At 46.7% G+C, this 142,240-nt stretch overlaps 3 protein-coding genes and 1 pseudogene across 15 annotated transcripts; 2 read left to right on the top strand and 2 right to left on the bottom strand.

Annotated features, from left to right (window-relative positions):
• Positions 1–1,744: 1,744 nt before the first annotated feature.
• ARV1 (ARV1 homolog, fatty acid homeostasis modulator) lies at positions 1,745–20,726 on the bottom strand. Of its 3 annotated transcripts, none has more exons than XM_069484726.1 (6): positions 20,550–20,726; positions 12,246–12,365; positions 10,346–10,499; positions 5,601–5,825; positions 4,659–4,805; positions 1,745–1,806 (listed from the first exon to the last, which is right to left on the bottom strand). In XM_069484726.1, exons 1-5 carry the CDS (start codon positions 20,724–20,726, stop codon positions 4,663–4,665), a joined length of 819 nt encoding a protein of 272 aa, XP_069340827.1. In that variant the 3' UTR covers positions 1,745–1,806; positions 4,659–4,662. The 3 variants fall into 3 exon arrangements, with proteins under 3 accessions (XP_069340827.1, XP_069340828.1, XP_069340826.1); XM_069484727.1 differs by lacking the exon at positions 1,745–1,806 and adding an exon at positions 3,414–4,295; XM_069484725.1 differs by lacking the exon at positions 1,745–1,806 and having other exon boundaries at positions 3,414–4,805.
• Positions 20,727–20,969: 243 nt separating this feature from the next.
• On the top strand, positions 20,970–93,118 carry TTC13 (tetratricopeptide repeat domain 13). Of its 10 annotated transcripts, none has more exons than XM_069484728.1 (23): positions 20,970–21,266; positions 34,325–34,419; positions 36,640–36,715; positions 39,902–39,972; positions 48,676–48,741; positions 50,908–51,000; positions 53,712–53,828; positions 55,087–55,197; positions 60,811–60,893; positions 62,822–62,963; positions 63,492–63,666; positions 65,387–65,543; positions 69,195–69,325; positions 69,882–70,014; positions 70,630–70,722; positions 72,856–72,939; positions 73,724–73,808; positions 78,874–78,983; positions 82,544–82,679; positions 83,744–83,823; positions 90,631–90,709; positions 90,860–90,939; positions 92,357–93,118. In XM_069484728.1, exons 1-23 carry the CDS (start codon positions 20,999–21,001, stop codon positions 92,469–92,471), a joined length of 2,580 nt encoding a protein of 859 aa, XP_069340829.1. In that variant the 5' UTR covers positions 20,970–20,998; the 3' UTR covers positions 92,472–93,118. The 10 variants fall into 10 exon arrangements, with proteins under 10 accessions (XP_069340829.1, XP_069340830.1, XP_069340832.1 ...); XM_069484729.1 differs by having other exon boundaries at positions 78,877–78,983; XM_069484731.1 differs by lacking the exon at positions 50,908–51,000.
• LOC138393356 (small ribosomal subunit protein uS3 pseudogene) lies at positions 32,721–33,467 on the bottom strand (annotated as a pseudogene).
• Positions 93,119–115,056: 21,938 nt separating the features above from the next.
• Positions 115,057–141,550, top strand: C11H1orf198 (chromosome 11 C1orf198 homolog). 2 transcript variants are annotated; one of them, XM_069484739.1, is made up of 4 exons: positions 115,057–115,389; positions 127,008–127,058; positions 138,349–138,888; positions 140,494–141,550. In XM_069484739.1, the coding sequence occupies exons 1-4, from the start codon at positions 115,057–115,059 to the stop codon at positions 140,548–140,550; spliced, it is 981 nt and encodes a 326-aa protein (XP_069340840.1). In that variant the 3' UTR covers positions 140,551–141,550. The 2 variants fall into 2 exon arrangements, with proteins under 2 accessions (XP_069340840.1, XP_069340841.1); XM_069484740.1 differs by having other exon boundaries at positions 115,112–115,389; positions 138,388–138,888.
• The last annotated feature ends 690 nt before the right edge of the window (positions 141,551–142,240 follow it).

A 142,240-nucleotide genomic window follows, 5' to 3' on the forward strand; every position in this document is an offset into this window, starting at 1 on the left:
ATTGAAAAAAAATTGAGGACCACTAGCTAACGGCATAGAGATGAACTCCCCAGGCTTGGGTGTGAGAGAACTAGTTACCTTCTCCTGCAGTCTACCTAGTTGGCCATTTGAAGCAGATTCTTTGCCTTCTTTCTGGGATTTTAAACTTTCTTTTCTCACTCCAAGGAGTGATGTAATAAACAATGCGCTGAATGGAGCCTAAGATTAGAGATGGGTCAGGTGGGTCTCCTCTGACCTCGGGGGTCTAGGCCAGTCCCCTACCACACTTTCCACACCCTTGGCACCAAGGAAAGACGTTCTAATACTGGTTGTGTGTGTGTTTTTGTGTTTTTTTTAAGATTAACAAATACCTTCATAGTGATCAAGACTGGAGATAAAAAATTGAGTATGGATTCTTAAACGAGTGATATGTTTATCTTGACTTACCTGAGTTATTAATAGATCAATGATTTGCAAAGCTATGATCAATGTGCTAGATTTTTTGTCTTTTCCCCCAACTCTTGTTTTTAACTGATCTTTCCTTTCGGCTGTGCGCCTGTGAACCTGTCTCCTCTCTCCTCCCCACTGAAGGCTCCATCTGGTGGTCAGCAGCCCTCTCCGTCCCGTGCTGTTCTGAGATGTTAACCCAATGGATTTTTTTTTCCCATTTTGGATTCTTCCTTTAACGATCTGTATTGGTTTCACTGTCCCTGGGGATATATTACAACTCACGAAGCCCTTCGTAACTGACCTTTACGTGACTTCCTAGTGTCGTATTAAAACCCCCACTGCCCAGCCTCCAGCCAGGCATGCGTGTACTTCCGGCCCCTGCACACCCACCTCACCCACCCTGCCTTCTAGAACATTCTTATTCTCCCCACCAAGGATGCTAGAAAATTCCTTTCCTTTCCCCTTCCTCTCAGAAGAGCCCCGCCCCAACTTCTAAGGCCGCAGTAGGTGTTCCCGCCACCCTGGATAGCATTACCACACTGCACGGTCGTTCTCTCGCTTGTGGTTCCGAATGTCACTACCCGGTCAACTCCCAGAGGGCTGTGTCTCATTTACAGCTGTACCCACAGGGTCTGACACACACAGAGTAGGTCCCCAGTAAGTATCCGGACTGGTGAGTAAAGGATGAATGAGAGAACGAACGAAAGGGAGTGGAAACGAGAGAGGAGCTATCTTATCTATTTCTTAAATAACCGCCTTATTGAGATATAATTCACCCTTGAAAATATGGTTTTATTGAGATACATTCCACCCCTGTAAAGTGTACAATTCAGTAGTTGTCAGTATCTTGTTTAGTTTTGCATCAGCCAGTTTTAAAAAGTAACTTTGTTACTGAAATGAAAATTTACAAAAACTGAGTTTATTCTGAAAGACTTTATTAACAGAAAAGTGCTTCTATTGTTGTAAGTACACAAAATACTACTATTTTAAGCCATTAACAACATTTAAATGACAAAGCTATTAAACATGTCCAAGGAATGACACTGAGGTCCTTATTGCACGTGGATTAGAAGTGCTTACCTGGGTTGTCTGTAACATAAATTGTCACCTGGTGCATGTGTCAGTCCCTGTAACCACAGTCCTCGTGTCTGTGTGTGTCTGTGTGCACCCTGTGTGTAAACGGTCGAGCCGTTTCTCGGGTGCGTGTGGGGAGGTGAGTGGGGCTGGGTGTCCGCTGCCCCCATCACTGCTTTTTTCCCAGGACGGATTTCCAAATCTCCGCTTCACGTAATTCATCAGAAACGAGGAGCCCGGTTTATAGCTCACGTCTTCTTTTTCAGATGCAGCTGGCCGTGCGGCAGACAGTAAAGAATGCGACTGTAGACAGCAAAGGAAGTGTTTAGGCGGCACGTGCTGCTCACAGTCGAATCCACACACACTCGCTGGGCGGCCCCGGCTCCGGTGGATACGGAGGACCCGAGCCACGTCTCTCCTGGCACCGAGCTTTGGCCAGGCCGGGGGAGTGAGGCACAGACACATGGTATTGTACTAGGAGACACAGGCAAGTAGAAACCATGAGATGACATAAAACAGGACAATGGTTTTCAAATGACTGAAGATATGGGACCTTATTCTCCTAACTATAAATTATAATTGATGGTCTGACACGCAGAAGCACTTATGAAAGTAGGGGACAAAAGTCTGACACTGGGACAGCTTTGGAAGCTCTTGGTCACGTGTTAGGTCCACGTCTGTTGGTGTCAAACTGGGCACTAGGAGGTCACCAGAGGAGAGAGCCCCACGACTCCAGCGTTTGGAAAGTCTCCACTCCGCGGAGGCAAAGACACCCGGATCTGGCTGGGGGAGAACAGGGCGCTCTAGGACCGGCCAGAGAACCAGGGAGGAGGAAGGAAGGAGGAGGGAGGAAGGAGGCGGGAGGAGGGAGGACCTGTGGCGGGTGTAGGGTGTGGGGGAACAGGCCTGGGAGAAGAATTAGGACCACGTTACGAAGGGCCACACTGACACTTGGAGGAAACTAGGGACGTTCCTTAGGAAGAGACGAGAAACTCCTACTGAGGACTCTGGAGGGCGCCAGGAGTGAGCGTTCTGGAGATTTCCAAGGCCCTGCTGAGGCCGGTTATAAGGCTGTGGTGACCTTCAGGCAGGAGAAGATGGGGCGGGGTTGCGGCCCGAGGGAGGAGAGACAGGAGTGTTGCATGAGCAAAGCTGTCAGGACAGGACTCTGCTTCAGTGGGAACAGGGCGGTGACGCCGAGTGCCACGTCAGACCTGCTTCAGGCCCTGCAGGACCACCCTGGCGACAGCGACGGTGACGGTGACGCGGCAGAGAGGGAGGCTGGAGAGGGGTCTGCGAGGACTGTGCACGGTGAGGGGGCGAAGAAGAGGGCTGGCGACAGAATCTGGGTACCAGCAAGGGCATCAGTGAAGATCTGAGGCTGGAAGGAAGTGGTGGCCTGTCCAGGAGCGGCCATGAGCCAGCGGCGCCCAGAGCAGAGCGCAGGGGGGAGGAGGGTTCTGAAGAGGAGCTGGCAGGGGCTTCCCTGTGAACGTGAGGAGTCTGGATTCAGGAGACTGAAAGAAAGTGTATTTTACAAAGACAAAAGGCAGGGACCGGGCGCGGTGGCTCACGCCTGTAATCCTAGCGCTCTGGGAGGCCGAGGCGGGTGGATCGCTCAAGGTCAGGAGTTCGAGACCAGCCTGAGCAAGAGCGAGACCCCGTCTCTACTAAAAATAGAAAGACATTATCTGGCCAACTAAAATATATATCGAAAAAAATTAGCCGGGCATGGTGGCGCATGCCTGTAGTCCCAGCTACTCAGGAGGCTGAGGCAGGAGGATCCCTTGAGCCCAGGAGTCTGAGGTTGCTGTGAGCTAGGCTGACGCCACGGCACTCACTCTAGCCCGGGCAACAGAGCGAGACTCTGTCTCAAAAAGAAAAAAAAAAAAAGAACCCCAAAACAAAGACAAAAGGCAGTGAAGAAACAGGGAAAGCAGGCTCGGACCCCCTGTTCTAGAAGGAAGAGCTACTCGTGTGCCCAGGGGAGGGGAAAGAGCCACCGCAGAGGAGAGAGGATGAACGAAGCAGCGACATCTCCGCAGACGTGGGAAGGAAGAGGATTCACTGGCATGAAGACTGCGGCGACAGGAGTGGAGGGTGGAGCGTGAGGACAGGCAGGGAAGGTGAGAGCCGCCACCTGCAGGGAGGACGTGGCAGACCGAGGGAGCAGTGGCCACAAGCATGGCCGCGACTTTCCCTGACACGGGCCTCAGGCGAGGCCTCTGTGCCGTCCCCCTGCAGCCCACCCTCCGCAGGCTGCCCAGGCCCCTGCGTCCTCGCTCGGCACGGAGGCTGCCAGCCACGAGGCCGGGTGTGACTGGAGCGAGCGGGAGACCCACAGCCCGAAACAGCTCCCGAGAGGAAGCTGAGCGCAGAGCGAGACAGGAGGGAGGGAAGGAGAACTCGGGCAACCAGCGAAGGCCTGCAGTGAAGAAGGCAGCTCAGGGACCTGCGACACTCAACTCTCAGCACGGTGAGCACAGACATGGGGGCAGGACGCGGGAAGCAGGTGGAACGACCGCGCTGAGGCCGTGTGATGGGGTCGCTGCGACGGCACAGGACAGCGAGGCCCACCGAGGTTCTGCGCCGGCAGGGGTGGCCGCTCGAGAACACTGCGGCCCTAGGGAGAGACAGACGCGGCCTTAGCGAAGCGCGTGAGCCGGAAGGCAGGAGGCCGGTGGATTTCCAGGGACTAAGACGGCACAGCTCGGCGGCTGCCTACAGGCTCCAGGTGTGGTCAAAGCCCAGGCAGGCGGGTCGGAAGTCGAGGCAGGTCGGGGGTCGAGCAACTAGAGGCGAGAAGAGCAGCAGAAACCAGGGATGGGTGAGGGAGGGAGACGGGCGGGGGCGGGTGGGAGACAGTTTTAGAGTCTGAGATCTTAGCAGGACGGGGTGCGATTAGAGGTGTTAGGGAAGTTGTGAGGTTGGGACCCTAGAAGCAACAAAAACATGGACGTTGATGTCCCTGAAGATGACAAAAGGAACCGAAGGACCCTGGGAGCCATGCACTAAAATCCTTAGGCCGGGGGCGACCCGGAGGGAATCAGGTGCCACGGGGCGTGTTACCTAAGGGCACCTACTTATTCACAGTGGCATCTGCCTGACTGGAGGCCACGTGCGTGAACGCGTGAACACCAGCGATCTGTCGGTACCTCCTCAGAAGTCCTGGGACCTGTAGATGGCACAGTCACTCCCAACGTCCCACTCCATCCTCTGGAAGAAGTAGACCACCATGCTCTCCAGCACGAAGCCACTCAGGATGGCCAGCAAGGAGAGCTTTCGGTTGGTGTTTAGGGTCACTGGAAAAGAGAAGACTGCAAATAAGTTCTGAAGAATTTAATTAAATGACATTGGCTGTAAACTGCGTGGTAGTGTGAACTGTTTGTAAAGCTGTTCTTGGAAAATCTGTATTCTCATGAATCTATCCTGCTACCCTCTCCCACTTTCCCATCCACACATCGTTCGGGAGAACCAATGCCGAGCTCCTCCTCCTCCTCCAATCAAGAGACAGATTCCCATGCATATTAAAGGAAAAAATATAAAAACATTTCTAAGCTTATAAAGAAAATAATAGGAAAAAAATGATACTCCCACCGCCCCAGTTTGCAAGATGCCAAGCATCAGCATCCTGATACAAAGCATTAGGTAAGAGGTTCACTTAAGACAGCGCTTCTCACAAGATATGGGAAGTGAAGAAGCAGTGGGATTCTCATCTCTTCCGTGGTGTAGCAGGAACTGTCCTGGGTTGGGAGGCGGATCCAGCATTCCTTCCTGGCTTGTCACTTTGGAAAAGCCACTTACCCCTCAGAGCCACACAAACTCATTCATAAAACCTAAGTCCTAACGGCTGCCCTACTAACCTCACAGGAGAGAAATAGTGTGTGTGAAAGCATTTGCAAAACGGTTATGTACTACGTGGTTAAACGGAGCAAATGCTGGGTACCTTCTGAGTGTAAGGCACCGTAGCTGTGTCAGGTGTTGTTATGCTATGCAGAATTCCAGGGTTCACCAAGCTGTATAAACACTGTGCTCCAGAAACAAGGCTTTAAGCTTTATGGCGGGTTGAGAGCTGAGAGGGCAGAATAAAAACGTACCTCTGATGGCCTGAAAATTTGATGTGAGGACAAATACTTTAATGAGTTTGAGGCACAGTGGTGTGTAGTCGTGTTCCCAAATGACAGCCGGAATCAGCAAGAGCTTTCCGTAGCTGGACAGTAGCAATGCTTTCAGGAGCAAAACGAAGTTGGGCTTTTTTTTCGCCGTCACGGGCTGCTCTGCCCACAGGAAAGTAAAAATGCCAATAAAAAAGGCAGTTTGTTCTAAAGAGGAAATGGAAAATAAAAACATGAATGTCCCCATCCAAAACATATTCCCTTCAGAATAAACCAAATTCCAAAATGCACCTTATTAGCTGACTTCATTAGACATGCTTTATCAAGATCAAAATTTCTTTTTCTTCTTCTTTTTTTTTTAATAAACTCCTGGTTTTCGTGTCACGTCCTGCTGGTATTTCAGAAACATATTTCAATAGTTCTTTCATGAAATATTCATCATCCATTGAGGAAAAAGTAACTCCATTAGAATGATAATCATACACTTTCTGAAGTTCTCAGGAAGTAAGATTCTGTTTAAATGCCCGTGTAAGAGAGCTCCAAGGAGAGAATGACACAAGGAGGATGGGGGCCGTGAAGTCTAAATGATGGGACCTATCCTAAAAATGGGATAACACAGAAAGACATTTTTCTTTGTGCGTGCTTCACTATTTGAGTGCCTACCATCTATAAAATTTTGAATATTCTGTTGCCTAAATTAAAAGATTTCCCTCATTCATTCTGACAACATTTTGAGTACAATTCTCTCTCTCTCTCTCTCTCTTTTTTTTGAAGATAGGATCTCACTCTGTTGCGTGGGCCAGAGTGTAGTGGCATCATCATAGCTCACTGCAACCTCAAACTCCTGGGCTCAAGGGATCCTCCTGTTTCAGCATCCCGAGTAGCTGGGACCACACACACATGCCACCGCACCTGGCTAATTTTTCTACTTTTTGCAGGATGAGCTCTCACTGTGTTGCTCAGGCTGGTCTTGAACTCCTGGCCTCAAGCGATCCTCCTGCCTCGGTCTCCCAAAGTGTTGGGATTATAGGCGTGAGCCACCATGCCTGGCCTGAGTATAATTCTTTATACTTGCAGACAGTATTCACAGAAGGACAGAGTCCAGGTTAGAAGCAATAGTTCCACTGTGTCTTATGGTCAGAATACAGCATAATCTGTTCAGTTCCTATGAAGTACTAATTTAACATTTCTTTGAACTGTGCTATAATTTTTATTAGGATTGGCAGTCCTCTGATTCCCTAGCTGCATATGTTCTGAGTGGTCTGTCCCTAACTCCATTTTGTTCCCATAAGCTGTGTTATTTGTTGTTTAGATTTCTGCAGAATTGGGTTTTTCCGGAACACATGTATCATACTACAGCAGAAGAAACTATACTCCTCTTTAAATGTTCTATGACTTATTACAGCTGACCCTGGAACAACACGGGATTGACGTGCCTGGGTCCACTTACAGGAGGATTTCCTTCCGCCTCTGCCTCCCCTGAGACAGCAAGACCCACCCCTCCTGCTCCTCCTCAGCCCACTCAACGTGAAGACGATAAGCAAAAGAACTTTATGGATGATCCACTTCCACTTAATAAACAGTCAATATATTTTCTTTTCCTTGTGATTCTCTTAATAACATTTTCTTTTCTCTAGATTACTTTCTTGAAACAGTACAGTACATAATACATATAACACACAAAATAAGTATTAATTGAGCGTTTATGTTATCGGCAGGGCTTCCAGTCAATAGCAGGCTGTTAGTTGGTAAGTTTCCAGGTAAGTTTCCGTGGATTTTCAGCTGTGTGGAGGGCCGACCCCCCAACCCCTCTGCTGTGCAGCCAAACTGCAGAGCCTCGGTATGTAGGTGATTAGAATCGATACAATAATTTAGGATGGTTCAACTTGCATGAAATTTGATAGATTCCTCAGCGGAGACAAGTTATCTCCCTTCAAAATAACTGAAGGGCTTGGATCCGCTCGAACAGGCAGACCGGAAAGCTTGGATTTTGGCTCAAACACGTGATAAAGAACTCCCTGAAGAAACGAATAGTGAATGACTAGGGAACGACAACAACCGTCTAACACTGGTGGGTTGGAGACACTCAAACAAAGCCAGACTATCTCCGGAATCTAGGGAAGGTCTCCTACACCAGATGGGTTGGACCACATAACCTCCGCATCTTTGTCCTGTAGGATTTACAGGATTCATGGAACCGCACAGCCCTCAGGCTCTCGAGGGTCAGGGCGGCTCGGTGGGAGCCGCTGCCGACCCGCAGGACGCTGCCGACCCGCAGGACGCTGCGGTGCAGAACACACTGAATGGGGACCTGGGAGACTCTCCCAGTCTCAGCGCCGACACTGACCCGCTGTGGGGCTTTGGGGAAGTCACTTACCGCGGCTGCATCTATGTTTCTACAGCGACAGATAGGGGAGAACCCTAACCCACCTGCCTCAGAGGACAGCTGTGAAAAGTAAATTAGATAATACCCATAACAGTAGTTTTTTACATTATAAAATGCTCTATATAAGATATTCTTTTCTTTTTTTTTTTTTTTTTTTGAGACAGAGTCTCGCTCTGTTGCCTGGGCTAGAGTGCCGTGGCATCAGCCTAGCTCACAGCAACTTCAAACTCCTGGGTTCAAGCGATCCTCCTGCCTCAGCCTCCCGAGTAGCTGGGACTCCAGGCATGCGCCACCATGCCCGGCTAATTTTCTCTATATATATTTTTTAGCTGTCCAAATCATTTCTTTCTATTTTTTTTTAGTAGAGACGGGATCTCGCTCTTGCTCAGGCTGGTCTCGAACTCCTGACCTTGAGCGATCCACCCACCTCGGCCTCCCAGAGTGCTAGGATTACAGGCATGAGCCACCGCGCCCGGCCTATATAAGATATTCTTAAATCAACTCCTTTAGGGCTTTATAATCTAACCAGGGATTAGATTAAGATACATAAAAATGCTAAGTAACAGTAGAAAGAATTTTCTGATTAAGTGTCAAAACATCCACTAGAGTAGTTGCTATAGGAATTCCTATCTTATTTGGAAATAAGCTTTTTTTCTTATATTAGATTAAAAATATGACCATGTAGTAGTTTATCTTAGAACATGTTTATTGAACACCTACTACAGGCCAGGCATCTAAGGGCTTGAACTGCACCAGTGATGGAAACAAAGAGCCCTGCCCTCATTCAGTTTGCACGTCAGCGTCAGCGGGGGAGGCAGACCACAGAGAAGAGATAACAGATAACTTCTGTGATGTGTCGGGTGATAAGTACCACAAGAAAAACAGCAGAGCAGGAATGGGAGATCAGGAATATCAGAGGGGGGCTGATAGCGTTGGTCAAGGTACGCTTCATTGAGAAGGTGACACTTCAGTAAAGACTTGAGGGCTGGGAGGGTGTCAGACATGTGGGCATTGGGGGGACACGCAGTCCAGGCAGAGGGAACAGCCAGTCCAAAGGCCTGAAGGTGGAAGCTCATCCACTGTGTTTGAAGCGAGTTAACCAGAGAGGCTGGGCCAGAGTGGATATGGGCGATGGGGCAACGTGATCTGACTCGTCTGGAAAGGACTATTCTCTGTTGCGAATCCATTGTTGGAGAACTGGGCTAGAAAACAAGGAGGCTCATGCAGTGATCCCGGTGAGCGATGAGGGTGGCCTGCGTCAGGGTGGTGGCCACAGGGGCAGTGGACCGTAGCAGTAGTACAGTAGGAGGACTATCCTGAAGGTGGAGCCAATGGGATTTCCTGATGATCTGACCACTGGGTATCAAAGAAAGAGGCATCGGGGATGACTCCAAGGCTTTTTGGTCTAAGCAACTAAAAGAATGGAGTTCTCTGCCCCTGACACGGGAAGGCTGTGGATGGAGCAGAGAGTCGAGGAGCTTGGTTATGGGCATGGAGATTACAGATATGTAAGCGGAGATGTTGCGAAGGCAGCTGGATAGGCTAGAGGTGTGGAGAAAGGCCTAGATTAGAGATGGGCAGGACTCTGTTGGGAGTTCCCAGCAGACAGGTGAGATGAACAAGAGAGAGGGCAGACAGAGAAGACAGAGGGCAAAAGAGGACACACGGTCTAGAAATAAGACAAGGAAGTAGACGGAGGCTTGGTATGACTAAAATAAAGTTTCATTATAATTAAACTCTGCTTCTAAAGAATTTAGAAGCAGAGAAGCATGGAAATGAGTAATAAGAGTCACAGAAATTAATTTAACATAATTCTGACCTTAGAAAAATGATAACTTAAGTCACAAATCCAAATTCTGAAGAAATGCACTTTGTGAACCAAAGCAATTTTGGGGAGCAGCCCATTTCCCTGTATGCAATCATGTAATTGACAAGTTTTTCCTATTAAATGTATTGCACTAGTATCATGCAATTAGTACACTGGGTAATGTCTGTCCATTATCAATCTGTTTTAATAAAGATGGGACTTACGTAATCCTTAAACTATATAATCAGAACTTAAACATAAAGAATTTTATCAACAATATTATGCTTCAAATACTTTATGAAATTCTCTAATTTGATAAGCAGAACTATTTCCATACCACATGTGTGGTAACAAATAAAAAGCAGGTAATTTTGACAGACTAACTCACAGGTTAGTGGCGGAGCTGAAAATACAGTCTCAAGTTTCGAGTGATAAGTAGCTTCTCTTATCAGTGATTAAGACTACATGTCTTTATTTTAATCAGAACAGTCAAATACTGGTTAACTAAGAATGGAAAGTGTGGTGTCTCCTTACCTAAAGAAGCAATGGCAAACATTCTATAGAAATCCCACTCCTTGGCGTATCTGATCAAGTCGTCAGGGGCGGTGTTCTGGCTGGAATCTTGAAGCTGCCACCACCTCAGGTATGCTTCACAAAGCAAACAAAACATGCAGAGTTTTCCATGGATCTGACAGTCAAAGACATTGCCATTCAATTAGGTAAAGAAACACTTAGTTGCACTTAATATCACCAGGCACAGAGGTAGCTAAGTATTCATGGTTTTGAAGAACGTCCCATCTAATTGCTTTTCGAATTCAGAACTGTCCAATTAAGTGCCTAATTGCAGTGGCTCTTAATCAGCAATGTCCATCAGAATCAAATGGGGAGATTTTTCAAAATATAAATGTGCAGGCTCCAGTCCTCATTCAGAATCTTTGGTAGTAAAACCTGGACATCCATATTTTGAAATAGCTCCCAGGGGAATTCTAATGCGCACTGTGCACCCTTAGTTAAAAATAACTGTTTTAAATAGTAGTTCATCTTTCATTATACATTTTCAACATCTGTCCTATACTCAGAATCAAGCAGAGGATTTATGTGACTCATGTATAGATGGAAACAGCAATAAGAGAATAGATTTAATCTGAAGGTTCCATGATACTGCATAAGAAACTATTAAACATAAATTTAAAAAAAATGCCTCTGCACTGGATGAGTAGAACTCAATATGTTGAAAGAGCAATTAAAAGCGGGAAGTTCCTAAGACTGGAATTTTGGCTAAAATAGAAATATTAAACAACAAGAATTGGCTTTTGCCTATATATTTCTCCTATAGATTGAGCTTTGCCCATCAATACAAAGTGGGGAACAGAAAACACGCGTGTGAAGCCCATGTGGTCCAGGGGCAGGTATCGGCCTTAGGCTTCTGAGGCTGCTCCAGCCGGCACACTAGTCCCCCGGGCTGCACCCTGCAGTCACCTGGGGAGATCTGGAAAATAGCGATGCCTGGATCCCATCCCCAAAGATTCTGATTAAATTGGTTCTAGGGAGGCCTCGGCTTGGCAGGTTTAAGGCTGTCCCCACCCCCCAGCTGATTCCAATGTGTAGCAATGTTTGAGAATCAGTGCTCTGGTAATTTAAATACTACCCTGGTTATTTAACTTGGGGGGTGGGACAGGGATAAATAAACTGCATCGTAACTGTCCAAGTTAGCCCAAACTTAGGGTTGCCAGATTTAGCAAACAAAAACACATGACACCAGGTTAAATTCGAATTTCAGATACACAATGCATAAATGTTTTTTTCTAAGTATGTTCCATGGAACATTTGGGATACATTTACACTAAAAATGTATTTGTTGTGTATCTGAAACTCAGATTAACTGGGGGTGTCCTGTATTTTACCTGTCATCTCTAACCAAACTATTAAAGAGCTCACAAGTCAACACACTAAAAGTATATTTTAAAAAATCCAACTTTATAAATCAGGACTTTTCTGATTAAACTCAATGTTGTTATTTACTTTATACATTCCTTTAATAAAAGAGTATAAAATACAATAAATTGTCTTTTTTAACATTTTTATTTTAATGTCTGCTTACTTCTTTCAGGAACAATTCTCTATCTGGATATGCTTTATTTTATTCTGTTTAAAATCAGTGATGCCTGCTTCAACCTAACGAAAGGCAATCCAGATTATGGTTTGTCAGTTTCCTGCCAGTGACCACATTCTTAAACATTAAGTATTGTGTATCTTTTTAAATCAACACCTGTTATTTCTAGAAACTTCCAGACTTGTTGAGATAAAAGAATCACTCTTAAGCTAGTATTTCTTTTTCCTTTTTATAATATTCTTTAATTCTGTTCAAAATTCATATTATTCTTTTAAAATGCAACAGCATCAAGTAAAATGTAAAAAAATTACCACAACTTACATTTATTGTAGTATTAAAAAGAATATGTCTGTAGGCCTGGGCTTTGCATAAAATAGCATTAATCAAGATGATAACAGGGTCATACTCGATGTATTTGTCTACAGGTTTCTGGCAGGATTTCTGAAATAATACAAGATAATATTAGAACAAGCAAAGTCATGCATTCTGAAATCCTAAAAGATTTCAAAACAGCAGAGTCTATTTGGACGTGTATAGCAACAAGGCCATATCAGCATTTATTTAAATAAACTTCCATTCAGATATAAAATGTTCATCTGTATAAGAAGTGATTTCAAAAATGACTAAATATACTCTAGGCTAGAAATATTAATATTTTAAACCCATATGCAAGAAGCCAAAAAGATACCTGACTTAAAGACTGAGGTTAGGCAGGAAAGTCTCCCAGGAGATTCTACCTTCAATCTGTAGGGTTTCCATTTTTTTGTGTGTTTTTCTGTTTTTTTTTTTTTTTTGGAGACAGAGTCTCACTCTGTTGCCCTGGGTAGAGTGCAGAGGCGTCATGGTAACTCACAGCAACCTCGAACTCCTGGGCTTAACTGATTCTCTTGCCTCCTACCGCCTTAGCCTCCTGAGTAGCTGGGACTACAGGCATGCGCCACCATGCCCAGCTAATTTTTTCTATATATATTTTTAGTTGGTCAGATAATTTCTTTCTATTTTTAGTAGAGACGGGGGTCTCACTCTTGCTCAGGCTGGTCTCGAACTCCTGAGCTCAAGCGATCCTCTCACCTCGGCCTCCCACAGTGTTAGGATTACAGGCATGAGCCACCGCGCCCGGCTGGGCTTCTGTTAATATTTTCAATTCTACTTTTGACTTGTAGGAATTGGTAAAAAAATAAATACATTTACAATGTACTTTCATTGATAAATTGCTGCCTGTTGGTTAGATGGCCCCCAACTTTGAGGTTCTTGAAACATGACTTGGAGGAAAGTGTTCAGCGAAACCACCCTTCCCCCAGAGCTACCGAGAGCTGCACGTGAGTAAAGACGGGCACAGTGCCGGGGATGAGGATGCTGAGGTGGCCGATGCCAGGGGAAGCCTGGTTTTTTCTCCATTAACACTGAGAACAGGGAAAGAAAATTGTCTTTCTCTGCTACAGAAGGGACAGTGGAGAGTGCTGGGCTATGTGTAAGGAACTGGGCGGTGCAGCCTGGCTCTCGGTTCCCAAATCCAGCCTCCCTTGGCTCTCAGCAGCGCCTGTCAAGTGAATTTTTGCCCCCTAAAGGGTTACCAATTTGGAATTCAGGTTCTGTACACACGTGATTACGCTGTTATCAGATCCCAATACCAGTAGAACGTATAAAATGCAGGTACATAAAAACAAGCTCACAGCCCCAGTGTGGTGGCTTATGCCTGTATCCTAGTACTTTGGGAGGCCAAGATGAGAGGATCACCTGAGGCCAAGAGTTGAAAACCAGCCTGAGCAAGAGCGAGATTCCCATCTCTATGAAAAATAGAAAAATTAGCTGGGGGTGTGGTGGCACATGTCTGTAGTTCCAGCTACTCGGGAGGCTGAGGCAGGAGGATCGCTTGAGCCCAGGAGTTGGAGGTTGCAGTGAGCTGTGACGGTGCCACTGTACTCTAGCCTGGGCAACAGAGCGAGACTCTCTCAAAAACAAACCAACCAAAAAAACCCCAGACAAGCTCATTGGAAATGTGACATTTGAAGCAGTATGGGTTGCAAAGTTGATCAATGCTACAGTTTACTTCGTAAAACTACAGGGAACCCTCCTTGTCTGCAGTTCTGCACGGTCAACAGTGGTCTGAAATATTAAATGGAAAATTCCAGAAATAAACTACTCATGAGTTATAAATTGCATGCCGTCCTGCTCTGCTGCCCGGGGTGTGAATCATCCCTTTGTCCGGCATATCTCAGCTGTGGATGATCCCACCTGTTAGTCACTCGGCAGCCATCTCAGTCACCAGACTGAATGCCGCGGTATCGCAGTGCTTGTGTTCAAGTCGCCCTTACTGGACATAATAATGACCCCAAAGTGCAAGAGCGGTGATGCTGGCAATCTGGATATGCCAAAGAGAGGCTATAAAGCACCTTCTTTAAATGAAAAGGTAAGCGCATTGTTTAGGTGAAAAAGGTCAAAGTTCTTGCCTTAATAAGAAAAAAAAATTTATGCTGAGGTTGCTAAGATCTATAATAAGAATGAATCTCCTATTCGTGAAATTGTGAAGAAAAAAGAAATTCATGCTAGTTTTGCTGTCACACCTCAAGCTACAAAAGTTGAGGTCACAGTGTGTGGTAAGTGCTTAGTTAAGGTGGTAAGTGCTTAGTTAAGATGGTAAAGGTGTTACATTTGTGGGGGGAAGGCATGAACAGAAACATGTTGTGACTGACAGCAATCAGGCTGAATGCTATGTGTGGTTGTGGGCACCCACTGGGTCTCTTGGAACATATTACTATCCCCCTCAGATAAGGGGGACCACTGGGATGGCTATAATTCAAACACAAAAACATTTCGAAACTTTGAGAGGATAAAATTGAAATACAAGAAGTGACGAGTATAAAAATATGCAAGGATGGTCTTTTACTTACATCAAAATGCTGGAAGAAAAATGAAGTACACTGAAGAATATTAACGCTGTACTTGAAATGTAATCAAACGTGGTATTTGTTTCCAACTTAAAGAGTTTCTCCGCTTCATTCATGTCATTACAAGAAATAGGTATGTTTTCCCAGTTATCAAGTGAACCCAGGAAGGAAGATTGTGTTGTTACCTCAAGTTTAAATCTACTTAATCAAACTGAGGTGTGAGGAATTATTATTTTTGCAGTTCCTTACCTGAGCAGAGGGTAAGGCAGCAACTAAACAGAAGCCCCAGAGTCAGAAATTCCATATTCACAAGGAGCTGTTTTATATTTTTCTTCCTGTGCTACCTGTGTGGAGCACATTTCCTCTGTTCATAGATTGGAAGAAGATTGGAAGACAAGAGATCCCACTTTATTTTAAAATGAAACCACTAAGAGGTCAGGGGTCCTCTGTCCTTTAAAATTCTCTAAAACCTACATTCAGACAGCATCACAAGTCTAAGACTGAGGATTTGGACAATTTTTAGGAGGTAGGCACAAACCAGCACCAAGAGACACAGCAGCTGTTTCTGCTTTTGCATTCCTTTGCTTGACAAATATTTTTGGTGAGGCCATTACATTTATAACAGCAGCTCTCTTTTCTCGGTCATTTCTTGGGCCAGGCACTTCTAAGGTACTACACGTTCACCTTTAACCAAAAGTCGCTAAGCTCAAGGACACTGCAGTTTAGAAGGGGAAGACAAACAGTCACTATGACATGATCTGATGACCACAGTCACGACACTGTGTAGCATCCCAGGTGCTACAATGGGATGAGCACAGGGTGACGTGAAACCAAACAGAAGGGGCAGCTTCTGGTACCACGTGACGTGCCATGCGCTTTCTCCATCTTCCCTTCCTAGGACTCTGAGTGTTTTATAAACACTGAGAGTTCACTGGAGTCCGCTGGTTCTCCGGTCAGTTTAGACCTAACTCTGCCGTGTTCTCCCTCTATGACTTGCTTTGCCCTTACGTGCTGCTCTCAGCTTACTTTTCCTCACGCCTTCACTTTGAACGTAAGGAGGAAAACTGCACACACACGCACACACACACACGAACCCAACAACTGTAGTAAAACATCTTATTGGAAGTTATGTTTTTGAAAATTCAGTAAATACATTTTCTTATTTTGGCAAAATTGTTCCATTCCATATAACTTACTGCTTAATAGACAAGTATCCGGAAAAGATAAAGTTTCCCTCTAAGCAATCTCTCCAGCACAGGGAAAATCCATGCACACTCTGGAATTCAAATTTTTTACCACCTTCATCTTAAGATGGCGATGACTGACTTTGTGTGCCATAGCCTCCAACTCCCTAATGAATCACATCTCTTTTAGAATATAAATTGGCCAAACCAATTTTTTTCTGGACTTTTTTTTTTTTTTTTTTTTTTTGAGACAGAGTCTCACTCTCTTGCCCGGGCTAGAGTGCCATGGCATCAGCCTAGCTCACAGCAACCTCAAACTTCTGGGCTCAAGTGATCCTCCTGCCTCAGCCTCCCCAGTAGCTGGGACTACAGGCACGCGGCACCATGCCTGGCTAATTTTTTCTATATATTTTTAGTTGTCCAGCTAATTTCTTTCTATTTTTAGTAGAGACGGGGTTTCGCTCTTGCTCAGGCTGGTCTCCAACTCCTGAGCTCAAGTAATCCTCCTGCCTTGGCCTCCAAGAGTGCTAGGATTATAGGCGTGAGCCACCACACCCAGCCTGGAATATTCTTGCTGCTTCTTTCTTCCCATCATCTTTAGGACCATTCCCTTCACTTATTCTCAAATCTGTTTAATTTTAGCTCCACAATAAGCAAACATGTATCTTAAAATTAGAGCCCTCTGCTCTGCATCCAGCATCCCAAGGGCGGGAGTCACATGCTTTAGTGCTGAACGAACTGAAACGAGAATCTTAATGGAGTCTTGTTTTGTTTTGTTACCATAATAATGAACTTACCAAATATCTGAGCACTTAAAATAAGCCAGGAACTACAGGATATTAAAAGTATTACATCTTTAAGAATAATTGTAATAAATTTTGAAGAGCTGAAGCGGAAGGACATGTTATATTAGATGAAGGAAAACTAGACAAACACAGGTGAGCTGGGAGGAATGGCAGCAGAAAAACAAGCAGAGCAAAGGGAAAGGAGATTAGGATGCAAAATACAGGTGGGAAATCAGACTGAGGGTCTCGCTGACTCCAAAAATGGCAGGGAAAGAGACCAAAGTATGTATCATTTACCCACTGTAACCACTTAGAAACTTTGGACACTATTTCACGACAAATAGCCTGGATCTAAAAACTTTTTACTTTTTATATCTCAAAAGTTGGAAAGCCTTTACAAAATTCATCACTTTATGGTTTAATATTTCAGAGTCTGGCATCAACTAAATGATTTTTCCTGAGAAATGCTATTATGGCTTAAACTTTACTGTGCATTAGCATGATAAAAATGAGGCCGTTACATGTTCTATCTCATTATGGAATGGCTGTGTACAGTAATGAATCCATAATGTACCGTGCCACCAATCAATATTCCAAACATAACTCTAAAATCTGTCTCCTGGGAAGGAGAATACGATGGTAGGGGAAAACAGGAAGGTGGGAGGTGGCTATTGACCTGAACAGCTATCCAATAATTATTTTGTCTTTCCAAAAATAAAAGTATAAAGACTTAAGCATCTGATGATTAGGAAAGGGATTTTATTAGCTTAATGCTAATATAATATAAAAAGACTGTTTTATATTATTAAAGGTTACTAACTAAAATGCATATACAAATACTAGCTTTTCTTTGGACAAAAGACCATATTCACAGTTAATGTGGTTATCCTCTTCCAGATGATCATTTAATAGGACCAGTCCAAAAGTCATTAATGTCAGATCATATATAAGATACTGTTCTCCCCCTCCTCCCTGATGGCCAAAAATATGCTAATCTAAAAACCTGAAAATGGTCCAGGCATTCAACAAATATTTATTGAGTACCTACTATGTGTAAAGCACTGTTCTGGATGATCTAGCTACATTAATGAATAAAATAGACAAAATGTCTGTCCTTCTGTAGCTTACATTCCAGTAGGAGGAAACAGGAGATAATACATCAATTATATAGACTATTACAAGATGATAGGTGCTATGGAGAAAGATACAGCTGAGAACGGTATCATAATTTTTAATAGGGTAGTCAGAGTAGGCCGCCCTGAGATGTTGGGAAAAGTACTTGAAGGAGGTAAGGAAATGAGCCATGCCGATACCTCAGAGAAGAGTGCTCCAGGCAGCGTGCAAAGGCCCTGAGGAAAGAACCCGTCTGGTTTGTTTGAGAAACATCAGGCAGCCAGTGGGACCGCAGTGGATATGGGAGGAAGAAAGTAGCAGGAGACTACAGAGGGCCTTCTAAGCCAGTGCAAGGTCTGTGGCCTTAACTCTGAGTGAGATGGAAAGTCACTGGAAGGTTCTGACCAGAGGAATGACATGATCTAACTTACATTTTTAAAGGATCAGTCAGTCCCTGGCTGCTGTAAGGAGAAGAGACTGCAGAGGTGGGAGGGTGACTTAGGGAGACCAGGTAAGAGTTATGACAACAGTCCAGGTGAGACATGATGGTGGCTTAGAGCAGGGTTGCAGTAGTAGGAGTAGTGAGAAGTAGCAGATTCTGAATAATAGTTTGAAGATAGAGCTAATAGGATTTGCTGAGCAACTGAATATGGGATATGAGAGAGAGGAATCAAAAATGACTCTAAGTTTTTTGGTCTTAGGAACTAAAATGGTAGAGATCCCATTAATTGTGATGGAAGAGTTTGAGGTGTCTACTGAAATCCAAGTGGAGAAGTCAAGTAGGTAGTTGGATATTTGAGTCTGGAGTTCAGTGAACAGGTTTGGGCTGGAAATATAAGTTCAGGAGTTACTACAATTTACATGGTACTTAAAGCCATATGATAGAATGAGCTTTCTAAGGGAGCACATGCAGACAGGAAGAGGCCAGCGACTGAGGTATAGAGTACTCTGTGGTTACAAGGTAAGGAAGTGAGGCAAAACCAGAAAGGAGATTTAGAGAAAATAGCCAGCGCTGTAAGAAGACAGTAAGAAGAGTACTGTGCCTGGCAAGCTCGCAGTGTTTCAAGGAGGAGGAAGTAATAAGGCCAAATGCTACTGATTCTCAGTTAACCAACTGAAAATCGACTACTGGATTTAACAAAGTGGAAGTCCACAGTGATCTTAACAAGAATTGTTTCTACTGAAATGATGGGTGGGAAGAAAGTCTGTTTGAAGTAGGTGCAAGAGAGATTAGGAGAGGAGATAAAGATAGCAAGCACAAATATCTCTTAGAGGAGTTTTGTTGTCTAGGGGAGGAACAAAAGAGCAGAAGCTAAAGGGGGAAGTAGGGCCAACGGGAGTGTTTTGTTGTTGGTGGTGGTTTTGTTTTTTTGATGGAAGAAACACTAGGTACGAGTGCTGGTGGGAATGGTCCAGCAGAGCAGGCTAGTGTTGCTACAGGCATGGCCTTAAGTAAACGGAAAAAATGGGACCCAGTGTACACGTGGAGGTAGACCAACACAGGTATACCAACAGCCCACCTGTAATAACAGGAGGGATGACAGAGCATAGCACATAAATAACAAATGTTAATATTGGGTTTATGTGGTTGCAAAGCTTGCGGAAGTTTTTTTCTGTTTTCTTAGTGAAAGACAAGAGGATCTATGGGAAACTCGAAGAGAGAGGATATTTGGTGATTGTCCAGAAAAGTGGGAATGTGAGTGGACTAGGGAGATGTATCAGGACTGCCAGATGGCATGAAGGGCCTATGTTAGGTTAATGGTCATGAATTTAAGGTGTTTTCCCCCCGCAGCATACAGCTGCACAGATGAAGGGACAGACCAGGCAATATGTTGGATTTAACAAGGGTTGATATTTTGCCAAGGGAAAGCATTTGAGTGAGAAACAGGAAATTGAGGATGTATGCACCAGATTGTTAAATGGTTGACAACAGATTATACAGGTATGCACAGTTTGTCTACTCCTCTGTGTGTTACTACAGACATTTTACTAATGAGGATTAGAAAATCACAAGATCAGAAATGAGACAAAAACCGTACTGACTGCCTATTATGTGAGAAGTTCTTTGCTAATGCCTTCAAAGAACTCCCAATTTTGTAGACTCTTTAAACATAAGATTATCTCCTATAAATAGATTATGAACACCTTGGAAGCAGAATTTTTACTTCCTCACTTTTGGTTTTTGTATCACCAACGTCTAGCATAGCGCTTTGTACACAGTAGCCATTCAATAACTACAATAGATGGAATGCTGAAATAAAGCATTCCAGGAGAATTCAGCATGGGTTGTGGAGGGTAAGGATAGTATTTATAACTTCTGTCAATGAAAGGGAGATTCGCTAGAATGAAGTAGCTTTGGCATGAACCCAAATGTCAGCCTAACCCGATCTTCAATTTTCCGGCACAATGCCTACATCCCATTCCTACCTGATGGTCGCTTCACCTGGTCAGGTCTCACCAGCCAAGTATGCCCCAGTATGAGGAAAGCGCTGTAGGGTATTGAGTTCTCCATCAGCACCAGCATTCATGCAAAGACCCCGGGCGAGAATGTCAACCACCAAACTAAAGACTGTATTAGAGGACCCTGCCCCTCACGGTCTCCAGATCCCGCCGCGCCATTTTCTTTCCAAGGACACCCCACACCTGACAACTCACGCAGATAGTTATCTTCAGCACACCGTGGTTATAGTCTCGGTACAACTCTTTGGCCTCCTGGTTGCATTCGATGCATCTGTACTGGCAGGAGGCCGAGGCAGCCGTAGGAGTCGCTGACACCCCATCATTTGCCTTCCCCTTCCCGGGCCGCAGCCCGCTCCGCCCGCCGTTACCCATTTCACTCAACAGAGACCCAGAACTTCCGACCCAATGGCGGGGAAGACGTCAGACGCCAGACCGGAAGACCCGCGCCACGCGAGGCTTATCGGGATTCGTAGTCCCAGCCCCGGAAACGAGGCCCGAAGCCGACCAAGCCGGGACTACAACTCCCAAAAGGCAATGCTTCCCCCTGCTCCGCCCCCTTGCCACGGCCCACCTGCGCGCGGTGGGTAGAGGAGGGGAGGCTTGAGAACCCGGCGCGGGCTGCCGCACATGCGCCTTGAGGGAAGATGGCACCTGCTGGCTGCTGCTGCTGCAGCTGGGGCGGCGCTGTGGCCGCCGCGGGCGCCGCCTGGCGCGTCCTGCTGCTGCTGCTGCTGCTGGGGGTCCTGTCCGCCGGGCCGCGCCTGGGCGCCCTGGCCACCGAGCATTACTCGCCGCTGTCCCTGCTTAAGCAGGAGCTGCAGCACCGGCAGCAGCAGGAGGCCCCGGCGGGCGGCGGCGGCTGCAGCCCGCAGTCCCGGGACTGGGGGGACCAGTACTCTGCCGAGTGCGGCGGTGAGTGGGCGGCGGCGGCATGCGGTCGGCCGGGGCCGAGGGGGCGGCGGGCCTGCGGGGCGGCGGGCCCCTGGGCCGGGGTACGGGCGGCCGGGCCTCACCGCCTCCAGCGGCGGCGTGTGCTCGGGGAGCCGGCTCCGCGAGGGGTCCTGGCGGCCGGCTTCCCGCCGCTCCCACCCACGCCTCCGCGCGCCCTCTCCCGCGGCCGCCTCGGGGAGGCGGTGAGTAGAGAGCTGACAGCGTGCTCCCCGGGCCGGGGCGGCCTCTCCGGAGTCTGAGGCAACTCTCGGAAGGGTGGAGGGGACATGGCAGGTGGCCCGGGGCAGCCCTGTTCCGCCGCCACCCTCCCGCGGGTGCCGCGGGGGCAAGAGAAGGGCGGGCGGACCTGACCCGTGCCTGGAGGGGCATGCCCGGCCCATCCGAGGCCTGGAAACCGGGTTCCTGACGTCGAGGTCGATGTCTTGTATTAAACATAGTCCCTAAAAATTAGATCGCTGGAAGAAAGAAGAGAAAGACCAAGCCCGTTTTATCTGCTCCTTGACATCTTGTTTCCAGTCGAGATTGACCTGTGATCTGTCAGGTGTCTCCCGGAGGGTAATAGGGCCCTGCAGGCCTTGAGCCTGTGCGTGTCAGCGCGGTGTGTGTATTGGAGCTACGCCCGCTCATTCATTAAGGTTGGGTGTTATTGCCTCGGTTTAATAAGCCGTGGCAGATGCCTCTGGGGCAAAGTACATGTGTACATTTTTTTGTTTGGAAGTTCTGTAGTGGGTCTTTTTACCCTTCAATCCCCTCCCCTTCTCTTTCCCCTTGGCCAGTCCCCTTATGGCTTGCTTGGGAAAGGGCCTGGGTCTGCTCACTGGGAGATGGCTGCTCGTTTTTAAGGCTTGATGGCAGTGTTCTTAAGCATTGTATACCTAGGAAAACAATACCTTTTTTTTTTTCTTTTTTTTAGTTGAGATGAGATGTCAAGATTAGCACAATCTGATTTCCTTTTAGCACAATCTGACTTCCTTGAGGAAGTCTCACTCATTGAGGGGTATGTGACTTCTTTATTTTGTGGTAGGCCTTAGCCGGTAACAGCATGAGTAATATGGCCAGCATTTGCATACTGGAAAAATAATGCTTTTTATCTCTGTCACTTTCTATGTCTCTGAGCAAGTGAATTACCTGTCTTTGCAAAATTGCCTCCTCTGTAAATGGAAGACACTGTTCAACTAATTACAGGGTTTTATTTTCCTCACAAGGGTGCTGTGAGGAAAATGAGAGATAGCTGACATATATTGAGTGCTTGCTGTATGCCAGTTGCTATTTTAAGTGCTTTAGGTCTATTAGCCTAGTATATCAGTCTATCAGAAAAACAGTAACCACCTCATTGGGTGGTAGCTCCTTTTCTCTGATGAGGAAGTTGAGGCATAGTGAAATTGTCACCTTCCTGAGGCCCCACAGCTGTAAAAAGAGGAACCCAGGTAGTCCAGCTTCAGACAAATCTTTTGTCGTAACCACTAGTGGTTATAGTGAGGAAAACACGTCTGTAGTGTTTACTAGCATATGGTACATATTAGGTAAATTTTCCTTTTCCCTTTCCTCCTATTGTCACATGATGCTCACTGGCTAAAGGAGACCCAGATCTTAGGCAGTAGAAGCTATCTATCAATGAATATTATGAAATCTATTGGCATTATTAATGTAGGTGGCTCATTTCATTCTTTGGCATCAGCTTAGGCCAGTATTTAAGAATCCTTGTTTGAGCCAACTCTGACTTGCATTAGCATTTTACCCCAGATAATGATAAATGTAGTTTTTATAACTAGGCAATTGGAGGAATCTTTCTTGTGTATGGAGAACATTATCTAACGTTCTGCTTTGGAGTATTATGAGGCTTTAAACATAATTTATTTAAATGTTTCCATTTTCTCTTTATCTCCCCCATTTATTATAGTACTTATTTTCTTAGTTTGAAATTTAAAATGTTCTGTTGTAAAGGAGCAGCATGCGTCTTTCACGTAGCCTCCCCTGGCTGTTCCAATAGCTGCCAGGTGCTAAAGTGGCTTGGCTGCTGTTGTAGTCACCCACTAAGTCACTTCCAGAGTCAGCTACTCGTGCTGCTTGGAGCTCTACCGGTTTCCCTCAGCTTTACTGGCTGCAGCATATGAAAAAACCCGCTTCTGTTTTTATAGAGGCTCCCAAAACACCTCTTATTTCTCCTTCCTCACCCTGGACAACTAGGTAGAATCTGGACCTTATGAAACCTGCTTCATTCCCTCTCTGTCCTAGGATGTAGGGACAAGATCAGGATTTACAACTAACCATGTCATAGCCCGAGGGGAGGCTGATGTTCTGTATCCAGAGCCCCCATCTGATCAACCTTAGGTTCTAGATGAAATGCCAAGATGCAGAACTAATTGGTCTTCAGAATCACACTGATCTGACCTCACCAACCGTTGATTATGCCACTGTCACTTGCTTGCCTGTCCAGCCACAGACCTGCTCATATGAAGCCAGTCCATATACGGAGGACAGACAGAGCAGTGCAACCACTTTTCAGAATGCTTCTTGCAGCTTTCAAGTTCAAATGGCAAAGTTGATGCCTGCTTGGGTCTAATCTGCACACCTTGTGATGAGCAGTGTATGTATTCTCTTAAGACAGAGCCCCCAGTGACTGCAGGTGCAAGGACAACCGCTGGTAGGAGCCCACCAGTCTAAAGATAACACACTGGCAATGCTCTAGCCGTGGGCACCAACGTGAAATGGAATCTCGGTCCAAGGGAACAGCCTAGTACTCAGTGGGCCGAGCCCTGCCCAGATCCGCTGCACAGGCAGAAAGCATGGATGACCCCCTGATGCCATGTCTCAGCCTGAGCTTTTCATGTTCCCTGGCACTCTCCTTAACTTTTTCTCCTCCAGCACAATTTTACGTTACACCTTTACAGAGACAGAGTCTTATTCGGTTGCCCAGGCTGGAGTACAGTAGCACAATCATAGCTCACTGCAGCCTCCAACTCCTGGGTTTAAAGTAATCCTCCCACCTTAGTTTGCCAGGTAGCTGGGACTACAGGTGTATACCACCACACTGGGCTAATTTTTCTATTTTTTGTAGAGACAGATCTTGCCACGTTGCTCATGCTGGTCTTGAACTCCTGGCCTCAAGCGATCTTCCCACCTCAGCCTCCCAGAATGCTGGGATTACAGGTGTGAGCCGCCCACCCAGCCTCCGTTTCATTTTTTTTTTTTTTTTTTTTTGAGACAGAGTCTCACTCTGTTGCCCGGGCTAGAGTGAGTGCCGTGGCGTCAGTCTAGCTCACAGCAACCTCAAACTCCTGGGCTTAAGCGATCCTACTGCCTCAGCCTCCCGAGTAGCTGGGACTACAGGCATGCACCACCATGCCCGGCTAATTTTTTGTATATATATATTTTAGTTGTCCATATAATTTCTTTCTATTTTTAGTAGAGACGGGGTCTCACTCTTGCTCAGGCTGGTCTCGAACTCCTGACCTCGAGCGATCCACCCGCCTCGGCCTCCCAGAGTGCTAGGATTACAGGCGTGAGCCACCACGCCCGGCCCGTTTCATTTTTTTATTTGAAAAACATGTATAACCACAAACTTACATCTTTGTTTTCCTGTGGAGAAAATAATCTTACTCTTTTAAAGAAATGGAACACTGCTTTGTACATGTTTTTAAAATAAAAGTAAATTTTCCTTCCTTTGCTTTTTAGCTTGGCTCTATTTTAATTGTAATTGTGGGAGGAAATAATGGACAGAAGTTTTTTCAATTCTTTTCTCCAGTTTTGTAGTTACATGGTTGTAAACATTCTGTGTGATCTTAATCCCCTTGCCACTGAAGTAGGTCCTGTTTTTATCGTCTTTACCTAAGGGGAAACAGATGCAAGAGAAGTTAAGCAAGGTTACACACAGTAAAGAGTAGGGCCAGGGTTTGAACCTGATCTGACCATATTTGTGTGTTATCTTCAGTAATATTTGTGTATTAGTACGATTTCTTAATGACACTGATAAAGTCCTATACCCTTAAGCTTTGTTGAATGTCATATTCTTAAATAACTTCTAGAATTTTGTATTTGTTATATAAATACAAGGATCATTCACTGAACCTATTATTTTGAACTATAGAGCTAGAATGGATCTGTTTCTTTCATTGAAAAGCTATCTGTGTGCCTACTAGGTGCTTCTCAGTGTTGTAGACCCTGGTGCTGTGGCTCAGCTGACCAGGTTCCCAGCCTGGAGTCTCTCTTGGTGAGAGAGGAAATAAGTACAGTCATACATTGCTTAACAGTGGGGACATGTTCTGAGAAATGTGTCCTTGGGTGATTCTGTCATGTGAAGATCATAGAGTGCACGTACACGAACCTAGATGGTACAGCCTACTGCACACCTAGGCTGTATGGTACGGTCCATTGCTCCTCGGCTACACACCTGCACAGTGTGTTACTGTACTGAATGCTGTGGGCAATTATAACACAATGGTAAATATTTGTCTATCTAAACATATCTAAACAGAGAAAAGGTACAGTAAAAAAATGGTGTTATAATCTTATGGGATTACCGTCATACATGTGTATCATCATTGATCAAAACATCACGCACGACTGTATGTAACAGGCCGAGTAGTACGTGCCTTGAAGAATAAAGCAGCGCGAGAGGGTAAAGAGCAGTGTGGAGGTGCTACTTTAAAAGGTGGCCCCAGAGAGGGCCTCAGGTAAGCTGACATTTTAGAGTAAGATTTGGAGAGATCCTAGAGATATCTTAATTTGACACCCTCATTTTATGGATCTGGCAAATAAGGTCTGGACAAATTGTAACTTGTTCATTGTTTTAAGAATTCAGCTTCTCTGCTCTTCCTCCCAAAGCTGAACCGCATCTCATTCAAATGTAGCATTCATCTTGTGTGAGATACATCTTTATGTGTTCTTTATGGACAGTCTAAGAGGTGTTTTAATAGTTCAAACGTATGCATTTTTAGTAATTGTTTCAAAAATACTTTTGTTTTCTTCCTTTGAAAATGTAGTAAAACTAAGAACAGTGAGTTTGTGTGACTTTTTTTTTTTGCTGCCTTCCGACTTTTTTAACTGCTCCTGGGTGATGTAGTCTTGTACTTGATGTCTTAATTTTCTTTAGTTTGTAGAAATTAATAATCCCAGAATTGAGTTTATTTTCCTACAGTTCTTTGTGGAGAAAAGAGCATTTAGTGTCTGTCCAGTTTGGGAATTGTTAACTGCCAGAACAACAGGGAAGTATCTACGGACTAGCCCAGGGTTTTTTATGAAGTCAGTAAGACTTAGGTTGTCGATGCATGTGGCATCTTTCTGAACCGAGGAATCAGGCTAAGGACGTGACATCGGTCTTATTGCTCACAACGCTTAAATCACTGCTACGCCTAGAGGTGGTAGCGAATCAATAGAAGGAAACTTTTATAATGAGAGCTATTTCCTTTTTTGCTCTATGAGGAAGTTAAGAACCACATTTTGTGCTCAGTCACAGGAAGTGCAGTGACAGTTACTGTTAGTGTATTTGCTTGATCCTCTGGTTTTCTGCGTTACCATGTACGGTTTTGTGGCAGATCTCTCCAGATCTTTTTTCCGAGGAGTAAACGTGCCGGTGTAAAGTGCTGACCTACTCTCAGTGCAGAGACCGAGGCACAGAGTGATGAAGAGATTCTTCCTTACATTGGTATCTCACCAAGGCCGCTGTGGCCACGCCAGGAGGATGTTTGCGTCTTTTGCTAACAGAACCGCATCTTTCAGAAAGTCCTCTAGTTTAGAACTAGCATTTTGTAGCATAAGCCCTGTGACGATGACAGCCTGTGATTAGCTTTTGCATATATATCTGTTGTCATTAAGAATCACATTTACCTTTTAGACTGTCTACACACTCCTAAACATACTCAGCTTTGGGTGATAAGGGTTAATTTTTTTTTTTTCCCCCCTCTGGGTAAGGGCAAAAGTTATGTGGTTTGGATTTTAGAACCTACATGGAACATGGCTACAGGAAAGTGGCAGAACAATCTGTATAGAAACTTCTAAAGAAGGCTCTTCAACAGAGCGTAGAGACGGCTTGGCTTCATTGCACTCAATAACTACTTGACTTTTTTCTTTTTCTTTTCTTTTTTTTTTTTTTTTTTTTTGGAGAAAAGGAAACCTTTATTGCAAGTCAACTGGTAAAAAGACAGCAAGAAACACTCAAGTCTGTCTCCTTGACCAACTTTTACATCTTCTCCTTTTCACAATATTTTGTTTTAAAGAAGTTAATTTGTTGGAGGCTGAGGCAGGAGGATTGATTGAGGTCAGGAGTTTGAGAGCAGCTGAGCAAGAATGACTGCATCTCTACAAAAAATAGAAAAATCGTGATGGTGCACGCCTGTGGTCCCAGCTACTTGGGAGGCTGAGGCAGGGGGATCACTCGAGCCCAGGAGTTTGAGTTTGCAGTGAGCTATGATGATGCCACTGCACTCTAGCTGGGGTGACAGAGTGAGACTCTGTCTCAAAAAAAAAAAAAAAAAAAACCACCAAATTAATTTGTTTGGGCTTACCTGATCTGGCACACAGAATAAATACACAATTTATTGAAGTAGCAGAATTTTAATACTTAGGATGAATGCTTTCCAACATTTTCATTCTGTTATCTGTTTTACTTTTTATGGAAATATGACATGCACATAAAAATATATATGTCACAAGTGTTTTCAGGTGTACATATAGCTCAATGAATTTTCATGAACTGAACTTGTGTAACCAAAAAGAACCAAAATGAATAACTACCTGTTTTTAAGCTTGCTAATAAAGTCTCATTCTATGCTAATCCTAGTTTCATTTGGAAAATACTTTCCCTGGCTTTATGTCTAATTCAGGGCCCGCACAGTGCAGTGGATTAGTTCTGCACATGTGCTGGTTTTCTTTCCATAGACACTCAGGAATCCTCTGTCCAATGGTCCATCCTCTGCTCGGGACCTGCCCTGCACATAAAGACCAGTTGACTTCTCTCGCACCTTTCCCCTGCTGGTGTTTGAGACATTCTAAATGACTGTGTGTTCCTTTGTCACTGATCATTTCACATCACTGCCTGGGTCTGCTTCAGCATCCCCAAGGAGGGTGGATGATGGCTGACAGTATGTGTGGGTTTGTGAGAAAGGTTTTAGCTCTTAAAGGTATGTGCCACTTTGAGCCATCTTCAATCTGGTCTACAACCCCAGGCTACAAAACTCACCTTTGTGGGTAACGCCTGGTCCCTATGGGTCACAGTACCTCCCTCTGGCCGCTACTTGCATTGGCACCGCATAAGTTGCTTCTGTGCCTGTTTCCCTCCTGTGCACCTAACTCCTTCTCTTTCGGTTTTGTACATTCTTTACGTGTGTTCATATTTACATGTGGGTTAATATAGCTTTGATCAGATTACATTCAAGCCTTATTTTACAAATCGCTTCTGTCTCTTTACGATGGTTTTTGCAGATCCTTGTTCTAACGGATTAAATATGTGTTTACTTTATAATTTAACTCTCAGTGGGCAGTCTATTTTCAAGTTGTTTTATGATAGCTTACACAGCTCAGGTACTGAAGAATATTTCATTAGAATAAATGAAGCATATAAATTCTTCAGAGAATTTTGCCTGTTATTACATTCTAAAAGAAATTTACCACTTGGGATCATATGTTGATGAAAACAAAAGGCACTACAGGTTGCTACCGTGACAGCCGCCTAGCCTTCGGGTAGTTCCTGTAGCCACACTGATGCTGTCTTCTCTTCCCAGGGTCCCCTACACCTAGACTAGAATTGTCAATAAATATCTGGCACTTGATTTCCAAGTTCTAGCCCCTCCGTGGGAAAAGCCCACTCATCCTTATTCTCGAGTAGCTCAGCACGCCATCTGTTACAACTAGAGCAAGGGGGTCGGGTAGTGAGTGCAACCCAGAAGCTGTTGACTTCCTTATAAATGGGCCACGGGTTTGCAGGCTTTCGGTTTTCACTTACGGGCATGAGTGTGTGACAAATCCATGCTGCTTTTAGTGCCACCTTCTCTCCTCCCTCGGAAGTAATGACTGGTGTCTTATTTGACTGAAAGAAGCAGTGACAAGAGAATGTCCCTGCTCCCCCATCTTAGCTATCAGTCTGCCTGCAGCTGGACTGGGAGATTTTGTCTTCTGTGCTGATGCAGTGAATGAGTGGCCTCTGCTTTGACCTAGTGCAGCTCTCTCCTTGGGCACTGGCTTTTTTCCCTCTTGACTTCCATCAGCACTCCTATGGTTGTGACGGCTACCATCTTGAAAAAACAAGCATCAAAGACAAGACCACATGTCCTTCCAGCTCCCGCCCTGTCTCTGCCACCTTTTTGACAGCAGAATCCTCAAAGGAGATGTTTATGTGCACTGTCTCCACTGTCCTACTCTCTCTTGAGTCTTCTGCAGTCAGCTTTTGTCCTGGTCACTGCACCAAAACTCTTCGTAAGGTCAGTTGTGTGTGAGGTCTAGGAGGAGAGGAAAGAAATTTGAAGACATTGCTGTACCTGAAGTGTTCATTATCAGAACCCAGCATTGGCAGAATGAGTTGTGACAAATGTACCGTGTTCTTTATTGATGTGGCATGTCCCAGCTTTGCTAGGTCTTCATTTTGTGACCTTAAACACATTCATTAACATGAGCTTGTCCATGTGTACGCTGGGCACAATGTATGTTCTACCAACCTTAGAGGATGGAGACCCAAAAGAAGCACTGTTTTTGAAAGCTGTAAAGAACAAAATAAACTTACATAAAGTAGAAGACATTTACAGAAAAACCAGCGATTTTAGCCTATATTTTTATGCTAACATTTAACAGTCATTTTCTGTGAACTGGACTTTATGTCCGTTATTCCTCGCTAGAGCCCCATGCGGGTAGGTTGTGATGGTCATTCCTGTTTAACAGGTGCGGGTACTGAGGGTGAGGCATGCTAAGGACCCGCCCACGGTCAAACAGCCGGGGAAGCATCTGGTCTGATTTACTCTGACAGCACAGCCTGTCCCCTGAACCACTGTTGCACTGGCCCCAAACTAGTGAGACTGAAAGTCGGGGAGGGCAGAATTAAACATAAGACCTAGTTCTTTGAAAATACTGGTAAAGCTTAGACAGTTATCTAGCATGCTTAATCAAGAAAAATGAGAAGAAACGCTTTTGGAATAAGCCAGTATAATCAAATATGAAAATCATGATAATTGTGTACAGCTTTATGGCCAAGATGTAGCACATTTCAAATAAATGGAAAGTTCTTTAAGAAAAGGTAAATTACCAAGTGGATTTTCCTACTATCTGCTAAATATCTTGTCCCCACCAGGGTCGGCTCCTTTCTTCTCATTAAATGTAAGCTCCCCAAGCTTTCTTGGAGAGCTTACCTACGTTCCCAGCTGAATTCCACTGTAAGTTAATGATTATCAAATGCACACCCATGGCTTTTCCCTTTGTCTGGAATTCCCTAACTGCGCACTAGGATAGCTTCCAGTTTAACGTCTCCTAAGCACTTGGCTTAAACCCGAAGTTAACTCTTTCCTTCCCTCTGAAACCGTTCACCCTCTTAAGCTCCCTGTTTCTATTCAGGGCACCACTTCCTTAGTTGCACAAACCGGAAGCCTGTGTCCTTTCCCTCTTCCCATGCCTAATTTTTCCTCGCAGCCCTGTCCTTTTTACTTCCTACATCTCTTTAGACTGTGACCCTCCATTTCAGGGCTGGGGCCCCTACCTGTGTTCCGACTTTGCTCATTTTTAACTTGCCGCCCACCTGACCTCCCTGCTCTGTTCCCCTCTTCTCAGACACCTGTCACTGATGGTCTTCTTGCTTAAACCTACCCTGCCTTCTTAGTTTGCTGCCAATAAGGAAGGGAGTGAATGAACCAGATACTAATTTCGAGAAGCGAGGAGAGGAAATGAGGGAAATTAGAAGGAATAAATAGCGCAAAGCCAGTACAAATGAATTAGAAATAGAGCCGGATGGAACTGATACATAGACCCAAGAGTTGGTGCTTGAGAAAAAAGAATAAACGAAAAGTTCTGGAAATCGGTTTCACATCAGTGTGAATGTATTTAACACTGCCGAACTGTATACCTAAAAATGGCTAAGATGGTAAATTTATGTGATATGGGTTTTACCACAATTAAAAAAACACAGGAGAACAAATTCTTAAGTCATTTAAAAATGATAGAATAGATATGCCTGATAAGGCTAAGACATAAAGAAGAGAGAAGAGCAAACGTGTTCTGTGAGGAGGAGTCTGTGCAGGGCTACAGAGGCCAGTAGGATTAAGAGACAACTGTGTAGAAACCTCTGCTAATAAGTTAAAATCTGAAGCAATGAAGAAATGGCCAGAGATGATGTAGAAGAACAAGATAAATTGCATATTATGCTTAGAATTACAATAGTAAAAAGGGAGCAGGGGGCAGACAGCTTTGTCAGTGTGCTCCCAACATAATTCATTAATTCAGATATTAAGCCTTTACCATGTGCAGCCCCATCTGACTGAGAAGGCACCGGATAACCAAACAGCACCTGCCAGGCAGTCTGTGACGCCAGGGCTACTGCACCAGCCAGACCGTGTCACCACCAGGCTGCAGCCACCGGTCTGGGCCTCCCCGGCCCATGACAGCTGTGACTGGGAAGTCCCCTCTCTGTGATCACTCAGAATCTGGCTTATCATGAGTCTTGTAGGATTTTCAAGCCAACCTGTCCTTCACTAGTTTTGCCTAAGTAAACTAAGCGCATCTAATTTCTTGTAAAATACAGATATCGGTAGAAAGTACTTCAAAACATCAGAATGGGAGTCAACCCAGCTCAGTGGCTCACTTCTGTAATCCCAGCACTTTGGGAGGCTCAGGCAGGAGGATCGCTTGAGGCCAGGAGTTCAAGCCTGCACTGAGCTATCATCTCACCACTGCACTCCAGCCTGGGTGACACAGCAAGACCCTGTCTCTGAAAGGAAAAAAAAAAAAAGAATGTGGATTCTAATGAGAGCTTAATGCTGCTTAGACAAATTTACTTCTGAGCCTTGAGTTCAGTGGCTCAAGCAAATTTCCTTTTCCCTTTAGACGTGTTGAGGATTAAATGACTGTGTATGGAGAACATGGTACAGCATGACACAAAATATGGCCACTGTGTTTGCTTTCTGTGTGCAATATGGATTTCCTGATGCATCAGGAAAAAAGTCATCTTGAGTATCCGTCTTCTAAGCCTACAGTCCTGAACTGCACAGGACAGTTAGGTAAGGTGCTGCCCTGCTAGCCATCGGCCTTCACTGTGACACAGGATATGTCTCTGGTTAGCTCTGCTCAGGCCCTTGCATTCTGGCCCTTCCTTGCAAATACTGCAAGTGTGGTTAAAACCAAGAGGATAAGTAACGCTCCATAAGCCAACCTGCAGTCTGAATCCGGGATACACGGTCTGATCAGGCCGCCTTGCGTCTTTGCATGAGACTTTATTAAAGGTCTTTACAGAGCAACGTCCAGACTCCAGATACAGCTGCCAAGGAGACCCTTACATGTTGTAGGGACCAGCAGGGCCTTGGCAGGCAGCTCTGGCTTCTCACCCTGCTGTTCCGAGATAGGCGTGTGGTTAGCATCTCATCTTTGGGTTCCATGCCGCTCACATGGTCAGGCAGGGGTTTCTTAGGGCCAGTCTTACTGGTGGGGTCCCAGGGCAGCGTGATCTTCACCTTGATGCCAGCACCTGGCCCATGGCAGTGTCAACACAGCAGTTAACAGGGCCCCTTCTTTGGATCATCAGGCCATCCACACACTCCATGGATTTAATCCTCTGTCCTCGGAGTTTCCCAGACACCAGGACCTCGCAGCCCTTGGCTCCATCGTCGGTGACAAATCGCAGCACACCGTAGCAGGCACTCTGCCCACAAGCCCTCGGAGCAGTTTGTAACCTAGAGATTCTGCCTGGGCGAGGAGGGCACGCGGACCCCCAGGGGCCACCTTTTCAGCGGAAAGCTCTACACTGCCCTCTGGGAAGCCAAACCTCCTCCGAACTACAGCGGTCCATCCCCGAATGCGCTGGCCTTTCTCACCAGGAACATTCTGTGTTCTGGTGGCTAAGATAATGATTTCTGTCCTGCCTGGTGTAACTCAGACTTCCACTTCAGCCAGCTCCTGGGTGAGAAACTCCTTCAGTTCAGCTTTGAAGATGGCATCAGCGACAAACGTCCTCTTCTTGGAGATCTGCACTGCCATCCTGCCGCCGTGGGCTGCCGAAAATAAATAAAAACTGCCGAAAGGCCTGACTGGCGTTTGGAGGAGCTGTTTTCTATCATGAGGACACCATCTCACATTCCCACCAGCAGCGCACGGAGGTTCTGGTTTCTCCACATCCTGGCTGACACTTGTTGTTTTCTGAGTTTTTGGTTATAGTCATCCTAGTGCATACAAAGAGGTACCTTATGCTGGTTTGATTTGCATTTCCCTAATTAGTATTGATGAGCATCTTTTCATGTGCTCAGTGGCCATTTGCATATCTTCTTTGGAGAATTGCCTATTCAAGTCCTTTGCCTGTTTTTTAAATTGGGTTGTTTGTTTTTTGGTTGGGTTATAGGAGTTATTTATTAGTTTTGCATACTAGATCCATAGTGCGTTTTCTTTTAATGTTAGGTCTTCCTGGCTTGGCATTGTTCTTTTGTGATTTTTTTTTTTAAACTTGTGGTAAGTGTTGCCACATAGGAGATGTCCAACCGAAGGAGCTCAATGATGACGTTAATTCCGCATGTGCAGGGAGACGAGTGTTGAGCTAGGACTGTTTCTGCCCTGTTGCCTTCAGATAGTTGCAGCCTGTTTAAGCCTCATCTGATCCCCCACAGAGCCGCCTGGCTTTGCTCATTTCCAGAGTGGTGGTGAGGACAGTCCCTGATGGGTGTGCGAGATACTTGCACACTATAAAACATGGCGCAATCGTAAAGGTAGAAGAGAGATTCCCACTTTTAGTGCTTTTTACACTTGTTCTTATTTTGTGGATTCTTAAAATTCCAACTCGTAGTTAAGCACCTAAGAGCATAAATTTAAGATGAAGAGAGTAACAAAGAACGTTTGCTTTTCAGAGTCATCCTTCTTGAACTTCCACGACTCGGACTGCGAACCCAAAGGATCGCCGCCCTGTGACTCCTTGCTTTCCCTCAACACTGAAAAGATCCTGGTAGGCAGCTTCTGCCCGTGCTTTCTGTTTCTGTGACCCAGAGCGCACCATACTAGTTCCAGAAGGTGGAGGTCGCATCTGTTTATCAACTAGAAGTTGGGTCCCGTTGGTTCTATGTGCATATAGAGACAGGTCATCTGGGATTTAGTCACCCTGAATTTTTATGGCCTATGAGTTAGATGGTTGGTCATTCTGGACCTAGGACTTTTAAGTTCCAAGGAATAAAGGGGAGATCATGATTGAACCGTATTTCTAGGAGCCTTGTGTATTTGGAGGTATAGTGGAATCTTATTTTTTCAGCCTTTGCCTGTGTGGATATCTTTTATATCTATTTTTTTGTCACTGCCAGCTAAACTGTACAGGGGACATCTGCATTTCAGGGATGAATACCTGGTGTTAGGTAATGTTTGCGTTTGCCTATCCATGTTAGCACGTATCCTCCGGCCTGGCTACCTCAAGGTGGGTCTTCTTTTTGTTCATACTTAACTCTATGAAGCTGAGTTCTTTCCCTGCCCAAGTTTAACATATTTTTTCTCCAGGCCTTTTCCTTCCACATCACGTAGATATTATATGCTGCTTTTGTTTAACATTTTCCTTTGGGATACTGTTTCTTTTCCAAACAAAGCTTTGCCTTTTCATGCCAGAACTATAGATAGAAATCACAAACTAGATTCTGCAATTATAGAGGCAGTAGAAAAAGAAAAAAAAAATTACAAAGCAGAGAACAATCATCTGCTTTTACCTAACTCACTACATTAGCAGTCAGCTTGATATATGGGAAATCTTTTGGATTAGGCTTGTCCAAAACCAGAATGGGCTATCTTGTAAAGTAGTGAGTTGGCCATCATTAAAAGTGTTTAAGTAGAAATTAGATAATCCACCTTGTGTAGGTGGTGAGATTCTTAAAGTTATGAGGGTCCTTCTTACTGATAGTAGTTCAGCTATTTTCTAGTTGTATTTCCAGTGTAAGATGGTGCTAGCTTGTGACCTATGGGAGTTTCGGCCTTTCATTGTCCCTAGATTGAAATATGGTGGTTGGACAATTCATTTATTTATCCACTCTCCAGATATTTATTTTGCACCTATTAGGTGCCAGGCATTGTGCTAGGTAAGTCCTGGGAATACAACAGTATTCCTTGGTCCCTGCCCTGTGACTCCTACAGTCACCAACCAATTAATTATACAAATAAACATAAAAATGCAATTGTGCACATCATATGAAACAAACGCAGAGGGTCAACATAATCTCCCTTACATTAGGGGTATCAGGCTTCAGGAATTGAAATGTAAGCAAGAATGACAAGGATGGGTTGAAATTAGTCTATTAATAATACTGAGCTGTGTTAGTTAAACTTACTTGATCATAGCTTCTCACCTCTGTACAGAGAAGATAACTATAGATACATTAGAGACGGGAAAGATTCTTTTTTGTCCAGAATTTGATTTGTTCATACTATACTTTTGCTGCCCACTTTCTAATATAATACAAACAACTTAAAATTGGATGTGTTCTTCAGTATTCTCTTGATGTTGCTTGGTAAATAGTTTCATTTCTGTTCTGTTCCCCATGTCTTTTTTGCGCAAAGCTTTGGCAAATGGTGGACTCTCATCAAATACCACATGCAATAGTAGGGCACTGCAACTAATAAAAGCAATATTTATCAACTCTTTTTCTTGGCTCTAAGCAATTTTGTTGCAGCTTTATTGAGGTATAATTGGCAAATAAAAATTATATATATTTACAGTATACAATGTGATGATATGATTATATGTATACATTGTGAAATGATTATACCACACTCAAGCTATCTAAGCAGTTTATTACACGGAAAAATCTTTTGCATCTGTGCTTCTCTGTAACCATCTGTCAGAGAGACAGGACACGTTCTGGTCACACCCGGCTGTATACTGGCAGTGACACCCTCATGCATTGTTAAATCTTCCACGTCTTGAAGAAGCCTGACCAGGTGCCCATGTGTGGAAGCTTCCAGCTACGTAGCAAAATAAGAAGTGGCTAACAAGAGTTTTTCGCTCATCATCAAGGGTTTTACTGAAAGATACAATGTGTGAAACATTCCCATGATAGTGGGATTTTCTTGCTTCCATTTAAATCAAATAGAGCCTTAAATTTTAAAAATACAAGTTTTTAATACAAGTTTTCCTTCATTTGTGATAAGCTAAAATGTATGTTTGGTTCTTTTTTATTTTTTTTTTTTCCAGAGTCAGGCCAAGTCTATTGCAGAACAAAAGAGATTCCCGTTTGCTACTGATAACGACAGCACAAATGAGGAGTTAGGTAAGACTTGAACCGGGAACACTCCTGTCATAGTCGCCTAGGACTGAGGACGAGATGCAGGACGGTGAGGCAGGAAGAGCACGGAGACCAGCTCTGCCAGCCTGGCTGTGGGATCTCCCGTAGGGCATTCAGCCCTCTGAGCTTCCGTGCGTTACATGTCTGGATGGAATGATCAGTGAGAACTGTTCCAGCCCTGTGTTTCTATGGAAAGCAATAATTATGGTAATGCGTTTTTAGGAGTCATCTCCATTCATTAAAAGGTTATGTGCTGTCATCAAATGTGGGCCATAAGGAACTGAAAGCAGAGGAGAACACCTGCTTAGCCTGAGCAGTGAAATAGCGAGGTTTAAGTTTATTCTGCTCGTGAGGTCAGTCAGTTATTTCCGGTCTGAGAAGGTGGGTGCCCAAAAATCAAATTCATTCAAATCTGCACACGAGTCGTGTAGATAGTGTGTTCGTGGCGTGTTTTAAAATAGGCCGGTTTCGCCAGTGTCGAGCGCTTTGGGTGTGCCTCTCCCACCGTCTGGGGACCTTACGCTCGGAGGAGTGGGAGCAAAGGTGAACGCAGGGGTGGGCAGTGCAGCTGGGCAGATGTCACAGAACCATGCGCTCCGTGGGGGGCCAGCCGCCCACGGTGCCTGCAGGAATTTTTTCCTATCTGATTTACACAAAATCATTTTATCTGTACTGTGGCCATACGCATTTTATATTAAACCCAAGCACTTGTGTTGGCTTCTTTCCTCTGTTAGTGCAGGTAATTGGGAGCTGTTTGGAAAGTACTAATCCTTTTATGGTGATAAACTTCAAGGAGGCTCTGAAAATCACCCTTTCCGGCTTCAGCTTTGGTGTTTTCTGAAGTCTTTGGATTCTGCTCAGCCTAGTATTCATTTCTTAAATAATGAATTAAGGGCCTGATTTGTGCAGGCCTGTTCTATCCTCCAAGAACAATCCCGGTACACCCTGGGGTAGTGTAGGCCCTGAGCCGGCTTAGGGTCTTTGATACCACAGGGTATTTTTTCTTGGAAAAATGACTTCTGTCAACATATACATTGCTAAGACAGGTGGAGTCGCTTGTTAGTACAGATTTCTGAGAGAATTCCAGCTCTACCAGTTTTTCCTTTATGTTTTTGGACGCTCTCAACAAAATTTAGTTACTAATAGTTATTTATATTTGTACAAGATTTGAATTAGGACTATTTTTTATCGGTACTTTTGGGTGTTGCTCACAAAAATGTTTACTTTTAGATGAAAAGATTGGAGAACATCGTTTGATTTTTATCTGAGTGGAATTCAATAGCCTAGCTGTGGACAATTTAAATATGGTCCTAAAGTACAAAATTTATCCCCTGAAGTTATATTTGTTTTTATGGCTCACTTATTCATTTGTTCATTCAACAGATACTTACTGATTGTGGGAAGATAGGTAGGAAATCTAAAAATTTAGATCTGAAAAGAATCTTTAAGAAAATTTTCTACAGGCTTGTTAAGCAAGACCCAGAGAGTTAACAAGAAGTGACTGGGGTCCCCATAACCACATGGCCGGGAGTGGCCGAGCCAGAAATGCAAGCCCAGATCTTTATAGCATCCTCTTCTTGCATTCACAAAAGTGCACATTTATGTTTTAGTCCCTGGTCATCTGACCACTAAGGAGTTCCAACCATTTTGCAGTCCAGCCCAGCGCACGGTGGTTTTGGCGTGGCTTTCATTTGTTTCAGTGTAATGGGCTGGTTGGGAGGGTGGGCTCGGAGTCAGGCAGCCTGGTTCCTTTGTCTCTCTGCTCGTGGTCTCGGACAGCTTGTTTTACTGCTTTATCCTTCATTTCCTGGTCTGCAAAATGGGGTTAATAATTGCACCTGCCTCACTGCACTTAAGGCGTAAATGGGTTAATACCCATGAAGGGTATCACCGTGCCTGGCACATATGAAGAGCTCAATGCATGTAATTACTATTATTATTGTTGTTGTTTGTATTGCTGAAACCACTGGCCGCCCACCCCACAAAAGGTCTCTGGTTACCTGGAGGTTAGCTGTTTGGATATATCCATTCTTCTTATTTTGAACGTGCGTTTGGCCTTAATTTATCTTTTCAAAGACACTGGGGTAAAAACAGCCCTCTTTTTATTTCAAGAAATTCCCCAAAACCTCTTGTGATGCTGAATTGTTTTGAACTTTACTTTTCTCAGGTAATTTATAAAGATATTCTAAATCTCTTTCCACATTTAATTTATGTTTCTACTGAATTGTAATGTTTTTACTGCTTTTAACTGTCCTTAAATTTTAGTTGCTCATATTCTTGAACACCTATTAGGCCCTACAATTTGAGTGTATTACAATAAAGCTTTTTTGCAAAGAAATGTGATCAAAATAGTCATATGTTGAGTGAGAAATAAAATGTTTTTAAGGGATTTTGGGGAGTTGAGTGGTCAGGGCAAATATTATAGATGGATGTGTAATCTAGAATATTCAAATTTATTGTTTTTTGGATGGGTAGGAAAGTCTAGTCACAATATTGCTGTGTTTTAAGAGATTGTCATGGCTCTAATTTCAAAGTACCAGTTTCCTAAACAATTTGATCAAAAACTATTCATCTTTAGTGTATATTTTGAGTAGTATTTTGACTATATTTTTGAACAGAAGAAGGAAAAAGACTTGTTGCATTGTAGGGGTACGAATTACCCAGTTAAGCATTATATTAATAGATTTGAGCTCCTGTTTTTGTTCTTACTAGGTAATTGGCAGTAAATTCAGCACTCCCAGGAATTGAGATTTGCGATGCTATTTGGGCATTTCTCATAATGTTTGCAGTAAAACCACATAGCCATGTTGTGTGGATATTATTCAGGCTCATTACTAGCTTTTTGGTATTCAATATATAGCTAGGAGACATCATAAAGGTTATTTGGGATTTGAAAGTGAGTGATGGGCTTAGAAAAAGATAAGTACTTCTTGTAAGTATATGTTTTATAGGTAACTTTAATAATTTAAATCTAGATGGAACAGGAAGGCTGATTAGCAAGTGCTGAGTGGTGAAAGCAGAATTCAACGACATCGTATTAACTTCTGGGTTTTCTGTAACTACTTCCAGTCCGTGGAGCTGCCTTTTGAGATTTAGCACAGAATTTAGTTATTGATTCTAGTCTGAGCTCTTTTATTCTTTCCTTTAATATTTTTCCGTTTTATTTCGTAGCTATCGCTTATGTGTTGATTGGCAGTGGTCTCTATGATGAAGCAATAAGGCATTTTTCAACAATGCTTCAGGTAATTTTTCTTCTTAATTATTCGATTTCAAGTTTATAGTCATGACAAAAATATCATGCATAGCTAAAGTGCTGCAGTGAAACGTCTATTTTAAGATTATACAAGAAAGTAAAAGAAATTGGTATCGACTGAGCACTTTCTTGGTGCCAGGCCTTGTGACATGCTTTCATTTCATCTTTGCAATGTTACTTCATTTTAAATGAGGGAAGGAAATGTGAAGAGGTCAAGCAATTTGCTCCTAGTCTCCAACCATCAGAGAGCAGAGGCGGGATTCAAACGCGAGCTTAAAACTGACGTTAGCTTCAGTTCACCTTCCTCTCTACCACGGTGTCTCTCATGAGATGTGGACACTGGAAACTCTTGAAATTCCAACTCCTTCCAACACAAGAGCTGATCTGCATGGTTAATTTCCACTCATCGTTTTGTTTCTCACCTTAAAGTATAATTATTAGACTCCTCAATGGAAGTATTAGGGCTATATTGATTGGCAGCTGTGGTTAAGTCTAGTTGAGATAAAATGTGTAAATATATAAGACTTGCAAAGGAGACCTGTAGCTGCCCACATCAGTGGCCTTATATCTTGTAATTTATTTAACTGTACCCACTGTAGGTGCTTAGCCATTTATTAATTCTTGATGTGTCGTCCATTAGTGTACAGTGAGTGAAGAAGTCATGGATTTTAGAGTTAGAGATATGCAAGTTCTAATTAACTGTGCTTCCTGCTAGCACGTTATTTAATCTCCTGGGTTACAGGGATAATAACTACCTCCTAAAAAATTCTTTTTTGTTTAAATGAAATATCCTGTTAAAGTACTTAGTACCTAGTGCCTGGCACATAGTAAGTGCTCAGTAAATTGTAGCTACTCAAAATACCATTCTGGTATATTTATCTGTGTTAATCATAGTAAGAGCCAATAGATACCTTATAATTCAGCAAGTGGACTTAATTTCAAATTATTAATTTTGAAATTTTAGCTCTGCTTTTGTTTTCTCTTTTTAAAAATAGGATTATTATATTGATAATTCTATCTTCATTCTCAAAAACCTCATGAGATATTTTTAGTTATGACTTTGAGTTCCTTAGATCCAAGTAGCTCTGTGTTTAGATGATCATATGGAATATTATTCTTCAGTGGAATTTAAAGTACAAAGGTTTGATTATAAATAGTTTTTAAAATTGCCTTTCTGTTTAGTGTTGCAATATTATAAAAGGTAAGCAAGCACTTTTACACAGTTAACGTTTGACCCAGGTTTGAAAGGGATACCTTTATGGAGCAAATATCAGTTAGTTTGTGGTAACCAACAACAGAAAACAGTAGGCGTTGGCAACGTATTATCATTTTACTCAACTTTTTGAGAATATTATTACCGCTGTAATTGAAGGCAATATGACAATGTTAAAGAAAAGATTTTAAATGATAAAAAAAGTTCCTAGTTCTGCCACTCTAATAATATTTAAATTCTTTGTTTACCTTTTCAAAGTATGCATTCGTGTTTTATAATCTGAATATATGTACTATTTTGTATTACTTTTTCACTTAATTTTATAGTGTAAATGTTTTTCAATATTTCTCCACAATCTTAAGATTTTAATGGCTTTATCATATGCCTTTGTGTTGTCCATTTATTGTAGCTGTAAAACATCTTTCTCTTGCGATTATGTTCGGACAGTAGATCAGCCTTTTTGTGCAGAGAAAAGACAGTAATGTACTGAAATCTGATACACATGTTCATCAATCTGTGATACGGTGGGTTGCTGTCAACTGGGAAATTCTTCTTTGAGCACGTGTGGAGTATAAGGTCACACTGCTCTTCTGTTGATGGGCAGGAGTGGAGGAGTGGGAAGTTCAGATGCAGAAGAAAGAAGTAGGTGATCATTTGTATCATTTCTATGCCCCAGCAACAGTGCCCACGGCTTTCCTGCTGGTGCTTTTCTTGGTGACTTCTCTCTCCTTACGCTTCATCTCAGCTCTTCCTGGCTTTTTCCGTGTCACGGCACATGCGGAAAATCTTATGTGCATGGCCTGTGGGTAAGCAGGAACAGATTTGGAAGCATCCAGATAGGACTTGGTGAAAATTGGTCACATTTTCCTTTTATTACGTGATTATGATAAGAAATAGAAAATACAAAGATTTGCTATGAAAATGCTAAAATTATTTTCAAAAACTTTAACAAGAAACTTGATCCTGCTTTTCTGGGCAAAGCTTTTCTTTATGTTTGAAATTGATGCATATACTTCCTGCTTGAATTTTCTCTTAATTTCTTCAAACTCTTGAAAGCCAGTGTCATGACGACACTGTACAAATAGGTGGATCAAAAGTCCAGAGAATAGTTATTGTTTCTTCTCCACTTGACCAAAACTCCTTTTCTCACCAAGAATAATAATTTCATAAATCAGTCTCTTTAAATTATATTTAAAAGTATGATCATTCTTTAAATCTAACTGTACTTCCTTTTCTTTTATTGGCAAATGTATTGATAAAATTTCTTGCAGTAATGCAATTGATTTTTACAACAATACTTTTTCATATCCAGTATTTCAGAAGAGTGATGAAGCTTTTTTCTTCAGTCATACGGGGATGTTGCTCTACTACTTTTCATTCTTCAAGTTATGACTGAACTAAATATCGCTAGAGAATTTTTTCTCTGTGCACGCTAATATATCTTTACCTGTTCCTTGCAGGACCTTCCAGATATACAAAAACTCTGTTTTTAAGCCAGTAAATGTCCTTTAACAAATCTGCGAAGTGATAACCACTCACACGTAGACTTTTTGGTTTTCTTGATTTCGTTAATTCTTGACAAAATTTTCTTTTACCCCGTCAGCTCCAGTCTGAAGCAGCAGAGCATGGAATCTGATTCCATCCATAGAAAGCTGATAACAAATGGGGCCACGGGGGTTTGGATTTTATTTAGAATCACTATTTTGATAAGATCATTTAATGTGAAATTCAGATCTACATACAAGGGCAACTTAAATTCCAGAATGAACTTTTGATGTAAAGCTTTTATACCTTCCTGTTGTCTTGGTAGTACCGTGAGTTTACAAACCGATGAGATATTTCCATAATCCTAGCTGTTCCAGAGTGTTCATGTGGATGCTTATCCTCAGTGGCTTGTTTGGTATGTCTACAAAGGGGAAAGACGCTCCTCAAACATCAGGGTTTCTACCTGAGCACAATGACAAGGTTTAATAGATGTCAGTCTGCATCTGAAACTCTCGAATTCTAGAGCTTATGAATTAGTGCTGTCTCTGTATCAGTGCTCTGAAGTCACTTCCACGTGTGAGTGCATCAGTGATGGCGTTCTTGGAAAGTAGAACCTTCTCCTGATTTCTTTGTTTCTTTGGTGCCCATGCAGGGCTGCGTAGAACATAAGTGCGTCAGTAATTTTATGAGGCAGTTTCGTCTTTGCTGTTAATCGTGTGACCCTGTGCTCATCTGATTCTGGTGGAACTGAATTTATGAAAGAACATTGTTTCTTATTTTGCATAATTTACATAAGCAGACAAAATTGAAAACATTCCTCTGCATGTAGTTTTTAAAGCATTCTTTATGTAAATCTGTGTCTGTCACTTGGTCTAAATTTAATCATTACATTGCTTTTTTGGCTTGTTTTTGGATCCAGTGACTTTCCAGTTTTCATCAAAAAGCCAGCTTTGTGGTGGAAAAATAAATATCTGTAAAATTTAAAGTCACTGTATAAGTAATAAAATGAGGATAATGTATTAGACTTTTTTAGAGAATTGAGACATCTGAGTGGACATAACTCCATTAAGGCAACTATCTTATTATACTGTGATTTTGCAGCTGCATAACATAAATAAAATTGGAAGATTGGAATATGAATTTTTATTTAATTCATTTAAAATTCTAAAACTTTATAAAATATAAATTTTGTAAAAATACTTTGAAAAATTCATATTCTGAGACTCATTTTTTCCAAAGTAAACATTGGCTTTTATTTGAAAAAAATAATCATGACATTTTATAGAGAAAAGTTTTGACTTATTAACATCCAAATCTATTGATTTGTAAGATAAAGTATCGATTTTTAAAAGTAATAAAATTTGTTATTGAAACTTAGGAAACTTAATACTAGACTATAAACAGAATAAACAGCCACGGTTATTACACCCACTTCTATGCTGTTAGAAAAAAATTCTAAAAAGAGTAAATTGAGTAGAGCAAACCTAAATCCTCCGCAGATGCGCACAGTAACCAGCCAGTGCTGTGTCACCGAGGAGGCCACAGGATGGCTCCAGGGAGGCCTGTGCCGGGGCCCGGGTCAGGCACACGGCAGCTCCCGGAGCCGCGATGATGATGCCCGAATTCAGGAAGCTGTCGGCGTCCAGACATTTCAGCTGTAATCCACTCTTGAGTAGTTGGTTTTTTTTTTTTTTTTAAATTTAAAATTTTTTGTTGATATAAAAATGTCGCAGCCTCAGGAGAGGTGGTGCGCCATAAGCCACTCACCACGTCGCGTCTGTCCTAGAGCTTTGCCTTCCCGTGACCCTGGATCTGGCCCTTGTTCACGTTGACCACGTGCGCTGTGTCTCTCCGTGGCATCCTGCCTGCCTCCTCTGAGAGAGAACAGGCTTAGCGGAGCTCACTTTGATCCGATAGCCTTTAGGAGTCAATAAGGTTTTCCTAGCTGCCTAATACACGGTGGGCAATGTTTGCTCTAAATAACCGCCGTGTGTTAAGACGGACGTGCCAGGCGTGGGCCGGGGCGCAGACGCCGGATGCACAGACTCACCCTCGAGGGCGCTGTGTGCTAGCGCAGCTACGCGTGCAGACGCAGCACTGTCATCTAGCGAGGCAGTCACTTCCATGGGGCTACGTCCGCCTGGGCGTCTGAAAGGCATCTTCAACTCAGAGTTTCACCCTCACGCTCTCCCCGATCCCTGCGCACCCGCCCACCTGAGTCACATTGCAACGGTGTCCGCTCAACAAACGGCATCACCTTCCACGAGCTCCGCACGTCTGTTTGCTGCTCACCTTATCACCGCGCTCTGTGCGCGTCCCGAGTGTCTCCCGAGCCCGTCTGTGCTCGCCTGCTCCGCCCAGACACGCCCACGGCGCTATCACGTGCCAGATGACCCACGCGGTTGTCCTGTCCTGGCTCCTCTCACACCCATCCCACGCACATACCATACACACCGTGTACCTCAAATGCACAAGTCCTTCGTCAAGCCCCTCCTGCCTCTCCAGCTTCGTCTTGGAACAGGTGCTACGTTCCCTGCCTCCCTCAGGGCCTCTGCACAGCCTGCTCCCCCTGCCTGGACCAGCAGCTCAGATTGCTGGCCTCCCCTCTTTCCTTCCCACTCATCTCAGCCCGCCTCTCTCTTCCTTAGGGAATATTTTCTTTGTCTGTATCTTTATGCATTTTCTGAAAGCACCACTCACTACTCTAGCACTGATTGAAGATGTAGCTTTACATTTATATTTGTGATTCTTTGCTCCAGGAATGCAAAGATCTTGCCATCTGTGTTGGTGTTTGCTTGCTTGTTCCTAGCACACACAGGAATAGAATAGCTTTGTATGGTATTCCTGGCACATGGAACCTGATGTGGCCAACAGTAGGCCCTGAGTAAATGTCTGTTGAATGACTAACATCCGTATAACCTACAGTGGGAACAAAGGAGAAGGATCATGTTTATTTTCCAGGGGAGTCTGGAAGGAGTCAGAGAAAAGGTGGTGTTTGAGCTGAGACACTTAAAGGACAGAAGGAATTTCTTGGGCGCAGAGGCAATGGGTGGGTGTTTCAGACAGGCGACAGCGTTTGCAAATGCACTGGGCTTGGGGGAGCGTTATGTCGGGAACTATTTAATAGTTCTCATTTCTAGAGTATGAAATGTGAGTGGGGGAGAGCAAGGAGATGAGGCTGAGACCAGTAAAGCAGGAAAATGATCAGTATTTTCTGCAGAGGCATTTAGATGTTACCAAATTGTGGGTTGCCACTCTTTCATACGTCCTGAAATTAACTGGTGAGTCAAGACTAGCACTTTTTAAAAAATGAAATATATTGGACTAGAAAATAGCAGATTACATTGTGTATAGTGAGGCTAGGTATGACTAAGTGAACTTTTTTTGTTATGTGTGTGTATATTATGCACATATGTATGTGTGTATTGGGTTGCAATGTAAAGTGTATTTCAGTGGTTGGAGTGAAAAAAAAAATGTTTGAATGTCACTGAGCAAGGTGTTGGGGAGCCACTGAATAATTTCAGTCCAGGGGAGTGGCATGATCAGAGTCCAGTGTTAAAAAGGTAATTCTTGGTGTGTGTCTGGAAGATGGGTGGGAAGAAGCAGGGGGACAGGTGAGGTGATCGCAGTAGCCTTGGTATGAAAGGAAGGCTTAAAACAGGGCAGTGGCCAGTGGCGCAGGCGGGACGACACCGACCTGTGACGGAGGAGAGATGGCTGGGATTCCGTGAGGCTGTGTTAACGAGGGCGATTGGAGGACGCCCAGAGCGCCAGCCCTGGCTGCGGGTTTATGCGATGCCAGTCACGGCAATAGACTGTTCACACCTTTTTCTGATTCACCTCTTGGTCATCTGGAATAAACTTTTTTCTCAGGGGAAAAGCTGCTTGAACTGCACATTTTAAACTGTGACAAATCTGAGCATAGGTCTTTATCAATAATCCCTGGAGATGCCCTCCCAAAGGGTGAGCGTGGTGGGCTCCTGTCTCTATCCTGGCTGAGGCTCCGTTCTGCTCTATTGACTGTTCCGTCTTGAGCTTTTCTGCCGCAGAAAAGCATGAAGGCAGTGTCACTCTAATTCCTCAGAAGGCACCTGCTTTCCTGCTCGCCTTCTCCCTCCAAACCACTTACATGGCCTTTCTTTAAGCCAGGAAGGGTATTTAAATGTTGAATGTGGTTATCTCTGGGTGGCAGGATTATAGGGTCCCCTTTACTTTCTGCTTTGTGCTTTTTGTTGTTTTCCAAATTTTCTGCAATGAAACATGTATTAATTTTTTTTCTGATTATAAATGAACACGTTTGTTTCAAACAATTCAAAGGAATACAACAGTGTATTAAGTACAATGGGAACATATCCAGTAATCTCCCTCCCCATAGAGAATTCTAATGGGAGCATATCAAGTAATCTGCCTCTCAGAGAGAGTATTTTGGAGAGTTTTTTTCTATGCACATAGTGGCCCAAACAATCACACATAAGTATCATTTATAAGATGTAACTACCGTCCCTCTGTAGGTCTATAACTTGTACTTTTTCCCCCTTAGCAAATAGCATGAGCCAGTTACATGCAAGTTATAAATCATGAATCCGGAACTCTCTAGGGGTCAGGGAGGTAGCTTAAATGAGCAAAGCAAGTTGGTGTCATGTAGCAGCGATGAGTGGGCCCTGCAGCGACTGGGGGAAGGCGTTCACCTCATCTCAAGGGGCGACCAGTATTTAGCTCCAGTTATTTATGAATTTATTTATTTTTTGCCAGGGGAGAATGCCAAAACATGATAGTATCTTTGCTGTATCTTTTTTTTTTTTTTTCCTTAGAATACAGGTAACCAGGAATTTGTTGGATCTCTTGAGGCTCCAAGAGAAGCTAGAAACCTGCAATTGTTTAGTTTGATTTTTGCAATTTTTTTAACACTGTGTAGGCCAGTGTGTTACCTGGGTTACGGCCAGTGATGTACCAGTTTGCCACTGGATATAAACGGACCTCCTTCTACTTAAATAGCCTTTTAAAAAAATTTTTAAATATGTGACATCTTTTCCTTTATTTTTTTCCATTTACTTGTCATTGAAGTGGATGTGTTTTTTTCTAAAATCCTGGCAGATGCCCATCTCAGATTTGGAACCGAACAGTAGATTATCAAATGCCCAGTGCAGTGTGGTTCTGGAACGTTCCTTAGCAGCGTCAAGGCATTCATGCAGGACCTTAGAGCCAGAGGTGGCTGTTCACTCTTTTTTTCTTAAATGTATGGCAGAGGGTTCAGAGGAGAAGTAAACATTGTTGGGGCTAAATTTAGACCAGTGGCATTTCATTCACTCAGCAAATAGAATAGTTCATGCCACTAGCTTTTGCATAAGCGCTCAGTGACGGGGACAGCGGGTGCTCTGTCCTCGGGCCGACAGGTGTTCATCCGGTCCGTCGGGATGGTAGGGTAGTTGGAGAGCACGGGAGCAGGTTGCAGAGAGGATCTGGTTTTTAATTCTGACCCATTAGTATAAAGGATCAGATTAATCTCCAGCAGACTGTGGAGCAGACTCATTTCTCCGTCCTCGTGGTGGTGGCCCGGAGGGGTTCTTTCCTTTTCAGATGACTTCACGGACATACGAAAGGAAGCAAACTAGTAAGAGGCATTACCCGATCTTTTATCCGGTCTCTTTACCCCGTGAGCCTCCTCTTTCTCCTCTGTAAGAGATGGGGGCTGACGCTGCCAATCGGAGAGTTGTTGAGAGGATTACGCTGCAGATAAAATAACTGAAAGAAACCAGCACTGTGCTGGTTCCCCTCCCCTCTCTCTATTATTTTTTCAGTGCGAAACTCTTACCACATCTCATTCAAATGAGCTTTTAAGAATATGGGCTTTTCAGGTTGGAAACTGCGATGAGTGGTCGTAGCATAAAGACGTAGAGCTGTCACTGTGGCATTAACATGCTTTAAGCAGAAACTGATTTTTTTTTTTTTTATTTGTTTATAGTTTTTGACGTGTTTCTGTTTTGGTCTGACTAGGAGGAGCCTGATCTGGTTAGTGCAATTTATGGCCGAGGGATAGCCTATGGAAAGAAGGGACTACATGTGAGTATGGAATAGTTACGGTTGCCGTAGCGCCTGCACGCCTGACACGGACCAGGGCCCCGCTAGGACTGCTCACTCTCACCCAGCTCTCATGGCACACGGAGTGGCATCTACCGTTCCAGTTCACGGACGAGAAAGTGGCCGTTTTCTAAGATCCAGTGGCTAGGAAGTGGTGGACGGGAGATTTCCACCCAGGGCTTCTGAAGTCAGTTTTGATGAACTGGACGCAGAGCAAGAACAGGAGACCCCGCCTGGGTTCCCGAGAAGCAGTCAGTGGCCAAAGCAGAGGAGGCAGCGGTAGCGTCGCAGGGCTTAGAATTTGAGCTCCTTTCACAGTTGTTAAGGGTTGAATGAAAGACCAAAAGTTTTTTGGGTTTTTTTAGTGTGTAAAATTTATTTTTATTTGTTACATTCTATGTTTTTCATAATATCTGTGTAGCTGCAATCAAATTATTCCCCTATTTCTCTGAGGAAGGCAAGAGGAAGATTACAATAAGTACACACAAAGCCACCACTACTGAGATTATGTAGGAAATCATGAAATGCTTTCCAAATTTTTAGTCTAGAACATCATACACAACATTTTTTTATTGTCTTATTGTCTCCCATCCAAGTACTAACCAGGCCCGACCCTGCTTAGCTTCTGAGATGAGATGAAATTGGGTGCATTCAGGGTGGTATGGCTGTAGACTGTTGTCTTATTGTATACCAGTAATATTTATGTGAAATTGTACTTTGAGGGAGAAATACCATTTTTGCAACCTTTGCATTAAAAATATTAAAATCTGTAACATTTTTATTAAATAGTTTATTAAAATTTTAATGGAAATTTATTAAACTATGAAAATTAAAGATATTACACTAAGGTGGTGCTGGCCTATTGGAGAAATTTTATATAATTGTATACTGCTGAGACATAGAGGACTGAATGAATTCATAACTGGGAATGATGGAAGTGTTTAGGAAGGAAACGATATTTCATTTATAGCATCAATAATGTTTAGGGTTGAAGTTGCGCTAGTAAGGTTCAGAGAGACGCTGCTTCTTTCTGATTGTCATCTTTTAAAATTATATATTGACGTGAAATTTGCTTGTATCATTAATAAAAAATTATACATGCATTTTTTTTCCCATAGTCTTTTTTTTTTTTTCTTTTTTTTTTGTGAGGCAGAGTCTCACTCTGTTGCCTGGGCTAGAGTGAGTGCCGTGGCATCAGCCTAGCTCACAGCAACCTCAAACTCCTGGGCTCAAGCAATCCTCCTGCCTCAGCCTCCCAAGTATCTGGGACTACAGGCATGTGTCACCATGCCCGGCTAACTTTTTCTATATTTTTTTAGCTGTCCAGATTATTTCTTTCTATTTTTAGTAGAGACGAGGTCTTGCTCTTGCCTCAGGCTGGTCTCGAACTCCTGAGCTCGAACAATCCGCCCGCCTCGGCCTCCCAGAATGCTAGGATTACAGGCGTGAGCCACCGCGCCCGGCCTATACATGCATTTTTAATGTAGAAGTAACATGGAAATGTTGAAGAGAACTTAAACCTAGACTTCTTAAGGTATAGTCGTATAGGCTTATGGTTTTTGACTGACGCTGACTCGGCCCATTTCTGTTCCCCATTGCCGCCAAGCAGCGTCATGTCACAGGCTGGTATCCACATATTCATCCCTTGACATCTGTTGACTCAGTATTTATTTTATTTATTTCTTATAGATGTAATTTTTTAAAATTTCAGAATATTTATTACAGGAGTACAAACGTTTTGGTTGCATGAATTACTTTTGTACAGTTTGAGTCAAAGGTGTAAGTGTGTCCATCACCCAGGTAGTGTGCACTGGACCCGTTAGGTGTGATTTTACCCATCCCCCTCCTCCCCGCTCCCTGATCCAGTGTTTAAATAGGTTAAATTTAAGTAATATCCTGCCATCGTGGAACTTAAGATAGATGGTCAGGTCCAGTAAGCTATTGATGGGTAGGTAGACTTGAGTCAGTTAAATAATCATGATACCGTGACTGATTTAACTTGGCAGATCTCTTACACAGAAAGCGAAGTTCATGTTTATTTCTAAACAATTGGTTATATCATTACTAAATTATGAGTTTTTTCAGAAAATCTTTTCAACCTGGTTTTGAGCAACAGTGTGTCTCATACTAAGCTAATGCCTTTTCAAGGACATTAAGAATGCTGAGCTTGCTCTGTTCGAACTGAGCCGAGTAATTACCTTGGAACCAGATCGTCCAGAGGTATTTGAGCAGCGAGCAGAAGTGAGTGTGGTTTTCTTTTTCCCTCTGTTGTTACTGGATTAGTTGAATCTCAGATTTTTTTGGTATTATTTTATTACTTGTAAATTTTAATGCTCCCTTTTACCCATTGTGTTTTCCTGCATAGACACTTAATGCCTTTAAGCATGGTTGAAATTACTAGAAAACTATGAACTGAATAATACTCCTGATCTAACATATAAGAGTAATATTTAGTATTAAAATATGCAGTTATGACATGTACTGCTTCTGTTGATATTCACTGGAAAATGTATCACACATGATGTTTACTGTATATATGACATACTTTAGTAAGCCTTACTATGACAGATGGGTCAGACTGGAATGGGTAGCCCTTGGAAGCATTCATTCTACCGACTGTGCCTGTGGGAGGGGCACTGATGCCATTCTTATGAGCTGGCCCTATCTACACAGGTCAGGTAAGGATGATCATAAGCAGACCTTGCAGGAACTGAGGACTTGAGTAGGGGCAGAGAGAGAACACGGGGTGGAGATGCCACGAAGGACTTGCTTGAGCGGCCACTAGGAGAGGCTTCTGCAGGAGCAGAGGCAGGGAATGTTGGGAGTGTTTGCTGAGCTGATCAGATGCCATGGCGTGGGGGGCAAGGTGGAGGAGAGCGTTCAGAGCAAAGACAAGAGTCCGTGCAAAGGCACTCCTTTTAATGCTTTGAAAGCGAAATGTGTTTGTTTTATCGTTTTCTTAAAGTAACAATAAACTATCCAGGTTTCGCGTATGTTAACATACTCAGTCTGAATGAAACTTAACTTTTCATCATCTGAGATGGCATGGTTTCATAGTTGAACTAAAGAAAAAAATTACTTTTGGGGAGAGAAAACTAGTAAGTAAAGGAAGCGCTAAGTATTTAGTAATTTTAAAACTGTATTGGCGATGTTTTTGTTCTCAAAATCATAGCATCTTACAGTTCAGTCTCTTAAAGTGAATTTTATCTTTTGCTTGGGGATTTGGCTTTTTGAATAAAATCTTTCTTAATTAATGATATAACTCTTTACCTCTTGTCTATTTTGGATTATAATCCTAAGGGTTAAGGGACTATAGTTTGCTCACCATTGCGTGAGACTCTTGTTGGTATTTAGGAGTTAATTTGGTGATTATCTGCTCCTGGGAGAAGGTTCTGATGCTTTTCCCTTCATTTCTCTGGTGTTAACTAAGTGTGCTTAGATGAGACTTATTTAACAGATTTTTAAAATTTGCATATCTAATAAAAAGCTAATTGCCCAAAAATGGTATCGATAATTTAAGAAATAATTTTCACTTATCTTAAAAATATATAGTAATATTCTCCTTTTCTGGCATTATGAGGCAATAACGTTACTTCACAGTGACTTTTCCAGCTAAATTATAACATACCATTTGTATATGTCAGAATTTATTTTATAAGAAGTCTTTCACTATCATTCTTTCTGAAATAGTCTATATTTAATGAACATAATTTAACCTTTTTTGGTTACTCATCATCATGCACGTTACTGTGCTGAGGGATGGTGACTCGGTTATGTATCTAGGGGTTAATAAACTAGATGGGGATGTTTTTCCTTCCAAAATATAATCCCAGCCCACTGTGCTTTTTGAATCCTTGGGCATATGTTTCATTTCTTCTCTCTTTCTGAGATGTCATTCTTACGACTGGTGATGGGCCGCCTCAATCTTCTCTCGCTCGTTTTAAACTGTAGAATAGGAAGTCAGTTAATAAAACTTGATAGAAATAACCTGTATAATAAGAACAAAATAAACCTTAATTTAAGGACATTTGTTCAAAATAAAATGCTTGGGCTTGATTGCATGAATACTGATACCTGTTTTGGATTTTCTTATGTCTTTTTGGTGTACTTTTGTATTCTGAACTGTCTTTTGTATTGTCGTGTTGCCCGAACACAACTGATTGCTAGCTCTAGAGAGCTTTTCCAAATAGGCTTGCAGATATTTTTCCTCCTCCTTTGCAGATCATGACTGATGAATTGAGAGTTGTTAACATAAAAGGGCTTACAGAGCACCTGGAATCTCAGACATCAGTATTCAGCTCCTCTTACCGTAGAGGACAGAGCTAAAGACCATGGAGGACTCTAAATGTGTCCAATCATTTGTCTATTTTATTTATTTATTTTTTTGAGACAAGGTCCTGTTCTGTTGCCCTGGCTAGAGTGCAGTGGTGTCATTATAGCCCACTTCAACCTCCAACTCCGGGGCTCAAGCAGTCCTCCTGCCTCAGCCTCCCGAGGCTGGGACTATAGGTGCCCACCACCACGCCTGGCTAATTTTTTCTGTTAATTTGTCTATTTTAATGGTTCAAAGTTATCTTCCAGATTAATTTTGACATCTTTATGTATAGATGTGAAATTTTGATTTGAAAGATAAATTATAGGTCAAGAAAAAAAAAAAAATCACATTTCCAGCAAAGCAACATGTGTTAAAACCTAGAATGTGAAACAGTGACAAGGCGGTGGCTGCGGTCCCAGCTGGCCAGCCTCCACCTGGACTGGACAGAGACGATTAGTGGCACCTGAGCTTGTTGACATTGAACCCACTGCACAGCACGTGGGTCAAGGATTGCAGCCTACTGAGGGAACGACTTTGTGAGTGGAGCGTAGTACAGTGGAATTGGCAAGTCAAAAACACTGGCAGTTTTGGGGCTGATCGTTGGAATTTTTCCTGATTGCATGTTTTGGATTTCTAGATTCTGTCCCCTCTGGGTCGCATTAATGAAGCAGTGAACGACCTCACCAAAGCCATTCAACTTCAGCCCTCAGCACGGCTGTACAGACACCGAGGGACCCTGTACTTCATATCAGAGGTGAGTCGTTTTTGTCTTGGAACATTTCTTTTCATGATGATAAAGATTTCACTTTTCCCTTCGCTTCAGAAAGCTGCTATTTGATCGACTTGGGTTTGGGCTGTTCAGTAATAAGTCTGTGCTACAAGACAGTTTTATAAACATTTTCTTTACCTGAAATTAAACCCAGTGGAGAACGTTAAGTACCAGAAACAACATTTTTCTTCTTTGAGCTGTCAGCATAACTCATTCTGGACTGGCATTAAAAAAAAAAGAAGAGAGGGAGAAACAGAAGAGAAATTTGGTTCACGGATTCTACTTCAGCCTTTCTTGCAAATGTCAGCATAGGGAAGCAGATGCATGTTCTCAATTCGATTATTAAACTTAAAGGTACATTTGAATTTCTTGGGTATCACAACCCAAGAACCATAACCTGAACTAACGTGGCTTTCCGGACTATGGCTTCTCTGTGTCAGTGACCCAAATCTAATAAGATTGTCCTTTGTCATCACAGTGGTATTTATGATTGCCACAGTTATTTTTTGTGAGTTTATAGTACTTGTAATGGTGATTTGCTATTACAAAAGAAAATATGTGAAAAAAAATCTCAGCGTCATACATTTTAAGGTTGATCTGTGGCATAATTTTAGAAGTACGATAAAAATGCTAGTACCAGAAGTTTCTCTAACAGGTGATCACTTTAATAGTATTTGAAATAATATTATTTTGGACATTGAGATAAAATGCTTAAAGCTTTGTGAGTTTTTCTCACCATCAATTTCTTAAGAAAATTTAAGCATGGTGCCTCACGCCTGTAATCCTAGCACTCTGGGAGGCCGAGGCGGGAGGATCACTTGAGGTCAAGAGTTCGAGATCAGCCTGAGTTAGAGCAAGACCTCGTCTATACTAAAAATAGAAAAAATCAGGCAGGTGTGGTGGTATGCACTTATAGTCCTAGCTACTTGGGAAGCTGAGGCAGGAGGATCCCTTGAGCCTAGAAGTTTGAAGTTGCAGTGAGCTATGATGATGCCACAGCACTCTAGCCCAGGCAACAGAGCAAAACTCTGTCTCAAAAAGAAAAAAAAAAAACTTCTTAAGAAAACCAACTATTTCAACAAGTAGTATAAGCATTCAACTAATATTACAGCTATGAAATATTTCCTTTAAAGCCAAAAAAGGCATAGGATAAATTTTTTTTTTCTCTACCAGTCCAAAGTAGGAAATTCTCAAATATCTAATGAATACTATTTTATTTTTTCCCCCACTCTCCTTTTTGTAGGACTATGCAACAGCCCACGAAGATTTTCAGCAGTCCTTAGAACTGAACAAAAACCAACCTATAGCGATGCTATACAAAGGTTTAACTTTCTTTCACAGAGGACTTTTGAAGGTGAACGTGTCGTGCAGTATGTGTACCGTGGGATGACTCTGCCTGTCTTTTGTGGGTGGGAGGAATGCAACGGAATGATGTTGAAAAATGATGTCTCAAACGTCTAACTGGTCTATTTTAGAAAGTAGTCTGAATCCACGTATTTATTGAGCCCCTACTATGTGCTAGGCTCTTGGGGAAGGTGCAGAAAGGGAGAGAATCAAAGGTTAGTAGGAGGGTGAAATGATACTTTACATTTATAAAGGGCACAGTTTACAAAGGTTTTTTTCCACCTAGCATTTATCGCACGGTTAATACACTCAAGAAAGCAATAACAACAAAGTGATTTGAAAACATCGATAGGAAAGACTCATTTGAACTATAGAGTTAGAGAAAGTTCTGAAGAACAAGTAGACTTTGTCCCAGACCGTGAAGGATCCTGCCTGAGTAGGATCCGGTGGTGGAGGTGGGGGGAGAAAGGCCCTCAGGCGTGGTGACATGGGGAGTTGGAAATGCGGCCAGTTCAGGGAGTGGCAGATGGCCAGGTGTGCAGGAGGCGAGGCTGGGAAGCTGATTAGGTCCAGGTCCCCAGCCTAGAGTGCTGTGCTGAGCATTTGGACTTAAATGTGTAGGTCCAGAGAAGCTACAAATTCTAGGTTTGGGGAAGATACATAGTTGAGACCAAATCTGTGATTTAGGAAGTAGATTCTGATGATGCTGTGGCTGAGGAGATGAGGGACAGAGAGGCTGGCCAGGTGACATTGACAGTGTTGTAGGTCGGAAGGGATGAGAGTTAGCCAAGCTCCTCGGGAGACCACAGGAGCAGGTCGGGGGACACTCGCGAGACTGACGGGATGGCAGTTGCTTGGAGACTGCCTGGCAGTTGGGAGGAGAAGGTACAGGGAGACAGGAGAGCTGTCCGAGCTGACGAAAAGTGTGGGGCGGAAGTGTAGCCTCCAGCCTGTCCCTTGCCCCTGCCCTGGCCCTCGGTTCCGCGTTCTCTGAGGACCTACTGTGCGTTCTCTGAGGACCTACTGTGCAGCAGGCTTGTGCCAGGGGCCACACGGCTGGACCCAGCTGGGCACTGAGCGGGGAGCTGGCTCTCTCCCCTGGGCCTCCTCAGTGCCCCACAAGGCCTGGCACGCAGTAGGTGCTACCCGACTGAGGACAGACTGGCCTAAGAACTAAACGCAGTCAGCCTGCACAGCCGAACAGCAATTCATTCTGACTAGCGGACCAGGAAAGCCTTCCCAGAGGAGGCAGTACCTGTCCAGGACTGGGAAGGCTGTGAAGCATTTCAGTAGCACATGGGAAGGAGGTGTACTCCGGCAGAAAGAACAGGCATTTTATTGTTGAAAATGGTTCTGAGGATTTTGAGGATCTGACATACATATATATTTGGAGGGTGGGGAGAGGGTTTACCTGTAAAAAGGCCACATGTTCTAAATTCTCAGTGTAAGGACAGTGCCTGTCACATAGTAAGTGCTCAATAAGTATTTGTGGGATAAAAGAATTTCAAGGGCAGAGCATTGACTTTGGCATTGGGAGTCTCGATTTGAGCTCTCGCTCTGAACCTCATTAACCGCACCGTGGACAAGTGACCTAAATTCTCTCAGCTTCTTCCACATCTATAAAGTAGAAACAGTTCTGCTGCCTGCCTCTTGGAGCGATTGTGAGGATTAAATAAAATATTTCATGTGAAAAGTACTTCGTAAGCTGTAAACAGAGATCAAGTATTAATTATTGTAGATTCTAAAAGAATTACTCCCATCCCACTAACAACCAAACCAAAGAGAGTAGTGCAAACTTTAGTCCGTGCACCGCACATCCCTTTTGCAAACACGCGGAGGACAGTCCTAAGAAAGACACTGTCTCTCTCTTCCCTCAGGACGCAGACTGGCAGCCCCAGGCTTGGAAAGCAGTTTCTTAAACGTGCTTTCAGCAGCTGCCAGGTGGACTTTTCCAGTTTATTTTGTATCTGCCCTCTATTCTTCTCATCTTCTCTCACAACCACCTTAAATGAAACAATTCAGAACCTTAGTGCCGTCCTCAAGGTAGACCCCTTGGATATCTCACGGAGGGGAAAAGATTAGAAGTGCAAAAAAAATACCAAATACCTGTTAGTATTTAAGAGGTTAAAATTATTTTTAAAAGTAAACAAATGCAAACAAATAATTTCACTTTTAACTTGGTTACTGCAAAGCCAGGTTTAGGAACATGGGCAGGGCTCCTTGGGTCATTTGGAAATGAGAATTTTTCGGAAAAGAGCTGTCATTGAGACACTAACTGCAAATTATGCAAGGACTAAAATTCAGTTTGGTTTATTCTAGATCTGCATGGTGAGAAAGTAGTAGCAATGCTTTCATTTTCGAGTCATTAGAAGCCCCCGTGAGCCAGTCTTACTGAGTTACCTGGTTCTCTCTGCCGTTCGCCATGCTCGTGAGCGCTGCACCCACAGTGTGATAGGTAGGGCCCTCTCTTTGCATTTGGTGGATCTGCTGTCCGAGGAGGTCAGAATGGTTACGTGCTGTCTCGGTCACCCCGATGGCGTCCCCATGAGGTACAGAAGGAGCAGAGTGTGTCCCCGTTACAGAGCTAGGAAGAACGAGTCAGTGGTGAAATGGCTGAATTAGTGAATGAACTTAGTCTAGATGTTTCTATTTCTCTTGTTAACCATAGAGACCAAGCATTATAATAAATGGACCAGTGAGTTTGAGCCATCTTTATGTCCTAAAGGTGGTCTCTCTAGGCCAACAACAATTTAGAAATTAATTAAGTAGGTGATTGCTTATTTACTTATATTATACTGATATAATATAAGTATATTAGGTAATATTATATTACAAATTCCACAGCTGTCCAATTCAGTGGCTATATCAGGCATTTTGAATTTTCTTAGGGAAGCAACAGCAAAAACTTTGCTACTGAATTCCATCTGTTTTATCTATGTTATAAGGATGTTTTAAAAACTGTGTGTTCTAAGCACCTATGTTTACCAGCCTTCACTTTGCAAGTTACCTGAGAGTGTTCTCTTAGTTAAAGGGAAGCCCTAGGAAGGTGGGTGCCCATCAGCTCTACCAAGACGGGGACAGACAGCGGTGTGACACATTTGCCAAGCAAATGAATTCACAGCCAGTTCATATGCTGAGAGATTGATTCATTCGAACATAGTTTCTTTGTTCCCAACGGCCTGAAATCTTGATTCTGCTATGTCCCCTCTTTGGCAGAATGAGGTAGAGAGCTGTGCAGTGATTAGACAGGAACCCCGAAACCAAAGACTCTTAAAAGCTGAAGAGAGATCAGACTTTGAAGAACTGTGGCGTCCAAGCGTGCTGTAAGTGGAGTGGGCAGCCTCCCGGGCGTCTCCACCTAGATGTCCACAAACACTCCAGACTTAACATGCCCCGCCCTCGCCCCGCCCCCTCCCGCACCCCCATCCCCACCGCAGCTGTCCTTTCTCCTGTTCTTCCTCACGTCCTAACGCCCTTGCCGTCCACCCAGGCTCTTCCTGCCCTCCCTTCTCCCTCCCCCCATGCCCAGACAGCCACCAGATTCTGTCTTAGTGTGCCTTTTGACCCTTCTCTTATCTCCTTGGAGACACCTCTCAGTTTGAGCTTGCATTATCTCTTGCCCGGACTGCTGCGCAGCCCCCTAAGCAGGCTCCCTGTCGCCATTCTCTTCTTCCCTCCCCAGTCTGTCTTCTCTGCTGCTGCTGGTAGTAATCACCTCTAAGAAGTCGATTTCCTGGGCCCACGAGCCTGGGTGAAGCTCCCCCGGCCCTCGCTGCTTGCAGGGTTACGCCCAGACCGCACAGCTGGGCCCCAGCTTCCTAGCTAGCCTGGTCTCTCATCCTCTCCCTCTCCCCTGCTCCCACGCACCGCACGCACCCGCACCCCTGCCCCGCCGGGTGACCCGCTGTTTCTGAGCGTTAGTGCTTCACAGTCCTGCCCCCTCTCCAAAACGCCTTCTTTCTTTACCAAGTTCCTTTCCTTCTCCAAGACCCAGCCCAGTTGTCACTTCCCCCCTGCAGCCTGTTCTGCTGTCCCCAGGCTCAGTCAGCGGTTTCTTTGTCTTTATTCTCCAGACTGTACGCATACCTCTGTTGGAGCTCTTAATTTGTATCCCAATAACCCGGTTACACATTGGCTTTCTAACTAGACTGTGAGTTCTTAAGAGGACAGAGATAATGACTTGCTCATCTTTGTATCCCCTGTCCCTCACACTGTCCCTGGCACATAGTAGGCTCGCAATACATGTTTGTTGAGTTAAGAATATAGTTGTGAAAATCCTAAAAGATCAAGGGTATGCCATGGCAGGAAGCCTAATTAAATGTGGTCCTTAACGTTGCTTAAATGTTAAAATCTTAAATGTTAAAATCTATCGTTCTTATCTTTCTACCAAACAGTGGATACTCAGCAGGCATCTTTAATGAGTAGGTGGCTGTCCCCATTGTTGTCTCTGGAGAGTTTGAAAGCCAGCCTCTCGTGGCCTGCTGTCCCCCTCCTGGAGAAAATCAAGATGCAGAGATGCAGAGAATGGATGACACTTTGGAAACAATTAGGATTGTGCTACTGCTTGTGCAAAACTATTTTGTGTGCCTACCAGATCATTAAATATTTATTGAGTGCCTACCATGTGCCAGGCGTAGGACATCTTCAGTTGTTTTCTCCTATGCATTTTCAGGTCTGAAATTACCTAAAGTCAAGTCTTTTTCATTAAAACTATTAGAGATCATGATACTTTGTAGCAATTAACTTTAGTTAAAATACATCTTTTCCTAGGGAAAAGTGTGAAATGTTTTCATAATTTTTTATTGAAGTGAATAATTAAATCACAGTGGAAAGTACATGCAACAGAGGTTTATCTAGGTTGTTTATTCTTAAACAGAACGTTATCTTGTAATCGTAGTTTTCACAGATAGAGAGTTAGCAGCAGCCAGGTACACCACGAATTTCCAAGGGTAGCTGCCCGGAGTCCAGGGCCTATGTAGCCGTTCTTACTTCCTGAGCCACAGACTTGGTGTTAGGCGGAGAGAAGCTGTGCCCCAAACGCCCCCAGCCTCCAAGTTTTTGTTTTATTTTGTTTTACTAATTCTTTTTCCTTGTGGATCATGGGAATCCTCCAGATAGCCAATCTAGGAGCCTTTTTATTTGTTTTGCAAACAGTTTCACATTGGGCTTTCTTTTTTGTCTCTTTTGTTGGTTCCATTTTAAATGCTACTAGTTGTGATCATTTTGAATTATTTCCCTCAGCTGTTAGGCTTACTTTTGGTCCGAAGAGCCTTTATGAATTAAGGAAATGATATTAATATAAAGGTGATGTCATTAGCATTCAGACTCCTAATGAAGTAGATAGTAATGAAGCACATAAAATGGGAAGCTGACTTCCCATTTTAAAAGGGAGAAACTTAAGTCTTTGTTATTTTTCATAATAATGCATTTGTTTTCTACCAAAATTAAATCCTTCTGATGCATAGTTTATTGCATTTTCTACCTCCCTTTTTTTAAGTCCCCTATTTAAAAAAAAATCTGTCAGGGACCACGTATAATATATATTTAAATTCTTTAGTGATTTAAGTGAAACTCAATTTTAGCAGTTATGCAAATGAAATAATTTGCTATATACTTTCTACAGGAAGCTATCGAATCCTTCAAAGAAGCTTTGAAGCAGAAAGTTGATTTTATTGATGCATATAAAAGTCTAGGGCAGGCCTATAGGTAAGTAAAATAATATAATAATAATTTCTAGGAGGGAGGGTGAAGAATGGGAAGATAAGATAGTCTAACATAATAGTGATATTTAAAAAGAAATGGCATTTAGGTCAGGCACGGTGGCTCATTCCTGTAATCCTAGCACCCTGGAAGGCCAGGGTAGGAGGATGCTTGAGGTCAGGAGTTTGAGACCAGCCTAAGCAAGAGTGAGACCCCGTCTCTACTAAAAATAGAAAAAATTAGCCAGGAAAATAAAAATAGAAACAAAAAATTAGCCAGACATGGTGGTGAGGACCTGTAGTCCCAGCTACTGGGGAGGCTGAGGCAGGAGGATCCCTTGAGCCCAGGAGTTTGAGGTTGTTGTGAGCTATGATGACACCACTGTTCTAGCCTTGGCAACAGCGAGACTCTGTCTCAAAAAAGAAAAAAGAAATGGCATTTCTTAACCAAGAGATGGTTATTTTAAATTGCATAGGCACTGATACACTTGTTGATATCTTCTGGAATATAGAAAGAACCATGTGTCAGAGGCCATCATGGTGCAAGTATCACCTATTAACTTCAGTGTATATATATATACTGGTCTAGAAGACATTAGCTCTTCAGGGGCTATTGTTTGGAATAGTGGCATTATAAGCTGTTGAGTTACAGATGCTGTTGCTTTTTTAGATAGCAACTGAGGTTCATTTTCATCTCACTATGATGTGTTTGAAGAGTCCTGGAATAAAGGGATGGAAAAGTTATGATCAGTAATGTACCTCTATCAGGAATGAGAAGTGGTGACTAGAGCTTGGCTTCCTGACTCCATGCATTGCCCTGGCAAGTAGAACTATTCCAACTTTTGGCAAAAAAAAAAAAAAAAAAAAAGTCTACTCTGATCTGAAAAGGAGGAGGCACGGCTGGCAAAAGGAGCTTATGGTTTAGTGTTGAGAGACTTGATTCTGGTTCTGGCTTAAGCCATTCTACAGATGTGTGTCCTTAACTTCTCTGAGCTTCAGGTTTCTCGCTTGTAAGGTACCATAAATGACAGAAAAGAAAGATAGCAGAAATGTGCTTTGTTAGCTACCTTATTTGGGAAGGTTTAAATTCAAGAGCTTATTTATCTGATGTGATAGTTTGAGAAGCTCTCTTGTACTAACTTGGAGAAAGTGTGTTTGGATTTATTTGGGGTTTAAGTGTTGATGTTTATCCTTCTTGCCCCAGAGAATTGTTGGGAATATCAATGAGAACAGATTTGAAAGTGCCTTGTAAAGTGTTGTATAAATGTAAGCAGGTATTATATTTTTAAAATATTCATTATTTATAGAAAATTGATGTATAAAATATTTTGAAGTTGCTTCTTTATAAAAAATTTTAATATAGAAGAAGATGGATTAGTAACAACCATTGCTATTCTGGAATGATTATAATTGTAAAATACACTTCTTTTTTCGGAATTTTAAATTACATAGTGAGTTAGTAGTTTTTAAGTGAAGTAACGTCAGTGACTAAAAAAATATAATTTTAAGGCTATGAGTTTGATTTAAAATGATAAAACTATGTATGGTTATAGTCTGTATACTTTTTTCCAAAGGGGAAGCTATGTTTTTATCCATATACTAAAATTTACACATAGTTTTTTAGGGGTTGGAGCTCAACATGAATTGGGGAGAGGGGTTTGAATAAGCCTTTGGAAATCGATAAATTAATTTTCCCCAGAAAATTTCAAGAGCTCTGTGGGTGTCCTGTAAACTGGTAAGATTTAGAAAGAACTAATGGAATGGAATGTGTCAAAGGCCGTGTTTGTATAAAGTCTATAAAGTGATAAAGTCACAACGGGAACACCCACATCAAGGCGTCTTACCACCGTATTGGTCCCTAATTCTCAGGACAGCTTATTCTGTATGTTCACTGTAACAGCTATACTGTGTTCATAACTACTGTTACCCACCTAGAGAACTGGGCAATTTTGAAGCGGCCACCGAGAGCTTCCAGAAGGCACTACTGCTCAACCAAAATCACGTGCAGACCCTCCAGCTCCGGGGAATGATGCTCTATCACCACGGCAGCTTACAGGAAGCCCTGAAGAATTTTAAGGTGAGCATTTATAAGTAAGAAGCACTGTAACTGGAGTTCTTGGATTATTCTTCAGTGAAGGTCAGTGCAATAAACAGAGAAGGGGGACCACGATCAGTGTCTATACCGCAACAAAAAGAAAAAGAAAAAAATCATTGCCTTGTCCTGTAGACTAATTTAAAGAGCATGTATTTGGTCTGATTTGACCTGGAGGGAAGACTTCTAATTCTAGATTAAAGACTAAAGTATTTCATATAGTTAACAATAATATATTGTTTGTATATGGTGTCAAATAGCTAAGAGGAGGATATTGAATGTTCCAAACACAAAGAAATGAGAAATGCTGGAGATGAGGAAAGTGCTGACTACCCTGATTTAGTCACCATACATTATATGTATCAGAACATCACTGGGTACCCCATGCATATGTATAATTATTATTTGTCAATTAAAAAACATAAGTAAACATTTTTTAAAAAGAATAAAGCCTTCAAAGTTTTCTTAAACTCTGTGCACACTAACGCAGCGTTTTGTCCTTCACTGTCTCAGCGGTGTCTGCAGCTGGAGCCGTATAACGAAGTGTGCCAGTACATGAAGGGACTCAGCCATGTGGCAATGGGACAGTTCTATGAAGGGATAAAAGCACAAACCAAAGTGATGCTGAACGATCCTCTCCCAGGCCAGAAGGCCAGCCCAGAGTACCTGAAAGTGAAATATCTCCGCGGTGAGTCTGCAAGTTGTGGAATCGCTAGATTTTCACACTCAGAGCTGTAGAAGTCACATCGCTTGACTCGGTCACATTCCGTAGGAGGCAGTGGACTCTCCAAGAGGCTGGGTGACTTGTCCACAGCCGCACCTTGTTAGTGGCAGTGTCGGGACTCAACGGAGTCCGTGTCTTCTAAACACCAGTCTAATGCTTTCTCTACCACTTCTTATGTTTTTTCCTTTATGAAGTTTAAATTTTTTTTTTACTTCAGTCAAAAAAACATATTTTGAACTAAATATGACAGTTATCTGGGGTATTCGTTTCTTATCACATCTCATCTGAGGATACAGGAAGGGCAGGAAAGTAACCATCTATGAGATTTTTAGTGTGAAACATGAACTTGGTCTCTTTGACCTGTCATTCCTTCATATCAGAATTCTCCTATATTTTGGAGAAATTAAATTGAGGTGAGGAAGAAAGCAAATCTTTCAGTTATCCTTTTATTAGTCATAGTTGTACTCACCTTTTTTCTACCATAAGTAAAGATATTTTTGTTTTCTATAATAAAGCCCACATATTTTTCCTTTATCATGAGAGCTTTATACCACTACTGTCCAACAGAAAAAATTGCAAGCTATATGTATAATTTTAAATTTGTAGTAGCCACATTGAAAAAGTAAAAATCAAAAGGGTGGAATAAATTTTAATATATTTTATTTAATTCAGTATATCCAGAGTATTAGTTCAACATATAATTAATATAAAGCCAGGTGCAGTGGCATGCCAGGTAGTCCCAGCTACTCGGGAGGCCAAGGTGGGAGGATTGTCTGAGCCTAGGAGTTCGAATCCAGCCTGGGCAACATAGCAAGGTTCTGTCTCTATTTTTTTAAAAGCATGCTAGTCATTAAATATTATACATTTTTTTTGTACTACGTCTTTGAAATCTGGTATATATTTTACACTACAATACATCTCAATTTGGATGTTAAATTTGCATTGGAAATACTTGATCTGAATTTAGAATTTGTAAAATTCAGAGTTGGAAAGGTAGATTCATATGTGCAAGTTGTTCCAAACATGCTGAGGTTTTCTAATGAATGAATCAAGTATCAGTTTTTAAGTTTACATCAAATCAAATTAAATAAAATTTAAAATTCAGTTTCGCAGTCACCCTAACCTCATTTTAAGCATTCAATAGCCGGGTGGCTGAGGACTATCCACTGGACAGCATCCCTCTTTGCCCTACATTGCAATTCCCTGTTCTTTCTGATTCAGCAGAGCCTGGACTTTAGAATCACAGGCCGGAGGGGCGGGCGCTCCGTGTCTGGGTCCGTCTCTGCCCTGCTGCTGTGGACGAGCAGCGGCCGTAGCCTGTTGGGGGAATCGCACACCTAGTTAGTCTATCCGTCGCCAGAGCGCCAGGCGCCATCTCACACTGAGCTTGGATTCTCAGGCTCTGGAATCGAAAACAATGAGATCTTCAGTGTTGACCGTGGGAAGGTGGTTAAAATGTACTAAAGCACACCCAGATTGACTAGCTCATATTCGACCCTGGTAACTCAAGTTAGTGTCAGGATACCCATCTTATATAGTTGTGACTTTCTAAAATTCAGAATCTCCTTTTAGAATTCTTAGGATTGAATAACAGCTTGTTATAAAGCATTTGTATGGCGGCTGGCTGTAAAAAATGTTTCTTCAGCAGTCGCTGGGTGTGTCAGATCTCCTTTCCCGTCTGCAGAGTATTCTCGATACCTTCACGCTCACCTGGACACCCCCCTCACGGAATATAACATCGACGGGGACCTGCCCGGGAGCTTTAAGGACCACTGGGCTAAGAACCTGCCTTTCCTCATAGAGGACTATGAGGAGCAGCCGGGGTTGCAGCCCCACATAAAGTAAGTGCTTTTCAAGATGAGTTTTTTTTTTTTCTTCTTCAAAACAGCTATAAACTGGGTGCAGTCCCAGCTATCGGGAGGCTGAGGCGGGAGGATGGCTTGAGTCCAGGAGCTCGAGGCTGTAGTGCGTCATGATCACAGCCCTGAATAGCCACAGCGCTCCAGCCTGGGCAACACACCAAGACCCCCATCTCTAAGGAAAAAAAGAGCCCATAGCAAACATTTTAACTGATGAAGTGGTAGATACATTCACGTTAGAATAAGGAGTAAGACAAGAAAGCCTAAAATCATTGAGCCTAAGATCATTGCTTCTCTGTAACATGAGCTAGAGATCCTAGACGCTGCACAAAGAGAAGAAAAAGAAATCAGTTACATGCATTAGAAAGGAAGACAGAAAAATGTCATTGTTTGCAGGTCACATGATTTTCTACAAAGAAAACCTAGAAGACCTACAAATTAGAGGAAGTGACAAGAGATTAGAAAGGTGGTTGATTATAATCAATATTCAAGAACCAGTTGCATTTCTACGTACCAGCAACAAGCAAACAAAAAAGTACTATTTATAACAGCAGCAAGTACTTAGAAATAACTCCCACAAAATATGTATACAACCTCTATGGAGATCATAAAACTTAATTGAAAGTTACTAAGAGAAAACAGACAAGTGGAGAGAAATACTGTGTTCGTGGATTGGAAGTTCAGCAACATCAGTAGGTCATTTCTGTGCAGATTAATTCTAGAGTCAATAAAATGGCATTCAGAATACCAGCAGTTTTTTTGAGGAACTTGTTGAGCTGATTCTATAAATTATATGGAAGAACAAAGGACCAAGAGTAATCAAGATACTCTCAAAGAAGATGATGGCCAGGCGCGGAGGGGAAGGTTCCCATCCTACCAGATAGCAAGACTTACTACAGTAATTAAGACAGACTGGTATTGGCACAGGGGTAGACCAGTAGGCCAAAGGAACAGACCAGCCAGCCTGGGTAAATGGTAAAGGTATACTGTAGACCAGAGTGGGACTTGTCAATATGGGCGAGTGGGCCAACTAGGTTATATGGATAAAATAAAACTGATTTTTGTGATAGCATAGATAGCCATCCAATTCCAGGTGGATGAAAAATCTTAAATATGAATGGCAAAATATTTTAAACTTTAGGAGAAAAATACAGATGAAGACTTTTATGATTTTGAGCTTGAGAAGGGTTTCTTAATTAAGACGCACAGAACATAGAGCTGAGACAAGAAAGATTGATAAATTGGACTACACGGAACCTACGAACTTGTATTCAACAAAGGACACCATAAGGAATGAAAAAATAAGCCCAGACTCGGTAACGGTACTTGCAGCCTATATAACTGATCAAGAATTAGCATCCAAGTTTATGAAGAACCTCTACAAATTTAAAAGTAAAAGGCAACCAATATGAATGTGTACAAAAGCCACGAGCAGGTAATTTTACCAAAGGGAAGCAGGAATGGCAAATAAACCTGAAAAGGTGCTTCAGTTCATAAATTAAGACCACATGAGATTTTTTCACCCACTAGATGAGCAAATATTACGAAGTCTGATAATAGTAATATTGGTCAGAAGGGGACCACTGGGAACTTATATAGAATCCTTTTGAGAGTATAAATTGCTAGAACCACCTTGGAAAGCAGTTTGTCATTATCTAGTAAATTGCACATTTGCGTACTCTACTTAGGATTCTGCCTCTGTGTATAGTCAGCACAGAACCTTGTGTTGTGCACATACCTGCCAGGCCGTACAAGACCGTCGACGGCAGTATTTTTCACTCTAAAACCTGGAAAACAACCCATGTGTCCATCAGCAGAAGAATAGATAAATGCGATCCAGCCACACAGTGGGATGTTATATAAACAAATGACCCCAGCAAAAAATGTGGATTAGTCTTCAAATGCAACTTGGAGCGAAAGCAGCAAGGCAGTAGGCTGTCCTGTCACGTCATTTATTTCTCCTAAAGCTCAAAAGCAAAACCATAGACTGCCTCGTTTTGGGATACATGTGTGTAACAAACCTATTTTAGTTTTAAAAGATAAGGGAATCTTGAGCACAAAATTCAAGATCAGTGACCTCCAGCTTGGAGGCGGGAGGGTGGGATAGGAAAGCTGCATAGGAGCAGATAGAACTACACGCTGTTCTAGTTCTGCAACTGGACAATATGGTTGTGTGCTTGTCTCCTTGTCATAACATCATCAAAAATAATGAAAAGAAAATTGACTGCTCAAAGGGGTTGCGTACGTTCTCTGCCACCCCTTTTTGGGGGGGTCTCTATGCACAGAAGAGTTAACACAGCAGGCTGCGCTTGCTGTCCTCAGAGAGGCCTGCTTGCAGGGGCACCCCTTGGCAGGGGTCTGGGAACTTAGATTTCTGGAGGGTTCCCACCATCCCCTGAACTGGTAAGAGCGGCTCTCTGTGCTAAACCCTTTGTTCGAACAATATGGTTTGTATGGAACGCTTGCTTTCCCTCTGGGCGTCCGGAATTTGTGTACTTGCCAGGCAGAAGGTGCCTGTGATCAGCCCCAGTAAAAACTCTGCGCCCTGAATCTCCAATGAGCTTCCCTGGTTGGCAACATTTCACACACGTGTTCACAGCTCGTTACTGGGGGGATCTTATGTGTCCTATATGACGTCCTTGGGAGAGGACCCCTGCAAGCTTGTGCCTGGTTTCCTCCAGACTTCGCCCCCCATGGACCTTTCCCTGTGCTGGTTTTGCTTTTTAGCGTTTCGCTGTAATAAACCACAGCTGTGCGCGTGTGCTGACTCCTCTGAGCCCTCTTAGCCGATTACTGAGCCTGAGTGAGGCTCTGACCGATAACTTAGAGTTGCAGTCTTTGGTATAAAAACATCAAGCAGATTGGCAGCAAAACAGCGGTCGTTACAAATACACGATTCCAAGTATCCTTGCTGTGATACAGCTTGGGTAGGGGTGGGGGTGGATGAAGGGCGGGGGTTTGGGTGCATATTGAGAAGGGCAGTGCAGGCAGGTGTGTATTCTGGAGAAGTTTACAAAGCCAATAATGGTAAGAGGTGCCATCTGAGTGCACGCTAGTTATCGGTGTTACCGACCAGCATGGGATGGCAGTTGTGCCCATACGGTGGTCCCCTCCTCATCCATGGTTTCACTTCCTGCAGTGTTAGTTACCTGCGGTGAACCCGGGTCCGAAAATGGGTGAGTAAAGTACAGTGAGCTATTTTAAGATAGAGATATGTAATATAACTTCACATGAGTTACATTATAATCTAGTGTTATGGTTGTTCTATTTTATTATTAGTTATTGTCGCTCATCTCTTACTGTGCCTAATTTATAAATCAAACTTTATCATAGGTATGTGTATGTAGGAAAAAACATAATATATATATAGGGTTCAGTACCATCCACGGTTTCAGACATTCACTGGGGGTCTTGGAACGTATTTCTAGTGGAGAAGGGGGGACTACTGTTCCACATAAAGGTTCCTTCCTTTGACTTGTGTATGGTTGGGTACAAAGCACTGAAGTGAGGATTATGTGGTCGTAGATTTCTTGATCAGTTTTCTAGTGGAGGTTGTGATTGCTTTTCAGGTAGAATTGGATCACCACGCGTCTATTATAAAAGTCCTTATCGCGCGCGTGCTATTTCTTGCAGAGATGTGTTACATCAGAACTTCGAGAGCTACAAGCCTGAAGTACAAGAGCTGATTTGTGTGGCTGACCGTTTGGGATCACTGATGCAGTATGAAACGCCCGGTTTCCTGCCAAACAAGAGGATACACAGAGGTATCCTGGAAACTGTCTCAAAGTGGAAATGTTTCTGGCATAAGAGCAAGGGCGGTTAAACCATGTTGTGCTTTTTTAAAAACTAGTATTTACTGTGTTTACTCACACTCCCCATGTGATCAGACAGAAACGTGTGGATCATTCGTGCTGGCTTCTGAAGGAAGGCTGCTGCCAGCCTGGGCGTTGTGCTGTTGCTGGAGTATAGCTCTAGGGTACTGATGTTAAGTCCTTCCTCCAGATCAGACAGCTGGTCCAGGGGAGCTGTTGGTATTTCCTGACTATAGGAGTGAGGAGGAGTTGGAATCTCTAGTTGTTTCCGTATGAGGCGGAGTTGGGAGGAGACAACTTGGGGTGTCTCTAGTTTCTTCTCGCAGGTTTTAATTTTAATAGGAACACCATGGCTGCAGTGTACCGTGGGTCTTGTTATATCACCAATCCTTCTGATCCTCTGTGTGATGACTCCTGAGTTACCATCGAGACTCTGTAAAGCAGATGGAGATCGGTCCCTCTAAAACGTACTTGCACACTCTGTTTTCTCGCTGTTCCTTTCTCATAGCCATGGGTTTGGCAGCACTGGAAGTCATGCAAGCTGTGCAGCGTACGTGGACTAACTCGAAGGTTCGGATGAATGGGAAAACGCGGCTGATGCAGTGGAGAGACATGTTTGACATCGCAGTAAAGTGGAGAAGGTAACTAACGTTTTAGTGAAAATAAACTAGCAGTCTCGTCATTGCAAAATAACATCAGTGTATTCTAGCTGACAGGTTACGGACCTTGTTTTGCTTACTAAAGGCCTTCTATGTTAGGTTTTCCTGTCTAAACTTCGTCAGAAATTGCTGACATCTTTATTCTTTGACATATACTCGACTATAATAACATTTACAAAATAGGAATTGATGGTTATCATGTTTCCAAAGCACATTTAAATGAAGTGTTTTAGGAACCGCACTCTCTTTGAAAGAGCAGATCTTCCCTGCGGTGCCTTTGAATGAACCTCAATGGCCCGGTCCCTTCCTAGGTAAGTAGTGTCCGGCTAACCAGCTGGTTAGAGGAAGGGACCTTTGATACGAATTTGAATGAGAAAAATCCTGCTCTCCCTGTAAACCTTTCCTGGCTTCTCACTTGGTCCGATTGGAACATCTGTTTGGAATTTGCACATTTGTACGTCATATTTTTTCGACGTAATGGGCTAGCAGTCATTCTGTCCCTACCTTTACACAGACTTCTACATGTTTTACTTAGAATGCTTTTGAACACGTCTGGGTTTTGTAAGGTCTCTGGCTTTAACAGGCTCTGTTTTACAGGATTGCTGACCCAGACCAGCCTGTGCTGTGGCTAGATCAGATGCCAGCACGGAGTCTCAGCAGAGGTTTCAACAACCACATCAATTTAATCAGGTATGAGCCTTTCGTGCATCTCTCCTGTTTCCCTAGGAGTTCCTGCTCAAGAGGCAGGCACTGAGACCAGCAGTGACCCGTCGTTCCTTTCCTGGTGCCCTTTTGAGCAGGGAACACACGCCACGCTCCTCCCCAGCCTCTTCTCCTCGGTGCAGAGCACGATAGAAAGGTAGACTGCAGATGTTTGCCTACAAGGGTTCCTAGAACGTCAGAGAAAGTAGTAGGTGGCACTCTAGCCCGGGCGACAGAGCAAGACTCTGTCTCAGAAAAAAAAAAAAAAAAGAAAGTAATTAGATGGAGGAGAATGTTACATTTACTATAACATCTCAATAATAGTGTGTGGCTCAAAGGAATTCTTTGACAAATTTCTTGCAGTAGGGGAAGGGCTCCCGACTCCCAGCGCTGACGCACCAGGGCTTGGTTAATAACGCTCTGGCCACTAAGCTGCCTTCCAGAGAGGGCCGGGCAGGTGCCGGGAGAGCTCCTGTTTTTTCCAGAGGCTCTGCAGGTTGGCACATGGGTGAAATGCTGTCCTCTTCACCCTCCCTTCGTGTGCTTGCCCGCCCTCCAAATAAATGATGAACAAATATTAAAGAATATCAGCTTTAAGGTGACGCATATTATCAACCTGTGTTTTAATGAATTTAATTTTAGGTGAAATGTATAAATTTAGCCATTGTGTCACCTCTAAAATGCTTCTAGGTCCAGGAACTTGAATCAAGAGAATATTCTTCTATTTAAGTTTGAGTTTTGATGGAAATGTCATTTGTGTATTTATTTTTAATTTCTGGAAACCAATTTCTTTTCGCCTCATGACTTGTATATTCCTATGTGTCGTGGAATGACTTGTGACATTGATAGGAAGGCTCAGTCAACTTGTTTTAAATGAAGCCACCGTCTGCCAGTGTGCTGTGCTGTGTCATGGTGACAGAGGAGGGAGACACAGTCCCCTGACTTCAGAGAGCTCACAGTTTAGTGAAGAAGACGAAGGTGCAAACAGCTACTGTTCAGCGTGTTGGGAGTGCGGTGGTCAGATGTACAGGGTCACGGGAACCCAGAGAAAGGGCAGCCCTGCCTTCAGTGGCATGTCAGCTCCTGGGGAAGGCGGAAGACAGAGAGAGGCGGGTGATCAGGCGTGGCCCCACGGGTGAGTTAGGTGTGGTCAGAAGACTGAGACTGGCTCGTTATGCCTGCTGGGCAGCTCGCCATGAAGGGCCTTGAGGCTAGAAAGACGGGCAGAAGCCAAAATAGAAGTAACTTTACAGTCCATGCTAAGGAGTTTTTTTCCTGGAGATGATGGTGAGCCGTTCAGGGATTATGAGCAGAGAAGTGACGTGAGCGGGTTTGCGCGTGGGATGATCACTCTGGCAGCAGATGGCGGAATAGATTTGAACGGTGGCGGCAGCCTTGGAGGCCGGGGAGGAGGTTGGCAGGCTGTGCTGCTATCCGGGTGGGCGAGCGCGAAGGCCCTGACTAAGCTGCGTGCTGGGGGGTGGGAGAGGAAGGGTGGGTATTGGAAGGTAGATCCAGGCGCACTGGGGGTGGGTTAGAAACCGGGGAGAGTGTGGAACTAGAGGAAGGTCCTGCGACTCCTCCCCCGCCCCTGCACGTGGCTGGTTGTCCCATCTGCCCAGAGAGCACCAGGGTGACAAGCAGGTGGCCGCGTTTTGGGGGCCGGGGGCAGCGTGGTGTGGGGCGTGAATTCCTGTCTGACGGTCACACCTGAGGTTTGGGAGGCCCTGGGGGGTGGGGGGGACCCAGGGAGTGATGTCCCGGGAGCAGCGGGGTGTGTCATGTGACTCAGCGTGTTGGCTGCACATGGCGTTCTGGGAGAGCGGTGGGCTCCATCCAAGGGAGCTGACACCGAGTCTGACCTCCCTGCAGCACGTGAGGACTTTCCTCCCACCGTGTCGCGTCTGGAGCCGGGCCCAGCGCCGCCCTGACGAGCAATCTCGCCAAGACGGCGCTCACGGCTTCCACTCGCCCGCTGCCAACCAGCCCATTTCCCGGACCGGTTTTCCCTGTGTTATTCTCGTAGCTCTCTTCCTGCTTTTTTAATTAACTCTGAAATTAGGTGTTTGGAGCATGCTCCTTTGGAAAAAAGGTCCTTAATTTTATTATTTTGCCTTATAGGGGTCAGGTGATCAACATGAGATACCTGGAATATTTTGAGAAAATACTTCATTTTATTAAAGACAGAATTCTTGTTTATCATGGGTAAGGCTTCCGTTTCTTCCTTTGTAGTCATGGGTTGGTTTCATACATTTCACATTTGTGATATTTATGAAACTCAAAAGTCAAGCCTGCTGACGGGATAAACAAATTTTTACATCGTGTTTAGAATTGTAAAGGTTTTCACAATCACTGATCAACCTTTTTCAAAATAGTTTCATAAAATTCATGGCCCTCCACTGGACTGTCTTTAACCTTACACACAATATTCTAACTTTCGTAGTCTCTTTCTTCCAAAAAGCAGGATTTTTTTAAATTTGTCTCTTAGCGATTGCAGCTTTAATATTCATTCTCCCTGCCTTGCAGGGCAGTATGGTGTAGATACAGCAGGGAGCAAAACACTGGGGGAAGAATTCTGAATGGTTAAATATCACTAAGTAAATGCAAAATCGATATAAGAACCTAGCACGATACTTTCATTTGAGCAGCTGTAGAAAGAAAAAAGCATGTACTTCTAATTTCAGAGTCCAAATAGGAGGATCAAAGTTTTATGCCCAAACTCATGCCCGTACCTGTGTACACAAGTGCCAGCTGTCAGTTCGTTCTGTTTTCCCTGTTTCACCTTCTAGCTGGGCTGCTGTTTCCTTAATTCTCATTAGCAAAACTCATTAGGGTTAAACCATCCCATTATTTAGAAACCTCAGTCCTGGCCCATCATTTGGATTATTGAGCTACTCACAATTTATTTAAATTAAATATAATAATGTAATTATTACATTTCTGCATTAATCTGTTGCCATCTCTCTCTCTCTCTCTCTCTCTTTTTAAGAGCTAATAACCCTAAAGGACTGTTGGAAGTTAGAGAAGCTCTGGAAAAGGTACACAAGGTAGAAGACCTTCTTCCAATTATGAAGGTAAATTTATCATCAAAATCATAGTAGGTGTTTTGAGAGGGGGAAAAAACCCAACAGCACTTTTTAAAAAAGAACTTATAACTGTTAAATGCATGTTTATTAATTAATGCTATAATTGTTTTAAAATTTACAAAAGATGCCATCTGAAATCACTAATATGAACACATTCTGAATAATAACCAGAATAAAACAAAACGTAGGCATCAGACTCAAACAGAAAACTAACGTGTGGGGAAGCAGTTACTATAGGAAACAGAAGAAAACGTAAAAGTACATGTAACTGAATTCTGCTCTGGGCCACCACTGCGTATGTGGCACTCAGCCCTTCCACACCACAGCGGTTCTGTCAGTGGACAGGATACAAGGTGGCAATTTCAGACACTGGATAATTACAAGACTGTGATTCTTGGGAGAAGGGGAGCATGAGCTGAGCCCCAGTGTCACCCCAGCTCTGCGCTGGGACTGTTTATTAGGCGACTGTGCAGGCATACGGAACCCCAGCAGAGAGCAGCAGTCTTGCTGAGCGTAGGAGGTGGAGACTGGAGCTGGGGTCTGCCCAAGTGGCTGGAATTTGCCTGGCAGAGGACGGAGGAGGAGGAGACTGTGCAGGGTGGGGAGTGCCCAGAGGTCAAGAAGGGTGTTCCTTGTCATCCTTGGCTAGAGCTTGGTCGTGCACATGCAGCGAGAGACTCAGGAGGCTCCACAGAGCGTGGCCGATGCGGGGACAAGAGCCGAGCGGAGGTACGGATGTTTACGGGACTGAGCGACATTGAAGCTCCGGCCTCGCCAGGGTGGACGGAGCCTGGGAGCACGTCAGACATTCAGTTAAGGCCCCAGAAAGGACACACTGTAGAAGTAAGACAACACTATCTAGTAAGGTCCACATCCCAGGACAAAGGACCGTTTCCAAATAGACTATGCTAAGAATAAAACCCAGCCTAAAAGGATCGAGTGGATCTGCTAGTGAGTTGACTACCTGTCAGAACAAAACTCAGTCCCCTTTAAAGGAAGGCAGAATCATCTAAGCTCCTTAATTACCAGAGAAGTGAACGCGGTGGTTTGAACGTGTCTCACCAGAACTTACGTGTTGGAAGCTTAATGCCCAGTGCTGTGACGTTAGGAGGTGGCCCTGCTGGGAAGCGTGTAGGTCACGGGGGTGCAGAATGGATTAACGCCATTGGGGGGGGGAAGGGCTTTCCGGAGTGGGCTCGCTCTCGCCCTCCGCCTTCCGCCATGGGAGGCCGCGGTAAGAAGGCCCCTCCGGATGCCGTGCCTTGATCTCCAAGTTCCCAGCCTCCAGAGCTGTGAGAGTACGTTTCTGTTCTTCATAAATTGCCCAGTCTCACATATTCTGTTACGGAAGCATGAAAAGACGAAGGCAGTGAAAAGGGGGAAAATGTGACCCATAACCAAGAAAAACAGAAACGCTCGCCAGATGAGCCAGATGTCGGAATTTGCTCTCTTTAAAGTCCTTGTCTGCTGCATCAATGTGTTCAAGGCCTTAAGGAAAACGCCAGTGATGGAGGATTTCTGCAGAGAAGTGGAAACCATAATGCGAACCAGAAGATTCTAGCACTGAGACGACAGTGGTCTCGGGTTCAGCTGGCAATCAGCTCGCGAGCACTGAGTGAGTGAGCGTTACAGAAGGATGCTGGGCAGAGCATCCTGCGTCTCCTCCTGTGGCCCAGCGAGGACGGACCGCCCCTCCCATCTGCATGGAGAGATGAGGTCAAGGTGTGTGGCCCGTCTTCAGAGAGAGGCTGCTCCCTCGGTTTTGCATGTGGCCCAAGGCCTGTGTGCCCGTTCGTAGCTTTCCTGGACCGGGCCGTCCTCCAGATGAGGGCTGCTGCAGGATCTGTCCGTGTTTCTCGGTGGAGACCGGCAGTGGACTACTGCTCGGTATAAAAAGGAGAAGGAGCAGCGCAGCTTGCAGCAGCCGGGGGGACTCTCGGAAACATGCTGAGCGAAAGAAGCCAGATACAAACCAATGCGATTCCAGCCACACCAGGCAGATGCCAGGGGGGAAGAAAAGTATGTGTGGCGATGTCAGGATCGGAACCGTTTGAATTCACAAGGAATGGCGCTCCAAGGGACTGAAATTATATTGGTTAAAGTATAATCCATTAAGAAGTTACCACTTTATGAACCTTTTCTCCATCTAGAAGTAAAACTACCCAAAAACGTGGCAACAGCGGTTAGATTTGCTTTTCCAGTTGATGGTTTGAGCATTGATGTGAACCCTGAATCATTGTTCTCCTTGGAGCTGTAATGGATGGGATTGGTTCACAGCGAATGAAACGTAGGAAATTTGCATGGATAAACAAAGCGTCTCCATTTCTAAGGAATAGCGAGGAAGCAGCGTGTGGTGAACAGAGAGCGAAGCCGAGCATCTGCGCCAGGCCCCACCTCTGCCCAGCCAGGCGTGGGTGGCCTGTTTTATGGTCTTGTCCCAGGTTCCTGTCTGCTGAAGACCAAGGATCCTGGCAGACACGCTTGAGTTCCACTGAGTATTTCCTACACCAAGATGAAATTCATAGAGAATATGGAAACATTTTCTGCACCAAGTCAGTTTTGTGCCCAGGGGGATTTATGAGAGGTAACTTCTACTCGATCACATGTGTGCCGGTGTGCTGAAGTCTGGGCTGGCCTTCCGAGAAGCCAGAGAGAAGTGGCCGGCAGCTTGTGCCTGGTCACGAGAATACATTGGTTACAGCACGGCCCTGCATCTGCGTGTTAGCTGGTGAGCCACGTTGTCACTGGCCACATGGTTTTCTGAAATGGTAAACGTGCTTACGCAAGTGCCAGGCTGTGTGCAGTACACGCTTACTCCATGGATAAGCCATTTGCATTCAGTTCAGTGCATCTGAGAGCTGCGTAGCAAACGGCGTGTAGGTGCAAAGCGGAGTCTGTTTCTAGGTCCAGATCATTACTCAGTCATAAACAGGTTTTTCATCTACAGGAAAGTCCAGGGGGACGTCAGAAAGTTATAACATGTGACAGTCCCCTGCACTGTGGGACATCTCGTAGTCTTGGCCCCATCTGCCTAGTGACGGTGACAAGTTCCCTCAGTGGCCCCCAGAGGGCAGAAGGGCTCCACGCAGGGCTGCGGGTGGCACCGCAAGGAAGGACACTGCGGGCTGTCCCAGAGGCTCCGGGCTGCTTTCCCTGTAGGCATTTTAGGCATTTATGTTTGCTTCGGCATTAGGCAGAATACAAATCAGCTAAGGGGGGGTTTAATATTTCATACACGTCTTCGTTTAAAGAGAAGAGCAAAGTGGACGACACGACTGTATCCTTTAGCCGCAGCCCGAGAGAGGCGGTGCCGCCCCGGTGTGAAGTCCCCAGTGTGAAGTCCCTGGTGTGAAGTCCCCAGTGTGAAGTCCCCGGTGTGAAGTCCCCGGCAGCCTGTGCCGTCTGGAAGGTGCTTGCTCTCGGTGGTGGCACTGACGTTCCACGTCAGCACTGTACGTCCAGCTTTAGCCCAGGAGCCTGGGTACACCAGTGTTTTCCAAGGCACACACGGAGGTATATGCAACCGGATGTTTGAATGTTTAAAGCGCTTGGTGAAACGTGGTCCCCTGACAGCGTCCGCGGAAACACAGAGTGCCGTCAAGGAGAAACAAGTTGGAGTAGACCTCAGCCCCCCAGCAGCAGCTTCTCAGCAAGTAACCTGGACCCTGATCCCCAAAGGCCTGGGTTCACGGCCCGCTCTACCGCTGCCCAGGCCAGACTTCGCCTCCCCGAGTGCTTTCTCCGTCTGTGAGATTGTGCTTTATCGGTGCGCTGTGAGGGTCACGTGAGAGTTGGCACATGGTAAATGCCAGCACGGTCCCTTCTGAGGGTGTCTTCTGTGCCGACGGTGCTTGCCCGTGTCAGTGTCCGCTGTCGGCCTCCGTCCCTCCCCTCCGCCCCCTCCGGCCGTCGGTGGCACCTGCTGCCTTGCTGTTGGTAGACAGCCTCGTCCCCGAGCCCAGCAGCGTCTAACCTGTTATTTTATTGTTGGTTCTCTTACTTCAAGTCCATCAATACTGAAAAAAAAAAAATGTCAATATAGGCCAGGCGCGGTGGCTCACACCTGTGATCCTAGCACTCTGGGAGGCCGAGGTGGGCGGATCGTTTGAGCTCAGGAGTTCAAGACCAGCCTGAGCAAGAGTGAGACCCCATCTCTACTAAGAATAGAAAGAAATTATATGGACAGCTAAAAATATATATAGAAAAAATTAGCCGGGCATGGTGGCGCATGCCTGTAGTCCCAGCTACTCGGGAGGCTAAGGCAGAAGGATCGCTTAAGCTCAGGAATTTGAGGTTGCTGTGAGCTAGGCTGATGCCACGGCACTCTAGCCCAGACAACAGAGTGAGACTCTGTCTTACAAAAAAAAAGAAAAAAAAAAATTGTCAATATAGATTAATTTGGGAGGCATTTTTCTGGAATAAGCACAAAACCTATTTGCTGGCATTTCAGGTTTGTCCCAAATGTTTTACGCAGAAAGCTGTCATCTGAAACTGCATTTGTACCCATCACCCCTGAGGTCCATTGTTAGCTCTGAGTAATTCCTTTAACATACTTCGTTGTGGTCTGCGAAAGCATGTGTGCGCACGCGTGTGTGTGTGTGTGTGTGTGTGCGCGCGCGCGCGCATGCGAACGTCTCTAGTTAAATAAAATTCTGAGTACTTTTGAGAAAAGTGAGACTCTGCTTTGAAGGATCACTCGCATGAACATAAGTTGCTTTTTTGAAGGACAAGGTGTTTGGTACAACTGTTCTGCCAGCAATCGGTGTTCCTGCTACTACGGTGCGCATGAGGGAGAAACTTGCCCTTGGCAATGAGCGATGCCCCTTGCTGAGTAAGAAGCCCGTGAGCTTTCGGTGCTGGGCTCCCTGCTGGCCTCTGGTAGGGGCCATGGGAGTGTACCTTGGGCTCCTAGAGTTTGGTTGGAACGTGTGTCAGGTGACTTCCTTGACCCTCTTAAAAAAACATCTAAGTCGGATTCAGCGCTGCAGAGTTGAGGTTGGAGTTTGCAATGAATTAAACACTAGTAACGTGAATTTTCTTTTTCTCCCGAAAGCAGTTTAACACTAAAACGAAGGATGGGTTCACGGTGAACACAAAAGTTCCCAGCCTCAAAGACCAAGGAAAGGAATATGACGGATTCACGATCACTATCACGGGAGACAAGTACGTGTGCTTCTTGACGTGGGTATAAGACTAGAGCCTGGAGCAGCAAGTGGGCGTGTGATTTCTGTTGCCATAGAGGTTGGTCTTACTGGGCTTTTGCTCTATCCTGAAACGAAAAGTTTCCAAGGTCCAGGGTGCATTTATAACCAGTTATTTTTTTTTTTAATGTGACATCCAGAATATGACACCAACAAATACATTTTCTGACTGTGCTAAATCTAACAACTTTCTAGATACTAAGTGTGATGTCTAGTGTAGTTTGTGAAAAGCATTCTTCCCAGCTTTTGTCATTCCTTGCTGGGCGGGGGGAAGGCTTTTATTAATAGTGATGAAACAAAAGCAGGTGAGTGGTTGGCAGCTTGAAGTCCTTTATAGGATTTCTTTAAAAAATACAGACTTTAACAATTACGTGAGTAGTGCAACCTTATAGTAGAAAGTTTAGAATACACAGATGAGCAAAATTAACAAAACAAAAATCAAGCCATTTTCCTTAAGACTGAAGTCTCACTGTACATATTGTTTTGTGACCTGTTTCTCTTCTGCCCTTTCCATTACACTATCATGGTCGTTTTACCAGTCACATTCTTTTTTTTTAAGACAGAGTCTCACTCTGTTGCCCGGGCTAGAGTGCCGTGGCATCAGCCTAGCTCACAGCAACCTCAAACTCCTGGGCTCAAGCGATCCTGCTGCCTCAGCCTTCTGAGTAGCTGGGACTACAGGCATGTGCCACCATGCCTGGCTAATTTTTTCTATATGTATATATTTTTTAGCTGTCCAAATCATTTCTTTCTATTTTTAGTAGAGACGGGGTCTCGCTCTTGCTCAGGCTGATCTCGAACTCCTGACCTCAAGTGATCCTCCCGCCTCGGCCTCCCAGAGTGCTAGGATTACAGGCATGAGCCACCGCGCCCGGCCACCAGTCACATTCTTACAAGCATTTTTAGTAGCTACGTAGTACTCCATTGTGTGGATATTGTACAATTTCTCCTACTGATTTTTTTTTATTGACCATTTAGGGTGTTTCCCATTTTTTTACTTTGTAAATAACACTAAAGTGAATATTTTTATTAACTATAGTGTTATTTATATCTGAAATCCAAACTTCATATGGCAACCTCCATATACCTTGAATTTTGGATGAAATTACCTTGTAACTGCATGCGCGCACACACACACACACACCCCTTGTTCAGTGCGCAGCCTGCGGAAGGGTAAGCCCTCCCACGGTTCCTGCCGGTCGGCCGTGGGCTCAGGCTTCCATCCTGCAGCCCCGCTGCCTCGCGGGCTCTGGCTTTCTCAGTTGCTTTCACTCTCAAAGTACCAGGAGCCGCCTCTGCAAGTTGCACGTCCAAACTGAAACAGACTTGCACGAGTAAACACCACTAAAGCAACTTCCAGACTTTGTAGCGTTTCCATATCCTTGAAGTCTCCCTCTCTACCCCAAGCTGTTTATCAAAGTGTTTCCCCAATCAAGATCATTCTCCCCCACCAGGAATTCCAGGGTGTGCTATTTAAAGTTAAAAGTGTTTTCCTACCTTTTCACATATCCATGACTTGTACCCTCAGATCAGATTCCCAGCAGAAATGGAATCACTAAGTAAAACAGTGCAGTTGGCCTTGAACAGCGCAGGGGGTAGGGCACCAAACCCCACTTCCCCCGACACAGACTTTCCATATAACAAGCTCCCCCTAAACTGCACTGACAGCCTACCGTTGACGAAAAGCCTCACGAGTAACCTAAACAGCTGATGAGCATGTACTTTGAATGCTATATGTGTTATATACTATATTCTTATAATGAAGTAAGCTAGAGGAAAGAAAATGTTTTTAAGAAAATCATAAGGAGGCCGGGCGCGGTGGCTCACGCCTGTAATCCTAGCACTCTGGGAGGCCGAGGTGGGCGGATCGTTTGAGCTCAGGAGTTCGAGACCAGCCTGAGCAAGAGCGAGACCCCACCTCTACTAAAAATAGAAAGAAATTATATGGACAGCTAAAAATATATATAGAAAAAAAAAAAAAATTAGCCGGGCATGGTGGCGCATGCCTGTAGTCCCAGCTACTCGGGAGGCTGAGACAGGAGGATCGCTTGAGCTCAGGAGTTTGAGGTTGCTGTGAGCTAGGCTGACGCCATGGCACTCACTCTAGCCTGGGCAACAGAGTGAGACTCTGTCTCAAAAAAAAAAAAAAAAAAAAAAAGAAAATCATAAGGAGGAGAAGATGTATTTCCTATTGATTAGGTGGTTGTAGATCAACGTAAAGGTCCCATTGTTGTCATCGTCACACTGAGCAGGCTGGGGAGGAGGAGGGGGTTGGTCCTTCTGTCCCGGGTGGCAGGGGCGGAAGAAGACCTTGCGTACGTGAGCCTGTGTGGTTCACACCTGTGTTGCTCGAGGGTCAGCTGCGCATGGACTTGCCCCCCCGAAACACGGCGTCTTTCCTCAGCTGCCTGCTTCAGCCACGGCTGCCTCCCTTGCTCTGGGCCTCCCGACCCCTCGGGCAGACCCCCGCCCGGCGTCCCATCTCCCGTCTGCTTCCACGGGCCTCGGCAGCGCCGTTAAAGCTCCCGCACCGGCCACTCCCTGGCCCCCCAAATGCCTCCCCTCCTCGTGCCCTGCCGTTGCCTGTCGCCCCTGAAACCAGCTTCCCTGCCAGGCACTCACAGCCTCCCGGGACGTGGCCCAGACGTTCCCTGCTTGAGCCAGGCCACCTTCCTGTCACAGCCTGGCCTGCCAGTCCGACCGGACCGCTGGCTTCCCGAGCCCACCTCCACTTCCCTGTGTCCGGGTCTGTCACTCCCGACCTTCAGGACACACGTTCAGGTCGCTTCTCCCATGAGACCTGTCCTGATTTTCCGCGTGTCTTCCAGATTAGATCCAGTCTCATCCTTAGAAGCCCCGAAGGGCTGCATTATGGCCCAAAGCATGGTCTCATGATAACTTGCAGCCCGGTTTCTCCCTCCCTTCCTCAATCAAGGCAGCACCTGGGCTTTTCTTTGTAGGATCTGAGAACTAATTGCCGTGTCTTCCTAATGCTGTTACGCAGTAAATGCCTGTCGCATCAAACTTACATCCTCCATAGAGCCTCAGTGGAGCTAAGCGTGTAGCAGAGGCTTAAAAGGACAGAAACCAGCAAAGTCCCTGAACTTCCTTCCTAGGCACAGTTCTTGCTCCTGTCTTCAGTCGTGTTGGAATGGCTGTTTGAGAAAATATCTAGGGACACAAGTGGTTGGAGACAGCGTATGGGCGTCTAAATGCTTTCTTCGCTATGTATAATTGTTTCCCGTATGTTAGCATAAGCTCATATAAGTACATGTGCTTAGACTTACTGTGAGCAGACGAGTAACCGGTCACCTAAATTGTGAGGACAGTATCATGTTTTCTGGAAAAATGCATTCTTACAAAACATGCCTCACCTGTCTATAGTTAGATACGTTGAGTGCCACATCAGCATGCTGTTTGCTTTCCTCTCTTTCTTTCTTTTTTTTTTTTTTTTTAGCTTTCTGTATTTGGCTGTTTAAACTGTATAATGCATGCCTTTGACACCCATTCTTATATTTCCAGAGTTGGCAATATACTATTTTCTGTGGAAACTCAAACCACAGAAGAAAGGACGCAATTATATCATGCTGAAATAGATGCACTTTATAAAGATCTGACGGCAAAAGGAAAAGTATTGATTCTTTCATCAGAATTTGGGGTAGGTTTCTTTGTTTCCATTGTTTTCCACTCTTCCTGTGATTCCTTTGTAAACTTTTTAAAACCTCTGTCCTTTCATTGAGACTGTACATCTTACGCCAAAATCAGATTGAATAGGCCACTAAACATTCTTTAATATAAAAAGTTTCACGTATTCAGTAACTACAGCAATGGGGCAGGATGATAAATTTATTAGTTATGTCATTGGTACTGTGTACTGTCCCCAGTTTAGGCTTTGACAGGATTTAAATGAAAAAGTTGATCCATTATGAAAATGGCCTGTGCTCTACCTTTTCTTCCATTTTCCATTTTCTTCCCTTCGCTGTGGTTTTTGCTTGTACCGTAAATTTGCAGTGAGCTTTTGAACGTGAGCCAGGTGATGCATGCGCACTGGTCCACAGCAGCGAAAGCACACCGGAGTGGCGTGCGCTGCCCTTAGCAGCCCTTTTCTCGTCTGGGGCCACGTCCCTCGGGTGGCAGCTCCTTGCAGACATTCTCTCCCCACCAGGCCCCCATCTTGCGTGCTGCGACGGATGCCCCTAAGTCTCGAGATGTCACTTTACGCTCTGACGTTCAATCATTTCATCCATGTATTTAAGCATCTAAGTCTATATGCATAATTAAGCATATTTATCAACTAAGTCTCATTTCAGTGTTGGGGGAAGGGGCTTACCTGGATCTGTTGAGGGAGGAAAGATGTTTGAAAAAGCATATTTGGTATTAATAAGTGCTTCTTAAAATTGTAATCACAATATATATTTTGACATTTCAAATAGCATCAAAAGAGACTGAGATTTTTATGTTTTTCAAAGGGTTACAGTTTAGGAAACATCTGGAAAACATTGCTATAAACCGAACTGTGTATATATTTGCTTTCATTGGGAAAAATGATACAAAAGAGTATAGAATATTTAAGAATGTGAAAAGTAGGTTCTTGGTTCTTATAGGAGAGGAATGAAATAATCCTTTCCCTGATATAAATGATCCTTAAGTGTCTTGTCACCTAATGAAAAATTAGTTTGTAATTGAGTATGTAAGTTCATGAGCCTATGTCTTTTCTTCTAGGAGGCTGATGCTGTCTGTAACTTAATCTTATCCTTAGTTTATTACTTTTATAATTTAATGCCACTCTCTCGAGGATCCAGGTAAGTGATAACTTGTCTCTAAAATTCTTTTGAATTTAGAAATGCATCCTTTTTTGCTTATCCTGTTATGGATATAGGTATAGAAGTACACCAAGAATTGGTGAGAGGCCCCTATTTTTTTCCAAAATCCACTTACAAAATTATTTCCTTGATCTGCCGTATCATCTAAAGAATTATAAAAGATAGTTCTAATGTAGTGTGTTTGTGTCTAATACGATAGGGATTCATCCATTCAACAAAAATCTACTGAAGGTTTACTATGTGTCACGTGTCGTGCTCAGTGTGTTTTAATTTTTGGCATTTGCCAGCCCTTTACTCTTTTCCCTTCTCCCTCTTCCACTGTTTGGCTGTTAGTTGACCTTTAATCCTAATATTTTATACTTTTGTGTCCTAATCATTCCTTAATATTTTTATTTTGGATAAATTGTTGCTATTTGTATAAGTGCATCAGGAGTTTTTATGGTGTCATTAAAACAAAGGATATGTCTGTAGAGTTTTCATTTTATTCTCTTTTTTCCCAGTGCTATGTGCAGTGAACCATGTAAACAAATGGCATATTGCCATTGCTAGCACGTATTTAAACTTGAGATGTTTTGGCTAAAAATAATACTCTTGAATGTCTTTATCTTTAATTAATGCTTCAGAAAGTAAAATTCCCCTAAATGTGGTAGTCAATTTGGTTACAGTATTTAAAAGGCACTGAAACAAAATAGGAACATAAATGTTATATTATCAGCATAATTATTGCTAGTTGCCTCTACTGAATAAATGTGCGTAAGGTCTGTTGACACCACCTCTGTGAGCCACCTGTGTGGGCCCAGTGCAGAACTGCCCGCATCCGTCCTTTGTCCTGCAGCAGCTCTGTTGGCTGACGTGTGACGTCGAAAGAAGTGCAGCGCCAGTCGGTCTCTGCTCTGTCCCTCGTCCCCACATCTGCTCAGTCCTAAAGCCTGTGGATTCTGCCTTCTCCGCCTCCGTTTCTCTCTTCCTTAAGCTCTAGCTTTGCTCCTGTCCCTTCTGTCCCCACCTCTCTCCAGCACCTTCCCAAAGCCACTGGCTCAAGTGTGAGCTTGGTGGCATCGTGCTCAGTGTGCAGTGTCAGTCTCTACCCTGCACTGCTTTGCCTTGGCTGGGGCACCTCTCCCTGTAGCTGCCTTGTCTTTTCCCTTGTGGCCCTCCTGCAGGTCCTCCACCAGCCCTCTCCACCACGCCTCCCTGCCTTCTCCTCTGTCCCCTTCACCCCCAGCCCCAGGGTCTTTAAGGATGCAGTGTTTGTGCCTGTAGCCTCTGTGAAGTCTTCCTTGGTAGGTGACCTCAGGAATCAACTCAACTTGCTTTCCTTTTTTTTTTTTTTTTTTTTTTTTTTTTGAGACAGAGTCTGACTCTGTTGCCCAGGCTAGTGTGAGTGCCGTGGCGTCAGCCTAGCTCACAGCAACCTCAAACTCCTGGGCTCAAGCAATCCTCCTGCCTCAGCCTCCTGAGTAGCTGGGACTACAGGCATGCGCCACCATGCCCGGCTAATTTTTTTTTTCTATATATATATTTAGCTGTCCATATAATTTCTTTCTATTTTTAGTAGAGATGGGGTCTCGCTCTTGCTCAGGCTGGTCTCGAACTCCTGAGCTCAAACGATCCACCCACCTCGGCCTCCCAGAGTGCTAGGATTACAGGCGTGAGCCACCGCACCCGGCCTCAACTTGCTTTCCTTGGTGTCCACTCAGGGCACTTAGAAGCTTGCTCTCAGGGTATCTGTGCCATCCTGTCGCCTCTGCTAGGCTGCACACTCTCAAAGGCAAGATCTGTTATTATCATAAGCCAATTGGTTCTAGGAAAAGCACACCATGGTGCCACTGTTGGGTCCCATGGACTTTTGCCATCCACACTCCACCCAGAAGCAGCCAGCCCCCTCTCTCTCCTCTTGCACGAGTGTAAGCACAACTTCTTCCAGACACCTCCTACCTCACCCCTGCACACTTGTGCCCTACACTTGTCTTGGAGTGACTAGGTCAGGGGACCCTGCCTGGCAAGCCCCTGAGCAAGCAGGCAAAGGTACCCTGCAATCGCCTCAGCCTCTAACAGCCGCCTTAGAGCTTCTGCAGTTCACACACACCCCAAAGCTCCAAACCACCGGGCTGTTAGTACATTCTGAGAATATGTTCTGCTCTTCTTCTTTGGGGGCCAACATTTTTAATGCTTAAAAAATAAGATTAATATATTTGTATTTATAAAGTTTATTATATATATGCATTTTGAAGGTAAGCCTCATGGAGGACCACGAAACAACCAGAAATCAAATAACAACATGGCAGTAGTAAATTCTTACCTATCAATAATAACATTGAACATGAATGACTAAATTCCAATCAAAAGACATGCAGTGGCTGAATGGATTTAAAGAAATAAGAGCCAGCTATATGTTGTCTGCAAGAAATCCACTTTACCTGTAAAGACACACATAAACTGAAAATAAAGGGATGGAAAAAGATATTCCATGCAAATGGAAACCATAAAAGAGCAGGAGTAGCTATACTTCTATCAGATAAAATAGATGTCAAGACAAATACGTAATAAGAGATAAAGTCATATGATAAAGGGGTCAATTCAGCAAGAGGATATAACAATTCTAAATATTTATGCTCCTAACACTGCAGCACCCAGATATATAAAGCAAATATTACCAGAGTTAAAGAGAGAGATAGACCCCAATACGAGAATCACTGGAGACCTCAGCACTCCACTTTCAGCATTGGACAGATCATCCAGACAGAAAATCAACAAAGAATCATTGGACTTAATCTGCATTATAGGACAAATGAACCTAATAGATATTTACAGAACATTTCACCCAACAGCTGCAGAGTCCACATTCTTCTCCTCGGCTCATGGATCATTCTCAAGGATAGACTGTATGTTAGGCCACAAAATAAGTCTTTAAAAATCCAAAAATTTGAAAGCATACCAAGTATTTTCTCTGACCACAATAGAATAAAACTAGAAATCAATCACAAGAGGAACATTGGAAACTCAGAAACACATGGAAATTAAACAATATACTCCTGAATGACCAGGGGGTCAATGACAAGATTAAGAAGGAGATTTAAAAATTTCTTGAAACAAGTGAAAATGAAAATAGAACATATCAAAACCTATGGGATGCATCCAAAGCAGTAATAAGAGGAAAGTTTATAGCAATAAGTGCCATATCAAAAAAGTAGAAAAGCTTCAAGTAAACAACCTAATGATACATCTCAAAGAATAAGAAAAACAAGAGCAAACCAATCCCAAAATTAGAAGAAGAAAAGAAATAATAAAGATCAGAGCCGAAATAAATGAAATTGAAACCAAAAAATACAAAAGATCAGCAAAACAAAAAGTTGGATATTTGAAAAGATAAACAAAATTGCACCTTTAGCCAGACTAAGAAAAAAGAGAGAAGACCCAAATAAAAAAATCAGAGATGAAAAAGGAGACATTACAAATGATACTGCAGAAATTCAAAGGATCATTAGAGACTGCTATGAGCTACCATATGCCAATAAATTGGAAAACCTAGAGGAAATGGATAAATTCCTAGACACATGCAACCTACCAAGATTGAACCAGGAAAAAACCCAAAACCTGAATGAGCCAATGACAAGGAATGAGATAAAAGTAGTAATAAAATGTCTCCCATCAAAGAAAAGCTTGGGACCCAATGGCTTCACTGCTGAATTCTACCAAGCATTCAGGGAAGGACTAATACCAATCCTATTTAGACTGCAAAAAAATCGAGGAGGAGGGTTTCTCCCAAACTCATTCTACAAGGCCTATATCACCCTGATGCCAAAAGCAGACAAAGACACAACAAAAAAAAGAAAACTATAAGCCAGTATCTCTGATTAACATAGACGCCAAAATCCTCAAAATACTAGCAATATGAATTCAACAACACATTAAAGAAAATTATTCATCATGATCAAGTGGGATTCATCCCGGATATAAGTATGGTTGGATGTACACAAATCAATCAGTGTGATACATCTTGATATCAAAAGAACAAAGGACAAAACCATATGACTATTTCAATTGATGCTGAAACAGCATTTGCTAAAATTCAACATCTCTTCATGATAAAAACTAAAAAAATGGATATAGAAGGAACTTACATCAACATGATAAAAGCTGTATATACAGACCCACAGCTAGTATCATACTGAACAGGGAAAAACCAAAAGCCTTTCCTCTAAGATCTGGAAGAAGACAAGGATGCCGACTTTCACTACTGTTATTCAACATAGTACTAGAAATTCTAGCTGGAGCAAACAGAGAAGAGAAGAAAATAAAGGGCATCCAAGTTGGAAAGGAAGAAGTCAAATTATCCTTATTTGCAGATGATATGATCCTATATTTAGAGAAACCTAAAGGCTCTACAAAAAACCCTATTAGAACTGATAAACAAATTCAGTAAAATTGCAGCATACAAAAATCAATATACAAAACTCAGTATTTCTATATGTTAACAGTAAACAATCTGAAAAAGAAACCAAGAAAATAATCCCATTTACAATAGCTACAAATTAAGTAAGATACCTAGAAATAAGTTTACCCAATGAAGTGAATGATCTCTACAATGAAAACTATAAAACATTGATGAAAGAAATTGAAGAGGACACAAACATTGGAAAGATACTCCATGCTCATGGATTAGAAGAATTAGTATTGTTAAAATGTCCCTATTACCCAAAGCAATCAATCCACAGATTTAATGCAATCCCCATCAAAATACCAATGACATTCTTCACAGAAATAGAAAAAATAATCCTCAAATTTTTATGGAACCACAAAAGACCCAGAATAGCCAAAGGCATCCTGAGTAAAAAGAAGAAAACTGGAGGAATCATATTACCTGACTCCAAATTATGCTACAGAGCTGTAGTAACCAAAAAAGCTTGATACTGTCATAAAAACAGACATGTATTAATAGATAAATGGAACAGAATAGAGAACCCAGAAATAAATCTGTACGTCTATAGTGAACTTATCTTCGACAGAGGTGCCAAGAACACACCGTGGGGAAAGGACAATGTCTTCAATAAATGGTGCTGAGAAAACTGGATATCCACATGCAGAAGAATGAAACTAGGCCTTTATCACTCACCATATACAAAAATCAAATAGAAGTGGACCGAAGACTTAAATCTAAGACCTGAAACTATGAAACTACTTAAAGAAAACATTAGGGAAATGCTTCAAGACATTGGTCTGGGCAAGGACTAAGAGTAATACCCCAAAGCAAAATTGGACAAATGGGATCACATCAGGCTAAAAAGCTTCTGCACAGCAAAGGAAACAATCAACAAAGGGAAGAGACGACCTACAGAATGGCAGAAAATATTTGCAAGCCACCCATCCGACAAGGGACTAATAACTAGAATACAAGGAGCTCCAACAACTCAATAGGAAAAAAATCAAATAATCTGATTAAAAATGGGCAAAGGATCTGAATAGACATTTCTCAAAAGAAGGTGTACAAATGGCCAACGGATATATGAAAAAATAATATCATTGTTGCAGAGAAATGCAAATCAAAACTACAATGAGATACCATCTCACCCCAAATAAAATGTCTTGTATCAAAAAGACAGGTAATAACAAATGCTGGCAAGGAAGTGGAAAAAGGGAAATCCTTGTACACCGTTGGCAGGAATGTAAATTAGTGCAACCACTACGGAGAACAGTATGGAGGTTCCTCAAAAAAGTACAAATAGAACTATCACTTGACCCAGCAATCCCACTGCTGGGTATAATCTGAAGGAGAGGAATTAAGTATATCAAAATAATACGCTGCACTCCCATGTTTATTGCAGCACTATTCACAATAGCCAAGATTTGGAATTAACCTAAGTATCCATCAATGTATGAATGGACAAAGAAGTGTGGTACATACACACAATGGAATATCATACAGCCACAAAGAAGAATGAAATCCTGCCATTTGCAACAACATGGGTGGAATTGGAGAACATCATGTTAAGTGAAATAAGCCAAGCACAGAAAGACAAATCTTGTGTGTTCTCCCTTGTATGTGGAGCTAAATGTTAAAAACAATTGATCTCATGGAGACAGAGAGTAGAATGATGGTTACCAGAGGCTGGGAAGGGTAGCGGGGATAGGGGGATAAAGCGGAGATTGTTAAAGGATGCAAAAATATAGTTAGATAGAATGAACAATATTTGATAGCACAACAAAGTGACTGTAATCAACAGTAAGCTAGGGTGTGCTTTAAATAACTAAAAGAGTGGAATTGGAATGTTCCTAACACAGAGAAATGATAAATACCTGAAGTGATAGATACCCAATTACTCTGATTTGTTTAATTCACATTGCATGTCTGTGTCAAAACATCACATGTACCCTATAACGATAGACAACTGTTATGTACCCATAATAATTAAAAGTAAGTTTCTTTTTGAAAAAAGCTAAGCCTTATGAAGTTGTTAAAAATATAAATGGGCACATTTTTAAATATATTATTTCACAAGAATAGGAAAAAACAAGTAGGAAAGGAACTCCTAATAAAAGGAAACACTGTTTTTTGTTCCTCAGAAAAGGAATGTTCTTGGTGACATTTACCCTTAAATTAATAAATTAGTAAATATTTTTAAAACAAGTAGAGATAGTCTCATGTTTAATGAAACATTTACTATTTTATTCCAAAGACTTCTTAAGTAAAATTTTATCTTTTATGATGGAAAATCCATGGTGAGATTTAACATGATAACTGTTTATAGAGCAGGACAAGCTGACAATTGTTCTTTGTTTAAATAGTGTCATCGCGTACTCGGTCATCGTGGGAGCGCTGATGGCAAGTGGAAAAGAAGTAGCAGGGAAAATTCCCAAAGGGAAGGTACGTTGGAGCCGGAAGGGGGAAATGCTTGGTTGGGTGTTAAATCCCAATCTGTGGGTTTTTATTTTAAGGCATGTGAGTTAAACAGATCTCCAACTGTACCTTTCTGCTCTGTGTTTAGTGATCTTCCTACATTTCTTTCTTTTTCAGTTAGTTGACTTTGAAGCCATGACAGCCCCTGGCTCAGAGGCCTTTAGCAAAATAGCCAAAAGCTGGATGAACTTGAAAAGGTAACTGGTGGACGAGGGCTGACAAAGGGACATTTCAGCTAGAGCAGGGAAGCGGCTTCCTGTTACTCTGGAGCTCTGTGAAAGCTGGAATTGTTACACTCGTTTTATAAGTTAATATTTGCTACAACAAATTTAGTCCACCTGTTCAAGGTTAAAAGGTTTTGCTGTTGTGTATACGACCCCTTAAGGATGAGTGGATGGATAAAAATGAACGATGGATAAAAAATAAGGAAAATAGTGAAAGAAATGTTACAAATGTCTTATTGATATAATCAGGCATTTGTTTACCCTTTATTCCCAACTGTTAGGCTCGGTATTCAAGGGTGAACTTGAACCTGCAGGCAGAAGCCACTTTACCTGACTCCGGGTGGTAGCACTTGGCCTACTTAATTGCATTTTGTTACATTCCAGTTTGGAGAAGCTGGCACCGTGTTGTAAGTTAGGCAGGGTATGTGTGAACAGTGAATGCCAGCCCGGAGTTACCCCTGGCGGTTCCTGTGTGCGAGCAGTCCAGCAGACCACGATCTCCTAGTAAAATTTAACTCCCAGATGCTCTGTTAGTTAATAAAGAATAAGCAGGTCTCACTCTGTGACCTTGCTTAGTCTTGCCCCTTCTCTGTTTTTTATATCCCCACTACCCCCGTCTTGCCTTCACCTTTGACATGGGAACCACTCGAGTCATTGCTGGGGAATTTGTACCCTTGTTTAAATGGAGAAATTTGTGCCTACAGTCCGCTGTGGCTCAATTTGTAAGGATGCCCTTAGCTCTGTGGTGAAAACCTCTCAATAGTTACTTACACCAAGTCCCGGTACATTCTTGCTTTGGGTTTGTTAGTTTGCGTGTGTCAGTAACATGGCCACGTGGCCACAGAGCTTGCTGCCATTCCTTACCTAACTGTGCAGTGTGAATCGTTCGGCAGCGCTTTAAGGAAAAAATGACAGTGCGACCTTACGTTGTGCAGTTAGCGTTTCCCAGCGTACTTTGTCACACCTCATCTCGTTCAGTCGTTACAAACAAGGGAAGCAGGGCCTCGAGGAACAGCTAAAGCTAACAGGGAGCGAAGCTGGACCCGAAGCCTGTGTTTGACTCCAGGTCCAGCAGGTTCCACCGCAGGACCTGCGGCACGTGACGGTGTGTAAGTCAGAGTTGAATTTTCCTTGTCCAAGTTCTGGTTGAATTCCGAGCAGCTCGTAACGTGAGCCTCCTGATGCCCCAGCCCATCGCTGTAGAAGGCTCTGGTCTCTCCCAGCTCCTCCCTGCTTTTCTGATGGCGTCTGATGTGATGTACGTAGGGGTGAATATGATCATCGAAGTCTATGAACATAATGCTAGAAATAAATATAACATCGGCCTTGCCCCTTTCTTTGTAAAATTGTGTTAATTTTCATACCCCCTCTTTGTGTTTTTCTTTTTCAGTATTTCACCTTCTTATAAGGCGCTGCCATCAGTATCAGAGACGTTTCCAACACTAAGGTCAATGATCGAGGTGCTAAACACGGACTCCTCTCCACGTTGTCTTAAGAAACTCTAGTTCCGCTGTGGTATTTATACAAGTAAAGGGCCGGACCTCTTGCTTCTTAAGTTATTTTTTAAAACATGGAATTATAAAGAAATTAGGTCCTTTATTACTTTTGATACTGACTTTTGATAGGAATTGAATACTTGAAATCATTCTCTTTACTTTTCTGAACCATTACAAAAATCATGAAAGAGGGTTTTTGGGGGGAAAAAAAGCTACTCTTCTGGAAGGAAAAGTGTATGGATTAGCCAGTGGCCTGTTAGTTTCCACTTTAAAAATCATACAACTCCTTCCTCACAGCAAAAAGAAAAAGTTTTCTTGAATAACCAAAAATTGATAATGAAGATGAACAAAACCAATAACCAAACAGGAGTGTTTTCATTCCTTTATTTTTCAAAGACTTTCTTTTCAGGTACATTGTAATAGGGTATTTTTTTTGACTCACATAATGTCCCTGTGTGGGTTCTCCATTTGATTGGAACTACGGAAGATTCACTGGCTGTCAGTGTGTGTCCCACAGCCGAGAACGCTTGTTTTGAACGATACAAACAGTATTCACTGACGTCCCAAACACTGAATTATCGAACCATTTTTTTTTTCTTTGTTGGAAAAAAATAAACTGGGGTGATTTCTGCAAATCACCAGTTTTTGGCACTGGATTATGTATGTTTTTATTGTGGGGGCTAGTTTCACTTTCAGGTACAGGAACATTGAGAAAATTACTCATCTTTTTCCAGACAGGGTAAGTGACAATAAGTAAACCCCGCTGATTAAACTGTTGCCATTTCCAAGTCACTTTCATATTTTTTCTTTGATTTTTGTTAAAGAGTCAAAAACAAACTATTCACTACTTTCTGTTATGTAGTTTTTTTTCTGGAAATTTTACGTAAGAGCAGCATAACCGTGTCTCATACTTAGGAGACTGTCACGGTCATTTCCTAGTGCTGGCCGTTAGCGGAGTTGCCTGTGAGCCTTGGTAGGATGTGTCCTGCGCAGTTGACTCCCAGCAGCCGTGGCCTTGCCCTGTGGCAGGTGCTGTCGGTACCGACAGGTGCTGCAAAGCAGCCACGAGGATGTGTCTCGTGTTCTCATCCCGTCTGGGCACCACCTAAGGAGAAGGGGAGAATGATGGGAATCCTTAGGCACATCTCATTTTATAAACAGATTTCAGATCCACAGATCGGTTTCCTCCTGAGACTAACGCTGCACTCAAACAAGATCGGCATCTTTACTTTTGTTTTACTGGTAAGGCAGTTGAGGCTTTGGGAGGTTAGTGACTCTCCAGGCTCGCCGTGCTGTTGAAGCAGTGATGCGGGGATTCCTAACCGGTCCTCTCTGACCCCAGGGCCGGCCCCGCCCCGCCCCCGCCCCGGGGTCTTGGGGAACCAAGGTTTCCATTCTCTGGCTCTTTTCGGGATTGAGAACCCTTAGCACTGTACCGTGCAAAATCTTCATATGTCTATCAGGTTCCTTTAAGTTTCTTTGCACTGCTAACTTCATCCTGTTTTAACTAAAACTGGTCCACGCTTTATGTCTGTTACCAATAAGGGGAGTGGGCTCAGAGAAGTCGCTGACGCCAGTAGTGAGCGAAGGGACCTGGAGCCCGTGTGTTCTGAGTGCAAGTCCCGCGTGCACCGAGGGCACCGCCGTGGCACAGGTGCGGCGTGGTCCTGTGTGAGGTAGGGCTCAGTTTTCCTTCCCAGAGCTCTGGCTGAACTTCCAGGCACAGATACACCCTGCAGGATTGCAAAGCAGGATGAGAGTTGCAGAGATTGAACAAAGTGGAAATGAATAGATTTTTAAAACTTGTCTCTCTTTTTTGTTTATCGTCTTAAAATCCTTCCATTTTTATCAGTGACTTTGCTTTATCACCAATGCTTTATGATTTTAAATCATGAGGTACCTGTTTTTCAGTTAGGGAAACAGCCCAAATAAGTAAGTTAACTTTTCCAAGGTGTGACAGACTGTGTCTAAACCTCATGTCTGAGTCATTTTGGTACTTAACAAAATACCATACACTGGGTGGCTTAAACTAGAGACGTTTGTTTCTCACGATTCTGGAGGCTGGAAGTTCAAGATCAAGGTACCGACAGATTCGATGTCTGGTGAGGGCCCGTTCCTCCGAGATGGCAGCTTCTAGCTGCGTCTTCACATGGTGAGAGACGGGGGGCCCTGGTGTCTCCCCCTCTTCTTATAAGGACACTAACCCCATCATGGGGGCTCCACCTTCACCACCTCGTCTACACCTAAATGCCTCCCACCGGCCCCACCGCCAAACATAACACCGTCGCACTGGGACTCAGGGCTTCGACATACGGATCGGGGGTGGGGACACAGATATTCAGTTGCTGGCACCCCAGAATTAGAATACATTTTGCTTGAAACTTAGTTTATCAGCTCAGACTTCCCAGGTTGTAATTTTTATTTTAAACGTTGAAATTTTCCTCATGTAAGTAATGTAATTACAACATTGTTGGGAATACTAGGAAACAGCGTGCCCAAGTCTGTGACTGAAAGATGTTCTGGGAGAACATTCGTCTTCCGACCTAGGTCCCAGTCGTGGGGCCCAGTTGACCTGAACAAAACGTCACAAGCAGTTTTGTCTGGTGGCCGAGAAGGCGCTGGCGCTCCGGCTCCCGTTTTTGAGGGCTCTTGTCTTTATCCCAGGAAGGCCGTGGAAATACGGAATGCATTTTTGCGTGATGCTATTTAAGATTCTTTCATCACATCTTCTGTAAAATTGAGAAATTGCACCTAAAAATCAGCCAGAGTGCCACCATACAAGTTGTCCTCTGTGTAAAGGTTTTTTTTGTTTTTGTTTTTTTTTTTTTAAACACAAATCTCTTTCTTAAAAATCAGAATTAGGTTTGCTTTCACACTGAAAGCTTTTGATCGTTCTGAGGAAGCGAGACCTGTCTTGTCGGGGCCCGGTCCGTCTGGTTGGCCGCCTGCATCCTGCTGGCTTCCCGCGTGAGAACCGGGATCCCGGCACGTCCGACGCCCTTGGCCTGCTCTGCCTCCTGCTCGGTGGCGAAGACCTGGAGACAGAGCGTGTCTGGGGTGCCCCTGCCCAGGCCAGCGGGGGTGGGACAGGCCACGGTCCCGCCACTTTGTGAGCCGGGCTAATGGTGTATACGCGCTTTGGTTCTCTTACGCTACAGCTGTAATTACGATTACAGCTACAGGAATCCCTGGTCTGCTACTCGCTGTCCCTCCCTTTGCCCCTGAAGAATTTGAAATGTGTGTTCGAGGGGGTGGTGGGTTAGTCCGGGGATGTCATCAGGGTCCTCTCTCCCTCCTGGCCCTACGCTGTCCTGTACCAAGCCTGCTCTTCTCGCCTGTGGATCACCACACCCGCCTCTTCGCTTGGCCGCTTCTCCCAGTCCCCTGGGCCACTTCTGCAGTCCCCTGGGCCACGTCCCCAGTCTCCTGACTCTTCTTCCTGCTGCTGCCCTGTCTACACCCCACCCCTTCTCCCTGCCCCAGATGACACTCGGTCTCCTGCCATGGCCCACTGATGTGGCCTCCGTGTTTCTCCAGCCTCACCCACACCTACTGCCCACGCTCTCCTCTGTGCCATCAACTCCCCAAGCCTTTGCTTCCTTGAGGACCTTATGGTTAACTCGGCACTGTCCAACAGAATTTTCTTGGATGATCTGGAATGTTCTACTTCGCTGTCCCATATGGTAGCCTGTGGCCTCATGCAGCTACTGAGCACTGGAAATGGAGGTGCTGCCACTGAGGAGCTGAGTTTTCAGTCTAGTTTTAATTAATTTAAATTCAGAGAGCTTCGTGTAGCTAGTGATGACTGTGCTGGACCCCACCGCCCACAGAGTTCCTGCTTACACAGAAACAATCCCAAATGATGTTCCCCTGTGGCTACTTAATACCATTATGGATTTGATGATATAGACTTGCCTCAGTAGCTAAGCTCTTCCTCTGATCTGTGATAACTCACGACACCTCTGACGGCAAATGCGCGGACTTCTGTCCCCACCCCAGCCAGCTCCCCGACTCCCCAGACACCTGCAGTTCAGTCCTGACGGTGGCTTCCTGGCGTGAGCACAGACCCCGCAGGTGAAGCGCCCAGTCCCACGACACTGTCCCCTCCCCGATCACAAGTCCGGGCCTCCTGTACTTCTCACGGACTGGTATAAATCCGGGTCCCCACAGCCCCCTCCTCATGTTTGATAACTTGCAAGAATGGCCACAGAACTCGGGGAAACACGTGCTTACTGTGATATTACCAGTATGCGTGTCATAAAGGCCACGTGTGAGCAGGGCCAGGTGTGGGGGCGGCCCGTGCCTGCTCCAGGTGCTCTGGGCTCCCCCCATTTCCCTGCTCTCCACCCCGAAAGCTCTCCAAACACCTTCACTTAGGGTTTCTAGGGAGGTCCCATTGCGTGCACACGGTTGATCAAATCACGGGCCATTGGTGATCAACTCGATCCCCAGCCAGTCCTTCCTCCCTGGAGGCTGGGGGTGGAGGCTGACAGTTCCAACCCCCTAAGCTCTGGCCACCGGCCTCCATCCTTCCAGCGTCACTGCGTCACATAAACCCAGGTACGGTCGAAAGTGCTTGTTATGAAGAACAGATGATCCTCTCACTCCAGTCACTCAGGGAATTCCGAGGGTTTTAGGAGCTCCGAGCCAGGAACCGGAGGGCAGAGAGCAGAAGTACATTTCTCATTGTCCCACAATGTCACAGTTCTAGTGATAAAATTGCTCCTATGAATCAAGATGTTAAAACTTTCACAAAAATAACTTAAGCCTTCCAGATCAAAGTTTGATACGACACTAGGAATCTTAGTGTGGAATCTCTTCGGTGTGGAAAGTATTAAGAGGTAAGAAGCTGACCTCCCCCGACGCTGCCGTCATTTACCCTCTGGGAATTTGTCAGCCAGGGAGCAGGATTTGCAGGCAACAGAGGAGAGAGGAGCAACACCGCCTACAGAAACCCAGTGTGTCCCAGGCCCGCAGGATTTGACTGTTCATGAACACGTCTGACACGTCTGTGATGCAGTTTGAATTCCTCGCCCCCAAATCTGTTACTGCGCCCCCTCTTCCCTGCGTCAGCCACGGCCCCTCTGCGCTCAGCAGCTTCAGCCACAAACCCCGGTGGCCTCCTGAGTCTGCACTGGCCCTTCCCCAGTTTCCAAATGGTCACCCCTCGGTTCACCTCTAAGAATATCCCATATCTGTTCACGTCCAGCCATCGCTGCTGTTAGCCCCAAGCCCAAACTACTTCAATTTCAACGCATTAAAATTAAAATTAAATGCTTGTTCCTCGGTCTCCCAGCAGCCTTGCAACTGCTCGGTGGCCACATGTGGCTAGTGGCTACCACATTGGACAGCAGATACAGAACAGTCCCCGCATCAAAGAACATTCCATCAGACAGCACTGCTACCCTCAGCACAGAAAGAGCCCTCCCACGCGCTGCACTGGACGGCCATTAGCGTGGTGGTCCTGTGATCGTAAGGGTTTTGAGGGGTTTAGGGTGAAAACCACTGTTCGTTGGCAGCATGTGGAGACAAACAGGAGAGAGAAAAAGAAAACTCTCCGGCACTGGCTTGAAAAGTCTCCTTCTGTTCTGATCGGAGGGGCCTGGGGTTAGGTCTGGGGTCCGCGTCTTCACCAGTGCCGCGGGGGAGCCACACATGTGGTCCGGGAGCCACGCTGACAAACATCAAGCTAAGATGTCGTGGAAATCTACCTTGCTGCACCGGTGATTCCCCCCAACTCGCATCACAAAGCCAAGCATGTCCTTGAGTAATATTACAGTTGTCATTAAAGTCACGGTAGTCCCTTTTTTCTTCACACTGTGTTCCCATAAATCTAAAACCCCTTTATTTGTACATGTTGTAAACAAATTTTACCAGTTATAGGAGTCTGCAAAAAGTTGGGTGTACAAATAAGTCTCTGTAACTGCTTGAATATATAGAGGGCCTCCAGTGTCTTCTACTGGTCGTAGAGAATTTGACCTGTGCCTACGCAAGGTGACTCAGACGTGTCCAGTTTTAAACTGCCTTGTTTAAGCTCCCAGCTAAGTTCTCTTTGCCCTGCGGGGACAGTCTGATGTCCCGAGCCGGCATCTCAGCTGCCTACAGGCCTTGGTCTTGACACCCCCACGCTGAGCTCTAGCTCCTGCTCCCTGTCTAGAGCAGCAGCCTCGGCTGTGCTGTGGCCACTGGTGACGGGTGACCGCTGCCCGCCCAGGACCACTGGCCAACAGAGCACGAACATGGCCGCCTCTGTCCCATCTGCTGACCTCTCAACCTCCAGAGCCCTTGGCCCCCGGGCCCCGTGCAGAGTGTGCAGAACTCGGTGAAACTGCTTTTGGTCACTGCCGGGCCGCCCCTGCGACCCCCGCTGCTCTGTTCTCAGATGCCACGCCGGCGTGGGCACGTCACGAGGCCTGCTACCCTTTTCCCTGTGGGTGGCTAGGCGGGGGACAGCTGCCCCCTTCCCTGTGGGTGGCTAGGCGGGGGACAGCTGCCCCCTTCCCTGTGGGTGGCTAGGCGGGGGACAGCTGCCCCCTTCCCTGTGGGTGGCTAGGCGGGGGACAGCTGCCCCCTTCCCTGTGGGTGGCTAGACGGGGGACAGCTGCCCCCTTCCCTGTGGGTGGCTAGGCGGGGGACAGCTGCCCCCTTCCCTGTGGGTGGCTAGGCGGGGGACAGCTGCCCCCTTCCCTGTGGGTGGCTAGGCGGGGGACAGCTGCCCCCTTCCCTGTGGGTGGATAGCCGGGGGACAGCTGCTCTCTTCCCTGTGGGTGGCTAGGCAGGGGACAGCTGCCCCCTTCCCTGTGGGTGGCTAGGCAGGGGACAGCTGCCCCCTTCCCTGTGGGTGGCTAGGCGGGGGACAGCTACCCCCTTCCCTGTGGATGGCTAGGCAGGGGACAGCTGCCCCCTTCCCTGTGGGTGGCTAGGCGGGGGACAGCTGCCCCCTTCCCTGTGGGTGGCTAGGCGGAGGACAGCTACAGCCGGATACTTCCGTGTCCAGGGACTGGGGCCCTCTTGGAGCTAACATGTTTTGAGCATTTACGACGTTGGCATTTTTCTAAGCGTTGTACATTGATTAGCTCATTTAATCTTCAGAAGGGCTGCCCGTGAGGAGGCACTAGTATCATCCCCACTTTGGTGACACAGAAGCAGGCTCAGGTGGGAGAAGTGACTTACCCGTCACGGCGCTCGCCACATGCTCAGTGGTGGCAGAACCAGTGGGAATTTGACCCCAGTGCACGTGGACTTACCCCTTAGTCTCCTTCCACTTACTAAGCCACACAAACCTGTCGTCAAGTAGACTGGTGGCTTCCAGTCGTCTACCAGGTAGAAATGCCACCATATTATTAGATGATCTTCCAGCTGTCGTCCATCCGGGGAGCACACAGGTTGGCTTGTTATTTGATGCAACTCTAGAGATCATGTCAGGATGAACCAATTCGTCAGGGCTTATTTATAATCTTGACAAAGACTGAGAATTGTCACTTACTAGGATCAGAATTTAAACTAATACATCTCTGTCCAAAAATAGATTCCGAATCAATGAATCATTCAGTTAGTAGGCTTCTAGTATAAAAAGCCAGAACAATTTTTACTTGCAAATTAACTCCTTAAATGACCGGTTTGGTACAGAAGCAGTTTTTGTGAAGGGAATACAGCCCTTTCCGCTTCAGGTCAATACGTAAGTGTGAACTCTGCATCCAGTTTCACAGCTGGATGGAAGATACATGCAACACAGAAGAAAAACGTGAGCGGGGACCGATGAACTCTGACACGTGTTTTATACACACACCTTCCACTGCTTGTGGCACTTTAGAGACTAATGAGTTCCCAGAACATCTAGTCGAGCTCCTGTGATTTGTAGTTTATTTTTTTATTTATTTATTTATTTTTTTTTGAGACAGAGTCTCACTCTGTTGCCCGGGCTAGAGTGAGTGCCGTGGCTTCAGCCTAGCTCACAGCAACCTCAAACTCCTGGGCTCAAGCGATCCTCCTGTCTCAGCCTCCCGAGTAGCTGGGACTACAGGCATGCGCCACCATGCCCGGCTAATTTTTTGTATATATATATTTTTTTAGTTGTCCATATAATTTCTTTCTATTTTTAGTAGAGACGGGGTCTCACTCTTGCTCAGGCTGGTCTCGAACTCCTGACCTCGAGCGATCCACCCGCCTCGGCCTCCCAGAGTGCTAGGATTACAGGCGTGAGCCACCGCGCCCGGCCTGATTTGTAGTTTAAGAAGCTGGGACGTGACGTGGTGAGTGGGTTCCTGAAGCTCACACAGGTGGTGTCAGATCTGACAATCAACCTGGCACCGTCCCTGCGCCGAATGCACGGAAACTGGGCCTTTCTTGTTCTGCGTAAATAGCTCCTTCGTTGCTCTTTCTACTCCCACCTCCTCTTCATATTCCTTAAAACAAAACCTCAAGCTTAAACATGATAGTCCGGGTGTGGTCTGGTCAGTGCAGAGGGGAGGGAGCTATCCGTTCGTTTTTGAAAGATCTTTTTATTGAAGTACAACCTACGTATGAAAAATGCACGTGTACACACTGATGAATCTTCACAAACCCAACATACCTCTATAACCAGCTTTGAGATCCAGAAACAGAACATTACCAGCACTCCAGAAATTTATATTTTTTATATATATAATATTCCTGTTTGTGATAAAAAAATTTTATTAAATATCATCTATGAACACTTGTATCTTAAGTGCTTTTACTTATTAGTAAAATCTTGACTTTTGCAATCCATTCATTATCAAGAACATTTTCATTAAAATAATCTGCATTCATCTATTCCTATACTACTTGACCCCTCGAATTTCCTTTTTTTTTTTTTTTTTTCCTGAGACAAGATCTCGCTCTGTTGCCAGAGTGTAGTGGCGTGATCACAGCTCACTGTAACCGCAAACACCTGGGCTCAAGCGATGCTCCTGCCTCAGCCTCCTGAGTAGCTGGGACTACAATACACACCACCGTGCCAGGCTAATTTTTAAATTTTTTTTTTTTTAGCAGTGGGGTTGCTCAGGCTTGTCTTGAACTCCTGGCCTCAAACGATCCTCCCACCTCGGCCTCCCAAAGTGAGGTTACAGGAATGAACCACAGCGCCCACCCTAATTTCCGTTTCTATAGCTCCTTCCTGCTCCACCTTTGGGTCGGAATAACCAATAGTCTAATTTTGGTAATGTGCGTGCTCAGGGGCGCAGCTCTGGGCCCCCCAGTGAGACCCTGGCCGGCCCCTGAGCAGCCCCTATCCCACGCTGCACAGCCCTGGAGCATGAAGAGACCAGGGAGTGCTGAGATTACACGCTGGCCCGTTTCTTCTAAGACTTATCTGAGCAACTGAGATGCCTTAGATAAGAGGGGAAAAACTATCTTGTCAAATTCTTCCCTTCAGAGAGTAGGAATGCAAGGGATTCTTACACAGTGATGTGTCTCGTCCCAGTCGTCCAGATTGGTTTTTTTCTTGCTCTGTGACCCGATTCAAGAGGTTCCCATGAATTAGCATGGCCTGTGTGACAGCTTCACGTGGGAACTATTAGGATATGTAGGTCTGGTCACAACACGCATGATCCATGATGCCGGTCACGCTTTACACTGACCACTGGGTGGACACCAAATGCTAAAATTGCAAACAATTTTTATATTTAAAATTAAAATATTTTAAAATTAAATTGAAATTCAGCTTTATTTAAAGGTTTGATTTTTAATTTCATATTTATAAATTATGATTCGTATATTGCCTTTAACTTCGGTGGATAATACTGAACACTTTAAAAGCAAAAAACTTTAAAAATGTTTACATTTTAAATTTTTAAAAAAATACATTCACATTTTGTATCCTTTGACTATAATTTTATCTTATTTTTTAATCCTGTAGATTATTACTGACAGAGCAAAAATTAAGTGAAAATCTTAAATAGAAGCACATGAGTGATTTGCTGAAATGAAGGTGAGAATGGTGTATTTTATGGAATTAACATGACTTATGAATCAGGTACATCTTTATTACTCAGGCAGACTTCACAGCCGATTGAGAACACCAGACAGGTAATAATGATTAAATTCAATTGTCTCTGGCCTTCTGCAAACTTTCAGATACATAAGACCTGTAGCCTTACGCATGTTCCACATCCATTTTTGGTTTTTGGTTATAAAGATGCATTTAGTAAGGTGGGAAGACACAACATGTTTTATTTGACAATGGATTTATAACTTCCAGATCTGCAGACTCATGATATGCGGGTCCATTTATACTCTTCTCTGGGCCCAGGATGCTTCCTGTGTCGGACAGGCCTGTCCCTCTGTCTCTCCTTTGTGCTCCTCTCCGCTCTGCAAGCCTGTTCTCACCTGGTAGGTGCAGGGCTGAAGTGCTGAGCTTTGCATCTGGGCCCCACAGACAGCCCATCCTTCCCAGTTCCGGTCCCAGAATCTCAGGGAAAGGATGCTGATTGGGCCAACTCAGGTCAGGTGACCACTTAGACCAATCGGTCGTGCCGTGGGGTGGAGTCATGTGATAACCTGTCTAAACCATAACAAGGGCTCAGCAACTTCCGGACTAACATTCCCCTAGTTTTCCAGTATACTTTGATAGAATGTAGTTGTTTGATTTTTTTTTTTAACAGACCTCTCTTCTTTTAGTAGTTTCAAGGCATGCATTTACTTAATGTTTCTTTTCTTGCTATACATCATTTCCAGAGGTAAAATTTTCAAACCTAGATGACAAGGAGTACAGCCATACACCACTATACTCAGAACAATCCTCATCTATGCCTACTGTCCCACAGTAAATATTAGTAGTGCCACTTTTCATTCAAAAGTAGCCTGGTTTGGATGATAATTCATATGATGCCCCTGACTATAAGTGACCTTTTATTTGGTGAGTGTGAAAGTTCATTTATATTACTGTTTGGTCCATGTGGCATCCTCCTCCCAGACCCAGCCAGCCATCATTTGGACCCAGCAACTATCTGAGGACAAGCTGTCTATGTTCTAGACGTTGGAAATACAGTTGAGTAAAATAGTAACCCTTTCCAGAGGAGCTCACAGTCCTAATAGGGGAGAGTCCACAAATTAGGTCCTAACACAGCCTAAGAAATCTGGATGGGGACAGAGGGACAGGGAGTGGCTCTGCCTGAGGAAACTGGGAAAGACCCCCTAGAAGGTCAGCACTGGACCAGGTGACATGGGCCTCCAAAGTGCTGACTTTGGCATGTACCTCTTATTTTCATTAGATCATCCAAAGCTAAGACGTTTACCATTCACAAGGCTCACAGATGGTTGCTGACTTGGGAGAATGACATCAGGGCTACCTTTCCGACAATGAAGTGAGGCGACATCATCCCCAAGGTCAGTCTTGGAGTGGCTTCCCAGGTGTGCATGCAGGTAGACAGGAGAACACACTGGGGAGTGCTGGTGCCACACGCCAGTACCAGGACACCCTCAAGTCCCTGGCAGAGGGACCTCCGGGATTCCAGAATCAGGAATGCCCCGAAAGTCTAGAAGGAGGAAAGGGCGTGACCAGCTGCGGAGTATTCAGTCGGGACACGTGGGTGCCAAACCGACCCCGCTGCCGTCAAGCAAGTCACTTCATCGCTCCAGCCTTAGTTTATCTGGAAAATGAAAGTGTGAAACTAAATCATCTACAGAGTTTTTACAGCTTTAAAATTTTGATTTGTTGTATAGTGAGCCAATTGCAAATTCTTAAATCAAGTTTTCTCTAACTGATGAGATAATTTGAGAAGATTCAGAAAAATCAGAGCCAATTTAATGTAACTTCACCTTTGTTCATGCATTTGCTTGTAACCACAAAAGCTTTGACACTGATAAAGACCTTCATCAAAAGACCTCTGCATTTTGCATACCAAATGGCAGATGCAGGGGGGGTTAGAAAGAGAGAAACCAGCCAAGAAAAACTGGCCAGTAGGATGATACAGTTCCCGGTTCTTGCTTTCCTCAAACCAGACTGTGTCGGGCGCAGGGCTGACATAATTTCCCAACCTAAACCTGGAGCCTTTTTCTGCCTCCTCGGAGTAGAAAAGCAGGACTCGAAGCACTCTGGGGGAAAGCCTTTCGGATTCCTTTTTGTTCTTTGGCTCCTAATGACAAATACTTATTCTGTTTTTAATGTCACAAGCTGGAGGCAGTCCTGGGGGGCAGAGCAAGGTGGCTGAATAGAAACCTCCAGCGATCATCCCCCCGACACACACGCCAACACCAAACTCAACAACTACCCATGCAAGCAAGAAGAACCGAAACTCAGGTGAGTGATCCTATTACCTGGTTTTAACATTGTATCAAGGAAAGAGGCACTGACGAGGACAGAAAGGACAGTCTAGCGTTCCCTGCGCCACCACCCAGCCCCAGCAGTGAGTGGGGAGAGAGCCCACGGAATGAATGAATGAAGGCGTGTGCATCACAGTCACGCCTCACTCGTTGGAGATTTCCAGGCTCTGAGTTTTATCCCCGTCTCTTAACACTGATGTATTCTGTGAGCTTCTTTTGTCTGTCTCTATACTTGTTTCCCTAACCCTCAGGTGAAGGAAATTTTCGGCTTTCTTTTTTTTTTTTTTTTTTTTTTTTTTTGAGACAGAGTCTCACTCTATTGCCCAGGCTAGAGTGAGTGCCGTGGCGTCAGCCTAGCTCACAGCAACCTCAAACTCCTGAGCTCAAGCGATCCTCCTGTCTCAGCCTCCCGAGTAGCTGGGACTACAGGCACGCGCCACCATGCCCGGCTAATTTTTTCTATATATATTTTTAGTCGGCCAGATAATTTCTTTCTATTTTTAGTAGAGATGGGGGGCGGGGGAGGGGGGGTCTCACTCTTGCTCAGGCTGGTCTCGAACTCCTAACCTTGAGCGATCCACCCGCCTGGGCCTCCCAGAGTGCTAGGATTACAGGCGTGAGCCACCGCGCCCGGCCGGCTTTCTTCTTAAGAGGGATGTTATTAGGACCTACGTGCTAATGTGTCTAAAGCACTTAGGGCTGTGTAGATGAAAATTTATATTAAATAGATAAGATTAACCTCGGAAAGTTCTTTGATTTCCCCCCAAATATATGATACATGGAAAGTTGGGGTTTTGCTTTCTCTGACTCTGGTTTAAAGGGGATTGGAATAGCTGAGCCCATCTAGCTGTTATTTATGGATACAGGAACAGAACTAATATTTCAGATATGTAGATTTCTTGATCTGGTCTCTATTTTATGATGTTTCCAAAAGAGCTTAACTGTCGCCCTACATATTTCTGAGTTTTTAGCCCAACAATTTCTCTAGAGACCAACAGGAGTACCCTGAGAGTTCACACTGGTCGTGTGGAAGGTGAGAGCAGCTGTGGGTGCCAGACCCAGACGGCGACAGGGACAGGGAGGAGACGGGACAGGGTGGCTCTGGGGACACGGCACACAGGTGGGCACACAGCCGCCTGTGTGGTCACCGTGGCGACCGTGGAGCCGCTCAGCTGCTGCTGGACCTTCTTGACCGTCGTCCTTGTGCGCAGTCAGTGCCAGGTCTGCTCCCTGCTGTGCCCGTGGCCAAGGACGCAACAGTGACCACAGGACAGGGGGTGCAGGGAAAATCAGAGAGGTGGCATCGACACCAAGCCTTCAGGAACTGGCGGAGCTCTGACAGGTGGACCTGAGGAAGAAGGGCTTTCTGACCAAGTGGACCAACGCGGACCATGGCTCGGAGGCAGGAGTGAGGACGGACCTGTCCCCAAGGCTCTGGTGACGTGAGGTCACTGGTGAGGGTCAGCAAAGTCCAGACAGAGCTTTGGCCTAAAGTGATAACAAAAAGGGAGCTGTCCCGCCAGAGGGGGTAGGGAGGAGGAGGCCGGCAGAGGGGTGCAGGGTGATTTGAGAGGGCGGCCAGACACCCCAGCACGCGCCTGAGACCTGGAGCACGCTGCTGGCAGTGGAAAAGGAAAGGACGAGAGAGATCTGGAAGACCATTACAAATGTGATACGACCTTTTCCTTGCGTGGACCTACAGGGTGAAGTCGTGAGCCGGATCACAACATGGCATTTGGGGTCAAGCCATGGGCGAGACTCCCTCCTCCATCCACCTCCCATCGTTTAAAAGTATTTATTGAGGGTCCCCAAGGCACGGGCCAGTGGCTTCCACTTACGCACGGGGGAGGGAGCCACGGAGAGGGAGGGCTGCCCTGCCTTACTTCTTGCCTTGTAGAAACCCAGCAGACAACTGTTTTCACTCTTCCGTATTTGTTTCCCTTCTTCATAGATCTTGGTATTATGATAATATTTCAAATTAATGGGATTCATTTAATGGGACATAAATCAGATCCAAGCAGGGACAGTACAGTGAAAATGCTACGAGCCCCACAAGTCAGTCTTTTTAATTGCCTGAAGTTTCAGCCGAGTCCCTGAGCTGTGGCTACTGATGAAAGAGGCAACGGAACAAGCAGTCTCGTCTCTGGCCAAGGGGACGGATCTGGTGGATTCCAGGACACTGCCGGGGGGAGCCAGGGACAACCATCTATGGGTCGCAAAGTGGAGACGTTGGCAAGCTGGCCTGGGAGCTGTTTCACAAATGTCAGGGCAGCCTGGGGAGAGACACGGCAGGAAGAAAAATGCAACCCACATCTGGGAGGGTTTAGAGTCGGGAACAACCATTTGGGTGGGGGAGAGAGGAATTCCCTTTACTTCTCAATTGATAAATCATTGCCACACACTTCCTCTCCACTGGCATTTTTATCTCCTTCCTCCTCTCTAACTACATTTATACACCCTTATGAAACCAAAGATTTATATTAATTTTAAGCCATTTCTACATGTATAATGTCAAAATGTTAGCTTTATCCTTCCCAGGACACCAAAGTCTATGTGAAATCAAACTATAAAGGAGACAAACTGTCTCTTTGGTGCCTGGATTTCCTGTCTCCAGGGAAGAGATTTTGGGTGGAGGTGGTCAGGAGGGCTTCCTGGAGAAGGAGGCCTTAGAGCCAGGTCTTAAGGTAAGGAGGGGACTACTGTGGTTGGAGGGAATGGGGTAGGAATTCCAGGGGATGGGAAAAAGGAATGAACACCTTCAGGAGCTATCTACAGGCGTACCTAGCTGTATTGCGCTTCACTTTATCACGCTTCGCAGACGCTGCATTTTTCACAAGTGCAGCTCGTGGCAACCCTGCACCAAGCAAGTGTACCGGCACCATCTTTCCAACAGTGAGTGCTCACTTCCTGTTGCTGTGTCGGCATTTCCTGGCAATAAAGTATTTTTAAAGTAAGGTATTTAGACATGCTGCTGCTCCACCCTCAGTAAACTACAGTGTAGCATAAAAGTAACTTTCACACGCACCGGGAAGCCACTCGATCTGTGTGACTTGCTTTACTGTGTTACGGGCTTTACTGCGGGGATCTGGAGCCAAACCCGAAGTATCTCTGCGGCACGCCTGTACATCTTTCTAGAGGGCTAATACTCTCAAAGGCTTTTCTAAACGTATCAGTTCGGGCATGCAGAAAACATCTGTTATTTTGGAGACGGTCTTTAGCGTCTTTCCCAGAGCAGTTAAGCCGGTTGTCGTTGCTAACAATGATGTCGACAGAGAGAAGGGCCCAGCTTTGTGCCTCCTGTGGGTCACGTCACTTTGCCCAGAGAGGATGACTCTGTTCCAGGCTGTAGACACAGAGAGTGCCTCAGACCCGGTGTCACCTGACTTGGTGGCAGACCACGGCACCTCAGAGAAAACCTGTCCCTGCGATGGGAAAAGTAGTCTGAAATGTTCACAGCACACGTCCTGCCCAGAGCAGACGTGTAGAATCATCTCCGTGTCGTCCCTTTCTTGCCTGTCCCTCCTCCGTCATGGTCATGAACACCACCCTGCCGTCCAAGCGCACAGTGATTCCCTGAAGAAACCAGGTTTTTCTCATCCACGGTGAGTTCTCCGAGGAGCCGGAGCTAACCGCAGAGAGCAGGGTGGCATCTGGCAGAGAGCAGGGTGGCATCTGGCAGAGAGCAGGGCGGCATCTGGGCTCAGCAGCAGCAGACAGAGGCACGAATCCCCGTCCTCGGGGGCCTTGCCTGCACGCGTGCCGAAAGCCTCTGCAAGCAAGGCTGGTGCCATCTGTCACGTGTCCCGCCATGGCTCAGGCCACCAAAAGACGTCCCTCCCCAAACTGTCATCTGTTTGCCACAGCGCCTGGGATTTCAGCGGCAGGTTCGGCACTGGCCTCACGCAATGTCACAGCCGGTCCCACGGCTGTAAGAAGCAGGCTCGGACCGGCCCTGTGGTTTTCCTATTACCTTCCCGGGTATCTCCAAGGGGGACCGTGGGCTCACAAATCACTTGTTTGGGACAGCAAATTCAGTCAACAGACATTTGCACGAAGAGCCTAGCTGGCATTCAGCTGTGCGGCAGGCACTTTGGGATGGGCGGCAGGAAAAAAGAAAGGAACCCTGGGCTCATCCCCAGCGAACACAAAACACCAAGGAACCTCATGTAGATACAGACGACAAACACAGCACGTGGCAGTGCCACGTGGACGTGAAGTTGGGGGGCGGGGAGGGAGTCACCAGCGTGTGCAGAGGGAGGGGCTTTCACGTCTGTCACCTCTCACGCATTTGACACATGACCCTAGAACGCTGGCATAGCTACCCCATCTGAAAGACGAAGAAACTGAGGCTTAGACAGGTATTTGGCAGAAGCTTCTTGTGAACCACACTTCGTCCCTTGGCCCACTTGCGTGGCACGCAGCGGCCGGGTGACAGTGCCCCCTTCAAGCACCCTCCTCGTCACTGTCTCAGGGCTTCTCTCCAGCCTTCGAATCTCATCCGCCCCCAGGGGAGCTTCAACCACGGGAGATGAAAGTTGAGTCAACAAATAAAGCAGGGCTCGGCCTCCCATCTTCGAGGGATGCAGCAATTCTAGGTGCTTTTAACACAGCTCCCCAAGAGTGCCCGGCGGCCTGGGTCCCAGCCGCCCACAGCGGTGACCAATTTGATGACACACAATCATTTGGTTTTTCCTGCTTCCCTTCCCTCACACCAGCTTCCCCGATGACCTCTCAATCAACCACACACATCCTAGTCCTTGTCACGTCTCTGCTTTTAGGGGAGCCCAAAGTGAGACAACAGGCTAAGGAGCTTGTTAATGTCACACATGTGGCTGGGAAGTGGCTGAGCCAGGACTTAAACCAACCCGGGGTTCTGCCTCCCACGGGAGTTCTCTGTGCCCCGCATGGCACCGTCTCCCTGAGGGGAAGCTCCCCCAATGTGGGAAGTTGCGAGCCACCTCGAAGGAAGTGACGGCTCTCACGGGCACGGGAGAAAGCGACCGTGCTCCAAGTAGCACGAGAGGCCTGATCGAAGGCACAGAGGAGAGAACAGAAAGCTTTGACAAGGACAGCAAGAGGCACCTCCTGGGACCTTGGCTGCGTGGAGGTGAGGGGTGGAGGTGACAGATCAAAGAAGGGCTGCTCCACTCTATGGTCACCTGTAGCTCCTGGGTCATGAAGTAACGTGACACTGGTGACATCTAGGATGTGGTTAGGTGGTGTAGATTCAAGCCGGTTGGGACCCAAAAGCAGTGATGCCAGCTGAGTGTTTGTTTTCTTGTCCTTATTTACAGTTGTCTGCTAGGTCATTCTGGTCCCCTACAAAGCAGCAAAGGGCACCTAGACCACAGAAGCAAATGTCCTAGTCTAAGGCTTCCTCGCTCATACTCCCGGATTGCTCAAGACTCAGGTCTGGCCACCATCCCTGAGTCACATGGCCAGGGTAGGCGAGGGTGGCGGTTCTCAAAGTGTGGTCCCTGGACCAGTAGACCAGCATCCTCTGGGAACTGGTTAAAAATGAAAGTTCTTGGTCCCCACTGAAGACCTACCAAAATCAAACTCTCAGGGTGGCCCCCGGAGCTCTGATTTAACAAGGCGACCCTGCCGCACTCCAGCTCGGGCGCTGAATGTCTGCTGTCAGAATTTTCTGTTTTAACCACAATTTTCATCCTATTGCTCTTAGTCCTAAAGAACGCCTTCATCACAACCTGTACGGAAAGAGAAAACAGAAGTTAGTCAGTTTTTTGATAGAGGTTCTCACTAAAACACAGGTGAAACGTCTAACTAACACAGACATTTCCAACTGGTGGAAAACGTCTGACCAGCGCAAGATTTCACAGTGCCTGTCACAGACGAGTCTCCACGGCGGCAACGTCATTCTTCCACGGAGGGAGGTGGGTTAAAACGTGACAGTGTGTAAGTATAGACGCCAAAGGAACAAAATCAAGTACATAATTACTTCAAGTGATAATGGTAATTTCTACTGGAAGAGACTTGAGAGATACGAGCAGAAGAGATAGCGTTTCCCCGGCTCATGCGCTCTGGGAACACCCAGGACCACAGGCAGAGGGCGAGACGCCTGTCCTGACCTCGAGGATGACCAGGTTCAGCTCAAACGGGGTGCGGCGGTTTCCCTGTAGAGGCTCACTCATCCTTCTCGAGGCCAGCTGGCCTGGCTCCTTGTGTCCCTCTCGACAGATTTTTTAAATGGAGCTGACCCAGGGAGGGGAGTTCCAGGGCCATGGCTGCCAGCCGAGACGTCAGATGTGTCACGGGAACGTTGCTTATCCCCTTGGGTTTTCAGGTGTTATGCTGAAAAATTAGCGCTGTGTTTGGGCAATGAGTGACTTAGAAGCTTTGATAAATTGTACCCATAAACTCAATCTATTATTCTCATTATTATTGTACCCAGTGATTAACCTTAGACACATTAATGCAATGTTATGGATTTAACAAAAGACAAAGGAACCCTGTTCTGTGTTCTCAGTGCCATCACGAGCTACGAGGGGTGAGAGGGGACAATCTCAGGTGAGCCTTTATCTCTGATGCCTCAGTTTCCTTATTCGCAAAGACAGGATTAATGACGCAAACTATGGAACACTTGGTCATTCATTCGTAGTTCACTCACAGTCACGGAGCCCTTGCTCCGAGTCAGGCGTTAGTGTTTACAACAGTAACCAAGACAGATACGGTTTTCCATGTTGTGGCGTGTTCCTTCCGGCAGGGACCCAAGAACACTTTTGAGGAAAATAACTGAAATGGCACTTGCAAAGGAAGCGTTCCACAGCTCAGGACACCAGGGACAGTTTGACACTTGTTGCTGTGTCTCCCTAATTTCTAAGACAAGCATTCCAGGAGCTAACACCATGTTGTCTTGGTCCGTTTTCTGCTGCTTCAAACAGAATGCCAGAAATTGTGTACATTAGAAAGAAAAGGAATTTATTTCTTACAGTTACGGAGGCTGAGGGGCAGCGGCAGGTGCGGGTCTCCCCTGCCTTCCGGTAGGGACTCTGCGGAGTCCCGGGCAGTGCTGGCATCACATGGCACAGGGCTCACGTGCCAGCTCAGGTCTCTCTTCCTCTGCCTATAAAGCTGCCAGCCCAACGTCCATGGTAACCCATTAATCCATTAACCCTTAATTCATTAATCCATGAATGGATTAATCCATTTATGAGGGCAGAGTCCTCGTGATCCAATCACCTCTTAAAGGCCCCACCTCTCAATATTGTCACATTGGGGATTTAATTGCAATATGAGTTTCGTGGTGGACAAATATTCAGACCATAGCACATCTGAACACTCGGATGGCGTGCATAGATTAGGTAGAGTGTGCTCGAGGCCATCCCGCAGCTGCCCTTGTGTGGGATACGATCATTCGTCACCAACAGATCTAGTGCAGTAACCCTGCTCTCACGCCCTTTCCATATCTCCCCATGGCGCTCAACATAAGGTAGCAAATGGAATGCTGATGAATAAGTGGCTGTTCTGTGGACCCCTGCAAGGTTTTAAAGCATTTCAGTGAGAAATGCTTCATTTTGCAAACAGAGTCTACCGGCTGACCCAAATCATAGAAAGAAAGAAAAACTGCCTCCACCCCAATTCTTGCTTAAGGGGATGTCTTGAATTGAATGTTTGCGATCCCACAAATTCATTTGTGGAGAGCCTCCTGCTCCCTACGATGGTATTAGGCGGTGAGGTCTGGGGTGTAATCAGTAGATGAAGTCACGAGGAGGGAGCCCTCACGAAAGGTATGGTGCCCTTGTCAGAGTCAAGCTTGAGGACGGAACAAGAAGTCGGCAGCTTGCAACTGGGAGGGGGGCTCTCACCGAAACTCGACCACGCTGGCACGCCATCCCGGACTTCCAGCCTACGGAATTGTGAGAACTAAATGTTTTTACTTAAGCCGCCCAGCCTGTGGTACTTTGCTACAATAGCCCGACCAGACTGAGACAGGTGCCTGGCACTAGAGCCATCCCGCCTATTTTCCCCTGAGTCTTGTCCGTGTGGACTGCTGTAACAAAACACTGCAAGCTGGTGGCTTGTAAGCAACAGGAATTCATTTCTCAGAGCTGGAGGCTGGGAAGTTTGAGATCAAGGCGCCAGCAGATTCGGTGCCTCGTGAGGGCCTGCTTCCTGGTTCACAGATGGTGCCTTCCGATGGCACCTTCTCGCACATCTTCACTTGGTGGCCGGGTGAGTGAGCTCCCCTGGGTCCCTTATGAGGGCATGAATCCCATGCATGAGGGCTCTGCCCTCCTGACCCAGTTATCTCCTAAATGGCCCACCTCCTAATCCCGTCACCTTACCACTTAGGATTTCAACATGAATTCTGCGGGGACATAAACATTCGGTCCACAGCCCCTGATTACATAGTTGGAGTCTGGCTATTTTTATTTCCCCCTGGAGTAGATAATAGACATAGACATAGATATAGGTAAAATGTCTCTAGTTTCAGAAAAATCGTGTCAGGGCCATTTAATTCCCCTGAGTTTCTTCTTACAATCTGCAAGAATTTCTCTTTTCGTTACCCTTCATCATCCAGAGCATAGACTTTACATGCTTTGGCCAACGTTCCTGAGATATCACACGCATATTATTTTGGAAACTTCTCTGGCAATAAATTATACTTAATTGAAAACAGTTAATGGGGTTGTACTTTTTTGAAAGCAAGCGTTATTTTTGCAACTGCTTTGAAAACAGCATGCAAACAAGTTTCTAAAGCACAGAACCTTCCTGTGAATTTCAAAGCACCCTTGGAGATGTTAATTGAATTTCAAGACTACATCTTTGAACATCACCCACATTATTAAACAAGGATTAGAGGAGAGACATCAGAGGGATTCAGGTCGGTGTCCAGAGCCTATACAGCATCAACTTAAATACAGAATAACACCCCAAAAACTCTCCTCAGGCTTTTGGCTTCACAAACTCCTTCACTTACTGTGCAACCCAGGCTATTATCTGGTGGCTCCTGCTTTTCCCTGCTTCAATATATTACGCTGATAACATTGTTTATAATCATGTCTTTTGCTGTACAGCTTACCACATTCATGACATTCCAAAAACATTCTTAGGATTTCAGGGCTGGAGGATGGTAAGGCCATCTCTCGTTTAAAATAGAACTTTGCAAGTTATTTCTATGTGTTCAGAATTATCCAAGCAAAGACCCTAAGTAGCAGCTGAAATGCAGTTTTTTGTCTGGAGAGTGGACACTGAATTATCACCCGAGACCTGTCACAGCCGTGTCGGAACAGGGCCGGCGGTCCAGCCCGCCGCGGGGCGGGGGGCAGCGTCCCCGCCGCTCAAAGGGCGCCGAGAGGGTGGCTCAGCGGAGAAAAGGGCAGGCAGGGGCTAAGGGGCGTCCCGAATGCCGGGTTCGCTCCGGCACCGCGGAGGCAGGAAAAGTTTCCTTTGTTCCGCAATGACCACGTGGCGGTATGGCCGTCACCCCGGGAACGTAGCAACCCTCGCAGACCACCGGGCGCGCACTGGTGGACGCGCCAGCCACCGCCTGAGCCGGCCAAGGGGGGCCCCGAAGAGCGCGCGCAGCGCGGAAACCCACGGGGAGTGTGGGGGAAGTCCGGAGAGGGGGGGTCGCAAGGGGAGGGACGCGGAGGGCAGGGCTCCCGGGGTTTGGGGGACGCGGAGGGCAGGGCTCCCGGGGTTTGGGGGACGCCGGAAGCCAGGTTCCGGAGTCCGACCCTGCGGGGCGGGGCTCCCGGGGGTAGAAGTGGGCGGGGGGGGGCGGGCGTAGCGCGGGGCGGGGGCGGGGCTCGCAGAGAGGGGCGGGCCGGGCGGGGCGCAGTGGCAGGCTGGGCACGGCGTCCATGGCGGGGGCGGGGCTCGTCGAGAGAGGGCGGGGCTCCTGGCGGGGCGGGGCTCTCTGGTGGGCGGGGCGCGGCGGCAGGCTCGGCACGGCGTCCATGGCGGGGGCGGGGCTCGTCGAGAGAGGGTGGGGCTCCTGGCGGGGCGGGGCTCTCGGGTGGGCGGGGCGCGGCGGCAGGCTGGGCACGGCGTCCATGGCGGGGGCGGGGCTCGTCGAGAGAGGGCGGGGCTCCTGGCGGGGCGGGGCTCTCGGGTGGGCGGGGCGCGGCGGCAGGCTGGGCACGGCGTCCATGGCGGGGGCGGGGCTCGTCGAGAGAGGGTGGGGCTCATGGCGGGGCGGGGCTCTCGGGTGGGCAGGGCGCGGCGGCAGGCCGGACACGGCGTCCACGGAAGGGGGCGGGGTTCGCGGTAAGGGGGCGGGGCGCGGGCCGGGAGTCCCGGGCGGGGCGGGGCTCCGGGGCGGGCGGGGCGCGGCGGCAGGCCGGGCATGGCGTCCATGGCGGCGGCGATCGCGGCCTCGCGCTCGGCGGTCATGAGCGGGAACCGGCCTCTGGACGACCGGGAGCGGAAGCGCTTCACCTACTTCTCGTCGCTGAGCCCCATGGCCAGGAAGATCATGCAGGACAAGGAGAAGATCCGAGAGAAGTACGGGCCCGAGTGGGCGCGGCTGCCGCCCGCTCAGCAGGACGAGATCATCGACCGCTGCCTGGTGGGGCCGCGCGCCCCCGCGCCCAGCGCGCCGGGGGACCCCGAGGAGCCGGCGCGCTTCCCCGGCCTGCGCGGGCCCACCGGCCAGAAGGTGGTGCGCTTCGGGGACGAGGTAGGTGCGCGCGAGCCGGGGCCGCCCGGCCCGCGCCGGAGATGCCCCCGGGCCGGGGCACCTGGGCAGGTGCCGGGTCCACACGTCCACACGTCCACACGTCCCCCCCAACACAGCCGCGCCCGCCGGGCTGGGAAGCACAGGCAGGAATGGGAGTGGCGGGGGCGCCCCGAGCCGAAGGTCGGGCCGGGGTTCTCCCGGGAAGCTCGTTGAGGCTTCGCCAGGAGGTAGGTGTTTAAATGCCCTCCGCTTACACCTGCCCCGCCGGCACCCGGCGACATCCCAGCGTAACTGCAGCTGCTTTCAAGCGTGGCCGACCAAAGTGCAAACAGCAAGAAATGCTAACCAGACCAGCCGAGTTCTGGTTCAGCTCTGCCACCTGGTCACTGTGTTGCCGTAGGTGAATTAACCTCTTAGAGCCTCAGTTTCCGCGGTGTAACACGGGGGTACTCGTACCCCCCCATGCCTGCTATGAAGGCACTCAGCATACGATACATATTAATAATATTTGTGATGAGCCGAATGGGGAAAGTAAACTCGCCAAGCCGGATAACAGGAAGGAAGGGCTGCCTTCCAAGATTAGGAGGCGAAACCCATCCATCGCCTTAAGACATTTCCCGAGTGAGCACTGTGTGCAGTGTATGTTTTGGGGGTGAGCATAAGTGACCCTGTTTTTCTACGAAAAAACTAAGGGATGATAAGTTTAAACGAGTTCCAGGAAGCCTTGGCTATGTGTAAGGGCATATCTAGGTCTCAGATCTGGAGACTGTGCCTGGCCTTCTCCAGGGGCAGACTTTGTGAAGGAAGAAACAGTGCAGCTGTCCAGGAAAAAGCTCGGGGACGACCCCGAACTTAGTCACAAAGGCCTGAGTGTTCTGTGATGCTCAGAAACTTGCTTTTCTTTTTCTTGGAAATGTGTTTAACTGAAACCTGTTTGATGCCATTAGAATTTGCACTGTGGCTGTTTGGCCTTTCAAACTCAACTTTTGCCATGACGGGCGAAGTCAAAAGGAGCAAAAAGTGTACAAAGGAAACCGGCTCTCGGCGAGGGCTGTTTGTTAGACTGGAGGGGGGAGCAGCGGGGAGAGTTTTTCCGAGGAAGTCGTGGACTATGGAAGGAATTCAAGTTAAAAGAAGGAGGGGCAAAGCAGATTTTCAGGCTTGGGTGTGCTGAGACCTTTATTAATACAAAATGTTTGTGGTCATAAACCCACTTTAATGTGAGGAAAGTGTGAAAGGACTGACATTGGTTTAATCTGATGGAATTAAAAGGAAATTCTCCATTGGACTTTACACTTTGAGGGCTTTGCCAGGAAAAACAAGGGTGTGGTAAACGCAGAGATGAAAATATAGGTTTTAAAATGTATTCCTAGAACTGAAACAGTTTCAGTCGGAAAATATGCATCTCTGTAAAGATATGTGTGTAGTGTTTGTGCTCAGATTTGGGTGATGAAAAAGCAGGCATTGCCCATTTATAAGAGTCATGAATAAATAAATACCAGAAAAAGTAAACCTGTAAGTACGTACAAATGTTGGAGAGTGACTGTCGTTTTTCCTTAGCGTGGTGTCTCACTAAGCATATCTACACACCTGCTCATCATCCAAAGGCCCATGCCATATAAGAGCCGAGTGTCACTGACAAGGAAAGATGTGGCCAAGTTAATTTTTTACTCTGATTCTTTACCTGGTGCCAGACTGAGCAGTTTCTGCATTTGTAAATCCAACGTGATTTAAAAGCAAATGGAACTGTGCCGTGCTGTGGTACCTGCGCATCCTTCCAGGGGCAAACTAGCCCTGTTTTTCAGAATTGAACCTCAACTTTGCAAAGTAGGCGAGAGCATGCCCCGGATTGCCTCTAACCAGCCTCAGCATAGATGGCAGAGGGACAGAGACCCTGAGTTTTAAGAGAGGTGCGTAGGAATGTGGCCCAGGGTGCATTTTTGCCTGCAGTGACTGTGTGTGTTAATAGCACTCGAGAGTTGAAATTCCCTCAGACTGGGCGAGAGGTTGGCACAAAGTGGAGTCAGTGGTCTCATTGTTGCCCCCAGGAAATGAGCCATGGAGGAAGGCCAACTCCTAGGCACAAGGGATGATGGATAAGGACAGGGTGGGGGATGACCCCCAAGTAGGCTGCTGAACAGACCCCTCCCCACCCAACAGCTGGCCCTAGGTTTGTCCTAAAGGGCTGTAAACTGGAATGATTAGGGCCTTCTCTCCTCCCCCACTTGGTCTGTGCTCCAGTGTGGTCCTAAGGGCCTCACAGCCTTCCAGCTGCCCTGAAGGACGCTATTTCTTTGAATACTGACTGCACTCTCCCCCGTTGCCAGTAGCGCTTTTGTATCCCACATAGCAACATTTTGAGTCAGAGCATGCAAATATAGCCTCCAGATGTGATGACCATCTTCTCGTCATTTTTATGAATTGCAGGGACAAATAGAAAGTTGATTATGTGATGGTGATCACAGATCTTGGTGGCTCTGAGTGTGGCAGGCGCTCAGCTCACACAGCAAAGCTGCCTGTGCACCGGACAGGTGCAGCGACAGGCGTCTGTGTGTGTGTTGTCATCCTCGCCCTCTGGGCCCAGCCCACCCTGCTTTGCCTTGATAACAGCCTGGTCCTTGCAGAGCAGGAGGTCGCTGCCTTGGAGTATTGAGGCTGTGAAGGGACATCATCAGTTTTTCAGTTCTTACTTCCTTGGGGATCCATTGAGCAAACATTTCTCCAGGCCTATCATATTGGGCACGAGAGACATCCTAGCTTGGGGTGCTTAGCCCTCCCGTAGTCCTTACCAGCACCTTTAACCATCCCCGCTCAAACATACGATCTCAGTGGAAAAGTACAGAAGTGTAGCTTCAGCCACGGCCACCAGCCCCTTCCCACTGCCACACCATTGTCTTGCCTCGATCCTCTCTTGTGGAGAATCCGGAGCCACTTCTGGAGGAGCAGCTTGTCGGTCAGCAAACGCAGAGGAGCACAGGGGCCCAGACCTGTCCGGCCCCGGCCGTGCCAGCAGCACAGCGCTGCCCCGCTTAAGGGGGAGTTGGCCCCTCTGCGCAGTCGGGGGCAGAACCAGTGGCTCACAGGCTTTCTTTCAAGCTTGCTGGCCTTGCCTGGGGCAGGCACTGGTGCTGGGGGCACGCCCTTTGGGTCAGGTTTTTCGGTAGAACATCAAGGCATGCTTGCGAACGGATGCCGTCCACAGTGCGACCTACCCTATGCTGCCTCAGTGCCGTTTCGGGAACCGCTTACTTGGGGAGGTGAAAGGTTTTGATTTAAAAGAGTTTAGGGATCCCCCTGTCTGCTTCTGCTGCTTCCTATTATCAGATGGGGGGGAAACTCAACCCTGAATTGTTAGGAGCGTGTTGCTCCTGGCCCTGCCCCGATCTCCTCTACCAGGCTCTGAGTACACTGGGGAGAGTTCGAGCTCCACGTTCTTGGCTCCAGGTGGGCCAGATGCCCCGGGACACGTGGGCAGCTGCTGGCTCTCGTTCTTGCGGACACGTGCCTCTCCTACCTGTCCATGAAGTAGGTGGCGCTGGGCAGGAGTGGCGTTTCCCTGTGCCAGCCCTGGGGCCCCTGACCTGGGTTACGTGCTTAGAACGTGGAGTTTTAAGACCCTGGAGTCAGACAGCGCTGCCCCTTCCTCAGCAGCTTAGTGTGACCAGCTGCTGGGAGAGGTGTCCCTCCGGTGCCTGGTCCCTCCCCTGCTACAGGGATGCTCTCGTACTCCTCTCGGCCTTAACCTCCTTTTTCGAGGCTGAGTCTTGACCTCCCTGACTCCCAGGCGCCTGCTGCATTGCCTGAGGCCCCTTAGGGCCTGGTGGCTTCCCCGGAGCTGAAGGCCTCCCGGGTGCTGCAGGCGTGGAGCACCTGTGCTCGGCAATGGAGCACCTGTGTTTGGCAGTGGAGCACCTGTGCTTGGCAAACTTCGCTGAGCTTCATCCTCCCTCGGTGCCTTCAGGGCTCTCTGAAGGGCCTGCCCTGCTTAGGGGTCAGGGCTCTTGCTGGCCTGGCATCCTGGGTGCTGGCCAACCTAGATATTAGTTTTTAAAAATAACCTAATTTATTATAAAAGTTTTGCCTGTACATCATTAAAAGTTTCAAACCATGCATAAGCAGCATTATAAAATGGTTGGTAGAATCACTTCAGAACTTTGTCCAAGCCTTAAACCTTTGTTAGAATTGAGTTTGGGTAGCTGTGTGGCTTCTTGATGCAGGACCTGTGACATGTGAGGTTTCCTTGTCCCCTTCCACGTTGGCAGCTTGGCCTTTCTTCTTCCAGCATACAGTAAAAACAAACAAACCAACCAAAAAAAGGGGTGGGAATTTGGGAGTTGCTTTCTCAGTATTTTGGACTTATTTTAAGGAAGGTAGAATATATGAATTAGGATTCCCACCTTCTGTCTGGCGTATCCATGGATGATTTAGAAAAGATGACTGGGTGGTTTTCCACGTCCCTCTACCTGGGTCTCTTCACGGAGGTGCCGGGCAGGAGCTGGGAAGTGGCCCTTCTCCAGGCCTGGCTGCACAGGCTGCGATCCGGAGGCTGCTGGGCCTGTCCTGCGAGCTTCCCCTTTCAGACTGGCGGCGCTCCGCCCTGAGCTCCTGGCCCGGTGCCCTGGGACCTAGGGCAGCAGCACCGGCCTCTCCTCCCCAGGCACCCCTGCCTGCTGGCTCCTGTGGGATGTTGGCCCAGTGGCAGCCAGGGAACAGGTTTAGCAAAGAAATGAAATGACTTGGTCACTGTGACGCAGGGAGGGAGAATAGAAAAGCATCTTTTAATTGGCAAGAGTCACTTTTGCACTCGAAGCAAGAGATTCCCATAGTACTGGAAAAGATACCCATTTCTCCTAAATGAGTGAACGAATGCAGGCCAGACCTGTCTGTCTGGACTCCTCCTCATTTTCTGCCCATTTGCTTAGAACTTCCCCCACCCACTCTGTATCCTGTTCCCCTTACCAGCCTGGCACTGAGTTTTGTTTCCGCTGTGATCTATGGAGGCCTGAGTTTCTGAATTTGTATTCACGGTGGAATGTGCCCAGTAGTTAAGTCATAACTGTTTTTCTATCTTTGGAACTGCAGTTTTGTATTTCCAGTTATGGAAACCCCCTTATCTCAGCAGAGCTAAAAATATTACAAGTCAAAGGGAAAAGCATCGATTCCATAAATGTATAAACAATAGTTCCTAAGAATAAGCAGTTGATGAAGAAAGAACATATTTTAATCATTCTTCCTTATTCCCCTCTTTTTAAAAACTGGCTTAATTTTTTAAGAGCAGTTTTAGGTTCACAATAAAATTGAGCCGAAAGTACAGAGTTCCCTTCCCTCTTCCCCCACAGAGGGACGGCCTCCCCCGCCGTGAGCACCCACGCCAGAGAGGTCCCTTGGTTACGACTGATGAACCTGCATTGACACTTCATTATCACCCGAAGTCGATAGTTTACGGTAGGGTTCACTCTTGGTGTTGTACATTCTGTGGATCTTGACGAATGTGTAATGACATGTGTCCACCATTATAGTGTCATACAGAGTCACTTCACTGCCCTGAAAATCCTCCACGTTCCATTTATTCCTGCCTCCCTCCCCCAACTCTTGGCACCCACCGATCTGTTTACTGTCTCCGCAGTTTTGCCTTTTCCAGAAAGTCGTACAGTTGGAATCGTACAGCGTGTGGCTTTTTCAGACTGGCTTCTTTCACTTAGTAATGTGCATTTAAGGTTCTTCCATGTCTTTTCATGGCTTGATAGTTCATTTCTTTTTAGTGCTGAATAATATTCCATTGTCTGGACGTACCACGGTTTATCCATTCACCTGCTGGAGGACATCTCGGTTGCTTCCAAGTTTGAGCAATTTTGAGTAAAGCTGCTATAAACAGTTGCATACAAGTTTTTTGTGTGGACCTACGTTTTTCAGTTCATCTGAGTAAATACCGAGGAGTGTGATTGCCTCCCTCCTGTAATTATTTATTTATGGAGAAATAAATACAGCAGAAGCATTGCTGAACTGTGCATGGGGCCCTGGGCGAGGTACAGACTGACACTAAACAGCTCGCCAGGAACACTGGGCCCCACCTTGGGCGTGCCAGGATGCCCAGGCTACCTGGCTTCACTGCAGGGATGACACCGTCATCAACCTAAAGGACTTTCTGTCCCCCTGTAGCACACTCTGCTGTCCGAGCCTTATTTCTCTAGTTGATAGCGTTTCTCAGTTTAAATTTCTTACCTTCAAGCCAAGATGCCACCGTCTGTCTAACATAAACTCCCCTAATTTATGGACTTCAGGAGGACAGTGACAATTTATGGTTCCGATGTGCATGTCACGGCGCAGGGTTCCAGGATCCTGACATTGCTTCAGAATCACCCAAGAAAAATTAAACCTATTTCTGGGGGTCCTAGTGGTTGGGATTCTCATTTTTAGAAAGTCGGCACTCCAGGTAGGAGGTGATATTTAGGTGATATTTAACAAAACATACGCCCATATTCTGACTCTACCAGATGAGAGTGTTTACTGTTTGTAGTAACAGTTGTTGCAGTTGTAAAGCATTGTAATTAAAAATGCAGTTGCAGTAGTGTTGTATATAATCTCTGAATGCCAGGAAGAACAAAAGAAAGCTTTCAGTGGAATTCTCGGTGTGTTGGAGAATTGCAGCCTGTTAGGAGGTGGTTTAATTTGCTCTGGTTGGTTAAACCGATGCACAGCATCGTGTCACCTGAGTCCAAGTTGGGATGGGGAAGAGCTGGCCTAGGAAACCCTGGACTCCTCGTGAGAACAGCCTGACCCGGGGCTGGGGGAGTAGGAGTCTTTGGGGATGATGGGAGCCACGCGGCAGTATTCACTGAGGGCCCCTTTGCACACGGTGCGGCCCGTGTAGAGTTGGGCAGACAGATGTGGACCCCTGAGCCCCAGGACCAAGCTCGTTTCACTAAGCATGATGGCCTCACCATTCATCCGCGTGGTAGCATCTATCAGAATTCCCTTCCTTTTTAAGACTGAATAATACTGTATTGTGTGTATGCTCCACATTCTGTTTATCTGTTCATCTGTCAGCGGACACCTGGGTTGCTTCTACTTTTTGGCTATTTTGAATAATGCCACTATGAACACTGGCAGATAAATATCCCTTTGATCTCCTGCTTAAAGTTCTTTGGGGTATATACCAAGGATTGAAATTGCTGGATCAAATGGTAATTCTATGTTTAATTTTTTTTTTTTTTTTTTGAGAAGAGGTCTTGCTGTATGGTCCAGGCTGGTCTCAAACTCCTAGGATCAAGCAGTCCTCCCACCTCAGCCTCCCGAGTAGCTGGGATTACAAGGGTGAGTCACTACACCCAAATATCTTTAATTTTTGGAGGAACCACCAAACTGTTTTCCATAGTGGCTGCATCTTACATTCCCACCAACAGTGCTTAAGGGCTCCCGTTTCTCCACATCCTCGCCAACATTTGTTGTTTCCAGTCTTTTGATGATAGCCATTTTTATGGGTGTGAGATATACTACCTTTGTTTTTAAACCAGTGTATCTAATTGTAAGTTTATATGATTTAACTTTTTGATAATGGCTGTGTTTAACAACAGGTTCAAGAAATTCCTAAACATTTCAGGCCCCCTCTGTTGAGTTGGTACGAGCCTGCTCCAACACATCTCTGGTTGCAGCCTCCAAAAGTATTAATAAATATGTCCAGGACTGATCAAGAGTTCTTAACCCTTTGGCATCCACTTTTTACCAACTAGTAGAGTAACAAATGCTGGAGATGTCTTGCAGATATGTATGCCAGTACTATGGGCAGAGAAGGTGTGTCCTTATTTTTTTTTAAATGTTGTTTCGTTTAGGAGGCACGCACTGAATTGGATGAACATTTCCAAATGAAAGCAAGTGTTCAAGCCCTCTGGGATGTTCCAGAAAGGATAGTTTTGTGTGTCTACCCCAGAGTCCTCGGAGCTGCCCTGGAGACGAGCAAGGCCTCTCACATAAGCGCTGGCTCTGAGCATTACTGAGTGCTCTGTTTCCGTGGTTTTCTGTAGCTTTCTCTCTGCTTTTTGGCTTTCTCCTTTGGGGTTTGGTGACTGAGACATCTTCTGTACTCCAAAGAAGCAGTTGTTTGCAGAGAGCGTCACTGTTGCCCTTGGTGTGGATGGAATTTGACTGAGAATAACTCTCAGCCAGCACGGAGCCCACTCTGTGTTGTTGTGCGGTCTAAGTAACACGTGTTTTGCTGCTTAGACAATTTCAGATCCTGGGTGCCGGGGAGGCAGGTGGGGAAGCCTTCCAAGGAACCCTGGAGAAAGCATACGTGACTGGCCCACAAGCATGCGTCTGGCCACATTTTGGTTGCCTGCTGGTGTCGTGGGCGTAGAAGACAGGAGAGCACTACCTGTGTGAGTGGGCGCGGCCACTTTGCAATTCTGATGTCGTTTGCATCAGCAGCCTGGAGCCGGGTCTGGCCACTAACGCTCTTTGTGGCTGGAGCGTGCAGCGGGCGGCTGACATCAGAGCTTCCGTCACATTTTTGTTTGGCATGTTTACTTTTGTTAAGCGCTTTACTATTTTTTTATGAGCTCAGAATTGCAGAAATCCGAGGAATCTGCCCCTCGACTTAGTTTCTCACTGGAGCGAGCAAAAGACTACTGACTCGACACCAAGTAGGGGAGAAATAACAGTGTGACCCTCTCTCTGTCTGTGACCCCCCTTGGAATTTCAGCTAATATGCGGCTGCCACCACTGGAGTCTTGGCTGTTGCCAAGCTCCAGGCTAAATCTTGGTTCCTCAGAGTCTTGTACTAAGTCACCTTCCAAAGCCAGCCTTATTATTTTAATCTTTGTAGATTTCAAAGGACTCAAGTTACATAATTAATATTTAGAAGATAGATCATGTCACATGATCAGGGAGTGCAGCTCCCTTGTGCCCTTGCCCGGGCCAGCGGGCCTGCCCCAGGGTCTCCCCACACTGCCTCTGTCCCCTGGGGCAGCCCGGGGCTGTTGGATTCTGGATGGAACCAGCACCTTTGCTGTTTATTTCCGTTTACCTTTTCCTACAGGTCCAAATCTAGAATAAATGGTATTTACGTTCCATCAGCCTCCTTTATTTTTCCAGGAAGGGCTTGAAAACAAAGCCCTTCTTGTTTTATTACTTCTAAAAGGAACTTAGAGTGTCCTGAGATCACAGGAGTTTAGGGACTTCGGAGTCGTTTGGTTCAACTGCCCTTCCCCCCAGCGAGCGCACAGAGACGTGGGCCAGGAGTCCCCTACAGCTGAGGCTGGTCCTCAGCCTCGGCCAGGGACCTCCAGTCCCAAAGGTTCCGCAGCTCGTGCTCCTCCTGGCAGCTGTTCCCACTTTTGGAGGAACCAAATTTGTGCATTGGGAAGTAACGTGGGTGTAACTGACATTCCCAATGGGACGCCAGTGACGCCTGTTCCCTGTCACTTTTAAAGGTTTTGCGTGACAGCCCTAAGTGATAGGAGACGCTGTGCACCGGTTCGGAAGTCGGATCGTGATCAGTTATTGCGACATGGGAGTCAGTGCAGTCCTTTGGGGGTGGCCGTGAGTTGTGCTCACTGTGTGGTTCTCAGAACTCCAGAGCAGCTAACCCGGTCGCCGGGTCTTTTCCTCCGCTTTTGTAGTTGTCAGTATGTACTAGTACCTTTGTTAGTGGTGTTTTTTCCCTGATATGAACATACTTAGTCCTTCTGTGCACGTTCATGGGAAGGTGAAGGCCTGAGTTCTGGCCTCCACAGCCCCCTGTCCGGGTCCCCCTTGCTCGTTATCCACGGTGAATGTGGGCGTTTGAGCACAGCCGCGAGCATCAGTCCCCAAGCGTGGCTGGACTCAGAGCCAGGTCCTTCCGCCATAGGTGGCCAGGCCCCCTTCCCGGGGCCCCTGGCCGTGAAGAGCCTGGGCTCTGTGCCCCCACGTTGGGAGGTCCGGGGGCGGTGAGGTTGGCGAGGAAAATCACCGTGTGGAAGGATCCAGGCTTGTGCAGAGGTTATTTTTTTGCAGAGAGTTAGTGTGCCGCCCTGGCCATTCGGGCTCTGAGGATGGGGTAGCGAACGAGGCTCCGCTCGGGTGCCTGTACCGGCCAGGCCGGCCACACTTGGGGCGTGCCGGGGAGTCATCACACGGTTCCTTCCTGTACCCCCTTCTCGGGAACAGGCCTGCAGCTGCCCAGACCCCGGGACGCCTCCATTACTGGGGCTCAAAGACTGGCCTCCACTGGCCGTGCACGCTAGGAGGGGTGTGCACAGAGAACGCGGCTCCGGGGCCCGGAAGGCTGAATGGGGACACTCGGGGTGTCTGTGAGGCGCTCCCTGCCTTGCGGGCCCTGGTGTTTGTCCCCGGTCTCCCAGGCTGGGCTGGGGAGGAGTGGGTCTGCCAGACGCCGAAAGAAGAGGGTCCGTGGGCAGAACCGCTTTGCCCTGTGGAGGGGGGCGGGCAGAGCCCCTGACTCTGCGGGCAGGGAGTACCCGAGCAAAGGATGACATTATCCTGGGGTACTTTATTGAAGGATGTAAATTGCCTGGGATTTGGGAGGGATATGGATGTGATCAAGTTAATGTCAGTCTCAATTTAAAATATCCTATTCCATTGTAGTCTGTATTGCCCAATGTGTCCCAATGTTTTATTAAAAAAGATGATCCCCCCGTAGAAGCAGCCGGGCGTCGGTGTGCACACCTGTGATCCCAGCTACTCAGGAGGCCGAGGCAAGAGGATCACTTGAGCCCAGGAGTTTGGACAACATAGTGAGACCCTGTCTCTAAAAGAAAAGAAAATATGGCCCAATAAAAGCTGGATACAGATGAGACATTTGCTAGCACAGGGATAACTGGAGGGGCTGGGGCAGGGGCAGGGGCAGGGGCAGGGGCAGGCAAGGAAAGGTGGTTGGTGTCCCCAGGTCTTTTGTTCAGGCCAGCGAACAAAACATACTAGATCCAAGGTCAAATTCGCAGTGGTTGTTCTAAAGGGCTTTTTCTATCGTGTCCTGTTTGGTGAGGGTGGGGAATGGTTTCAGAGTCCTCGTGGTAACTCGTTGCTTGCATTAAATTGGCGTTTTCGTCATCGATTCTGCTGATCAGCGCCTTCCGGTCCCTGGCCAGCTTGCAGGGGCGGCGAGGGGTTCAGACGTTGGCGCCGACTGGCAGCTCGTGGCCTGGCATTCTTTCCCTGGGTTCCCTCGTTTAGTCCGTACAGCAGCCCTGCAAGGGGGGAGTGCGGTCCTCCTTTACAGATGAGGAAACTGAGGCTCAAAAAGGCTAAGTCATCGTCCCAGGGCCGCACGGCTAATCACTGGCAAGGGCTGAGACCGACCGGTTTCTGCTGAGACCGTCAGCCTTGCGCCCTCTCCGCCCAGCTCCCTGTCTGGCCGAGTCCACCGGGGCCTCGCTGGCGCTCAGTCCGCGTCTGTTTGGCCGGGACGGGAGCGCCTGGCGGCCTCAGCCTGGAAGATGAGGGAGAAATCCGGCGGAGACAGTCAGCACATTCTCTGCAGAGCAGCAAAACCTCGGGCTTGTCTAGAGCCAGGAGCTGGGCTGGTTCCTAAGTGTTGGCTCCCCGTGGCCCTGGGTGGGTGTTTGCATGGGGTGTGTCTGGGTTTGCATTTCAGATTTATTCTTGAATTTTTATTTCAGGACATAACTTGGCAAGATGAGCACTCTGCCCCTTTCTCTTGGGAAACAAGGGTAAGTTGGATTAAATTTAGATTTATTTGTCCTTTTAAAAAGAATCGAATTGTTATGTATTTTTCTTTCAGCATTTGATGGACTCGGAAGGCAGCGGCCCCCACTGCCAGCCTGTGGGTGACGTGCCCGTTGTTGGTGGCAAGGAGGGGGTGGGGCAGCACTGTGGGGAGTCAGGGAGCTGTTGTGAGTGGGTTGGTGACAAAACTCAAAGCAGTGGTCAGCACTGTCACCAGGCCCCAGGACGCCCTGTGGTGTCCACCGACTGGGGCTCCCGGCCAGCCTGGGTAAGAGGGTCGGTACGCCGGGGGCCCTTTCTCCACTCATACCGCTGCCCCTCAGCACGCCACACCTCGGTGGGCAGCGCCCTGGGAGACACAGCGTGGACCCAGCTGATACAGCGAGACATGGATTCAGCTAATGCAGCCCACCTTGGGTCACTGCCTGGTCTCCCAGTCACTCATAATCATCGTCATCGTCGTCATCATCGTCATCATCATCATCAACATCATTGCCAGAGTTGCTTAAGAGCATCAAGCTTAACTGATTGGAATTCATTTCCCACCTCCCGAGTTGCCCCAGCAGAAATGCGTTTGTTCCTAAGCTGCAAAATGACGGAAAGGCAGGGGCCTCTGACTCAAAGAAAAGATATAAAAGACCTGGATTTTCTGAATTTGTGCCTAGAACAGGGCTTAGACTGGCGGCCATGGGGTCGGGGTTTTCAAGTGCTGACACTCGGAGGGGCTTGTTTATTGGTTTTCACTTGTCCGCACGGTTGCTGGTCAGAGCCCCTCACCCCCGTAGACGTGGGCATCCAGGGGGGCTGTGAGGGGTCAGCGTGGTCCACGAGGGACCCTGAAGGGCCCTCACATGGGGACCTGTGCCTTAAGATCAAATGTTGCACTGGGCTCAGGGGTTGAAGGACAGCGGACTGTCTTTGTACACAGGCGGCGTTCGGTGAGCAGTTGCCGACTGTCCCGAGTGCAGCGAGCTGGCCTTGGGACGTGGGAGCCGGTGACAGTTGACGTGATTCTTACATCAGAATTAAGAGGCGGTTTGGGGAATACATGGCATTAATTCAGTCTCCCCAGGGATCTGGGCAGGGATGACCGAGCTTGTGTTGGGGGAAGCGCAGGAATCAAGGTGCAGCCCGGAGCGAGAGCAGCCCCTGAATCTCACACGGGGGCCCTGTCTGCTGGCTTCGCAGAGGAAGCCGTAGGTGGGTAGAAAGTGACTCATTATATTGGCATCCAGCCGGGCCCTCAATACTCTTCTTTTCTGGGCTCCCGAGATGGGCAGTTGTGAGAAGTGCTCGTCCTGCAGATGGCATCTCTAGCAGGGACGGGCGCACAGGCCCTCTGTGAGTGGCCTTGCGTGTGGTGGCCCAGAAAGCAGCGCAGGTTTCCCTGGCCTGGGCCCTGTTTGGTGACAGTGCAGTGATGAAGGCAAAGGGAAGTCAGAATAGTTAAAACGTCTTAAGGCCTGATCTCATCCCGTGCCCACGAGAATAGCTGCTCTCTGAAGAATTTACCTGGTTACATGTTCCCGAGTCAGCTATTTGTGGCCCAGGACATTTCTCTATTATTAACTTGCCGTAAATGACATTGTGGGACAGGGTGGCGCAGCTCCTGGAGCGGCCGCCGGTACAGGCACAGCTGCTGGGGCCAGCGTGGGGAACAGGTGCTCAGGAAGGGTCCGGATGACAGAGGCAGAAAGCAAATGCACGAGGGCCACACCCGTGCTCGTGCTCATGGTCCCCGATGCCAGCACGTCTGATCCCTCGGAACCCAGCGTGACTTGGGGAGCTCGATAGAATCTAATCAGTATGTGTCGGCCCTGGAACGTGCATTCTTTTAGTAAAAAGCATAGTCTCTGTGGCTCAGGGTTCTCAGCTCTGTTGCATGTTCCCGTTAGATGAGAGCACCAGTTTATGTCACAGACTGGTGGGTTCACTCTTTGTCTTCCCCTTCGTGTTTGACCTCTAAAGGTCAGACTTATTAGAGTTCAGTGTTAGAGCCTTCCAGAAATAGAGGGCATCCCAGACAGCAAAGGAGCTTGTGCCGTCCTCTCCCTTCACTAGTTGGTGCTGAGGTTTAGAAAACCCCGCCATCCACTCGCCCTCAGCCTTAGCCTCCCTGCTGCTAGGGATCGGCCACTCTCTTCCCAGGACTTAAGGATTTGTAAGAGTCCTGTTGAAGAGCCGCAAACAGGAGGAGGCTTTAGTGAGGGCAGGGCCCTGGATCTCCGCGTATGGGACTGGAGACTTGGACCCCGTTTCTTGCTCTCCCTCAGTTGGTGCCTTCCTCACTCTATCAGTTATCTATTGTTGCATAACAAATGACCCCAAAACTTCATGGCTTCAGCTCATGATTCTGTGGGTCAGCAGTGTGAGCAGGGCTCAGCTGGGCTGTTCTTCTGTTGGCCTTGCCTGGGATGGCTCACGCGTCCTCTGACAGCCCAGTGGGAGCTCGGTGTTTCAGGAGAACCTGTCTCGTGTCCAGTTGGTGTCGGCTGTCAGCGGGGCCACGAGTCTCCAGTGAGCCAGCCTGGACCTCTTCACACACGTGAATCTAGTGGGAATCACAAATCTTAGGCTGGGAAATTGCAGAGAATCACGTCTGCTTGGTTCTACTGGTCAAATCAAGGCACAAGCCAGCGGGATTCAGAGCGTGAGAAAAGACATCGAACCTCCCGATGGAGGAGTTGCAGAGAATTTATAACCATTTTTACCCTGGCACCTGTGTCTTTTCATTCCATCCTCAATCCCCAAGTCATTTCTTTCCATTTTTAATTCTTTATTCATTGATTTTTTTTTAAGTTTTATTTTTAATTGTGATAAAATACACATAACATTAAATTTCCCATCTTAACCATTTTTAAGTGTACAGTTTGGTGGCGTTAAGTACATTCACATTGTTGCACAACCATCACCACCATCCATCTCTAGAACTCTTTTTCACTATTATTTTTTAACTGACAAATGAGAAATTGCATATATTTATGGTGTGCAAAGAGATATTCTGATATACATTGTGGGATGATTAAATCAAGCGATTGACATATATCCAGAATTCTTTTCATCTTGCAAAACTGAAACTCTGTTCCCATTAAACAGTAACTCCCCATTCCCCTGTCCAGCCCGTGGCTACGTCTCTGAAATCACCTATTGATTTGTTTTTATTCAGTGGAACATTATTGTGCACCCACTTTGTGTCATCTGACGTTGTGCTGCCGACCCAGAGACATGCTGTTTCTGTCTGTGATCAAGAAGTAGCCCAGTGGGTGACAGCTGTGTTTGGTGGCAAATCTCCCTCAGGACAAAAGCTGTAGCCACAGAATCTTTCCTTCAGTCATTTTCCCCCATTTATTTAACGCATATTCATACACACATTGGTAGATTTAATCTCATACTTTTCCTCCAGCTGTTCGGTTCAGCGGACAGTTAGTGAATGCCGACAGAGTGCCCAGCTCCGTGTAGCCCCTGACAGATCCACTGAGGCAGGGGTCACAGCTGTCGGGGGCAGAGTTAAGAATCCCAGCAGTTTTTGGTTTCTCACCCAGTTGTCTCCGTATGGGGACTGTGCTCTTGGCCAGCCCGAGATGATTCCGGCAACACAGAATGAGCCGATGCCGTGCTTCAGACCTGTGGTCGCTGCCCCAGTCCAGGCGGCTTTGATCAGGAGAGCCCGACGGGGCGGGCAGACAGGGTGGTCTCAGTGTGGCGGCCGTGCACCCTGCTGCTTCGAGTCCTGCTGGTCTTCCCGCTCATCCCTCCCGGCCTCAGTGCCTCTCCTGAGGCTGATCGGGCCCTGGTGCCTGTCGCTCCGACCTGCTCCGACCCCCTCCGACCCCCTCCGACCCCCTCCGTCGTGGATGGGAGGCCTGCCTGTCGGGGGTGGGGGCTCGTGGCTGTCATCTTTCCGCTCATCTGTCAGCATGGCGGGCGTGCTGGGGACAGGGTGCCTGTGGGGACCAGCGTCGCATTCCTCTCTCCCGCTGATGGTTCCAGAGGAAAAACCCAGCACTTAGGATGCTGCAGGCGGAGGGGGGCAGGGGGTGGAGGAATGATTCTTTGCATTCCCCGCGGTCTGGGCTGGAGACCGTGAGGAAAAGGTCAGGCCTCAGGCAGGTCAGCCTCGGCCCTGGCCAGCTGGGCCCTTGGGACCCCCACCCCCGCCCTGGCCCGGCCGTCCTCCCCCAGCTGTCTGGCTCCTGCCTGCCCCCCCCATTCCTCCCGTTCCTTCACTGATGTTCTGATGCCATTTGAGGATAGGAAGGAGGCCAGGGAGGGGATCGCTTCCTCCACTCCTGGGGTATCGGAAGATCTCCAAGGGCTGTTGTAGATGAATCCCAGGGTGGGGGCGCCTGCCAGCCCCCTCCTCAGGAAGAGAAATAAGCGGTTATAAGCGTAAGCACCTCCTGCACGCTGTGCCCGGTGACAGGATGTGCGCACGCTTTGAATTCTTTCCCCCCTGGGCCGCGGGGTTCCCGCCGTGGGTCAGAGACCTACAGGCTGAGTGGACGCACAGAGGTTGGAGCCGGGCCCGTCTGTGGCTGGTGGGCGTCTCCTGCCCCTGCGGGTGCGGAAGGACTGTTCCCTGGGGCGTCCCCTACGTAGAGGACTTGCTTGGCTCTGAGTCACGGCTTTGCTTGGCCGCCTCTTCTCACTGCTGCCCCCACCCCCACAGCACGGCCCCTGTGCTGCTTGGGTCCGGGGTCCTCCAGTCCTAGCCCCCCATCCCTGCCTAGCAGTCTCCCCGCTTTCTCCCTCCCTCCCTCCCTCCCTCTCGCCCTCACCCCAAGTTCTCGCTGACTCCCTGAGACCCAGGTCTGCGCTGCGCCTCCCTCGAGACCTTCCCGGCTCCCCGTGCTGGGGTGACTGCCACCCGCTCAGCCCTGCACGCCGCCCCATCGGCTCTGTTCTCTCCCGCCTCAGGGCCCATGTGGCACCCACACGTGGCACCCGCTGTCTTTGCCCAGCCCCCAGCCATCTGTGAAGGCCCCGCCCTCCAGACCGCATGCCCGGCTCTGTGCCGAGCACCTTTGCCGTGCGCCTTGCTTAGTCCTCGCAGCCGCCCACGTCCTAGATGAGGACAGCAGGCGTCACGCAGTGGCGGGTGTGAACCAGGCAGTCCTGAGTCCAGGCCGTGCTTCCGACCCCTGCCCCAGCTTCCAGGATCGTCCCCCGTCCGCGTTACCATTGCGCAGTCCTGCGGCAGGTGAAATGAGTAGTGTTTATGAATTCTGTATTGGTGTGTCTGTGTCCCTGTGACACGGCAAGCCCCCAGAGGGAAGGGACTGTTATCTGTCCCTTAACCTTGATGACCGGGGGCTGGCACCCCTCCTCCCCGTCCCCTGGGTGCCAGCTGGGATCCCTGGAGCCTGGCAGGTGGGGTGTGCGTGGCCGTTCCACAGCCGTGTCCCGGCCCTGTGAGCACGCAGGGCTGTTGTTCGTCTTCAGCCCTGGTTACAGCCAGGGTGGCCGCCAGGCACTGCCGCGCCCCCGCTTGTCTCCAGCCCCCGAATCTTGCCGTCTCGTCCCATCAGGGTGCCACTGGTACTAATTTTGTGATTCTAGAAGTTTTTAGTATTTCCCTCTGTTCTTCCTCCTCTTCCTTCTTCAGAGGGGAGGAGGAGAGAATAGATACTAAATCGTCGGTGGATTTATTAGGATTTGCTCCAGTAAACTATGACATTTTCTGACAATGTTTCTGTAGCCTTTGTCTCAACAATTTGGATCTGTCGGAGGCTGCCAAGCCAAACAGTTAGTGTTGGCGGCATGCGCTCCCCCTTTACTGAGATGTTACGCATTCCTCTGCAGTGAGTGGGACGCAGAAATAGCGCCTGGGCTCAGTTGTGGTCTTTCTGTTTTTAGAATGGACGTGGCCAGCTGAGACCCGGCTCCCCACGCAGGCTGGATGAAGCCCTCCCCGCAGATGCTCCCTGGCCTCTTGGGACACTGAGGGTGGGGCCGTCAGCATGGCTGCAAAGAGGGGGGCTTCCGTATGGACCCCCCATCTCCCCCATCTCCCCCGTCGCCCTCCGAGTGAGACCACTAACGCCGACTTCTGCCTGTAGCCAGCGCCGAGTTGGTGTCCCTTGGCCATGGGTTCCTTCCCTTCAGACACAGCGTCCCCCTGCCAGGCCCGGCCCTGCTGCACAGGGTGCTGGGACAGGGCTGACCTCACCTCCTTTCCCAACAGCCCAGCTCTTCTCCACACCTGAAAAGAAAGGGGCTTTTTTCTAGAAATACGAGGACTGCATTGGAACTGTCCTGTCTCTGCACTGTCCACCCCTCCCCCCCCCGCCCCGCCGCCTTGCTCCTGTGTGCAGCCCCATGTAGCAGGGGTACAATGCGTCCTCCGGGACAAGTGTGGGCTGGGCTGCAATTCCAGGCCTTTTCCTTTTTAAATAAAAAGGGACTAATAATCCTCCGTACCTCGTTGGACTGTTGGGACGATGAGGTGAGTGAGTGTGTCTAAGGTGTCGGCACGGCGCCTGGCACCGGGGCTGTGCCCACACACTGGAGCTTCTTCGCTCTTCTCCCCGAGTCGTGCGTGGTCTGAGGTCAGCTGACTTCCACCTCCGTCAGTTCTGGGGCGTCTGCCGTATTCCTGGTGGTTCCACACTGGGCTCTGGCCCCTCACGCCATCCTCCGGTCCCTGGGGTGTGGGGCGTGGTGCCTGCTGCCCCTGGCTGGGACCCACAGGCGGTGTCTGTGCCGGAATGGCAGAGCTGGCGTGAACACTGTCCTGGAGACCCCCTCCTGGCACCCGGTGTCAGGGCCACGGCGAGATGGGGGCCACAGGCTTGGTGGTGGAGTCGCTGCCCCGCGCGGTGGACGCTCGCAGACCCTGCTGCTTCTGCGCCTGCTCAGGACTCTGCCCTCCTGGTCTCCTACGGTGCCCTGGAAGGTTCTGGGAGACAGGTGCAAGGAAGCCCCTGAGCATCTCGGTCCCCGGCCGTCCTGCCTCGTGGAACTCACAGTCTTCACCGTCTAGCAGGGGACACTTGGGGACCCCTGTGATGAGCGCTGTGGCGGCCCCAAGGCAGTGGTGCTCATGGGGTGGGGGGCTGGCTGGGGCCGACCAGCCCTGTACTCACCAGGGACAGGTGCACCGGGCCCAGCGCTCCAGGTGGAGGGGCTGCTGCCCGCCCTAGCCGGCCTCCCCGCAGGAAACGAAGCTGCCAGGTGTCTTCAAGGCCAGGCCTGGGGCAGGGATGGGCGGTGCTCCCCTTTGACCTCATCTATTGGTCAAGGGATGTCACGAGGCCACCGGATCAAGGGGAGGGGCGACAGGCCCACCTCGGGGTGGCAGGGGTGCGGCAGCCATCCCCCGGGGGTCTGTCCGAGCAGATGCGCATGTGCTCGTGGGTCTGGAGAGAGCGGGAGCAAGGCAGCTGCAGGGGCAGGTGGGTCCAGCGTAGCAGGGTGGAAATGAGGGCAGGTGGGTCCAACAGAACACGCTCGCGAGGGACAATGGCCAGGGCTTGGTGACTCACGGGGCGGGGAGGAAGCATCAAGGATGACACGCAGCTGCGGGCTGGGGGTTTCCTGAGGAGGAACAGGTTGGAGGGGAAGAGGGCGGCTTTGGTCTTGCCTGGCAAGCGTGCGGCACCTGTGAGCGTCTTGGCTGGGGCCCAGGGCGGAGCTCGGTGGCCTGCAGGTGGCTGCCATGGTGGTGGTGGTGTTGGACGGCTCGGCTCCCAGGGAGGAAGCGCAGGGAGCAGCCGGCCTGAGCCCTGGGCTGGGCAGAGGGGCGTGGCCGACAGTGTGGAGTCACAGCAGCACAAAGCATAAAACTCACTTTGAGATGGCAAGAGGGGGCAGACGTGGAAGGCGCTGCCTCCAAATGACCGGTGTGATCGCACACCTTTGACACTGAGCGTGGGGCTGTCCCCCACTGCCCTGTCCTGGTGCTGCTGCCCAGGCCCCACTGCAGACACCCCGGGTGGAATGAGGTCCCTGGGGGGGGGCGTACTGTAGTCCCGGAGGGGTTTCCTCGTTCTCCCCAGACCCACCTGGCCCCGCGAAAGCCCATTTGTTATAGTTCCTGGAGTTCTCAGAGCTGAGCAGAGTTAGATCTAAACAGCAAAAAGGATCCTTTCCTTCCCTTCCCCTCCCCCCGATACCAACTGGTTTGTGTTCAGAAATTCTAGGTAACAAATCCTGTCCTGGGGGGGGAGAGGGGAGGAGCCCCTGCCTCCAGCATGGTGGTCGAGGAGGGCCGGGTTATATTTTTTGATTCATAAGCTGTTTATATACTCATGGGCTACATATGTGATATTTTGTTATGTACGTAGACTGTGTAATGATGGAGTCAGGGGATTTGGGGTGTCCCTCACCCCCAGTGTTCATCATTTCTTTGTGCAGGGAACGTTTCGAATCCTCGCTTCCAGCTGTTTCAAATGCACAGTGCACTGCTGCTAACCAGTCACGCTGCTCTGCCGTGGGCCTAGAACTTTCCTTCCATCCAGCTGTCTGTGCCTGTAAACCAACCTCTCTGTCCCTCCCCCACCCACACGTCCTTCCCGGCCCCTGCCATCTATCATCCTGCTCTCCACCGCCGTGAGATCTTACAGCTGTTTTTTAAAAGGAGATTATGGTCATACTTTATTTGCAAAATTAAGAATAACATATACATACGCAGGGAAAAAGACTTAGAAGCAAATTCATAGAAATTTTTCCTTGTTTAAGTTTCTGTTTGCCCTCTATTTACCTCCAAAGCCCCCCAAACCAGGTAGCTGCTTCTCCCAGCAGAGCCCTCTCCCCTGACCAAATGACACCCTCCTCTGAGTTGTTCCCAGGTCTCCAGTTATCCAGGAAGTGACAGCGGCAACCCCTCTGTCTGAGGAGGTCATGCCCAGCCACGTGCTGCCGGTTCCCTCCCAGCGGTGGCCCTGGAGCCGCCTGGGAGCTTCTCCCCTGCTCCCCGGCGGGGCCGTCCCTCCCTCCACGTAGGCAGGTGCTCAGCCTCGCCTCGCAGAGACATCAAAGCAGAGATCCCCGCTGGAGAAATTGGCGATCCCAAAACAGCCTGGGGTTTGACACAGTGCTCGGTTTTAAGTGCCTTCCTTACACTGCAATTTCCAGATCAAAGTCAGCTCTGCCCTCGGAGGCTTGAGCCCGCTTCCAGGCCATTTTTAGCGAGGTGCTTATTTAAAGAAGCCATCATCTCCATGCCCACAGTGTCCCTGCATTCCATTGTGGAATTTGGAAATAGGCAGACGATTCAGAATGCTTCACTTAGAAACAGTCCTTTCACAATCAGATTAGATCATGCACACAGCCGTAGAAGCCCACTGCGTCTGAGGCTCTCTGTGGTTTCCGTGGACCTTGTAGCCGCTGGCTGTTTGTACATGCAGGGTGCCCAGGCTTCAGGCCTTGGAGTCACTCGATCCATCTTGAAATCCCAGCTGCACGATCTCCTGATGGACTGGTGACCTAGGACAGTGTACTTCATCACTCCAATCTCCATTTTCTCATTTGTAGAATGAAATAATAATTTAAAAAACCACGTGCCTTGATGCTTCAGACCCAGCTATCTACATGTGTTCTTAACAGGGCTCCTAGCAGAGCCAGAGCTTTAATGTCTGTCTCTTGGGTTTTATTTCCTATTACGTTGAGCTTCAGGGCAGCCTGGGCTTGCGACTTTGAACTTGAACTTGAGTTCTTCACGGCCTCATCATCTCACCTTCTGAGCCTGGAGGGAAGACCTCTGGCAGTCAGGAGCTGGGCTTTTAGGAGGGGTCCCAGACTCAGAGCAGTGTGCGGCCGTCTGTGTTCAGGGCCCACAGTGCACGCGGGAAAAGCCATGTTTCCGTCCTCGCCCTGACAGACACGGCCTGCCCCTCGGTGACGTCCTGGGAGAGCGCTGCTGTTTGTAAAAACGCAAAGTACTGAAGCGGACCGTTGATCAAGTGAAGGAATATGCCTGAAACTAATGAAGAACTGTGTGTTACATATTAATTCAGTACAGACAGTTTTATATTATTATACTCTGACTAAAACTGCTACTCTAACGTGTGGCTGGTGGCATTAGGAATTGGGGCAGCCCCTAGAAAGGAAATAGATAGTATATGTCTAAAACCATAAAAAAGAAAAGGTTTAAACCTTTGGTATTTTGATATTTCACTTCTAGAAATCTGAAGAAATGAACTCCCAGTGGGGGAGAGATTATATGCGTGAAGATGTTCGTGGCGGCCTTGATCATAGCCATGAGGATTAGAGGCAGCAGATTGTGTGATAAGAAAATGGTTGAGGAGGGGGTGGGGCAGCTGCGAAGACCACGCGACCACCTGGGTGATGCTTGTGATGACGCGAGGAAGAAATACCCCGAGGTTTACACCTGGCAGGATCACAGCTTCGTAAAATATATACGTGGAACGGATTACGCAGAAATACAAAAAGTATTAACAGTAGCAATTATGGGAAGAGGGGTGGTTTATGACTGATTGCTTGCTTTTTTCCATTTTCCAAACTTTCTGTAATGGAGTTTTTTTGTTGTTTTTCCAGAAATTAGATGCATATAATGTAATATGGTTTTATTACTTATTAATTCATGTATTTTTAAAAGAAGTTGGGGGGGTATGAAGGAGTAGAAGTGGTGAGGAAGAGAGGAATTTTCAGGATTGATTTTAGAAATGACTGAAATCGCAAATTGCTTGTTCTCCAGAGCTCAGAAGATGTTCTACTCCACAGAGCAGGGTTAGGTTTCCATGTGATAATGATTGTGTTGGTCAGAACAGCTCAGCAGTATCATCGGTTTTAGAGGTCACCCAGGTTAGCGGCGTCGGATGGGGGAAAGCATTTTCCAGGCGCTCAGATGTGGGCAAGGGCCCTGCCCCGCCCGGCCCTGGGTGTTTACCATCTGAGGCTGGGTTCTGACCCCAGCTACAGAGTTGAATTCTCTTGCACTGCACACCCTTCCTCGTCACCCTCCTAGTGAGAACTGTCACCTGCCAGCAGTTCCTTCTCAGGAAGGTGCCAGAACCACACAGGAGGAGACAGGTGGGTGCTCTGCTTGCCAAGCAGAGAGCCCTCAGCCATTGGTGAGATTCGCAGTGAGCGAAGGGGCCGTGGCGTCAAAGCTTCTGGTGCGTCTTGGGTGTGCAACATTGGTCCTGAAAATAGCCAAAACTCAGGACAGACAGACAGTTGCAGCAAATGGACTGCTACCCGTGTGTTGCAGGTACACATGCGTGGGCCGAGCAGGGGCGCGTGCGCTGGCACAGCCGTGACCGCCCACTCTAAGGCTGCTTTCTTTTCTCTCCTTCCCGCATCCCGCCATAGAGTCAGATGGAGTTCAGCGTCTCCTCCTTGTCCATCCAGGAGCCGAGCAACAGCACCGCGGCCAGTGAGCCCAGGCCCCTGCCCAAGGCCCCCCAGGGCTCCCAGGCCCTCAAGTCCTCCCAGGGCAGCAGGTCCTCCAGCCTGGACGCTCTGGGTCCTGCCCGGAAGGAGGAGGAAGCGTCCTTCTGGAAGATCAATGCCGAGCGCTCCCGGGAAGGGCCCGAGGCGGAGTTCCAGTCGCTGACCCCCAGCCAGATCAAGTCCATGGAGAAAGGGGAGAAGGTCTTGCCTGCCTGCTACCGGCAGGAGCCCGCCCCGAAGGACAGGGAGGCCAAGGTGGAAAGGCCCGGCCCCCTCCGCCAGGAGCAGCGTCCCCTTCCCAGCGCGAGTGCGGAGCCCGAGAGACCCCAGCCCGCTCTGGCTGTCACCAGCATGTTCCAGGAGGCCGCTCCCTCCGAACCCGAGAGGAAGCTGCCATCTCCTGACGCCGGGCAGGACGATGGGGAGGACTCCCTGTTCTTGGAACCGCAGCTCTCACAGGTGGGTGGGCCGCGCCGACCCTGCCTCGGACCGGGGGGCCCCTTCTTCCAGGGCCCATGGAGGGGGGAGCCCTGGGCCGGACGGCCACAGGCGCCTGTGCTGTCCTCTTCCCCTCCACCCCCCTTCCCGTGTCCCCCGCCCCTTCCTGGGTGGACTTCTGGAGCCCGGGAGCCAGGTGGTCAGCAGCCCTGCCACCCACACACGCGGTGAGCGGGGTCTGCAGGTCCGTCTCGGTGCCACCTGCAGTGGTGGAGAAGGCTGGAATTCAGTCCTGTCGCGCTGTACCTTTCCGTCCCTCCCCGTTCCTCCCTCCCCCATCTTCCATCCCCGCAGGGGCGCGCGCGAGTCCCGGTTCCTCCACTTCCTCGCCGGCGCGTGTCGCCTCCTGTTTCGTTGGTCCCTCGCAGCGGGCTTGGGCGGCTCTTCACTGCGGTTTGCACCTGCCTTGCCCGTCGGGAGGGACCTTGAGCATCTTTCCAGCTGTGCGTCTTCTGTGCAGAAATGCCCGTTCCGTGCCCTTGCCCATTTTTTAATTGGGCTGTTCGGTATTTTGATGTTGAGTTGTGACCATCTCTAATGACCCAGCATGTCCTGGAGGGGGTTCCGGGTGCTTCTGTGCCTCGCTCAGCAGACAGCTGCTTGTGTTGTCCTCCCAGGGGAGGGAGCCCGGTGGTCCCAGCAGTTGTCTGTTCCCGCGTCTCACCGTCCTCCCCTGGCTCCTCTTGCAGATGGGCCCAGTCCCCCCGTCCCTGACCAGGGCTCTTTCTCTGGGCCTCTGCGCTTGGGGCTTTTTCTGAAGGAGTTGTTTACATAAAATATGTGAGACCTGTGTGGGCAGGGAGAGCAGGAAAGCACAAGAAATTCTTTGAAAGAACAGATTTCTGAGAGGAAAGCCCGGAGGGAAATGCTACCTGGTTTGAGAAACTGGAAGGAAACCAGAAAAAGGAAGACTTGCCTGAGTCGTCCTGTTTTCGTGTTCTGGCTCATTCCGCGTCAGCCTCGGGTGCGGCAAACCCGGCCGGAGACGCGCTCCAAGGGCGAGTCCCTCGGCTGTGGGACCGTCACACAGCACGTGCTCACGGAGGGGGACCATCAGGCAGGCCCCTTCCCTGGAAATGAAGAATATTCTGGGTTTGGGAGAATCTCTCCGTAACCGTTCCCAGGATCTAAAACCAATAAGCTGTACATGCTTTGCCCAATTTTTTTCACTCTCTTAACTTTGCAAATTCTTTTTTGTTTTGTTGTGTCTGCGTATGTTTTTTTTTTAACGTTAGAAAGAATATCTTTATAATTTGTTCTTTTACTTTGGGATGAATAAATTTAAACATGGCTGGCATTCAGAAACAGAAGATTTATAGAAAAATAGAGATGTGTTGTTCTGCAAGCTGCTCACACGCATGCCCGGGCTGGAAGAGTATTGGATGCCGGCAGAGCGTAGCTTGCCTGGAATCTTCTTTAATGTTCTGATTCCGGGCGCCGGGGTAAATCGAGGTCAGGCCGGAAGCAGGCTGCTCCATGTGGGCCACTTTAAATGCGATGCTGTTTTTAGGTTGTGCAGAACTGATTAAAACGCTCATGTCTTCCGTGTTTTTGTGCCTCCTACAGGTCAGCTCGAGTAATGTCATCTTGAAGACAGGATTTGATTTTCTGGACAATTGGTAAAATGCGTTAGACAGCAAAATAATACCAAGAACCCCAAAATGTTTTCCAAAGTGGTATGTTGGAGGAGGATCAAAAGGGCCACCTTTTCCTGTGTATTTTCCCGGTTTCTCTAATACTCTTTTCTTAATCGTTTGGAAACTGGTCAGTTTTGCCAGATTTTCCCCTTTTTTGGTAGGCCAGATATATATGCTATTTTCAATGATTTGATAACAAGTTTTGCATTTGGGATTTTTAAAGCGTTGTTCCTCCATCATTCCTCCCCACACACCCCTTTTTAGTGTCGGGGGTTCTCTCTGCCGGGCGACTGGCGGTGATGTCCTCAGCCGTGGCGTTGGCGCACCAGCCGTCACACGGGAAGCTCAGCCCCCCGTGAAGTTCGCACCCAGTGCCCACAGACACCCAAGGGCTTCCCCTGCTGAAGCCACAGCCCTCACCCTCGCGTCGCGTCCCGGGAGCAGACTGCTGGCACGTGGCAGACAAGACTCGCCATCTTTTAGCTGCCCTGGTACTTATTCAAAGTATTGATCGTTGTTCTAAAAGAGTTGCATGTTTAAATATTTTGTATTAACTTTTCATTATTTTGTATTTAGATTTAGCAGCCGTGGGGCTACCACTTTTCTTGGTTTTGTATCAGTTTCCTTTTGGAAGTTCTTGGGACTTCTGTGACCTGTCGGTTGTTCCGTGTCCTGGGCACCTGCAGGCGTCAGGGCAGACGGCCTGTGTGGCTGGAGGACGGGGCTCTCTGATAAGTCGCTAGAGCCTTCCGGCGTGAGACTGGTGGGGCAGTGGACGTTCTTCCTCCCAAGGACGGGTCGGGCTGCGCCGTGACGGACCTTCCCCCGTCCTGACACCACCGGAGGTGGAAGGGCGGTGTCTCTGATCGCCCCAGCGGTGCCCCCTGGAGACCTTCGTGGTGTCACAGCAACCGCGTCTCAGAGCTGGCGCGACCCGAGTGGCCTGGAGGAACAGGGCGGCCCACCTCGCCTGGGAAGGCTCCGTCACCGCACGGCCGTCACCGCACCTCACCTGAAGCCTTAATCCCCGTGGCCCCTGCGGTGAGCGCTTGGTTTCAGTACCAAAGTGTCTTCTTTTTAGGAAACGCCTATTTCATAGGAACTTCTGAAATGATTCTCAGAATATATTATCTGGCTCCAAACTAAGGCACATGGCATCTTTTCCCGCCCCTAGGAAACTGGGCTTTAGCCAGCTTTTGCTTTGGTTCTTGCTAATTGCTTTATGTCCCTAAACCCCATACGGCCCCACCCTCCTCCTGCAGAGACCGACTGTCACTTGGCAAGTACAGGTTCTTTCCGTACTGCTCAAGTGCAGCTGATACCTGCAGGCAAAGAGGTTTCCAGCACGGCGGTGAGGGCCAGGGAGCGTGGAGACCCCAGCTGGCCCTGCCCGGGCAGGGCGCCGGCTCCCCTCGGGGTTGACCGATGTGCCCACTGGAAACCCCAGACCCGGCTGCCACCTGCCTCCACCTTCTGCCTCTGGGCAATGGGCTGTCTTAGAGCTCACGGTAGCGAGTGCGTGTGTATGAGTTTATACTCCCCAGAGTTCCTGTAGCAGGAAGGGAAGGTCTGCGTCCCAGGACAGTGGGTCAAGCCAATCTGTCTTTTGGGAGAAATTCTCATTTCTTTCCCACTTTCTCATAAAGCCCAATATCCCCTTTAAGTTCTCCTCAGCG

This window comes from Eulemur rufifrons, chromosome 11 (assembly GCF_041146395.1).
Source record: "Eulemur rufifrons isolate Redbay chromosome 11, OSU_ERuf_1, whole genome shotgun sequence".
NCBI lineage: Eukaryota > Metazoa > Chordata > Mammalia > Primates > Lemuridae > Eulemur > Eulemur rufifrons.

Coding starts and splice junctions, on each gene's coding strand:
- TTC13 (XM_069484728.1), top strand. CDS start 20,999: ATGGCACCTGCTGGCTGCTGCTGCTGCAGCTGGGGCGGCGCTGTGGCC. Junction 78,984..82,543: donor ATCACTATCACGGGAGACAA/GTACGTGTGCTT, acceptor TTATATTTCCAG/AGTTGGCAATATACTATTTT. Junction 82,680..83,743: donor TTCTTTCATCAGAATTTGGG/GTAGGTTTCTTT, acceptor CTTTTCTTCTAG/GAGGCTGATGCTGTCTGTAA.
- ARV1 (XM_069484726.1), bottom strand. CDS start 20,726: ATGGGTAACGGCGGGCGGAGCGGGCTGCGGCCCGGGAAGGGGAAGGCA. Junction 12,366..20,549: donor TGCTGAAGATAACTATCTGC/GTGAGTTGTCAG, acceptor GTATTATTTCAG/AAATCCTGCCAGAAACCTGT. Junction 10,500..12,245: donor TTTTTAATACTACAATAAAT/GTAAGTTGTGGT, acceptor TTTGACTGTCAG/ATCCATGGAAAACTCTGCAT.
- C11H1orf198 (XM_069484739.1), top strand. CDS start 115,057: ATGGCGTCCATGGCGGCGGCGATCGCGGCCTCGCGCTCGGCGGTCATG. Junction 127,059..138,348: donor CTTTCTCTTGGGAAACAAGG/GTAAGTTGGATT, acceptor ATCCCGCCATAG/AGTCAGATGGAGTTCAGCGT. Junction 138,889..140,493: donor TGGAACCGCAGCTCTCACAG/GTGGGTGGGCCG, acceptor TGCCTCCTACAG/GTCAGCTCGAGTAATGTCAT.